Genomic DNA, 127500 nt, shown 5'->3' with positions numbered 1-127500 from the left:
TCGTACAGACATTTACCTATGTCTGTACGAGTTGGTTCCCATCTGGTCTCATAATTTTATTATCTTGCAAGTACTCGAGTCTTCTTTATTGTTAATTGGTTAACTTAATTGTTGTAAACTTCAAATTCAGGACAAGAAGTCAGTTGCTCTAGTCATGTTATTTCTCTGTTGTAGACGTTGATAAAATCAAGCACCCAAACATCCTCTATGTCAGTTTTTGTGAGTTCTTGATCTTGAGGTTCCATATATTTTTTCAATTCAAGTTTTTGCCCTCTGTCTCTCAGTCTTCAAGAAACGTATGTAATTAGTTTTAACTTTTTGCGCTACCGATTTCTCCTTCGCTCCCTGCAGTCTCCTGGTCTAAGCTTTCACCTTTCTCATATTTTCCCTGGGATTTCTTGCTTCCGCGTGTCTTTGCTATACTCGGAGGGTCCTGTCTACCTTCCTGCAACCCTTGTCGATATGTATTGAAGGTTTCTGCTTCTTCTGGTGTTATGTATTTCTGTGCCGATGTTGTATGCAAGACCAATGGCCCCTATGTCATCAATTCTGTTGTACTAAACTTTACTCACCCACCTACCACACTCAGCGAGTTTCGAATCCTAGTCAATATTCATAAGGTCTTCAGATAATTTACATTTTCTTTTATCCCACATACTAGTGAATTGCCTTAGCAGTGTGAACCTGTAGAATGTATGATTTTCCCCTATGGTGCTTCGTATCACATTTTCCTCATCAGTAAAAATTATTTTATTCCATGTAACATTTAGACGTCTCTCATTACTTCAATAAACAATTCCTTTGAATTTTCACCTCCTTCTGTGTAGGGTAACTAATAAAAAAAAATAAAAAAAACTACCAGATGGCGTTTGGACTCTTGTACAAGCAATCGATCAACACAAAATATTTGTTTACGTTTTGAAAAAAATGTCGAAATAGAACAAAAAATCCACCTTATTCCATGTCAAAATCAACGAGACTAGATGAGATTGACGAATGTGTATAAATCACTATACGCACACCTGCTAGGTCTTGTCCTACCCCAATAGTTTGATGTATGACTGGTGGGGATTTCTGTTGAATAATCATCACAGGTGAATCACCAGACTTAATTAATATCTTATATTTCATTTGTATACCAGTTTGTTAAATAGCATTATGTTCTTTTTTGACATTTGGCTACATTTCGGGTATCATCATCTAAAGGTGTTTCGATGCGTACCTGATTTTTATTTGTCATATCAGGTATTGCTGCTCCAACGATCAATTGTTCGTGTTTACTTCGGTATAGTTTGTAAAGATGTATAATAATGACCTATTCATATCAGGAACTTTCCAGTGGCTATGCCTAGAACCCAGTTTAGACGCCTCCAAACTAAATTTTATGTGAAGAAGCTAGTATTTTCAGCTTTTGGATACCAAGTAAATACTAAAAAAAAGATTATTTTACAAATAAATACCAGTAAATTTATATATAAATACATTATCAAAATAATAACTAAATGCTATAGTTACCCACTATAAACATAGAAAACTATTTTGTCTATTGTCGAGGTAAAATATATTTGTAAGTTATTTATTTCTGAATACGAATTCTTATATATTTATATAAATGTAGATTTAAACTCCATACATATTCTTATATATTAGAAGTTACAATGAAGTCGACTGTTAGTAAATGACGTGCCCACACGCGCTGCGTAAAAAGCCAAAAATAATCAAATGAATACTACAGAGGTGTTTGGTTTCGTTTATTTCTAAATTCATAGGATATCTTATTTCATTACACATAATTCTTAGGTGTTTAATTATAGTTAAATTACGCGTTATTAAAGTGCGTTTATAATGTTTGTCCGTGTTCGGACAATTTCAACTACGTACAGCTGATTTATGTAAATAAGAATATAGTATGAACAAGTGAATTCATATAATGCAAAAGAAGATAGAACAAATATAAACCTGTGGAAAGATTTCTGATTATTTTTACAATTTTATTTTGTACTATGATAACACATCAATAAAATTACTAAAGTTCAGACTACTTTGCCAAATCTACAACATACCCTGTCAATAAACATTGAAATTAAGTCATAATTGTATTGGGAAATGGGAATTAAATAAATAATTACTCCAATTTAACATATATAATATGGGAATATCACCAATTAAACACTAATTGAGTATTTATGTAATCGGTCATGAGAAAAAATGCTCATAACTTACCCTTTAATAATAATCTTAAGAAATATTTACTTTATTACACCATAATTTGTATTAATACTGTTTCTAGTACTTGTAGTTATTGATATTTCTGAGTTAAAGATATGTCCGTAAGAAATTTGGCAACATTGCTCTTTCGCTTTGTCGTCTGCGCTCCAACTCTGGCATTTCGCTCTGTGCGTGGACGGTGAGGAGACGTGACGGTGCTGTGATGTGTCATATTATCAAATTATTTACCCGACTCCTTACTTACAGAGCAATCTCATCTTTACAGAGTACCACCATCAAAGTGGAGCGACTACCCGTGAGCAGTTTTCTTTAGGACGGATCCCCTGGATACAGTAAAGTGAGTACATGTTTGCAGAACAGGTCTTGAGAGCCCTGCCACGTCGCCTGGTGTAAATGGGTTGCGAAGCGTCCAAGGATGACCCTATACCTGCCTGACACTTTTTAGCCACATGTGCTGGTTCACCGAAATATTACGAACATGATTGTTTTCTTTTCCGTGGGGTGTTAATTGTTTTAGACGAGTTGAGATGTTGTGTTTTTAAGTGAGGAATAGTTTGTAAAAAGACGTGGGTCATTGGCTTCATCGTTTGGACTACACCAGCTGGTGGAAGTAGGGAAGAACCGGTGATGCCTGAGTGCATTGCTCATGCCCTTTCTCTAACCCGTGGTGACTCGCTACCGGCATTTTCAGCGAAATTTCCGGTGCATCAGTAATTGTAGCTCGGTTTAGTCCAACTCCTCAGTGTAGTATGTTGTTTACTCGTACGAGATGCATTGTCGTATGAACCTTTTCTACCTCCAATTATACCAATAAACATCGCTTTAACATCAAAGTGTATCCTAAGTATGCTCGCAGATTTGCTGTAGAGGTGTTTTATTTATTCTTCGTAGCTGCTGATATTTGACAGGCGTTATGTCATCCTCATTGTTATACATTTGTCAAGTTGTGTGTCAAATGAATGCATAGACTTTCATGTTGGCTCCAAGTGATTTTTCTTACTGTGTATTTTTATTACTTAACATGGCTTTTGGATAGTTCATTGTGAATATCTTGAAGTGATTTTGGTCCAAGTTGATTTTATTTATTTGGCTTCAATAGCAGATTGTTTCCTGTTGAAGATTGTTGTTCTCATGTACAGTAATTTCCTGGTTCTGAAGATATATTGCTTGGATTGGAGTAATTTTGCTTAGATTAATAAAATAGAACAAGCATATAATAAGTATTTATTATAGGCAAAGTGGGAAGTACGAGTAGTTTTGTTCAGAACTATAAACTGATGATTGGTTTGTTTCAATGTATGAAGCAGATTTAGATTGTCAAGGAACCATCACATTTCCCAGTTTAAGAATTGTAAAAAGATTTTTAAAAGTTCAAGCCCAGTGTGTGATTTTTTTTTTTTTTTTTTTCCTCCTTGTATGGTGGACAGGTTTTGGATTGGATGTAGTACTTGAGTACCTTGTTGTCCTTGATAGCAACTACTGCTCTTCCTCACACTGCACATGAAGTGATGTCTTCCTACTTTGTGTTGAATATAAAACCATTACCTAGGCAATAGGTATAAAAAATCTTGTCCAGTAACATTTCTTTAAAGTATTTGAAATATGGGTTACATTGGAAGCTATTGGACAACGTCTGTTTCATGTGAAATATCCATGCCTTTGTGATTCAGGAATTTACGTGTTGTGGAAAGCTTCCATAAGGTTTTGTAATTCCTTATCAGTGGCTGGCATTAGTCCATGGGAAGATTTGAAAGCGTGATAGGTTTAAATGTTGCAGTGGAATATGGTTATCTAGTTTTGTACTGTGGCTCTATGCATACCAGGCAATTTGAAGGTAATCCAAGTTTCTACTCTTCATGAAATGTATGCAGGAAACTGGTTGACCTTATTGTTATTTATGGATTTTAGATAGTGTGGAAAGAAAGGTGATCAGGATCAAATTTTGTGTTACATAAGATGAAGGTGGTTAGTTTTTGGTAGATTTCATTCTAGAGTTCAGATTGGAAACTAAAATTATATAATTTGAATTTTTATGTTTATGAAAAGTAAATTAAGTAATGTATCAGGAATGGATCCTTTATATATGCAATGAATAGTTTGAATGGACTACAATAGGGAATGAATAATTAGGTTCATATTTTAGGAAGAGGAGAGGGGGGTAGCTTAAAAGGAGTTGTTTACTAAGAATATGCTGGAATGTGTTTAGAAAATTTCAATCTATTTAGTTATCTCAAGGCTATGGCTAAAGGAACAGTGTAGATTTAATATATATGGACTTTGAAAAAGCTTATGCTACTGTTCTGTGCGAGAGATTATTGTTACGGATGCATGGACATTAACTCACCTTTTCTATAGCATGTAGGTGTGATCATTTGCCATGAGTGATGAACAGAAGCTCACGCATACAATTGTCCGGGTCAGGGAAAGGCAGGAGTGTCACTTTATTCTAACTAACGAATATGAGGACTTTACACGTGTGTAACTAAACCGACTTCACATGGGAAGAGGATAGCCCTACCCATTCTTAAGGGCTGTGACTCATCTCACCCGTATTAGTCATGAGTAATTTCTTGGTATACTTGCCTAAATGAAGTATACAGGAAAGGAGCAATGCTTGTAGCATCCTGTCTCCTACTCCCTAATTTATTATAACAATGTCTTAATTTCATGTATAGTTCCAACTTGGGCCATATCCTTGTTTTCCAATTATACTTAGATTTGAATTCATTTTTGTTCCGGCTAAGGCTATTTTGCTTTCTAAGCTATTTCAAATATACATCTGTGTGGAAAATGGTTTCTACACAGCCTGTAGACACTTTTGATTTGGTCTTGTGACCTTAAAGCCCTCCTATCCCGCATCAAGAGATCTCCTTTGTCAGTGTAGTCTATACCTAGTGCTATACAAAGTGATAATTTTCAACTTTTGTCAATTTTGGTAAGTGATATATTCTTCCTCTGGTCTTTTTGAACTTTGTGAGTCTTGCTCTCTTGCAGTGTTTTTTTTTTTTTTTCTCCCCTCTCTCCTCTGCCTTCCATATCTCGCTCTTCCCTTTCCCTCTTGTGGTATGACAAAATAAAAAAACAAGACATCCTTTGCCTTGACGATGTTTAAAAAGCACGAGTCTGTGAGATCCATGATGTGTGAATCTGGAATTGTCTGTAGAAATGCTTCCATCCACCATTCTGACACCAGTCTCCCTACTTACCTTTCTGCCCCCTCATCCTCACCAAGATGAGCAAAAGACTCGACCCATGAACAAGTGTATAACCTCCCACTTCTTATAGCTCACCACACCTTCCCACTACAATCCCACCAAAGTCTTCCTCATCCTGTCCTAAGAAAAGACATATCTTCCTAACAGAAACAATATAACAACTGGCTCAATTAATGGAAAACAGATCAAAATCCTCTCCATCTCAAAATACCACCAAAACATCCCCTCTCCAAATACCCGAAGCATATCACCCGTACTCTCCTTGCTAGTTGGTACTTGGACTTCCACAAAACAAGTGGACAAAGCATACACCCTGTTCTGATACAAACTCCATACCCAGGATCCTCAAAAACTTGATCCCTTAGATCCTTCATCGTCCCCAGGCTCCACTAGTGAATGATTACTGATCAAACTCAAATTAATCTCCACAATCCAAATACCTCCTGCCCCACTCTACTCACATCTGTCCTTTGCCTTCTCCCTTACCTTACAGATATTCCCCTTTTACTCTAAGGGTCCCTTCATCCCATCCATGCATCTCGTACTTGGTCTTCCCCTAAATTCACTCCATCCACCTCTGCCCTCCATATTTTCTCTAGTTTTCACTCCATCTACCTCTGTTCTCCACAATCTTTTTCTAGTTTTTCCTTATGCATTCTTTCCATGTGCCCAAACCATCCTGGCATTTTAATCAGCCCTACTTGCCATCTCACTTTCTACCTCTGCTCTCCTCGTCTCATTTTTCACTCTCCATCCACATAATACCCATCATGCTTCTGAAACACTGTCCCATGGTGATTATCATAAAAAATGTTATCTATGATAAGGCTTACTGACAGATCCATTGATGCCGAACCTGCCTCTCTCCCACAGCCATCAGAACATTAGATCCCATAATTGATATCTCTCGCAAGACACCCATCAATCTTCGGCATTACTAAGATATCTACTGCATCAAGAGTTCTCCCTCCCACCTCCCCAAATTTTCATGTGCACACACAGAAAAAACTATACAAAAACAATTTAATCAGCAGAGGACTAGAACCACACAGCATTCTTCTTTTTACTTTTACTCACTCACTCACTCTCTCTCTCTCTCACTCTCTCTCTCTCTCTCTCTCTCTCTCTCTCTCTCTCTCTCTCTCTCTCTCTCTCTCTCACTCTCTCACACTCTCACTTTCACTCTCACTCTCAATCGACTCATTCGCTTGTGGCTGTAACAAATGATAATCCAATGGCCTCATGGCATCCCATTATAGTAGCTGTACCCTACAAACTGTGCTCTAGAGTGCAGCAGTTTTAATGGTTGCTGCTCCTGGGTTGAGACCCTGGTCATAGTGAGGTGCTCACTTAGAAATGCACCTGCTCTGTACCCATTGGCATTGGCCCCAAGCCAGAATCAACAAAATGTAGAACACAGTAGAGAATGAGTTCCCTGCCCTGGGCAACACCTCTCATTACTGTAGTTCTATAGCCAGTTTTGTTCTGGCTGTGTCCCCTGTACTAATCCTAATTCTGTACCAGAGTTTGCATAGTGTTGGTTACAGTTAGAAATGAAGGGGGAGATGGTGACACATTCCTAAATACTTTTATATATTTTGACCATGGGCATATTCCATGTAGTCAGCCCAACCTTTTAGGTTGGGCTCCACATGAATTACATTCCCTATACCCATGTTTAGGGGAACCAACCACATTTGTGTTTAGGAACCAGTCTACATCTCCCAAGGATCCTTTGCAACCATTTCATACACTTTCTTCCTTTGCTGTATGGGTTTTCAAAACCCACCCACCCCTTCACCTCCATAAGGTGCAGTCCTCATGGGTTAACATTGTCACTGGCTTGGCCCTAAGATCCATCTTTATGACCTTTAGTTGTATTTCTTAGACATTTTTACACAAAAGCTGACATTGACAACAGCTTCCCTTTACTTGCCAATTTCAAATGATGACATGGAAACAGTCCCATAACAATGCTACAGACACTGTGTGAAGACCTGATGACTGTTTTCAGTTAATGTGGGGCTGAGACTTCAACATTCATTGAAAATTGAAACACCTTAGTCATTATAGTTACCATCATCCTTGGTAGTCCATCAATTTTTATGATGACTGCATTGTGAAGGGAGTTTTTATATATATATTTATTTAATTTATTTATTTATTTATTTATTTATTTTTTTTTTTCCTCATTGGCAAGCTCTTCTCTGGGCCATTAGTCCTGCCTTTGAGTAGCAAAAAGTCCACATTGGCTAAACTGAAACTGTGTTGTTTTTTGGTAGTGTGTGATGAGTTTCATGTTTCATAAGGTAGGGCTCTGACATTTCTGTTCCACAGTCTTCTTGGTTCCATTGACATTTTGTTGCCCCTTCTTCCCGTCCTCTGTTTTTTTCTCCTGCATGTTGTGGTCAGTCTGTCTGGTCTTCATGTGACATTTCAGTCTGTCTGGTCTTCGTGTGGCATTTCAGAAAATCTTTGTAGCGATGCTTCTGTCTTCTTCAGTTTCTTCTTCCCTCTATGAGCTCTCCATAGAACACCATCTTGGGAAGACACGAGTCTGGATTCCTCTGCCATCCATTATAGTTACCAGTGGAAGGATTTTTCCATTGAATTTTACTATTGGATGGTTCATTGATTCATGATTATCTGGGGCGAGCAATGTTACTGAATATTTCTGAGAGAAGGTATTCATTCTATTTTGTGCGAGTTTGGGTGTTCTTAGTAGCTATTTTGTAGTTGTGCTGGGGATGCTGTCAAGTCAACGGCATAGGCGAATCCTTTGGTGTTGTGCTCAGGATTTGATGTGTTGAGATCACTTGTGGTTGAAAAGTGCTCGTGAGAGAATTGCTTCTTAGGTAATAGCATGGTGCAGTTTCTTTGTCTCGGGTTTCTTGATGTGCATGTCAGTCGTCATGTTTGATGGTAAATCTTTGGACTATGTGATATCATTCTTTCGGATGGTGCTTTATTATATCCCTCCAACACTTTATTAATGATGATTGAGATGTTTACTGCCCCCTCCCCATGTTGGTTTGGGGAAGTGGGTGGATTTGTTACATTTCTTTGTCTGATCAGTCTTTGTTAACTTGTGATGTGATGGACAGTGATGAGATTGGTCTGTAGGATGCCAGGATTTGTGGTAGTGTTTCATGATGGGCATTGTGTCTGCTCTTTTCCAGATTGTTGAAATTGTTATATTACCAGGAGTCCAATGAATGTATCAGTAAAGAGCTTTTTTTACATTTGGGCTAAAGTGTTTTAGGTGGATGTTAAATAGCTTGTCTAGGTCTTCTGATTAGGATTTTTTGTAATTTGTCATTATTTTAATGTTCTACTTTGTTGGAGAAGGGGGCAGGTGGCAACTGTAGTTTTGTTTTACAAATCTAGTAATCTTATGTGGAGTTGTAGATTGAAAACTTGTTTTGAAGATGTTGCATTGTTGTTTTTATATTTTTCCTCATGTTGCTCCTGTTGGGTGGAGGTTGGGTAATTTTTTCATTATGGTGCTTTTTATAGCTTTATTTTTATTTATTTATTGTTATTATTATTATTATTATTTTTTTTTTCCTTTCTTTCTGGGGCCTTACAGGAAGGGAGCAGTGCTTGTAGAGTCTGTCTCCGGCTCTCCAATTCATTATACATAGATTCAAATTCATGAGTGTATTCGGTCTTGCTGCATTGCTTTTGACCAGGGCAGTAGGCAGGAGCTGGATGACTGTACATCCACAAGGAGCATGATGAAAGGGAAACAGATGGTAGTGGATTGGGTTGGGGTGGGTGCATGCCTTGCTTGGCTACCTTACAGGAGGAAGAGGCCCTTGGTATATAGATAGATGGCTTCAAATTCACATACGGTTCCATTTTGGTCTTTCTTGTTTTCCAATTATCATATTTAGATTTTAAATTGTTTGTTCCATCTTGGACAGTCTCTCCTAAGCTATTCCAAGTACTTTTCATCTGTATGGAAAACTGTGTATGTGTTTAGCTGGGGTTGCATTTTTTGCGTAGTCTCTCGGAATGCATCTCTCGCTTGCCATCTGTATGGTTACTGTGTTCTCTTCCACTGTTCAGTTTGTGGATAGAAACAGCTATAGCAAAGGTCTCAGTGTTTTTCCATACCCTCCATGTATTCTTGTCATTTTGCTTTCTTTTATGTAGGCTTTACTTATCAAGTTCATTAGTGATTTTAATTAGAAAGTCTGGAACTGATGAATTAGTCATTGAGAAGAACATATGGATTGGCTAATCAGTCATCTTCATTTGCATTCCCCAGGGTTTCAAGCACTTGTGATGCTGTTCAACAAATTGCAGCTTGTTACGTTGTATTGATATACCAAACCACTTGAATATCATAGAAATGAAATACAATTATCAAAGTGGGAAAAAAAAGCAAATTAATTAAATTTGATTTGGGTCCATCTTGCAAATTAATGTTTTTATTTAATTGCAGTGTTACTGTAACGACTCGGCACGAATCATGGACCCGACCCCAATGCAGCAGACAGTGATGGAGCCCACTACCACTCCAGTGGTGACTCTAGATCCCTCCAGCCCCCAGGAGGTTGATCCACCCGCCCCCCCTTCCCCCACAACTACCTCTGCAGCTGCAGCTGCCGCCACACCGACAACCAATGCTGACCAGGCTTATGAGCCCCTTAGTTATGATGAAGTAAGGGAACTTGACAAGTTTTGATAGATATAGATGTATGTGTATTATATATAATGTGTGTGTGTGTATGTAAGTATGGATATCATATATGCAATATTTCACTACATTAGCCCATTGGACATGAATTCTCATAGCATACATATTCGTTGTGTACTTGACAGTTATTTCCGGCACTGCCCAACTCCATCCCAGCCTCTGCCCCGGCCCCAGAAGTTGCGGCCAGCAGCTGGAGCAAGAACAGCGACATGCGTATTGCATCTTCAGTTATAACCCAGGTAAGTGAGAAAGCACTGCGGTTTTCTCTTTCATAGGTAAAAGGTAGAAAAAATAACATAAGGTTAAATGATGAGTGAAATGAGAAATATTTAGGGATTATTGCATAGACCAATGACAGCTACTTGTATGTTGTAGTCCTTTGAGATGAGGACAAGAGAGAATGGTTTCCTTGCTGCTCATCTCCAAAATGTCCCCACCCTTGCCTCCATCAGGAGATTAAATACAGAGGGATGACGCTAATCTACGGATGGAGCCAAGGATCTCAATAAACTGAGGTCATGTTTCTTTATTTTCACATAAGGAGATTGCCTACTTCTACCACAAGCCAGTGACAATCTCGGACTAGAAAAACGAAGTCTAATATTTGTTCCCAAACATGGTGTGGAGGGCCAGAGGACTATGTGGGGCTGTGAGTTTTTAGTTCGTGAAATGTGAGGTAGCAGTTATTTCCTTAAAGAGATTTTATCAGTGTCATTCACAAGTAACAGCAAGCTGCCTTCCCCTGTCCTATTCTTGCCCATAAATTCGAAACCTCTTCTTTACCACTCACTCTAAATGGACATTGAATAACACATCCCTTATACAGACTATTTGCACTCCACATTATAAAACTCGCATGCCTTAGTACTTCTATGAATACTTTTGATGGCCATCAACAGACTTCCTGATGTTTGTCACATCCTCCAAAGGTGTCAGCCCAACCCTATGCCTTGTGCATGTCCATGAAGGCCCCAAACTTCATACCCATACATCTTAACCACATTTGACAGATTGATCCTGCCAAAAGTACTACAAATACTTTGTTTGGATAATTGAACTATTTGCTCTTGTTCAGTTTACCATGACGCATCCTTAATTGAATATGGCCTCAAATTTCTCCAAGTGGAAAACTCGTCCTCACAGTGGATGTTGTATGTTGTTAGTGTGTGACTATTTCTGTCACTGGCTGAAAGTAGTATGGGAAGGGGAGCAGTTGCCAGGTGTCAACTGAAAAAGTATAAGAAATACAGTTGAAGTTGATAGAGCTCTTGGGGCCCAGCCCAGAGACCAAGTATCAGCCCCTCAAGGCTGCATCTCCTGATGGTTGTGAAGGGTTCGAGTTTTTAAACTGGGCAGGTTTGCTCTCCAATTAGGAGGACCTCCACCTGCAAATACCTGTCATTGGTCCCATGTTTCCTTCTCAGACATGTTGAACATTCACATCAATCATTCCTGTTATTATTCATAATGTTTTGTCTTGCTGCATTGCTTCTGACCTAAGGCAGTGGGCAAAATGCAGGGATGACCTGCCATCCAGGAGCAGCCAAGAAAAGAGGGAGGGAGGGAGAAGTGGTGAATGGGAGTGGAGTATGTGGGGATGAAATGGGTGGTAGTGGATTTATGTATTTGACTTTGGCTACCTCCCTTGTAAGGGGGTGGGAAACCCTTGGTATATGTAAGTGTGTATATATGTTTTGCATTGAATGTTAGAATTAGGTTCATGGAAATACTTTGATAGAGATTTACCATAAACCAAAACCGGATTCTCTAAATAGTAGTGGCATTAACAAAAGGTGTTTTATTACAGGGTGGGTATATGCTGTTGCTGACCCCCCCCCTCCCCATATAATGGAGAAAGGGCCTTTTAGTGTATGTATACATGTATTTATTACAGGTGTTCAGAGTTCCACATGAAGAAAGAGCTAAGATTGATGGGAACAGCCAATTTGGAGAATCTGCATCCTCTCGTATCTGTGCAGATATTACGGCCAAAACAGGAGCTCATATTGAGATTTCATCTGCCAAAGACCAGTCGCTCACCTTCCTGGTTACTGGCAAGAATGATGCCGTACTCAAAGCCAGGAGACTAGTCCTAGAGAAGTTCCAGACACAAGCTAGACAGACTGTTAAAGTGCCAAAGGTATTTGAAGGAGTTGGATCATTTAATTACCCATTTCATTGTCCTTTTACGATGCTTGCTGGCTGAGCAGGTTAGGGTGTCGTTACTTGTGACGGAGGTCGAGATGATGGCGATTCGAATCCTGCTCGGGGCGAGTTGAACTAAGGGCATGGTTCATTAAATCCCACGCCACAAAGTCCTCTGAAAGGGGCACCATCCTAGCCTCCTGATAGGGGGAGTTTGTGACGTTAAACAAAATCATCATCATCATCATCATCATTGTCCTTTGTATTGTGACCATTTGGCACCTTTTATTGCACCAGGAATTGGTTCTAACCTATTGTGCTAACTTGGAGCTTTTGCCTAAACAGGAACATCACCGCTTCATTCTTGGGAAGAAGGGAAAGAAGCTTCAGGACTTGGAAGTTGCAACGGCTACAAAGATACAGGTGCCAAGTGCTGCTGATGATTCAGATGAAATTATTGTTTTTGGTACAAAGGACAACATTGAGAAAGCAATGCACGAGATAAGACTTATTTCTGATGAGAAGGTAAGTAGATGCAAACTAATCTTTGGCAAAATTTGTATTGGGTAGAAAGTTCCTGTATATGATGAAACGATGACGAGACTGAACCGTTGCACTGGAGTTGTCCGTAGGGCCTTAAGTCATGTTTTATGATCTAAGATTTCCTTGGGCATCTTTGTGCATATGGTTTGGATGGATGAGGCATTTGTCTGAATTTTAGGTGAAGTTTAATGTTGTGTAACTTGCATATTCGTCTCTAATAAATGGCTTGCATGTTGCAGAGCAAACAAGCTTACGAGAAACTGGAGATCCCCAAGCAATACCACCCATTCATTTGTGGTGCAAATAATGAGAAGATAAATGCTTTGATGCAGGAGAACAATGTGAGGATCAATGTCCCTCCCCCAAGTGTCGCAAAGAATGAAATTACTATTGCAGGAGAAAAGGATGGAGTGTTGAATTGCAAAACAATCATGACAAAGGTCTACAAGGAAATGGTACGTAGACTGGAATTGTACCAATACTTTTTGTAATTGTTGAAGGCAGGATTGAATTAGTTTACTTTCCCTTAGCCACCCAAACCCCCCTACAAGAGGGAAAGAGGGCCTTTTGGTATATTAATGTAATATTTCTATTGTCCTCTTAGTTGTAGGTTGATAACATGAATTTATTAAGGGGACCTGCTCACCTACTTTCTGTATCTCGCTCTTTTAAGTGGTGTGTCCCCTGAAGTAATTAATGTTTTTTGTTGATTAACAAAAATAATCATCATGCTTTCAGGAGAAGAAATGTCAAACTGTATCTGTAGAGGTACGCAAGTCCCAACACAAGTATGTAGTTGGGTCTCGTGGTTCCCATATTGCTGAGATTCTTCAGGAAACGGGTGTGTCCATTGAGATGCCCTCTGCTGATTCCCTCTCAGAGACCATCTCCTTAAGAGGCCCTGCTGACAAGCTTGGACCAGGTTAGTCGTAGATTTGATGCATAAGGTGTTCCACGGTTTTCAAGGTTATTGATTGTTATGCTTTGGTACACTGAAGAAGGGCCTTGAGCAGGGAAGGGAGAAGACGGGATAGGGGTGACTGGAGAGTCACTGTGTAAATGAAGTGGCTCAGCTGTGGATGTATTGTCTTGCTGCATTGCTTATGACCTGGGCAGTGGGCAGGAGACAGGGATGACCTCCTCTACAAGAGTTAAGACGAGAGGGAAACATGGGTGGAGGATGGGAGTGGAATGGGTGGATGACTTGACTAGGTACCTCCCTTATAAAGGGGAAGAAGTCCATAATATATAGATGGATGTTATTTCTTTCTTTTGGTCTGTATTTGGGTTGTCCTTTCCTAGACTGTCTAGGGATAATTTCCATAGTGTGTGCATGGTAACAATCATGGAACATGGGGTCCTGTCTTTTATTCTCCAATGTGACATACCTTGTTTCAGATGTGTGTGTGTTGGGGAGCAACAGTCATGGGGTCCTGTCACTTATTAATTTATCATACCTTGCATCAGATTTGTGTATGCTTTCAACTTGATCAGTTTTCTTATTTTCCAATTATAATGATTGTGCATTGGATGTGTGTTGTAGATTTTATTCTTTATATATTGAAAATTGAGAACTGTCCTGTGTATTGAAATATACTTTTATATTTGCAGCTTTAACAATGGTGTATGCAAAAGCCAATAGTGTTGTTAGTGCTGATGTTGAAGCTCCATTATGGCAACACAAGTTTATTATTGGCCGTAAAGGAGTCAACATTAGACAGATTACCCAAGATTTGACTAAGGTAAGTCTCCTAGATGGAATATAGAATACCAGTAGCAAGTATTGGTTTTGGTCAGTAGGAGACTGATCAGTCTACAAAGAGGTCTTGAGAACCACTTATTAATTCTTCCACAGTATGGTTCTCAACCATTGAAAAAAAAAATATAGATTGCACAAAAGAAGACTAAATATATTATTATGCTCCAACACCATTCCAATAAAATATCTGCACACACAAGCTATAATCTTCCATATAAAACACCATATGAAAATGATGGGGGCACAGTTCTGTGCAAGAACCCACTATAGTACCCACCCATTTCTTTACACAAGTTCAACCAACTGAATGAAAAAGACGTATTGCTCAAACTTCCAAACGACCTACCACCTACATCAAACAATGTACATACATACATACATATACCAAGGCTTTTTTCCCCCTTACCAGGGGGGTAGCCAAAAAGGACAAGGCACAAAAACATTCCCACCCATTTCATCCCCGAAAACACTCCACACCCCTCCACCCTCCCTCCCATCTTAGCACCTCCTAGATGATGGGTCATCCCTGCACCCTGTCCACTGCCCTGGGTCAGAAGCAGTGTCGCAGGACACAGCACATCCACAGCAAGGCCGCTTCATTAAATCGGCGACCCCCCCTCTCCGTCCCCCCATATAAAGGAGAGGACGGGGAGAAATCCCTTTGGTCTGCGTCAAAATTTTTGCTCACACACACTACCTCACCCCCATTCCCCTGTCCAATCCACCTCATGCATCACAACATCATCCATATACAACCATTCTCCATTCACCCCTGTCTTCTGTCCTCTCCCGTCCTTCCTCAACCGACATTCCCCTCTTCCCCAAAGCCCCCTTCACCCCATCCATCCATCTCATCCTAGGACATCCCCTCATGTTCACTCCCTCCACATCTGCCTTCCATACCTCCTTTACTAGTCTTTCTTCACTCATTCTTTCCATGTGTCCAAACCATCCTAATACTCTTTCATCCACCCTATCTCCCAGCTCCCTTTCCACCCCTGTTCTCCTCCTCACTTCCTCATTTCTCACTCTATCTAGCCTAGTAACCCCCATCATACTTCTCAGACACTTCATCTCACACATTCAAGTTCCTTCTCTCTTCCTCTCTCATGTTCCATGTTTCTGCTCCATACAGTGCTGTTGGAACAATCACTCCTTCATACAGTCTCCTCTTAGCATCCATTCCCAGATTCCTATTCCTCATTACACTTTTTAAACCACCAAGGCATTTACTCGCTTCTCTCAATCAATGTATCCATACAAAAAATATGTACATGTTTGGATCATTAACAAAGTCCTTCAAGACCAACCACAAAAATCCCTACTTCTTAAAGCTTTTCTGGAAGTTATCACAACAGGAAAACCTCAAGAATAGAAAGAACCACAGTAGCATAACTTGTAGCACCAAAACAGTATCAACACAGAGTAGACCTGGTCATAAAAACAAACGGTGCCAGGTTGTCACTACATAAAGACATTGAATGTCTCACCAAGACAACACTATTTTTTCTTTGTCTTATGGACCAACCCACTAGCTGTTACTGGTTCCCTGGGGCAACATATTAATTGATATTGTGTATACATACTCTTCCCCAACGGCATGGCTTCTTAACCTTTTTGATGTATCTTTTTTCTTTGACTTGTAGGTGCAAGTAGAGTTTCCAGATAAACAGGAAGTCATAAAACTGGAAGGCCCTCCAGAGGAAGTTGAGGTAGCAAAAGAAAGGCTGGAGAACATGATTTCAGATTTACAGAAGAAGATTACCTTTGATGAAATACCTGTAAATCCGAGGTAAGATATTTATTTGGGAATGCCAACTTGTATTCAAATGAGGTAGACGGCTTCTTAACTTGCATGTATTGAAATTTGTAATTTTGTCTACAGATTCTACAAACATATCATTGGTAAGAGTGGCTCAAATATCAACCGCATCAGAGGGGAGACTCAAGTTCTCATCAACATCTCTGAAGCAGATGGTAACAATATTATCCGTTTGGAAGGAAGTCCGGAGGGTGTGGCCAAGGCCAAGCAAGAACTTCTTGATCTTGTTGCAAAAATGGAGAATGAGAAAGAAAGGGATATTATCATCGAGAACAGGTGAATGTTTAGTGAATTTATAGGGAAAAAAGAAAAAGATATCCACAGTTTTCATGAAAATTTGTAAATTTGCAACACTTGAAAATTCCAGTTGACTTAGCAAATATTTTCATTTGCACAGTGAAAATTCATGAAATAAGAGAATGTGCTGTAGTAAGCTCTGTGAAAGGAAAAAATAATGTGTATGTATGAGGTGAAACAGATGTTAGACTTCTCTGACAGTTGTCATGTTTTCTGGGTCAGCCAGCTTCTTATAGGTCAGGAAGTGTGATGTTGAGTCGTCCATTTCTTTGAATGTATTTCTTTTCTATAGATTCCATCGTTACATAATTGGGACCAAGGGAGACAAAATCCGGGAGATCCGGGAGAAGTTTAATCAAGTGCTGATTTCTTTCCCAGACCCAGGTATGTTTTACCAAATCAGACACTAAGATAGTGCAAGGATATTGATTTTATTTTATTTGGTTATAATCCAGTTCAATGCAAAAGATGTGTGTGTGTGTGTGTGGTTTTTTTTTTTTTATACTTGAATTTGTGATTTGGTTTGGAAGGCTTGTGGTCTTGCTTGGATTTAACAATACAACTATAACGTAAAATTTTGAACTTTATTATGCTTGGCAGGTGAAAAGTGCGACATTGTGAAGATCAGAGGTCCAAAGGATGATGTAGATCAGTGCTACAAGTACCTGCAGAAGATGGTGCGAGAGCTACAGGAGTCTGCTTACCAGATTAGAGTGCCAATATTTAAGAAGTTCCACAAATTTATTATTGGCAAGGGTGGAGCAAATATCAAAAAGGTGGGAAACATCGTACTTGTTTTTTTGTTGATTTTAGATCTAATTGTGATTTTGGGATTGATGGGTACTTGTCAAACCAGGTCATTGTTATCTGTCCAAGATAAGAGGGAGATGGGAGGGGAGTGGAGTATGATTGGAATGGAATGGGTGGGAGTGGTTTTTATGCCTTTGTTTTTTGGCTACCTCCCTTATAAGGGGGAAAAAGCCTTTGGTATGTATGTATGATATAGAGAGTTGTGATATTCTGTCTGATCATGCAGTGAAGAGGTTGTTATAGTTGAGGTTCATTACAGATTCGTGAGGAGACAAACACTCGTATTGACCTGCCCTCTGAAGGTCAAAACAGTGATGACATTGTGATAACAGGCAAGAAAGAGAATGTGGAGAAGGCAAAGGAACACATCCAGAAAATACAAAATGAATTGGTGAGTAGTCACTTCACTTATGAATGTTCGAATACTTATTCTATATTTGGTACAAGTTGATCTGTTTTTGCCATAAATTGAGAGAAGAGGGTGTTTGATTGAAGTACTTGGTTGGCAAATTTAAAGTCTTTGCAGGTGTATAAGTGGTTGTTATAGTATTGGAGTGTTGTTGAAGAGTTGAGTTTGAGGATTGAGACCTGACTTGACTACAAGCAAGGGGAATTTGCTTTTGTAGGCAGGCATATCTCATACACACACTGTACGAATTGTCCAGAAAAAAAAAATGCTTCAGTGTTGTCAAATTAAGCAAAAGAATGTAATCATGAATGCAAGGGAATGGATGCATCTTGTGGTTGCACCAGACTATCATGGGTTGTTCATTTTCAGGATAACATTGTTGAAGTGGACATAATCATTCCATCAAAATTCCATAACTCAATGATTGGATCTGGAGGTAAACTGATTCAGAGTATCAGTGAGGATTGTGGAGGCGTTGCTATCACATTCCCACCATCAGAATCCAAGTCTGACAAGGTTACCATTCGTGGACCTAAGGAAGATGTGCAGAAAGTGAAGCAGATCCTAGTTGATATGAGCAATGAAAAACAGCAGGCTAGCTTCACAGAAGAGGTATGTTTGTATATTTTGTGCATGAGTGGTGATATACACTTGTTTTGGAGAAAAATCATTACTTAGTATGTACTGTATTAATGTACACCTTTAATTTCCTGACAGGTAAGAGCCAAGCCACAGCATCACCGATTTTTGATTGGCCGCAGTGGTGCCAGCATCAAAAAGATTCGTGATGCCACAGGTGCAAGAATTATCTTCCCTTCAGACCAAGATGAGGACAAAGAGCTCATAGTAGTTATTGGCAAGAAGGTAAGACTTGTTGCAACTTGTCCCTAATCACTAAACATGTGAATATAAGTAGAAGCATGCACACTTACATATGTACACATATATAGATGTGTATATATACAAATAAAACAGACATAAGTTAGCATATATACCCATTAGGTGTACATATGGGAGGGGTGTTAAGTTTTGAATGTGTTGAAGTGGATATGTGGTACATCCCTCAACTCTGACAAACTACATACTGGCAGGTGACCTGAGCATACACCAGACATTCTGGCTAAACACACAACACCAGGCCAAGAGGAAACAAAGTACTAGAACAACTCCCTATGTTTACATAGTAAATTCTAACCAATCTCTTCAACATAACCATCTTCCTGTGGTATAACATGCTAACCCTCCCACCAAACTCAAATAACATGGGAAACAGTACATGATATTTCCCAAGACTACTGTTAACATTGAATAGAGAAGTATGTTCTGTGGGGAAGCCATGAAAATTGAAATTGCAAACCTCCACAGAAAATGGGCATAAACCTTAACTGTTTTAAGGGATTCCTTAGAAACTTATCAAATGAAATAAAATCGGTGCCCCCCCCCCCCATATGTTTGGACTTTTCTAGTGTTTCTTCATGTGTATATGTATATATATATATATGTACTAAATACTTCTGCATGAAGAAATATATATACCAAGATAAAAAGGAGGGAGGTGGTGGTGAATGGGAGTGGAGTGGGTGAGGATGAGATGGGTGGGAGTGAATTTGTGCCTTTTGACTTTGGCTACCTTCCTTGTAAGTGGGGAAAAAGCCCTTGGTATAGGTTTCTTCATGCAGAAGTATCTAGTACATTTTCATTATATGAAGCACTAAGATTGCTATAAATATGGGCAAGGCTTTGAGAATTTTTAGTGCAGTGTATATACAAATATTTACTTATTTATTTTTTTTATTTAAGGAATCTGTGGCAAAAGCAAAAGAGTTGTTGGAAGCAACCATTAAGGAGTTGGACAAGATTGTGGAAGACACCATGACTGTTGACCCAAAACATCATAGACATTTTGTTGCGAGAAGAGGTGAAGTTCTTCGTCAAATTGCAGACCAGTATGGTGGTGTGACTGTTTCCTTCCCTAGGTCAGGGGTTCAAAATGACAAGGTAAGTGTTAATCTTTTGCAAATATTAATGATACCAGATTATTAATTGCAAGAACAGTTTGTATTTATTTTCATATAGGTTACTTGTTGAACAATTTTCAATTATTTTAATTTTTATATAGGTTACTCTGAAGGGAGCTAAGGAATGTGTGGATGCTGCCAAGGCTCGTATCCTTGAGATTGTGGACGATTTGGAACAGATGGTGGTCTTGGAAGTGGAGATACCGCAGAAATACCACCGTACTGTAATGGGTGCTCGCGGGTCCAAGGTACAAGCCATCACAACAGAATTTGATGTACAAATTAAGTTCCCTGAAAAGGACAGTGGCCAGCAGCAGCCACCACCAGTGCCAGTACAAGAACCCACAGGGGAGGAGCAGGAGCAGGTTAATGGGGAAGTACCAGTACCAGTAATTGAGAAGGAAGCACCTAGGCCACAGGACATTGTCAAGGTCATGGGCAAGAAGGACAAATGTGAAGGTGCCAGAGATGCTCTTTTGGCCCTGGTGCCTATCACTGCAGAGTTGGAAGTCTCGTTCCAACATCATCGCTACATCATTGGACAAAAGGGAGACAATGTTAGAGCTATGATGACAGAGCATGATGTCAACATTCAAGTGCCACCTGCTCAGGACCGTAGTGATATCATTCGCATTACTGGACCACCTGCCAATGTTGAGAATGCCAAGGAAGCACTCTTAGAAAAGGTAGCCCAGTTGGAAGAGGAGGAGTTGGATCGTCAGGCAAAATCCTTCAAGCTTACAATGGAGGTTGACCCTGAATATCATCCCAAGATTATTGGGAAGCGAGGTGCAGTTATCACAAAGATTAGAGAGAAACACGATGTCAATATTCAGTTCCCTCAGCGTGATGCTGTGGAAAAGAACAAGATCACCATCATTGGTTATGAGCAAAATGCTAATGCAGCTAGGGATGCCATATTGGAAATAACAGGTGAACTGGACAATATGACAAAGGAAGAAGTACAAATTGATTATCGTATTCATTCCCGTCTGATTGGCTCAAGAGGAAGAACAATACGCAAAGTTATGGATGATTACAAGGTATTTCCTTTTACTTTGAAATTTCTTTTTACTTTTGATTTTTTTATGCATTGTCTATTAAATATCCTGTTACCAGTTTTCAGATGTTAATCTTTTTTTTTTTAACAGGTTGAGATTAAATTCCCAAGAGGTGATGATGACAAGAATACTGTGATAATCATGGGAGCAGCAGAAAATGTTGAAGATGCAAAGGAGTATTTACAGAATCAAGCTGAAGAGTTCATGCAAGATTTGATTGAGCAAGAGGAGCTCGACACTTACATGAACCCCAAGCCAGTGCACTCTGAAACCTTTCCTGAATCTGCTGGTGTTGCCAAGGTTAGTGCCAAGCAGGGTTGTTTGTATGTATGCCTTGGCTGTGTGTGTGCATGATTATTAACTTGCTGGTTGAGTGGGTTAGGGCAAAGGTTGAGTGTATGGTGGTTCGAATCCTGCCACCGGCGAAGTTGAACTAAGGGCATGGTTCATTAAATTCCATGCTACAAAGTCCACTGTGAGGGGTACCATCCTAGCCTTCTGATAGGGGGGAGTTTGTTGAACCATATCAATCATCATATCGCCATTGAGGGTGGGGGAGTTCTGCCACAGCAATACCAAGTATGGGCTGGAGTAGGGGTTCCCCACTGTATTTTTCTCTTAAGTCAATGTATAAGAGGGACTGGGAGAACTCCAGCCAGAACCATAATAATAGGATGATTAGATGTGCATGGATTTGGTACAGATCAGAGTAAAAGGGAGGTTAGTAGTGTAATTATAAGAAGAAAGATGGATGTGTTAGCATAGAATGAAACTTAGTGGAAAGAGTGAGTGGGAATTTGGAAGTTGGTGGGTAGGGTGTCAAGTGATGAGGAGTCAAGGAAAAGAAGTGGTACTGCTTTTAAATAAAAAGATGGGTGTATACATGATGGAATGGAGGGAAATGTTTTCGAAGATGTGGATGAACTTCAAATTAGGATGGGAGATGTAGGTTTTTAACCTCTTCCCTCCGGGGCACATCGCACGTCTGGCAGCGTTAGCTGCCCAACGTGCGATGTCTCGTCATAATAATCACATTATAAAAAATAAAGTCGGTGCTAAATTGTCTGTTCTCTTTCACCCATGTATTTTGATAACCATAGAAAACTGGTGAAGCCAGTTTAGAGAGAACCTACTTGCTCCTCATGCTGCCTACGTAGGCGGCACCGTATGGAAGTGGTTAAGAGTACGTATGGAGGAAGCATTTTAGATTTATTGCAATGCATGTGGTGAGTTTTTGGGAGGAATGTGAGCATGGTGTTGAAGGATCTCGTTTGAATAGGAGAGGAGCTGATAGTAATGGGGAGATATGGAGTTTCAGGTAAGTGGAGAGGTATTAGAATTGTTTAAATATGGAATTGCTAATAGTTAACATGGTATTAATAGAGAAGCTATTTGTGGAATAGGAGGGTCATTAAGAGGATATTAATGGACAATATAGCGGTACTCAAAGAGAGCAAAAGCTTTAATTAAAGGAATGACTTTACTGTGAAAATTTAGATTCAGAACTTAATGTTTATTTCTCATTGATACAGGGATTTGTGGTGACTGGTGCTCCATGGGCCCAACAGGCACCAAATATGGACTCTTCAGAAGACTTCCCCTCCATTGGAGCCCCAGCAGCTATGCAAAACACAGCAGCTCCTGCATGGGGACCCCGCCGTCAAGTCTAAGCCAGCCTATTATACAAGTGTGTTGCCTCACACCCCTTTTCCCTGCTCCCCCATCACTGCTACCCTTTCCCCCCTCCCTCCCCCCACTCCCCCATCACCTGCCATCATCTCTGTTGGTGTTGCTGGATGTGCAGCACTTCAACTGCAACTTTGCCTCCCAGATATGTTGAAGCTTAAGTTCATTTCACTGTTTACATGTGCAATTTGTCTTTTTTTCACATTTGCCACTTCCCCATTACCTTTTAATAATTTTTAAGACCTTGTTGAGTGATTATGTAGCATTTTATGGTTTCATTTTTCATCGTGAAATTTGGAAAGGTATAATGATGCCGAAGATTTTTATTTTAGGTTATATAAATCTATATATGAATATTAAATATATATAAATTTGTGTATATGTATGCATAAATATATATGTATGTATCTGTATCTATATATGTATATATTACGTACACATACACACATACACATAATATAAAACTAGGCAAAGAGGCCAATAATGCAGGTAGAGGCCAAATGATACAATGGTGTCGGGCTTGGATGTTGGGACAGAGAAGTGACGGTGTCCAGTGGTGTTAACTTGGGGGTTTTTGTTGCATCACTGTCCACCCCACTGCCCCTCTGCCTCCAACTGCTGCTGTTCTGCTAATACAGTGTTCTGGTTTACTTAGAGCTCTTGTAATCATTGCTTTCTACTTGATAACTACATTCACATATAGAATGTTTGGGGGAAAGCAAGTGCTGATGAAGGTTTCACTTGATGATAAAATTTTACACCTAACCAATGATGCTTATTGGTTGAGATGTTAGGTGTTCTTGTGCCCTCAGCACCACCTCCTGTCATTCATGACTGGTTCACTCAGTGAGTTCATCCAGGCAGCTTCTCTTTCCTACAAGTGGTTCTTTCACCAGCACTGCACCACCGCGGACTCTCCTCACTGTCTTGCTGCACGTTGACGACCCTTTGACCTGAACCCGGCCAACTCTAATTGGAAATCATCTCAAGTCAAGTCAGTCCGTCAGTCTTCCCATGGGTACACCACCAGTGCACGCGGGGTAAGGTGGGATAGACCTTCTAGCCTCACCTTGCTCCGTGTGCTCCAGGGGTCTTATTACTGTTTCAAAGTCTTAATATTTGTTATTATTTTGTTAATTTAAAGCAATTACAACTATTGTGATCTATTTTGTGTATTTCAAGACAGATGTGAGGTTGCGTTTATTATGGAGTGTCAACAAGGTGAGGTTGCGTTACAGATGTTGACAGGTGAAGTGGTAGGCCAGAAGTGCCATGATACAAAATGCCACTGTCACGCATTCACTTGATAATAAACACACATTGGTAATCCTGCATCTCATTGTCCCTTAATTTTATTCCCTTCCGTATGGAAGTGGTGTCGCAGAAGGGTTGGGTAATGTTGGGGCGAGTTGTACTGTTTGTGGAAAAGTACACGCATATACCAAGGCTTTTTCCCCCCTTACAAGGGAGGTAGCCAAAAAGAAAATGGCCTAAAATCATTCCCACTCATTCCATCCCTAAATACACTCCACTCCCCTCCACCCTCCCTCTTATCTTAGCACCTCCTGAGAGAAAGCTATTTATCCAAGTATGTCAGCCATCTCGAGGTTTCCCAGTTAGGACATGAATATTTTTCGAGGATTTGAAAAGATTTTTTGCTTTCTATGGGTTGAGCCCTATATGGGGGCAACCCATACTAGGCGTAGTGTGACATGTACAATTTAATTGATAACTTGTATTGCATATAAAATGTAACTTCGTTGAACTTGAAAACGTATAGAAGAAACTAAAAAGGGGTTTACTGATTTCTTCGGCACCATTTTCAATGTGGTTTGCTATTTGATCATTGTAAAAAAAAATTAATGTTTTATCACTTATTTTACAAAAATATAAGTGGCATGCCCAAAATTCGCCAGTACGGGTCAACCATGTATGTATGGCCCCCAACAACAAGCATATCCTTCACACCTCAAGGAGCCATTTTTGTTTGGCCACTGTTTTCACTCAGAACCATGCTAATATAGCTATTCTCACTTTTCAAATGTATACAAAATTAATTGCAACTTGTTTGCAATCACGGGGCAAAAAATCTGTAACCACAAAGGGTAGGCACCAAATCAAAATGGTGTTGTGGGACATCTTGATCTTCCCCGGAGAGCATGATGTCATCATACAGGTGATCACTTTTTCTCAATTGTGAATGTGTGTTACCCCCATATACAACTTTGCCCTCACATTACCCTACTGTTAGATGTGTATTAGGCCTTCCTACAGACTAACTGCTGCCTCACCATCTTATGGGGTTGACTCTTACTGGGGTGTGAGGTAGTAACTGAGACCGACTATATTTAATCACTGTCGATACATTCTGCCACATATCCAACAAAACTTCATTCTTTTCACAACCCCCACACTAGGTGATACATGAGTGGTAGATTAGTTTTGTGTTGGGGAGAGAAGTGGGAGTTAAGCCAGTTGCTATTTGTGGATGACACTGCACTTTGGGACAGATCTGAGTATAGACTGAAGCAGATTGTGTCAAAAGTTTGGAAGGATGTGTGAAAGGAGAAGGTTTGAAGTAAATATGGGGATAAGGTGATGAGTGTACAAGGTGGCTGGAGGAAGTGGGGAACTTAAAATATTTGGAGTTGTGGCAACAGATTGAAGAGGCAAGTAATGTCTTGGGGGAATAAAAAATGTTTGGAAAGTATCTGGATGAACAGAGAAAATTGTATGGTAGAGTAATTGTGCCCACACAACTGTATGTAGCAGAAACTTGGAACAAAGGGGGGTGAAAGAAAGAGCATAAACAAGTTTTGAAATAAAGTGTGGGCTACCTCCCTTATAATGAGGAAGATTCTATCTATATAACAAGGGCTTTCCCCTTACAAGGGAGATAGCAAAGTCAAAAGGCAAGTACCCACACCCACCCACCACACTTTCTTCCCTCTCATCTTGGTTCCACATTGAATGACAAATCATCCCTGTATCCCTACCACTGCCCTGGGTCAGAAGCAATACAGCAAGACAGCTCATCAAACAGCAACGTCGCAACACTTAATCAGCGACCCTCCTCTCCATCCCCTCATGCAGAAAAGGAGAAGATTGGGAGCAATCCTTTTGGATTGCATCAAAATATCATTCATACATAACCACTCCCTATCCCCCACTTCCTTGCATCACAGTATCATCTATACACAACCATACTCCACTCACCCCTATCTCCTGCCTTCTCCCTTCCTAGCTCAAGAAATATTCCCTTCTTGCTCAACGCTCCTTTCACCCCACCTATCCATCTTGTTCTAGGTCGTCTCCCCACACCTCTTTTACTAATCTTTCTTCACTCATTCTTTCCGTGTATCCAAACCATTCCAGTACTCATTATCAGCCCTATTTACCAGCTCCTTTTCCACCCCATCTCTCCTCCTCGCCTCACTTCTCACTATATCTAACCTTGACCCCTGCCAAGCAGTATCTTTTTCAGTGTGCTAAACGCCTTTTCTTTTTGCTAAGGAATGCGGTTGGGGTGGAGTCGAAGCTTATCCTATCCAACACGAGCGATTACGTTTTCCTTACCTGCTCTGAATCAAGTTTCAATCGGGTACCATTCTTTTCGTTATGTTGCCGGGCGCTATAGGTAAAAATATGAAAAACAAATAAATCATTGTTGTTGTTCGTTTAGATACCGAGCGGCTGTTGGATGGGGATCATTTTGGTTATGCAACTTTCGTCCAGCATTCAAGCAATTTTCGCTTAAGCGTCATATCGATATACTCTACGCAGGGCGACGGGCCAAAGTTCACCAATTTCCAACGAACAAGGATCGTCGTGGTTTCGTTGGTCTTCGAGCCAAAAATTTCATAAATCATCGTGGTTTCGTCTCAAGATCGCCTGTGTGTGCAGCTAACTTATGAAATACCATCAAACCTTACCCAACTCCCCTCTATAACTTCTGGGAGACTTAAACGTAAGAAGCCATCACAGCCCCACAAGACAAACTAATATCTCCCCTGCCTATATACTACACCTTATCACTATAATAGGGTGTAGATTCTACAGCCTTTCGCCTCGGTATCCATTTACATCCTATACATCCATTGGCCTATTTCAGTGGACACCAGATCTAGAATATGAATGGTTTGTAGTTCCAGAACCTACACCATAGTGACTATTTCCCACTTCTTACAATCCTTAGGGACCCCATCCACGGTACGGTCTGGTCTTAAGGCCGGTGGACAGACCGGATCCGACCGGATTGGATCGTCAATGTCGGTCAGACAAGCCAAAATTAGTACGCACACAATCCAGTCTGGTGAAATCCGACCAGATCGCATCGTGGATGTGGATGAGGTCCCTTGCACTGCACAACCTAGCTGGTCATTTTTCCAAACAAGCTGGAAAAAAAATACCAAACAGTAATATGCACAACCAGAACAATAGAAGGCTACATGGCAATCGACAAAATGGTGGTGTATCTCGGAAAACATAACATTTACAGCACCCATATTAATAAAAAAATAAATCGCCATGAACATCACGACAGATTGCGCCACAGCCCATAGAGCTAGAATAGGCAACCTTTGGCACGCCAACGATTTTCACGCGAAACCCAAGAATTGTCTACAAAATGTAATTAAATACATGGATCTTCGAGTTCTTTGCTGACTTTTGTATTTGCATACATAGTGTAACTTTTTCGCTATCACTTCATATTTGTTTCTTAAAATGAATCCTCAAAGTTCAACTACATTTGGGTTAAATTAATTATTAAATTTCAACTACTTTTGGGTTAAAATGATAAGATATTAATGAAACCTGTTATACAGCATATTCCCTGTAAGCAAGTTATTTTGAAAGCTGTCATATACAGATTTACTATTTCATCCTTGCTAATGTTCAGAATAGCATATTTAAGTCGTGTGGCCGTATAGGGCAACTACAATTACAGATAAACGCTAAAAATAGACATCGACAAAAGAAAAATCACCACTCACTTTCATTCAAACTTATATAAATTATAATATGGCAAGGATATACAATTTCACAGTTCTAGAGTGACATCATTTCAAATGGGGGGTTGGGGTTGGCGGGTGCTTGTGTGTGAATATTTTGACGCAGCCCGAAGGGATTTCTCCCCGTCTTCTTTTTCTGCCTGAGGGGACGAAGAGGGGGATCTCCGATTACGGAAAAATCTTGGTATACAGAAAAAGGGCCTCCCAACACTCATGAAAAAAAAAAAAACATACGAGACATTTTTGCATCAAAGATTTAGACGATTCTTGCACGTACTCGTACACCAAGAAAGTTTGCCTACCCCTGCTATAGAGCAAAGAAAATGAAAGAAGATAACCTTACGCCATTAGGTGAAAAAAAAAAAAAAATGCACGACGAAATTCGTGTCAAATAATTTCCCAAACTCCTATCTTCAAAATATGAAAAAAAAGTAAAATACCCTTATATAACACACCACCTCCATCACCTGGTCTCCGAGTCAATCTCAATGGTCAAACCATATTCCCACTTCCCCATATAGCCGAAACAACAGTAAAACCACCATTCCCAACATTTGGTCTCGCAAACCCAAATTCCTATCCCAAAAGACTGCACTTAAATCACATCCAATTCCAAACTTTACATCACCCTCTCGAAGACTACAACTCTCCATTCATAGAAGTGAATTATCGCACGTATTTCTTCAATTGTAAGACAGTTGTATGGTGTTGTATGCGGATAAGGATAATGCAGTGAATGACGTGGTTTGTGGTATGTATTTAGGTACTTACGAATGCGATCAGTTTACACTCGTACTATAACCATCAGCACTAAACACCCGTTGCTTACTGACATCTGGTGTAGGATCGGGTATCTTCCGGGCATATATGGGTGCCAAATCTAACCTGACGTCATAGAACATACATACATACATACATATAATATATATATTTATATATATACTGTTTATAGAGTTATAGACATGAATACATATATGGAGCATCTGCACGCTACGATGCGTACAGGAAAAGATAGGAACTCCGTACAAAAGGAATATATATAAGCATGCGTGATATTACATTGTATCAAATGGCAGTGACGCATTTGCGTAAATGCGTGCTTAGTTTAGTGACGCACAAAAATGCGCACAACTGCGCAGATTCTAACAACCCACTTAAATTATATTACAATCACAACAGCTATTCCCAGCCCAGATAACATACACTCTGACTTGATACGACACTTGTATAATCGAGACATCGTTTGTATTAAATCTTAATAGAATATGGACGGAGGATAAGTCCCAACCGCCTGGAGAGATGCCATCATCTTCCCATAACCAGGAAAAGACAATCTATCTCTAAGCAGCTACTGGTCAATCGCACGTGTAGTGTGTCTGCAAACGAAGAGGAAAAAATATCTCATTCCCACTTTCGAAGCACGCCATTCTGTCATATTACCCCTTCAAACAGGATTCCGAACTGAGGGTAGCACTACAGACATCCTAGACAGAGACAGTCCGAATTGTATTGTTAGTAAACATGTCTGTGCTATATTCTTTGGTTTGGAAAAATACATTACATAGAAACTGTATATCCCACATAAACTTTACCTCCTAGGATTTCGACGAGTTATGCACATCGTCTTAAATATCTCTGATTGAACATTCCTAGTGCGCAGAGGACCTAGACATCTACCGGTACCTTGATAAAATGTTTACAAAAGAGCATGCCGACAGAAGAATTTTTGGTATATGACTTAAATAGCGTTACCACATCAACATCACCCCTACCAACCCAATCTTCTACACCCTTAAAACCTCTACAACCCACCAAGAATGTGACAAATACCCACAGAATGACAATCCATAAAAAAAATGTGACTGATGAAAGAAAGTCAATACACTAGTAACTGGTGCGTGGAATGGCGAGGGAGGTAAATAAAGCAATTAATCTAGAGTACGGTGATGGCATTACCAGTGGCTTATATTATCTTGTAAGAAAGTATTGAAGAAAGAGTGGCAATACCTCCAAATATTGCTACTCTCTCCTTTGCACTCCACGGCAACCCACTCGTCTAAGAATGACAGATCTGCCATCCGCACTGAAAATAACTGACAACGTCCTTCTAATTATGGTAACCACCCGAACCCCATGGGTACGCCATTCAATACATCACTACTTAGCCCTCCACCCCTTCAAAAAGAAATAAATAGATAAAAATAAGATAAATTGAAAAAAAGACAAACAAATAAACGAATGAATGAATAAATAATGAATGAATGAATAAACAAATAAATTAATGAATTAATTAATCATATCAAATCATCCGACAGGAATAATTCTTGCTAACCTTCTCTTAATGTTCAGGCTGGTACGAGACCTCTGAATCAATCACACACACATAATGTTGGAACAAGTTAGATGAGAAAGTGGTGTGTGCAAAAACAATACATGAATTAAAAAATAGTTTAGATAAAATGAGATATGAAGACGGGACACCACGAGCATAGCTCCCCTTCCCGTAAAATACAACTAGGTAAATACACACACACACACACTTTCGTCGAATTCACGGCGTGGATTGGAACTCCGGAAAAAACGCATTTTTCGTGGATCTCGACTACGAGGAAGTACCTTATTGTATTTGCAGGGAAGGGGAAATCTCGTGGTGTAGTAAAAAGGTAATGAAAGGGGAGAAGGGGAGGAATTACTGAGGGAAATGGAAGAAAATGTGGAGGGAGACGAACGGGCTCCCCCTGAGAGCAGAAAACATGTAAACAAAAGATCAGCTGACGATACTGGGGAAATCGAAAATATCAGTAAAAGCATTAAGATTAGAAATATAGATAAGAGCAGTACAATGGAAGGTGAAGAAAATAATTTCCAGGGGTTTAATGAGGGGGGAGGATACTATTAGAAATTACGTAAAAGGTGACGTCATATTGAACTCGTTTATTGAACTAGAAGTTTAATTTCATCAAAGTAATAAATTATGTATATTTAAATTATTGGATAAAATCTGAATAATTAATAATGTTAATGATCAATTGCTACTAATAATTTGTAGTCTATTGAAAAATTTAAACATTTGAAATAAATACCGAAAATTCTGGTCGGTGAAAAGTAAACAATGGTCGCGAAAATTATAGATATTGCGTGTGGCCTGCGGCCGGTTCATTCAAATACTTGTTTTCGTGAAGTCAAGACGCTTAGAATTTGTGTCAACTGAAACTACAGAAAATCAATTTCGGAGGAACATTTACTCCCAACTGTAAAGAGAAACCCCTCTTCAAAGCATAAGATTACTTACAATTGAAAATAACGGATAAACTTAATAAGGCGAAAGGGACATAAGTATAACTCGGCCGAGTTAAAACCCAAGGTCTAAATATACAGGTCAGACCGTTTACATTCTTCTGCGCAGCTTCTGACGTCATTTGGCTGAGTCCATTTTCTCTTTGTGATACACTGAAGAAAACAGTGAAACGCCAAGGAAGACAGGAACTATAATATTTTATATATTATATATATATATATATATATATCATATATATTATATATTCATATATATAGACAGGAACTATAATATTTTATATATATATTTTATATAATATTTGTCAGAATATAACTAATTGCGTGGAGCTGTGCGAGCGAAGGCGACGTCATTTTTGAACGACGGACCAGCTTCAACTGACAGCTATAGGACCAGTGTTGCCACTCACAATATGTAAAAATGCCAAGATGACCCTACGAAAAAATCCAAGAAAATCCAAGGATTATTTTTTATACTGATACTTGCGAAAAACAAGGTGACATGGCTCTTGAAATGGATTGTGGCTTATTTAAAATAGGAAATTTAGCTAGAAGAGGAAGTTCTACTCACCAAATACTTTACAGACAATGGTATTATTGCAGGAAGAAGGATACTGGCATAGGGTCCTCCTCTAATTCCTCATCATCAACATCATTGGCTTCACTATGATATACAGTTGCTGTGTTACTCTTCTTCCTGGACTCTTCCCTCTCTTTATATCTCATGTGACAGTGACCCAACTTTGCATCTTTGATTAATGAAATAGATGGTTCCCACTTTTGGCAAGTCACTTCTTGTCTTGTGATGGCTTGCTTGGCCTATAGACGGTTTGCAACTGTATTTGTGTGTAGTCTGTTGCTTTGCTTAGTTTTAACTTGGTTTATTTGGGAAAAAATTCTTTCAATACATGCAGATGAGTGTGGCAGAGCTAATAAGTTGCACATAAATGTTGCAAGAAGATTAAACTTTTCTTTATTATTCCCATCTTTCACTGAAAGTAAATCATTCCAGAAAACAGTTGCAGACTGACTTATGCCTTTAAGTGTGTCTCTTGCATATAGAAGATCTCGCCATTGCTCTTGCAGCAAATCTAGCTCATCCTCCTTTATCAATGTTGGAAAATGTACTGCAAGTTTTCCAAGAGATTTCAAGTCCCTCTGTAGAAAGAGCTTCAGCTGGTTCCACTACCTTTAACATAGCAATGAGGCTATTTTCTTCAAAAGGAAATCTCCTTTTCATCTGCATGCACAATTCTATTAGAAACTGCTTGCAGTCATATCGAAAAAGCTCTTCCTTTTCCTGAAGAGGTTCACTTTCCATGCTTCATGGAAACTTTGTGTGCCATCAGAGACGACTTATTGCAATTCTTGAGTTTGCTGCTACATACAATACACAAGACAGGATATTTGTCAGCAGGATCTGGTTGTACCCGATCTTTCAGTTCATCATCCTCCATCCATTCCTTTCTAAATGCCTGCTGATACCACGTCAATTTCGCTTTTCTCTTTGGTGGAGTAACATCACCACTATACCCTGGTTCTTCAGTCACTCATAATGATTCCTAATTAAATCAAGTAGGGTTGAATAACTATCCACAGGTCTCACATACCACACACGCACGACTTATGAGCTAGAGAGGACTTGCGGACTAGGAGAGAAACGTATTGAACGTGTAATGGACGCGTCAACTTATAGAAGACAACTTAGTTGGCAAGTCGTGATTTCCAGCCTTAACTTTTCAATAATATCATGAATTAAAATTTAAAACTTAATTTGTCCTCTGTTGTTAACATAGTGTACCTCATACTTTATTAAGTGGCAAAGAGAATATTCTATTATAAACTAATATTTTAAGCAATTGTCTACAATTTGGCGAAAAAATCCAAGATTTGTTCATTTTTTACAGTTTACTTCCAAGATTCCAAGTTGATGGCAAAAATGCCAAGATATTGGGAAAAAAGCCAAGCAGTGGCCACACTGTATAGGACCCGCTAACCATACTTTGAACAGCCAGGTGACGTTCACGGGCCCGCTGCGCCAACTCCCTCGAAATTCGGTCGGAAGTGGTTAGACCTTATATTCTTAGATCTGGTTAAAACCCAAGGTCTAAATATACAGGTCAGACCGTTTGAATTCTTGTGCGCAGCTTACGACGTCATTTGGCTGAGTCCATTTTCTCTTTGTGATACACTGAAGAAAACTGTGAAACGCCAAGGAAGACAGGAACTATAATTGTGCCGTTACGAGAGGTAACGGGGCTTTTTTATACGTCCGTGTATCCCCATGTTTACATATCTTTTTGTCGTAAGGCTCGTTTCCCCTCGGAAGAGGTTTCAATTTTGTTTTTTTCTAATGCTTTAATTTAAGTATGTTGCGAGCAGAAGCTTCGTCTGCTTAAGAATACTATCGTTGTAAGTTGTCTGCAAGCTGTGCTGCAAGATAGCATCTCATTATTTGTACAATGTTCACTTTAAGAATTAGACTTAAGAAGGTGTGTAAGAACCGGTTGCGGTGGTGTGATGTCACGTCACAACCTCCAGCCAGTGTGGTTTGAAACGCCTTCAGTTGTATACCCGCTCCCTTCGCGGCCTACTCGTTTTTTCATCTACTACTTCTACTCTTCCTCCCAATTACTGTCTGCTGCCATGGTTTCAATGGCAGCATCTGTTGTGTGAAGATGAGAAAGTCGTGTTTTCTATTGCCAATAAACGTTAGCGACGAGCACTCCGTGGATCCTTAACCCCGCGTTGTTTACGTTACGTAATCCAGAAAAGAGGGCACTCGTTACGCTAACCCCCTATGCGTAGCAGAGTAATCTGTGAAGCCACAATGAAAAAACGATGGCCATTGGCGCTCTCTGCCAAGAAAATCGCTTTCGTGAAGAGGTGAATGAAAAGAGCCGCTGCGAAGGAGTTAAAAGTTAGCCATGCAGTATGCCAAGTCCATCTTGAGGATATGGCCAGACCACGCCCTGCACGCCGTTGCCACGTCTAGATTCCCCTCGTCGTCACCACATGAACTTGATGTGCCGCCTTCCTGGCATAAGTTGCGTGTGTATGCTTAAGCGTAGTGGCGCAGGTTAAGTGTAGTGGCGCAAGTTAAGTGTAGAAAGTGTAGTGATCTTGTGTCGTCTTAGTAATCGTATCGGCGCGCGAGTGTGATGTGGCAACAATGTATGGTTGCGGTTTCTAATGTTTACATAACAAACCCATCGTATTTATGTAAGCATGTGTTTTCCTTTGAAGGCAAGCTACCTTGCCTAAAATCCTGTCATATGTTAATATAAGCATGCGACTAATGTGCATTTTTAGATTGAACCAAATGTAGGGTTTAATCTGTTGTTGTCTACCTCAATAGTCGTATAGTTAGGAGTGTGGTAACGTACTCCGTGGTTTTCGATTAAGTTCGAGTTTTCCTTGTCTTCTTTATCATATTACTGTCTTGTCTCTCACTGTTTCTCTCGCTTGGCAATATGTCTTCCAACCACAGTATAGATGAAGGACCCGTCTCCGGTAGGGTCAGAGTCCTCACGGCTGAAGGGCAAGAGGCTTTTCAGAGAGCGTCTGATCAGCATGAAGAGAGGGTAAAGGCGAGTAGAGAAGGAGTACAAGCCTTATTGGAAGAACCGAATCATAGTCCTTGGTTGTATAAGGCCCATGCTGTGTACCAGGATACTGTAAAAAGGTATCTGGAATTCTTAATGCGTGAACGTACTTCAGAAAGTCTGGCTCGTGCTGAATCAGTGAAGCACGAAGACAGGGATTTTCAGGCGTCTTTTCGTCAGGTAATCAGTAATTATGCTTCCTCTTCCTCAGTTGAAGTCACGGAAGAGGAACACCACACTGAACCGTTTTCACAAGATGACCCGAAGTCCAGTCAAGTTCCTTTATCCCTCGTCGACCACTCTGAGTTTTGTATGCCCCCTTCCATGAAGGGCAGTTCAAGAAGGTCGGTTAGGTCAGGTCGTTCCAGTAGCACCAGTGTTAGTGTTGCAAGGAAGCAACGAGCCAAGGTGGAGACCGCTCGTATCAGAGTCAAGTTTGCCGAACAGGAGGGTCAGCTTATGCAAGAGAAGGCTGAATTGCAGGCCAAGTTCAAAGTTATGACACAGCAAAAGGAGTTAGAAGAAGCCGAAGCCGAACTTAGGCACTTAGGAGCCGACGATGATTGGGAAACATGCAGTGACTGGGACCAATTAAAAGGTACAGTCGCTACCCGCACCCAACTATATGTGGAGCAACAGGGTGGTATAGTCGAAGTTTCCGCTAGTCAGAAGGATCCGGTAGGCTTGAATCCTGAAAGCCCTGTTTTCAAACCCTGTTCTGATTTCAGAGTTAACTCACAGCCTGCTAACAATGTTCCATTCAGTTTTGAACCTCGTATCGAAAAAGTAAAGGTGAGGTCTGTGCAACCTGCGCAGCAACCTGTTGCTAACCATGTTTCTTATGCGTCACCACCTGTAGTAAAACCTCCTCGGAGTGCATCTCCTAGATTGGGGACAACCTCCAATTCTGCCGATTTGAGCAAGTTCTTCTTGCGGAAGGATTTACTTCTTAGCAGGCTGTCTACGTTTGATGATACTGCGGAAGATTATGCTGTTTGGAAAGAGAGTTTCAAGGAAGTCGTGCAAGAGTTAGGCACCTCATGTAAGGAGGAAATAGACCTGTTAGTTAAGTACCTAGGTCCTGAGTCTAAAGAATGGGCCCGTACAACTAGAAACTCAAATGCCAAGAATCCAACCCTGGCGTGCAGTAGAATTTGGGAGCGCTTGGATGACAGGTTTGCTGCCCCTTCGATCATTGAGACTTCAATTAAAAAGAAGCTCACCAACTTCTCTAGGATTTCACCTAGAGACACCTTAAGGTTATACGACCTGTGTGACATTCTGTACCAGATAGAAGCCTTGAAGGCTAACCCTGTATACAGTACACTGTTTGCATATTATGACGCCTCGTCAGGCATCAATCCCATTGTCGCAAAACTTCCACCCTGTATACAGAAAGCGTGGACTGGCAGAGCCATGAACTACAAGACTGCTCACGGTGTGCCGTACCCACCTTTCTCCTTCTTCATTGAGTTTGTGAAGGAGATGGCAAGGGTCGAGAATGATCCATGTTTCTCTTATCAAAGCCTTGGAGCCGATGGTTTTGTGAAACCAGAGAAGCCACCTCCCTCTAAGTTTCCTCAAGTGCGTGTGAAGAAGACTGACACCATGTTGTCCAGTGGCAGTAAGTCGACCACGGGCGCTGACAGGTATGTTGGCGCCGCTAGTCCTACCGAGCAAAGAAAGGCAGAAAAGGGAGATTTTTGCGTCTACCATGATGCCTACGTACACCATTTGGATTTCTGCAGGGCTTTTCGCACCATGTCTGTGAGCGAGAGGAAGGTTTTCTTAAACGATAAAGGAGTGTGCAACAAATGTTGCAAAGGTAACCATCCTCCTTCCAGCTGTAAGGAGAAGACCTTCTGCAAACTCTGTAAGGCCCATACTCATGTGACTGCCTTACATCACGATGAACCCAGGTCGAAGAGGAGTTCGACTCAAGCGGTTACACAGCATGGAAGGGAGGTTGCTCAAGATAAAACACCTCGCTCCCCTGTAGTCAATCAAGTGCCGCTTCCAAATGTTCTTACCCCCATAGTAAAGACTCAGGGAGGGGAGGATGCTGCGGTCAATTCCAAATGTACCTTGATATGCAGTAACCCCACCTCCATGAGTAAGTCCTGCGCCAAGACCTTCTTGGTAAAGGTCTATCCTGAAAGTAAGCCAGAGCTCGGAGTGTGGTGTTATGCCATCCTAGACGATCAGTGCAATTGCTCTTTAGCAAGGTCTGAGTTTTTCGATTTGTTTGACAAGCTGAGCAAACGGGTTTCATATCGTCTAGCTACCTGTGCAGGTGTAACGGGCGCTTCTGGGCGCACCACCAAAAATTACACCATCGTGTCTTGGCATAACTCACAAGAGGTACATATCCCTCAGTTAGTGGAATGCGACAGCATTCCCAATGTAAGAGAAGAGATACCCACCCCCGCCATAGCTCGTGGTTATCCCCATCTGTCCGATCTGGCCGAATGTATTCCACCTCTGGTTCCTGAAGCTGAGATTCTACTCATCATTGGTCGAGATGTGCCTTCAGCTCATTACATTTTTGACCAGAGAATTGGACCTGTCAATGCCCCTCTAGCTCAACAGACCAGTCTGGGTTGGGCAATCATTGGGGAAGTGTGTCTCCATGGCACTTGTAGGCCTCCTGTCATTAGCAGTTTCAAAACATCCTTTGTACATGATAGACGTCCCTCTATAGTCGCACCATGTGGTAACCAGATTCATGTTCCTGAAGTAAAGGATGATTTGTTCAAGGTAACCAAAGATGATGACAAGGCTGCCCTGTCGATTGAAGACAGGAAGTTCTTGGATGTTATGAACTCAGAGTTCCGCAAGGATCAAAGTGGTCATTGGGTCGCGCCACTGCCTTTCCGTCCCAATGTTGTAGCCACCAGTAATAATAGAGACTTTGTGTGGCACCGCACACTGTCTCTCCATCGTAGCCTCAGCACAAAGCCTGAAAAACGTCAGCATATGATGGCCTTCATGCAAAAGATGTTAGATCGTGGGCATGCTGAGGTTGCACCACCATTGAAGTCTGATCAGAAGTGCTGGTATCTTCCATTGTTTGGGGTGTACCACCCTAAGAAACCTGACAAGATCAGGGTTGTGTTCGACTCTTCTGCCAAATCCAGAGAGTTCTCCCTAAATGATATGCTGATGTCAGGTCCTGATATGACAAACAGTATTCTCGGGATTCTTCTACGTTTCCGTCAGGAAGCTGTAGCAGTGGCAGCTGATGTAGAACAGATGTTCTACAATTTCAAAGTGAAGACTGAGCAAAGAGATTACCTCAGATTCTTCTGGTACAAGAATAATGACCCTGATGAAAGGTTGATTGAGTATAGGATGACTGTTCACGTTTTTGGGAACACGCCATCTCCCGCCATTGCCACCTATGGCTTGCGTAAGTCTGTAGAAAATGCCTCTCCTGAAGTTCGCTATTTCATAGAAAACAATTTCTACGTGGATGATGGGTTAGCATCTCTGCCAGATGCGGAGACTGCTTACAAGTTAATCCAAGACTCTAAGTCAGCACTTCAAGAAGGAGGACGCCTGCGCTTGCACAAGATCACTTCCAACAGTAAGGAAGTGCTGGAAAAGTTTGCCACCAGTGAGCTGGCTGATAACCTTCAGGAGCTGAACCTAACTTCTGACTCTATGCCTATGCAGTCTAGCCTGGGCCTCTTATGGGACATCCAAAGAGACGTTTTCGTCTATAAGTTCATGGATTCAGACAAGCCTTCGACAAAAAGAGGGATACTGTCTGTTGTAAATAGTCTGTTTGACCCCATGGGATTCTTAGCTCCAGTAATAATAGTGGGAAAACTACTCCTAAGAGAGATAACCAATCTAAAGTGTGGTTGGGATGAACCCATACCAGCTAAGATCCATACCAAATGGTCCAGATGGCTAACGTCCTTAAGGAACCTCAAGGACATAAGCATCAACCGTCAGTTTGCTAGTATTTCTTTGTCTCAAGCTCACAGGATAGAGCTTCATACCTTTTCAGACGCTTCCAGAGTAGCAGTAGGAGCTGTATCATATCTTAAAGTTTTCAGTGATACCAAAAGCTACCAGGTGTGTTTTGTGAGGGGACAAGCTAAAGTAGCTCCCAACCATGGTCATACTATTCCCAGGTTAGAGTTGTGTGCTGCAGTGATGGCAGTTAATCTCAGTAATTCCATCTCGGATTGCTTGGACAAACCCTTAGACGCAAGGCATTTCTATTCTGACAGCATGATTGTCTTGGGCTATATTCATAATGAAAGGCGTAGATTTCATGTCTACGTGAGTAACAGAGTAGACCACATTAGGTCGTCCACCGAACCTAACCAATGGCATTATGTACCTACAGATTGTAATCCAGCAGACCTGGCTACCCGTGGTCTTGAAATAACCGACCTAAATCAGAGTGATTGGTTGTCAGGCCCCTCAAGCTTATTTGAGGATGTTGTATCCACCAGTGGAAGTTTTCCTCTTGTAAGCCCTGAGACAGATAAAGAAGTAAAGGTATCAGACTACACAATTGAGTCTGAACCCCTTGTTAGTGCAAACAAAAGCAATGTAGAGCCTGCAATTGCGTCATTAGCTCAGAGGTTCTCTAATTTCTCCTGTTGGAGGAGACTTGTAAGAGCGGTAGCTCTCCTTAAGCATATAGCCCGTTCTTTCAAACAAGGTAACAAGTGTTGTTCAGGTTGGCATATGTGCAACAAACATAAGTCACCCGATCAACTAGAAGATGCAGCTGATTTCATTGTTCAGACATACCAAAAGGATTATTTCTCGTCTGCCATGACTAAATTGCAAGGTGAAGTTTGTTTATCTCCTTCTAGTCCCATTGCATCTCTGTCTCCTTATTTAGACCAGAAGGGCCTACTTCGTGTAGGAGGCAGGTTGAGTCAAGGCAGTGATGTACTTGGTATGCTTGCAAGGCCTATTATTATTCCAAAGGAATCCCACTTAGGCTTGTTGTTGATCCGTCACTACCATGAGACAGTGCACAACCAAGGGAGAGTGATTACAGAAGGAGCCGTCCGTACAGGTGGTTTCTGGATTTTGGGAGGAAAACGTACCATTTCTAAGGTCATTTCCAAATGCGTCACCTGTAAAAGGGTAAGAGGTAAGGTGTGTGTTCAGAAGATGGGAGACTTACCCGTCGATAGACTTACTCCCAATCCGCCATTTTCCTATGTAGGAGTTGACCTTTTTGGCCCCTGGCATATAAAAACTCGGCGCACTAGAAGTTCCTTCCTTGAAAGTAAAAGATGGGGCGTTCTGTTCACCTGTCTTGTTTCCAGAGCTATCCACATAGAGACTGTAGAAGAATTGAGTACTTCTTCCTTCATTAATGCCTTAAAGAGATTCATCTGTATTCGTGGCCCAGTTAAGATGATGCGTTCTGACAGAGGCACGAACTTTGTAGGCGCTGTCAAAGCACTGATCTTGCTTGCCATTACCGATGAAGGTGGTGATGTCAATAGTTTCTTGTCAGGTCAAGGTTGCACTTGGTTGTTTAACCCTCCTCATGCTTCTCACATGGGTGGAGCATGGGAGCGTATGGTGGGGATAGTCCGCAACATCATGAATGTGATACTGACTAACCATCACCCCAAGGCATTAACACATGAGGTGTTAGTAACCTTCTTTGCAGAAGTATGTAAGATCGTGAATTCCAGACCTTTAGTTCCTGTTTCCTCGGACCCTAGTAGTCCTTTCATTTTGTCTCCGTCCATCCTTCTCACTCAGAAAACTGATATTCCTGTAACTCTTCCTGAAGAGATAGATATTAAGGCAGTATACAAATCTCAATGGAAGCATGTCCATCACCTTGCTGAGGAATTCTGGAAGAGATGGAAGAAAGAGTATCTTTCCTCTTTGCAACCCAGAAGAAAGTGGGTCAATTCCTCTCCAAATGTAAAGGTGGATGATGTAGTGTTGGTAAAAAATCAAGAGTGTCCCCAAGGACAGTGGCCCTTGGGTATTGTAAACAAAGTATTCCCTGGCAAGGATGATTTAGTCAGGAAGGTCCAAGTAAGAGTTGTGGTAAACAACAAAGCCCATGAATATGTAAGACCCATTTCTGAGCTTGTGTTGCTAGGTCAATAGATTTGGTAATTTTTCCCCCTAGAAAATTAGGAAGGGAGTGTGCCGTTACGAGAGGTAACGGGGCTTTTTTATACGTCCGTGTATCCCCATGTTTACATATCTTTTTGTCGTAAGGCTCGTTTCCCCTCGGAAGAGGTTTCAATTTTGTTTTTTTCTAATGCTTTAATTTAAGTATGTTGCGAGCAGAAGCTTCGTCTGCTTAAGAATACTATCGTTGTAAGTTGTCTGCAAGCTGTGCTGCAAGATAGCATCTCATTATTTGTACAATGTTCACTTTAAGAATTAGACTTAAGAAGGTGTGTAAGAACCGGTTGCGGTGGTGTGATGTCACGTCACAACCTCCAGCCAGTGTGGTTTGAAACGCCTTCAGTTGTATACCCGCTCCCTTCGCGGCCTACTCGTTTTTTCATCTACTACTTCTACTCTTCCTCCCAATTACTGAGTAATCTGTGAAGCCACAATAATATTTTATATATATATATACATATATTATATATTCATATATATAGACAGGAACTATAATATTTTATATAATATTTGTCAGAATATAACTAATTGCGCGGAGCGGTGCGAGCGAAGGCAACGTCGTTATCGAACGACGGACCAGCCTCAACTGACAGCTATAGGACCCGCTAACCCCACTTTGAACAGCCAGGTGACGTTCACGGGCCCGCTGCGCCAACTCCCTCGAAATTCGGTCGGAAGTGGTTAGACCTTATATTCTTAGATTTATTCTTAAATCTTGTTACAACCGGTCTCTCGAAAATCCGCCTTTTCTATAGATTACATCTAAAATTCAAGAAGAAGGTAAGATTGAACTTTCTCATTTTGAATTAGTTTAACTAAAGTAAGAATTATTTGTTTGGATAAGGAAAACAGACCCTTTTCCAATATATTTAAAGAGAGGATTTATTAACATCAAGACTCGGCATAATCTATCTGATTCGCCATAGCCTCCGTGAATTGATTCAGTATTCGAGCCTTTAAGTGGGCCTATTTGTTTATAATAAAAAGGTAATTGTGGATTCACTGTGCCGATTATTATTATTCGTAAGTAAATTGAGTTGTTTTATATAATAGTTTCAAGAGTTCAATTAAATGAGTTTGTCAAGTTCGCCTAGTATATACTAGGGCCTATTTGTTCTTAGTGGAAACCTTGTGTCCAGGTTTGTTTGTTTAGTTGAATTATGGCCTATGTTGAGTGAAATTGAATTGTTTTAATTTATTGATAGGCTAGTACAACCTGAATATTTTTTTTTGTACTTTGGATCAAAAGTCTAATCATGACAAGTGATAACGATAATGAGGATAAGATAACCTTGATGAAGCTGGATTTGAGACTGCATTGGTTAAATTGAAGCGAGAAAGGGGTATACTTAAAAGAAAAGTTACTCTGATTCTTAATAAATTAAAGGATTCACTTAGTAAAAAGACATTAAACATTAATTTCTGTAGTAAACAATTAGATGTTATTGATCAAGTTTTAAGTGAAATTAAAGTTAAAGATGAACAAATTCTAGATCTTTTAAAGGAAAATGAAGTAGATGTTAAGAATTTTGACACATTTATTAGTGAACTAGATAAGCAAGTAGGCTATAATATGGAAATAGATGAAAGTCTATTAGAATTTCAGGAATTTAAAATGACAGGGAATAAATCCAATAATCACTCTGCAAGCTCTATAGATGCTGATAGATTTGTTGAAACACTCAATAGGCTAGACCATTTTGATACTAAACCGCCTCCCTTATCATGCGGCGTTTTTGATGGAACAGAAAAGGATAAATTTACCTTTTCTTCTTTCCTCAATCAGTTTAATAATGTCATAGGTAATAAGGAGAGTATGTCCCAGGCAGTGAAGTTTAGTTATTTACATTGTTATCTTAGGGGTTATGCTTTGAAAATCATTAGCCATTTGTCTATCATAAATGAAAATTATGATATTGCACTAAGATTATTGAAAGATGAATTTCTGGATGTACCCTTTATAGTGGATGAAACTTTCAGAAGGATTCTAAGCGCAACAGTTCCTCAAGGATATGACGAGGAGTTTTTTACATTAAAGTCATTCATCATTGAAATAAGAGCATACATTTTTGAATTAAAGTCAAATTATGGTTATGATTTTACAATGAAAAATTCTCCTGGAAATTTACTATTGAGTCATATTCTCTTTAATAAGTTGCCTACAGCATTCAAAAGGGAACTGGTTCATAAATATAATAACTATCCTACCTTGACTGAAATCTTTGAGTCATATAATGACATTATTAAGACTCTAATTAAGACCTGTAAAACTACTTTGCCTAAATCTGATAAAATCAATAAGGCCAAAGAAAATTAAAAAAATGCACCCAAAGAAAATAAAAGTTCTCTTCAAAATTTTAAGACCAGTCAAAATAAGGTTGTTCCCTCTAAAAACCTTATTTGTAAATTGTGCAGCACATCAGGTCACTCCTTGGGACAGTGTGAAAAATATTCAACTCTTAAGGATAAGACAGAGAGAGTACAGGAGTTAGGTCTCTGTGCACGTTGTGCTGGATCTGGTCATAAAGAAGATGAATGCTTTGGCAAGCAAAATAAATTAAAATATGGTTGTAAACACTGTAATTCTTATGGCCATATAGCACCCCTTTGTTCTGAATTTAAAGGACCTAATACTAGTAATAATCATCTTTGTTTAACATCTCAACAAAAATCTGAAAATTATTACATTTCCCCTACTGTAATTTTGGAATTTATTCGTGGTAAACAGAGTAAGAAGATCAGATGTTTAATTGATACAGGGAGTCAGCGATCCTACATGTCAGCAAGAGTTGCTAAGGAGCTTTGTACGGATTTAGACTCATTGAATATGATAGACTTCAATATAAAAACATTAATTGGAGCTGAAGTTAAGAGCTTTAAGCAAACCTTAATAGGTGTTAAATTGAATAAGATAATTCAAATGCCATTTCTTATTGACCCTTCACTCAGCATAAGTTTTGTTGTACCGGGTATGAATGAAGCCCTAGAAAATATAAAAGATCAAGGATTTGAATTGGCTGATGAAGCCTTTGGATTAAATCTGGATAATGAATTGATAGAGGTGGATGCATTGATAGGTATAGACTTGCTTCAATTCCTTCCAGAATGTTCATTTGCCCCATGCCTGCAAGGGAGCTGCATGGTAATTGGAAATAAAGTAATTCCTATTGGTAATGTCAATCATTTCTTGACTAGGAAACAGGCTTCTCAAATTAGTAAAAAAAATGGCAAATAATAAAGTTCAAATTTATCAATGTCAGAAGTCTTCTAAAGTTCATGACACCTCAGTTAATCTGATACTTAATCCAATTAAATCTTATTTTAATCCTCTAGAGAACATTCTAAGTGATTCAGATATTGAAAATGGGATAGAATATCTCTTTAGCTTGGAATCTATTGGAATTAGTAAGAATGAAATTTATAGTTCAGAGGATCAAGAACAAATTGCTAGATTTAATGAAGCTATTCAGTTTAAAGATGGCCATTACCAAGTTAAGCTTCCTTGGCATTCGGAAAAAATAGAACTGGTCCCTTCTAATTTTCAGGTTGCCAGAAAAGTTTTAGGGAGAGTCTCAAAAAATCTTAAAAAGTCAAATCTATATGAAAAATATGAAGAGGTCTTTGATAAGCAGCTTCAGGATAGAATCATAGAGCAGATTGAAATAAACTTTTCTGATGAAAAGGTGAATAATCACACTTGGATTCCACATAGGCCAGTCATTAAGATGGAAGAGCAGGTCTCAACTAAGATTAGACCAGTTTTCAATTGCTCACTAAAAACTGATAAGAATCTACCTTCTTTGAATGAGGCTGCATATACTGGATTTGATCTAATGGAGTCCTTGCTTAAACTGTTATTTTGCTTTAGAACTAATGATATAATCTTGCTGAGTGACATCAAGCAGGCATTCCTGTCAATTAGGCTCAGCCAAGAGTTTGATAAGAACCGTTTTTGTTTCCTTTGGGAAAGGGATAAATTGATTGCTTATAGATATAGAACTCTAGTATTTGGATTTACATCATCACCCTTCATTCTACATTATGTAATGAAGAAACATGCCAGTAAATTTCCACTTGACAAATGCACTGACATTCTTTCCAGTCAATTCTATGTTGATAATTTAATATTCACAGGCAATAATTTTAAGGAAATGACTGACCTTTATTGGCTTTGCTATGAAAGAATGGCTCTTGGTGGTTTTATTTTAAGATCTTGGAATTCAAATTCACTTGAACTGAGACAACTGATAGAAAAGGATGGCAAATTATTTGAATATTCAAATGAGACAGAGAAAATTCTTGGATACAGATTTAATCCTTATATGGATGAGATGCAGCTTGCACCTGTTGAATTTCACTCTGTCAGTACTAAAAGACAATTGTTATCCGAGACTTCAAGTTTGTTCGATCCATTAGTATCATTAGTATCAAAGGAAAGTTATTGATGAGGAAGGTGTGGCAACACAAATTAGGATGGGATGAAAAATTGCCTGAGGACATAATAAACGAATGGGATAATATCAAACCAGGTTTTGAGAAAGCTAATCAAGTCTCCTTTAATAGGCAGGCATGAGAATGAAGAATATGGACTTAATATTTTTAGTGACAGCTCACAAAATTGCTTTGGGTTTGTTGCTTATGGTACCAGTAAGGAAAGTAGTTCCCTCTTATTTGCTAAAGCAAAAGTGGCTCCTGCTAACAAGGAAAAAGAACATAGCATCCCAGTCTTGGAGCTACTTGGAGTGATTCTTGCTTTAAAGTGCATATCCACTATTTTGAATGCCTATTCCAATATAAGATTCAACTATATTAATATTGCTGTTGATGCACAAGTTATGCTCAACTGGTTAATAACCAGACAGACTAAACTAAAATCTAATTTTGTCAAAAATAGAATAGGTGAAATGGATAGTAAACTACAACAGCTTGAAAGGGATTATAACATTCCCATTAGTTTTAATTATGTCAAAACTGAAAATAATCCTGCTGATCTCTTAACTAGAGGCATAACCTACAGCAAATTCATCGATAATTTTGAATTTTGGCTCAAGGGACCAGATTGGATGAAATATGATTTAAATACCTGGCCTAAATACCCATTGTTGAGTGTGGGTTTTAATCTGATAAATCAAAATATCAATACTCTCAATACCATGCAAGGAAAGGAAGTTGAAATCAAACCTATTTTTGACATTAATAAGTTTTCAAACTATAATAAAGTTATGAAAATCACTGAGTATCTCTTCAAGTGGATGTGTATGAAAAATGGTGAAAACTCTCATGAGAAGGCATTGGGTTATTGGATCATGATAAATCAGTCAATCAGTTTTGCTAAAGAAATTAGCTTCCTTAAACAAGTGGATACACTCGAGTCAAGTAACTTTAAAAATTCAGAAGTGCCTTCCTTAGTATTGAATTTAAACTTGTTTCTTGATGAAAAGAGCATCCTGAGATCACGAGGAAGGATTTCTAAATCACTTTATTTTGATTATAATGTACACAATCCTGTACTTTTGGGAAAAGATCACTTTTTCACTGTACTTTTTACCAGATTTTGTCATGGTCAGGTACAACACATGGGAGTCAGCACTACCTTAAATTTCCTAAGGTCCCAAGGATTCTGGATCCCAAAAGGTAGATCCTCTGTTAAAGCTTCAATTAAGGACTGCAAAATTTGCCAAAAGTATAATACACTTGCCTATAATTACCCTAAAGTAACCAGTATGCCTAAGCAGCACAAGAATCTGATCAGACCTTTCAATCATGTGGGAGTTGATTATACAGGTCATGTGTTTTTGAGAAAAGATAATACTAATGCTTTGAGTAAATATTTTATATTGATTTTCACTTGCCTTAATATCAGGGCTGTCCATTTTGAGTTGTTGCCTGACATGTCAACTAAGAATTTCATTCTGGCCTTTCAAAGATTTTGTAATCAGTATACTATTCCAACTTACTTGTACAGTGATAATGCCCGATCATTTGTGAAAGGTGGAGACATATTAGAGAAAACTCTCGAGTCGAATGAATTTTTGGATGAACTCTCAAAAAACAAAATCAAACATGTAAGAATCCCAGTATATTCAGCATGGGTTGGAGCAGCTTGGGAACGTCTTATCAGAACAGTAAAAAACTGCCTGTATAAGGCAATTGGAAGATCTAATTCAACATATTTTGAGTTTCTCACTGCCCTTTCAAACATAAAAAATGCCATTAATTCTAGGCCTCTCACTTATAGAGCCAGTTCAGAAGAATTTGAATTTATAACTCCAAATTCATTCCTCAAACTTAACAACATTGGTTCATTGATGTTCAAAGATGAAACTGATATTTGGGTTAATGATGAAAATCAGGAAAATCTTGAAAATGCACTTTGCAAGCAGAATGAGATGTTTGAGGAATTTAGAAGATTGTGGTATGAAGACTATCTTCTGAGTTTAAGGGATCATGCAAAAAATCTTTACCAGAAAGAATGGTCTGACAAGATAAAGAAAGGAGATGTAGTTTTGATTAAACATCCAAATAAACCCAGACCTTTTTGGTTAATGGGAATAATATTAGAGATAATTATTGGGCATGACAATAAGGTTCGGATTGTTAAAGTGAAACAAAATAATGGAGAAATTGCCTTCCATACAATAAAGAATTTGTATCCCATGGAATTAAATATCACTCTTGGAAGTCAAAACTAGTGGTGGGCAGCTACCGGTAAAGTTACCGGTTTTATCGGTAACCTTAACGGTAGCTTACCGGCAAAAATTCTGCTACCGTTAAGGCTCCGTCAACCGATAAGCTATACCATAACACTCAGAGAGCGGTAAGCACGTCTCGGCTTGGTGGTACTGTGTGACGGTACTGACGGTAGTGGTGGGCAGCTACCGATAGTTACGGGTTATATCGGTAACAACCTAGACGGTACCAGCAAAAATTCTGCTACCGTTAAGGCTCCGTTAACCGATAAGCTATACCATAACACTCGGAGAGCGGTAAGCACGTCTCGGCTTGATGGTACTCAGTGTTGCCACTTTTGTAGAGGCGAATTCCCACAGATTATAGATTTTTTTCCCCACAGATTTCCACAAACTGAAATTAAAATCCCACAAAAATTCCCACAAAATTAATACAGCATTATTTCATATAAATTTATTACTGATGACGAAAGTTAAAAAATTTTCCTTACAAAAAAAGCAGTTACTTAATATTTAACAACTATATAAACTTAAAAACTAGGTCTTTCCATTATTACTGTTCTGTAGACAGCCTACAGCTACAGTAGGCCAACCAAAACTTTGCAATACAAACATCATAATGACAATAATTAGATTTATAGTTACCTACAGTCTCAGTTTCTTACTGCATTAAATCAAGATTAATGGCATTCTCCTCCTCCTCCTCCTCTCTAGAACTTTTAGCACCGAAATTTCTTATCATGTCATCAGTGGGCTGAAAGTTTATACACGACTGATAATAATGAACCAACCCATACCTTATCTGCAACAATGCCTCTACCGACCTAACCTTTAGACGATTTCTCAGTTTCGAGTGAAGAACATTCATTTGAGAGAAAATTCTTTCTTCTGAGGCATTTGAAAATGGAAGGGACAATAATGCCAGTACGAGGTCTGAAATGTTTGGGAACATTTTTTGTCCTGCATAATTTTCCCTTTCATTTACCTCAGTCCTAAAACTTACTACATTACCCAAGCAACTTTTAGGCCACTGCTGAAGACACATTGAACTCCATTCATTTTCAAGACCATCTAGATCCTCAAAGGTAGACCGATACCTAGCACCAATCAGAGCAACAGGGTCTTCTGCGATGTGGCAATGGAAGGATGGAAAATTTTCAACATCATAAATATCTCAACATTATCAGGTAAGTGCATCTGAACTTGTTTTATGAGTTCAACCACAAACTCTTTACACCGCTCTTTGATATAGTGACTTGAGCTACAGTTAAAGAACAAGCAGATGCATATGTGGTGAACTTATATCCAAAGTTCATTGCCTCACATGGCACAACATGATCCAGAAATTTAAGTTTGTGTAGCTTTTCATCAGGACATTTTGACAAGTGCTTTCCATTTACTACAATGTTCATTAGATTACGATACATTGCAATGAGATCCTGTGTTACTTTTGTGACATTAATTTAAGTTTGTGTAGCTTTTCATCAGGACATTTTGACAAGTGCTTTCCATTTACTACAATGTTCATTAGATTACGATACATTGCAATGAGATCCTGTGTTACTTTTGTGACATCTGCAGTTTGTGACTGGAAAATCTTATTAACACTATTTCTTTCAGAGTTTTTCTGACAAACAACAAATACAATTTATTCTGGTCATCTGTATGCATCAGACAGGGTTTTCGCTGTGTAACAACGTTCTTTGGAAGCACTCAGGTCAAAATGACGCTTAAGAGCCTCCCACTGATCGATAATTATACTAACTGCTTCCAACCTTGCCAACCAGCGTGTTCCTGCCAATCCTGGCACCTTCTTAGGTACACTGTTTTCTAATACTGTATATAGCCTGATACTCATTAGTCCTCTTAGGACTAGTAGAAAACCAATTATGAGTTTCTCTAACTACAAAATCAATAATTATAGGAAGGCATTCAGAAGCCTTACTGGCAGCAAGGTGAAGGGTGTGGCACACACACCTAAACAGGGTTAATTCAGGATTATCAACTCTTAAAAGTGTTGAGTGAATGAGTTCGACCGATCATCGAACTGGCTCCATCGGTCCCTAGGCCTATCATTTTTTTCACATCTAGGCCGTCCTCAGCCAAGCATCTTTTAACAGTTTGATAGAGAGTATCAGCTGTAGCATTTTCTATTGGTAGTAGACGATAGAAAGTGTCCACTACAGATTTTTTACTTGTACTGTAAAAACGAATGCAAAGGGCAAGGCAAGATATATTTGCTTCGTTGGTACTCTCATCAACCACCAAGCTAAAAAATTGGTCTCCAATTTCATTTTTTAATTTATCAGCAAAAGATGGAGCAATGACATATTTCTGAAGACGTGCACATTTAGTATGATGCATTCTGAAATCTTGTAATGTGCGTGATTTCATATCCAACTTAGGCAAAAGTTCACCCAAATGATCTACTGATAAAGCCGAGGCATGTTCAGCTATATAAACTGCTATTCTAAGCTCAGCAATTTTGACTGGATCTCTCTCTATGGGACGCATAGCATCTTTGATGGACCTCTGGCTCTTGCTTGTAGAGGATTTAGTGTTATCCACGTGTTTCTTGCTAAAAGAGTGATCAATCACGGATTTCATGTGCGCTTGAAAGGAATTTCCGCAAACTTTGCATCGTGCTTTGCTTGCATCACCTGGGACTGACTGCAGCCAACCTAAAACCAAGAAGTCAAAGTTCTCTGATAAACATACAATAGTTATACCATTTCATCCTGCGGTAATTTATATTACGACTACATAAGCACTGAGAAAACGTAGATCTAGCCTAGCGTACACCACACCTTGGTAAAGTAAAATGATCCAGCGGCAATCAATTAATGGCTATAAGGAAAGCACACATGTATCTATTTGTACATGCTCTTCATCTATTTTTTAACAAGGTAACTTAACAGATTCGAAAATTTTGTCTTTACCTTTAAAACGCTGATAATTTTCCCATGATGTATTTTCTTGTACTTTTGTCAGTTATCTTGACTATCACTAGCAAATAAAGTAGGTCCTACAAGCACCGGCCGTCTTGCAGACCTGTATGACTAACAGCAACTGAGCAACAGAGCTTACTGTATAACTGAAACTGTAGAGTGAAGTAAGCCTCTGGCGAGACTTCCAAAACGTTCCAAGATTCCAACGTGAGCCTGTTGACAAAGGAGTCGAGAGTTTCTACTGGCCAGACCGTGCTTGAACGTATGACGCTTTCGACCTATCGCGGTGAGGGAAGAGAAAACGTTTTCGCTTGGGCTGTGTCTTCATTGAAGAAGTAGTCCTCCTCCTCCCCCCTTCCCAATCCCTTCCGAGTGCCGACTAAACAAGTGCTGGAGTAGCGCTGGGCAAATACCGCTATTTTCAATACCGGAATTACCGGTAAACAACAATGCCGTTACCGGAATTACCGGTAAAAGACTCGTGAGGTAGTAGTGACGTCCCAAGTTCGAGTCGCCTTTATGACTTAAATCTAAACAAATTTCATCCTACTATGGTGTGTAGTCACAACTCAAGTTTTGTAACGTCGTCATTATAAAAATCCTGCGCTCCGAGTCGTTACTCCAACTCTCGTGGGCGGGGAGTAGGGAGGGAGTGCGTGTAAGGTCACAGCATTACCCACAGATCAGTCATACGAGCTCTGAGCTCTCTTCCGAGAGGGAAATAGATGTCGATCACGAGCCCAGCACGTGATCCAAAGACCAAGGTGAATAGTCAAGGATATATTAGATTTCATTGTCAGCATATATATATATATTTTTTTTCAAACAAATTAGTTCATATTCTTATCTAGAAACAAGCATATTTACATTTTCATCACAGCAATTTTGTCTGAAATCAACTCACCTGCTCTGCGGGCCGAGATGCGAGCAAGACGATCTAGCACGTTGAATACGTTCCTGTTAATTTTCATATTCGAATACATACATTTCGTACTGTGCATCTGTGGGCCGAGAAGGGAGCAAGACGATCTAGCACGTTGAATACGTTCCTGTTAATTTTCATCCTACGTAGGGCCGTCAGTACTCAGTACCAAGATCTAAGAATATAAGGTCTAACCACTTCCGACCGAATTTCGAGGGAGTTGGCGCAGCGGGCCCGTGAACGTCACCTGGATGTTCAAAGTGGGGTTAGCGGGTCCTATAGCTGTCAGTTGAAGCTGGTCCGTCGTTGGAAAATGACGTTGCCTTCTCTCGCACCGCTCCACTCAATTAGTTATATTCTGACAAATATTATATAAAATATATATATAAATATATATAAAATATTATAGTTCCTGTCTATATATATGAATATATATGATATATAATATATATATATATATAATATATAAAATATTATAGTTCCTGTCTTCCTTGGCGTTTCACAGTTTTCTTCAGTGTATCACAAAGAGAAAATGGACTCAGCCAAATGACGTCAGAAGCTGCGCAGAAGATTTCAAACGGTCTGACCTGTATAATTCTCAGTACCACCAAGCCGAAACGTGCTTACCTCTCCGAGTGTATAGCTTACCTCTCTCCGAGTGTATAGCTTACCTCTCTCCGAATGTATAGCTTATCGGTTAACGGAGCCTTTACGGTAGCAGAATTTTTGCCGGTAAGCTACCGTCAAGGTTGTTACCGATAAAATCCGTAACTACCGGTAGCTGCCCACCACTACCGTCAGTACCGTCACTCAATACCACCAAGCCGAGACGTGCTTACCGCTCCTCGAATGTTATGGTATAGCTTATCGGTTAACGGAACCTTAGCGGTAGCAGAATTTTTGCCGGTAAGCTACCGTCAAGGTTGTTACCGATAAAGCCTGTAACTTTACCGGTAGCTGCCCACCACTATGATGGAGTCAGATGGACGCGTCCAAGACGCGTGAGTTATGAAACGGACCAAGCTATGATCCACCCCATTCCCAGCTTACCCATATTATGTACCACAGAATTAGTTCCAGTATTTAAAACTGACTGATTCAACACAACCTAGTTATGTATTCCAACAATACTTTTTCAAATTCTCTTATTTATGGAGAATCTTAGTTATTTGTCTGACTAATTGTTGATTCCATAGAATTTCCCACAAACTGTATGGATTCCCACGAAAAATTCCACAAATTAAGAACAAAATTGGTCTCCCCACAAACAGTCCCACGTCAGATCATTTGTCCCACAGATCTGTGGGAAAATCCCACAAAGTGGCAACAGTGATGGTACTGAGTGACAGTACTGACGGGCCCACTGTACCGCTAATTTTACCCGTTAAACTTTTACCATTAAGCAATTATGTACCGCTAAGGTCTCGGTAATCTTTTTTACCATTAAAACCGTTTTTTCGGCATTTTTGTTAATTTCTCAATAGAATTAATGTTATTTCTGTGATCAGCATACGAAATTATATTAATTGTGAAAGTTTCATCGAAAAATTCCGCGTGTCGCCAAATGAAGACTATATGTATATATATATTATATATATATATATATATATATATATATATATATATATATATATATATATATATATATATATGCTAGTGATGAAAATGCCAATATGCTTCTGTTTCTAAATAAGAATATGAACTAATTTGTATGAAAAGATAATTGAGGAAATAAATAAAAAACATGCTGACAATGAAATCTAATATATCCTTGAGTATTCACCTTGGTCTTTGGATCACGTGCTGGGCTAATTTGTACGAAATAAGTATTAAAACAAGGGAACATTAAAAACAGTTTTTAGGAAAACATCTATTACAAATTAGTCAGTTTAGGTTAGTTTTTAAGAAAACATTTATTATAATTTAGTCAAAGCACATTATATGTGTACGTGTGTGTATTAACAAAACTTCCACTCCCACATGCACCCTCCAAACATAGACCCATGCATGCAGAGGCGGACAAAAGTTTATACACCACACCCACCCTCCTTTCACTCACTTGCGCGGTAGATAGCATACTATAGTAGCACCAATTAAAGTATGACTTTTTCCCTTTACCATGACATAACAACCAAAATAATATGTAAAATAGAACCAGACATATAGCTTATTAAAGGACAAAAACATTGATTTTTCAGGAGAGAGTTAAACTGGGAGGCTGGATACTGTGGATAGGCGGCATGCTTCTACCTCTAACTTTGAAAATGCACTGACATCTATAAAATTCAAAATCATGTGTTTACTGTTGAGAATCATAGCTTGCTTCCGATTGGTGGGAAGAGTTGCCAGATATCTCCATAAACACAATATCGTAAACAAAATAGAACTGGCTATCGAAATTTTTACTTTATTTCAATATACAGAATATGCAATGGGGTTGTGACTACACACCATAGTAGGATGAAATTTGTTTAAAGATTTAAGTCATAAAGGCGACTACTACCTCACGAGTATTTTACCGGTAAAATACCGGTAATTCCGGTAACGGCATTGTTGTTTACCGGTAATTCCGGTACTGACATTAGCGGTATTTGCCCAGCACTAGTCAAAACCCATCACAACCTTCAGAGGTAGATACTGGAAACGACTCAAATCAAACAAATCCTCAAGCTCCATCTGCAAATAATAGAGATCTCAAACCAAAAAGAAATGCTGCATTAAAGCAGCGTGAACTTATGAAAAATAAACTTGATTATTTATAAATTATAAATTGGGTATTAGGTGTTGGGTAAAATGCTACACCCTGGTTCTGGGGTGAGGATACACGAGTTTAGGTGGTGGTTTAAGTACTGCACCCTTAATCTAAGGGTGAGAATAAAATGTTCTATTAAAGATTGATTAGAGGCTTTAAATCTTATTGAATCATTTATATTTATATTGATTTGGACACAAGGTTGCATTGCATTGCATTTGTTACAAATGCAATCTCTTGTCTGGAGTATATTAGAAATTACGTAAAAGGTGACGTCATATTGAACTCGTTTATTGAACTCTAGAAGTTTAATTTCATTAAAGTAATAAATTATGTATATCTAAATTATTGGATAAAATCTGAATAATTAATAATGTTAATGATCAATTGCTACTGATAATTTGTAGTCTATTGAAAAATTTAAACATTTGAAATAAATACCGAAAATTCTGGTCGGTGAAAAGTAAACAATGGTCGCGAAAATTATAGATATTGCGTGTGGCCTGCGGCCGGTTCATTCAAATACTTGTTTTCGTGAAGTCAAGACGCTTAGAATTTGTGTCAACTGAAACTACAGAAAATCAATTTCGGAGGAACATTTACTCCCAACTGTAAAGAGAAACCTCTCTTTAAAGCATAAGATTACTTACAATTGAAAATAACGGATAAACTTAATAAGGCGAAAGGGACGTAAGTATAACTCGGCCGAGTTAAAACCGGTCTCTCGAAAATCCGCCTTTTCTATAAATTACATCTAAAATTCAAGAAGGTAAGATTGAACTTTCTCATTTTGAATTAGTTTAACTAAAGTAAGAATTATTTGTTTGGATAAGGAAAACAGATCCTTTTCCAATAATACCAACCTCCCCCGATTGGCAAGACTAGAGGAAAAACTTGAACAAATGACCGAACATTGGGAGAAGAGGTTCGGTAACGTGGCAAAGATTGCGCAAAGAGTTGAAAAACTGGAAGAACTTGAGAAGGTGAACAAAAACTTAACTAAAAGAAATAGAAGCTTTAAAAAGGCAGTTAAAAGAAGTAAAAGAAGAGAATGAGGAATTAAAGAGGAATAATAAAGACAATAAAGAGGGCATAGCAAAAGAAGCACAGGGTTGGAAAAAGATCCAAGAAAACAGTAGAGTTTCATTTACTGACTTAATTAAACAGCAAATGAAAGAACAAACTGAAGACTCAGTTATTAAAGTGATGAGACAGAAGGAGAATATAGTAAGGGACTTAGCAGATAAAAAGAAATGTATAATTATATTAGGAATGGAAGAGAAATATAACCCAAATAGAACCACAAGAATGAATGAGGAAAAAGAAAAAGTAAGCAGTTTACTAGAATTAGTTCAGGAAGATAAACCTAAAATCATGAAACAAGTTGAAGAGATGTATAGACTTGGGAAGTATAGTACGGATAAGTCCAGACCAATTAAGATTAAATTCAGGTCACAAACGACGGCAGAGAATATCTTAGCAAAAACAGGGAAACTAGCAACAAGTGAACAATATAAAAAGGTATGGATAAAAAGAGAAATGAATAAAGAGGAAAGAGAGGAGGAAAAAAAGAAAAGACATAAAGCTAAGGAAAAAACGAGAACAGAACAGAGTCAGAAAAAGATAAATTCTATTGGAGAGTAGTGAATATGAAAATAAGGAAATACGACATACTAGAGAAAAACAAAAGGGAAACAGAGAATACAATGGAAGTGGCAGAAAACTAAAAGTGTCTTACACAAATATAGATGGATTAATAACAGGACTGAATGAGCTGAATGATTATCTGAAGGAAAAAGAACCGGACATAATGGGAATTGTAGAAACGAAATTAAAAGGTCCACTACCACCCAACAGTGTAGGCAATGATGCATATAATTATTGGATTAGAAACAGAGAGACAAAACAAGGGGGTGGAGTTATGTTCCTGACTAAGAAGGATATAAACGTGAAGTGTGTCACATATGGAAAAAATACAGTAGAGATGATTATGATCGAAGTGGAAGACAGATAAGAAGAGCAGAAAGTTCGTGATAAATTATGTGCCTCCAAAAACAGCCTCGTGGGAAGAGAGTGAACATAAGAGTATGTTAGAAGACACAAAGACAACTTTAAATAAGATAATGGAAGATGGAGGAAGAATAGTTATGATGGGCGATTTTAATTGTAAAGAAGTCTGCTGGGAAGAGTTGACAGTAAAGGGTGGAGACGACTCATGGCGAAATGTTCTACTCGAGATGATTATTGACCATACAATGACACAGTGGATACAGGAGAACACTAGGTATAGAAATGAAGAAGAACCATCGAGACTATACCTAATAATCACATCTGAACCTAGAATAGTGGAAAAGATTGAATATAAAACACCAATAAGTAAAAATTACCACACATTGATTGAACTGGAACTAAATGAGGAAAAATATATGAAAAGAAATTAACAATATAGAAAAGGAAGAATGATGTATGAAAAAACAAACTTTGATAAAATAAGAGAATTCTTTCAAAAAGAAAACTGGGAAGAAATATACAAAGAAGAAACAACAGTGGAAGAGAAATGGAATATTTTGACAAAAATTTACAAAAGAGTGGAAAAGTATGTACCAAGACAAAAACAAGAAAAAGAATATATAAAGTGCTGGTACAGCAAAAGTTGTAGAGAGTTAAAAGACAAAAGAGATTAAGCTTGGACCAAATTGAAGAAATACAAAAAGCCTGAAAAATGGAAAATATATACTTGTTATAGAAATGAATATGTACAAGTGTGCAGAGAGGAAAAGAGAAAATATGAAAAAGATGTCATAGAAAAATGTGAAGATCAACCAAAACTATTTTACAGATTTGTAAACAACAAACTGAAAAACTAACAAGATTTGGAGAAATTAAGACAAGGAGTTGAATACACAGAGGAAATAGAAATGGCGGAAATTATGAACAAGCATTTTAAATCGGTGTTTACAAGGGAGAACATACAACCTGAAGAGATCGAATGGAAAGATAAAGTCCCCCCCTATGAAAGAAATAGAAGTAACAAAGAATGAAATAATGAAACACTTGAGTAATCTTGATGTCAGAAAATCGCATGGACCAGATGAAATGGCAAACTGGATTTTGAAAGAATGCAGAAATGAACTGGCAGACAAAATACATAGCATAATAAACAGTTCCTTGAAAGAAAGAAAAGTTCCAGAAGATTGGAAAAAAGCAAATATAGTACCTATATATAAAAGGGGAAATAAAGAAGACCCTACCAGCTATAGACCAGTCTCTCTAACAAGTACAATAGCAAACATTTGTGAAAGAATTGTCAAAAGTAGATGGGTAAAATATTTAGAAAAAAAACAACGTGCTAAATCCAAGGCAATTTGGATTCAGACAAGGACGATCATGTGTCACCAATTTAATATGTTTCTATTCAAGGCTAATAGATATAATACAAGAAAGAGATGGATGGGCTGATTGTGCATTTCTAGACCTAAAAAAAGCTTTTGACAAGGTGCCACGTAAGAAGTTGCTTTAGAAATTAGAAACTACAGGTGGAATACAGGGCAAACTGCTGAAATGGATGGAAGACTTTTTGCAAGAAAGAAAAATGAGAGTGGTGATAAGAGACAAACACTCTAATTGGGATGAAGTGATAAGTGGTGTTCCACAAGGAACAGTTCTGGCCCCAATAATGTTTGCTATATATGATAATGATATGGATGAAGGAATTGAAAGTTATATGAGCTTCTTTGCGGATGATGCAAAACTATTGAAAAAAGTGAACACGGAAGAAGATTGTGAGTCCCTACAGAGTGATCTCAATAAAGTATGGGAATGGAGTAGGAAATGGGAGATAGAGTTCAATAATAAGAAGTGTAGTATAATGGAATTTGGAAGAAGCAAAAAAAAAAAAAAAAAAGAATAGCAGGATCATATAAATTTGGAGAAAAAGGAATAAAAAAAGTAGAAAATGAGAAGGACCTGGGAGTCATTATCATGAATAATATGTCCCATGAAAAACTTATAAACAAGATTTTTGGATAAACTTATAATTCAAAAAGAACAATCAAAATGGCATTTACATACCTGGATGAGGAAATGGTAAAGAAAATACTAATCACTTTGATAAGACCAAGATTGGAATATGCAGCAACGATGTGGTCACCAAGTACAAAAAAAATGTATAACAAAACATGAAAGAATACAAAGAGCAATTACAAAATTGGCACGAACACTCTCAAAACTATCATATGAAGAGACTAGCAAAACTTGAACTACAGACACTAGAGCAAAGAAGAGAGAGAGGAGATTTGATAACTATTTATAGAATCATGAAAGGCATAGCAACTATTTATAGAGATGATCTAATAAAATGGGATGATAGAAATACAAGAGGACACGGAAAGCAAATCAAGAAAGACAGTTATAGAAGAGATCTTAAAAAGAACAGCTTTCCCCACAGAGTAATAGACATTTGGAACAAGTTATATGAGAAAGTGATGTGTGCAAAACAATACATGAATTTAAAAACAGTTTAGATAAAATGAGATATGAAGACGGGACACTACGAGCAAAGCTCCCCTTCCCGTAAAATACAAGTAGGTAAATACAACTAAGCAAATACACACACGACTTAGTGGCGCAGTGGTAGCGATCGCGGCCGCCACTACGGTAGTCCAAATTCGATTCCTGCCCAGGGTGGAAATAATTTCAGTATCGTTGCGCTGCGAGTCGTTACTCCAACTCTCGTGGGTGGGGAGTTGTGTGTGTGTGTGTGTGAGGTCACAGCATTACCCTTAGATTGGTCATATATGAGATCTGAGCTCTCATCCGGGAGGGTAGTAGTTGTTGATCACGAGTCCAACAAGCGATCCAAGACAATGGCGAATTACACACACACGCACACACACAATATTTACTTAGGGGGCGGAGCGTGGATGATGTCAACGATTTCCTCGCTGTAATTGGCCGTTCGTGGATGACGTCACAACGCTTTGCCCACTTGTAAGTGGCAGAGCGTAGATGACGTCATAACGTTTTTTTTAATGTATTGATAGACTTAGAATTGTGGTGAATATTGACTAATCTAAATGTGATTAGGAGAATTACTATTGTCTTAAAGTATCGCGAAAGGGTTGAAGTATATAGTGTATCTTCCTGACCAGCATCAAATTAAGTTGCATATGAATAAATTTATATTATGTTCAGTCTTCAATCTAAATACAAAACCCACCAACATGCATATAGATGTCTGCGCTGTTGAAAATAAAAAAACGTAGAAAGACGAGAATAGATAAATGAAAACGATAAGAAATGGAAGAAGACTGAATTATATTCAGTACATCAAACTTCTTTCGCAATGCCACAAACGGAGACTAAAACCAGCCTAAGCAAATAAAAAGCTTATCTCGTATGAAAAAACATCTTATCGCAGTCCCGATTGTGTTATCATATCAACGTAAATTACAATAATTTACGTAAATGCACACACACTCGGAGAAAGAAAGAGGTAACTTGGATCCTTGCTCTACCAGTCTTCCAAATATGACTACAAATGAGAATTGATTGTTTGTGTATGTATAGAGATTCACATTTATATACGCGCACACACGCACACACACACACACACACACACACACACACACACACACACACACACACACACACACACACACACACACACACATACACACACATACGCACATAGAGGAGAGAATATTTTCTTTAAAGTAACTATACAAGTGAATATCGAAGAAGCAAAGATAATATGTCGAAATTTATTAAAATAAAGGATACATCATGATGACTGTTCTACATGATAAATCCAAGACTAGAGATAACGAAAGCTATGGGTCTGGACAAAGTTCTTGATGTCATTGTGAATAAATACTCCACACACAAAGAGAATTGATGTCACCCAAAAAAGATATTTACGTGAAGAAATAATTACGAAAAGATCGATTGAATAAAAAAAAAATAGATTTATTGATATTAGATTATAAGCAAAGCTAAGAAATTTTATATCTAAAATTTTCTAGCCTTCTACCCTAGAGTTACATATAAGACACTATGGTGGACGGTTTTTGGTTATATGGATTTACAAAAAGCATTTGACAAAGCACCACGTCCAAACTGTCATGGACAACTCCTTGAGTATGGTAATGACCTTCATTTTTTTTTTTTTTTTTTTTTTTTTGAGTACCAGAAGATTCAGTAACCTTATTGTGATGCACCTTTTTATATTCTTTTCCTGCCAACAACAGACAATGTTATCCAACCACACCTCACATTGTTGATGCTAAATTACATCAATCTCTTGCCCATGTCATCAAACCTCTTGATTTGATTCTGGAGACCAACAGACAACAGAAGTGTCTGCAGGTCGTAAATGAGTCAAGGCCAGGCGTCTGTGACGCGGAAGTAGCGTCCAGGCTCGACACTTTCCTTGCTTAACGTTGCTGAAGTGAACACACCCGCGGACGCAAGCCAGTGGACACATCGCAGTCCTCCGCGACGGGGGTTTCAGACCTTGCCCTCTCCATCCTCCCCCACTCCACCGCTTCCTCCCGAGGGCCGGCCTGGCCGGGAAGCACTTGTCTCAGCCGATGCAGATGTGGAGAGCTCCTCGTGGCCTCGGCCATGAGGGAGGTCAAGGGTGGGAGGCGTTACCTCGCCCTCTTTCCTTAAACGGAGAGGTAAAATTGGTTTCCCTCAACTGAAGGAGAATCTACGAATAAGCTACACTGAGTCTCTCTGGAATAGACACAAGTCTTCAAAGCATCTTTTTAGTTAGATCTAGACTTCTAGAGTATACTTAAAGGATAGATGGTCTCCGAACTAAACGACTTAAGTTCTTCACCTGAATGAAATCGTGTGGCCGTCATCAGAACACTATGTGACATAAATCTTTTTTCTTGAAGAATCTACGATTATTATTTACTATTTACCTGCTATTTTATTATTCAACTATACCTATGCATTTAATTATGTATTTTATTTGTTATTTACATTATTATAGTTTTGATTTATTCATTTATTATTATTATGTTTTTTCGCATCCGACCTAGATATGGACCAAAAGGTCTCCTGTCGGCATGCTCCGCCTTTATAATCCTTTATAATCCTTTATAATAACAATATGAGATAAATCTAGGAATCATTCTTTCTATAAAAAACAAATAAACAGATGAATATATAAAAATAAATAAATAAATAGATAAATGTATAATGAAATAAATGACATATATATATAGATATAAAATAATATTAATAATTACATACACACGGGTGGCACCCACCCCAACTATGGAGTGATAAAAGGCAGGCGCGGATCCAGGGGGGGGGGGGGCTGAGGGGGCTGAAGCCCTCCCCCAAATTTGTTCTTCCATGAATCATTGTAAGGATTTCATTTAATCGATTTTAGTACTTTCTGGTCAGCCTCTGCACTATTAGATGGGTTGAGCGATACGACTTAGTCATTGTGTTTATGGAATTCCTGCCAGTTATTGCCGTCTTTCTGGAAAACGAGAGCAACTCGGACGCGACGGCGGGACTACTACTAATAGCAATCCGAGAGCCGCGCTTTCTGATTGGTCTCGCCGTCGCTGAGTCTGTGCTAGCTCACACTGTGGAGCCGAGCCGAGCCCTGCAGTCCCCTATGGTCGATCTAGTCTCAGCGTACGCTAGGATTGGTGATGTGGTGACGCATCTAAACAAGACCCGGGAAGGTGCACTGACCAGCTTCCAGAACATCTTCAAGAATGCAGAGGGGCTCCTCCAGGAGATCGGTTCATCACATGACACCATTCCTGTACCTCGAGTTTGCAAGCGCCAAACGCAGCGAGCGAATTTACTCTTCCAGAAGCTGAGGGAGTATTACCGAAGATCTGTATATGCAGCGGCGGCGCCACGAATTTTTAGTTGGGGAGGCTAAGGGGGGGGGGCTGAGCAAATTTTTGGTGGGGCTAATAGTAATATGATAATACACATATATTATCCTCATTTCAGAAGGGGAGGAGGTTAATGGTTGGGCTAGCACTGATGGCTGACAAATTTTTAGCCCTGGCAATTAAAAATTCCACTTAATAAAATTATTTCAATGAGTGTTTTAAATTTTCAATTTGCTCATTTCAGTTTGGGGGGGGGCTGGCCACTTTTCCAAGCCCCCCCCCCCCTGGCGCCGCCACTGTGTATATGTCCCATTCCTCGACCATGTATTGACTGAGCTGCAGACCCGGTTCGGGAATGATACTATTCCTGTTGGCTTCAAGATCAAGAATCTGCTCAGCAGCGCTGACGGAGATGTTGCTGCTGTACTGGAAGCGGCAAAGGTTTATGAGGCTGACATCGAGACCTTGAGCCTCGTGAAGGTGGAAGCAGAGCGCTGGTATTCAACAACAATGAAGTTCGAATCCATTGGAGATGCCCTTGCCCACGCCCAGACCCGAATGTATCCGAACCTGGCCAAGCTCCTCCGAGTTTTGATCACGCTCCCAGTCTCGAACGTAGAGGCCGAGCGTTCATTTTCAACCCTGAAGCGACTGAAGACCTACCTAAGGAATACTATGGGTCAAGATAGCCTCAACGGCCTGGCGCTACTCGGCGTTTACAATGAAATGAATATTGAAATTGTCACAGATCACTTGTGACTCGTAAAAATTTGGCTGAATTATACATATACATAAACAGCTCATTAACTAATACATCAATTACAGTTTGAAGAAACTAAGTGGTTTGCGAGAGTATCACCAATTTGCGTAATCGAAGTTCGAAACTCTGAAGCATCAAATACCAAGACTTGGAAACTCTGAAGCTTCAAACCTCCGAAACTTCGAAACTCAAACTCCGAAGCGCGAAGAGTGGAGGAAGGGAGAATGACCAGAATGGACAGTCAAGAATCGACACAGCTGGTGAAAGATTCTGACACAAATGGCGCCCATCGTGGGGCCTTCTTGTGCGTTATTCACACTCTGGCAGTAAAACTTTTATTGTAACATTGAAGTTGATTACAAAAGTGTGAGAGCCATGTCCGTGCAGGAATTGACGAGTGAGGCGGAAACCCTGGGGTATAAGGATACTGAGGAAATCCGGGAGTACGTCCGAAAACGGCAACAGCAACTTCGGAACGACAGAGCGCAGGAACGAGAGTTCGAGAAACTAAAGTTGGAACATGAAAAGGAGAAACGGCTGCATGAGAAGGAGATGCTACAGCTCAAACTTTCCCAACCTCAGACCGATGGTACCAGCTTGCCAGGTGTCAACCCTGTTGCTCACACCCAGTTCTCTACACACCGGCTCAACATTCCAAAGTATGAGGTAGGTCAAGCGATTGAGCCTTTTATTGACAGGTTCCAGATGGTGGCGACTACGTACAAATTGAGCGAAGATGTTAAGAAGGTCGAGTTTATGAACCTCTTCGACGGGAAACCTCTCGACATCATCCACCGTCTTGACTCCTCAATGCGAGATTATGAAGGTATGAAGAAAGCATTACTTCTAGCTTATGGTAAGACATTGGAGGATGCGCGTGACCAATATCAGCGAGCTATGTTGCAGGATAAGGAGACGGTAGCCCAGTTCTGCGCTAGATTGAAGAGTTACTTGGACCATTGGATGGAAAAGGACGAGACTCCGCAGACTGTCGAGGGTCTGCGCGACTTGATACTGCGCACCCAGCTGGAAAAGTCGTGTCCCACGGAGCTGGTGGCTAAATTCAAGACACAGAAAGTAAAGGACCTCCAGCAAATGACTGACCTGGCCGACGCACACTTCGCAGCTTACGGGTACCACACGAGGAAACAACTTCACAAGAAGTTGCCTCCCCCTGTACATTCTCAGACACCACAAGGGTCTAACACGCAAGCCCAACACCACAATAAGTTACCAGTCATCTCCACAGCAGTCGAAACCACAAAGATTTACTCAATCTTTTTTTTTCCTCACAGCCAACCACAGCAAGTGAGGAACCAGCCCTACTCTCAAGGTGGTTGGAAGGGTCACAAGGGTCAGAAGAATCAGCACGCTGCAGCAGCAGCAGTACACCACGGAGGAGCACCTGAGGAATTTTCCCCAAAGGTTATTCCGCAAGAAGAGTGTGTCACCGCCGGTTCCGTGTCAACTCCCCAACACGTGTACTTATCAGCTGCATTGAGTTCTAGTCTCAGAGGTACAGGGCTCCTGGTTCAGCCTGGCAAGGTAAATGGTGTCACTGCGGAAGTCTTAAGGGACAACGGATCGACGGGGTGTTGTGTCAAGGAGAGGCTTGTAACGCCTGACAGTTACACTGGAAATTATGTAACCGTGAGTCTTATCAACGGGACTCGGGTGATCTGCCCCTTAGCTACGGCTCACACGAAGACACCACCCAAACCTGTGCAGCGGCGGTTACCAGAGGAGCCGCCAGAGCAACCAACCAGGTAAAACCTTTGATACTTTCATCTGTTTCAGATCTTGCAAATAGTGAGGACGTAGTTGCCGAGCAAACGACCGATCCCACACTTGCCATGGTTTGTAAAAAGGTTCTAGAGGGACATTGCAGAACTTCTCGGGGAACGGAAACCAGATTCCTTAAGAAAAGGGGAAGACTTTATCGCAGTACGGTGTATCCAAGCGGGGACTCGAGACTACAGTTCGTTGTTCCAGAGAAGTACCGCCTGGCAGTGTTTAAGCTGGGTCATCATGCTGCACTAGGTGGACACATGGGAGTACAGAAAACTCAAGATAGAATTCAGTCTCAATTTTTCTGGCCTGGGATAGGCAGAGAGATAGTGAGGATGACTACAGATCGCGGCCGAGTGAAGCCTGCACCACTCTGATCTCTGAGCCATTCCAGCGAGTGGCTGTGGACATCGTTGGACCTATCATTCCAAGGGCAGCTGACGGAGCCAAATACACCCTTACCTGCGTGGGCTTCGCGACGAGATGGTCTGAAGCAGTACCCCTTCGCAATATTGAAACCATAACTGTCGCCGAAGCAATGTTCGAAATCTTTTGTCGCGTGGGCATTCCTAAGCAAGTGTTGTCCGACCGGGGGAGCCAGTTCACTTCAGTCATGATGGAAGAGTTGCTGAGGCTACTGGCTGTAAAAGGGCTCAGGACTACCCCTTACCACTCTGTGAGCGTTTCAATGGCACCCTCAAGAAGATGCTGAAGCGGATGGCAGCAGAGCAACCTAAGAATGGCCACGATTTATCGTCCCTCTACTATTCGCCAACCGCGAAGTACCCCAAGCTTCACCACAGTTCTCACCATTTGAGTTAGTCTACGGCAGGTCAGTTCGTGGTCCTCTGCAAGTACTGCGAGAACTCTGGGACGAAGAAGAGCCTGACCCCGCAGTGAAGACAACTTACGCATATGTGCTGGACTTGGCTGAACGACTACGAGAGACCTGTGAAGTAGCAAAGCAAGAGCTACTGAAAGCTAAGGAAGTTCAGAAGGCGTACTACGACAAGAAAACTAAGCTGAGGATCCTCGAGGAAGGAGACCAGTGCCTCCTCCTTCTACCCACCGCGCACAACAAGTTGCTGTCGCAATGGCAAGGACCTTTTGAAGTAGTCAAACGTCTCAATGATTTGAACTACTTGGTGCAAGTGGGACCAGACCAAAAGAAGTTCCACATTAATATGCTGAAGAAATATTACACACCTCAAGTTACATGTTCGGCAGTTGGTCAAGAATGTTTGCTGAATAGGGGAGATCGTGTGCTATCACCTGAACAGTACGAGTGTCTGCAGATTGTCGAAGGCCAGTTTAAGCAGTCGCAGATGGTCTCTGCTGCCGTGGTTATACCAGAGGTTGAGGAATTGACAGATTGCGCACCCCTTACCCGTGAAGCTATTCAAGGCGAAACGGTGGAGGATGTGCAAGTACCTCCGAGGCTTGGTCCAGAGCAGAAGAGACGTATAAATTCTATTCTCCAGCGAAATTCAGCAGTGTTCTCCGATAAGCCTGGAGTCGCCAAGGTGGATTGCCACGAAATACAGCTGACGAGCAGCGTACCCGTCAGATTGAAGCCATACCCGATACCCATTCGTCTGGTGGATGCGGTCAAGAAGGAGATAGACAACATGGAAGCTGCAGGCATCATAGAGAAGTCATCGTCTCCCTACTGCAGTCCTATAGTCGTTGTACGCAAGAAGTATGGAGGTGTACGAATCTGTGGAGATTACCGCGGAGTAAATGCAGTAACCCAGGTGGATGCAGAGCCAATGAGCAATCAGCAGGAAATATTTGCAAAGGCCGCCAACTCCAAAATCTTTTCCAAGATGGATTTGGCGAAAGGATTCTTCCAGATTCCGCTGGAGGAGAGAAGCAAACAGGTCACGGCAGTCGCAATACCCAACGGACTTTACCAGTTCAAAGTACTACCTTTTGGACTTACCAACTCCCCAGCAGTTTTTAACCGTGCCATGCGTCAAGTTCTGCGCGGCATCCATGGAGTGGAAGCTTTTGTGGACGATATACTCATCCACTCTTCTACCTTCGAGGAACATCTGGAGATCCTGGAGAAGGTACTTAAGAGACTTAGTTCAGTGAATATGACAGTCAAGCCGTCTAAATGCGAACTTTTCCAACAGGAAGTACAGTTCCTGGGACATACCTTAGGCGAAGGACGATGTGGATGCCAGGATAGCAAGATAATGAAGATCAAGAATGCATCTCGGCCGACCACGAAGAAACAGGTCCGATCGTTCTTGGGACTTGTGGGCTACTACCGCAGGTTCATTCCGAATTTTGCTGTCCTCGCCTTGCCACTCACAGAGCTTCTCAACAAGAATGCTCCTAATAAGTTGACATGGAGGCCTGAACAGGAGGAAGCGTTTACGACGCTTAAGAACCTCCTCTGCAAGGAGCCGATACTTCAACTACCGGGCTTCAACCAGCCTTTCATCCTCCGGACCGATGCGTCCCAAGAAGGCATTGGAGCTATCCTGATGCAAGAAAGGGATGGGGATATTTTTCCTGTTAGTTATCATAGTAGGAAGCTGAAGCCAGCGGAGTTGAACTATAGTGCGGTGGAAAAGGAGTTGCTTGCAGTTGTAGAGGGCATCAAAAAGTATTATTATTTCCTCTACGGAGATAAATTTATTTTAGAGACTGATCACTTGCCTCTTTCGAGCCTTAGGACCTCCAAGAACGCCAACGCCCGAATCATGAGGTGGGCATTGTACCTCCAGCAGTTCAACGTGGTCATCCGGTACATCGAAGGAAGTTCAAATGTTGGAGCTGACCTGATGTCCCGACTGCTCGAGAAAGACGTAAAAGTGTAGTAATTGTACTTTTATAGAATATTATAGTTGTGCAGTTAGATTTCAATTCAATTACATATCAGTGTCTCTATGTAATTATTACTGGAGTAATTGGTTAGACATTACGTGGAACAATATCTTTTTGTGTGGGCGAGTGTCACAGATCACTTGTGACTCATAAAATTTGGCTGAATTATACATATACATAAACAGCTCATTAACTAATACATCAATTACAGTTTGAAGAAACTAAGTGGTTTGCGAGAGTATCACCAATTTGTGTAATCGAAGTTCGAAACTCTGAAGCATCAAATACCAAGATTTGGAAACTCTGAAGCTTCAAACCTCCGAAACTTCGAAACTCAAACTCCGAAGCGCGAAGAGTGGAGGAAGGGAGAATGACCAGAATGGACAGTCAAGAATCGACACAACTGGTGAAAGATTCTGACAGAAATAGACAGTGTAATCAGTGTATTTGCCCCAACCCCCAAAAAAAAAACAAAAAAAAAAAACAGGAGGCTGATGTTCGTGTGAGATCCCATGAACAATGCTATGTGTTATTAATGTAATTTAAATACTTTTATTAACAGGTTCAGAAGTTTATACACGTTTTTGTTTGTATTTCTGTTTTTGAAGCTACTTCTATTTTTTATTACTTCCATGAGTCCATGTGCACTAACACTACACACGGATCCTACAATAATTTCTGTCTATGCGAGAGTATACGCGTGCCAGTGCCTTATCACTGACTAGCACAAGCGTGTAACAATATAAAACGAATATTTATTCTATTATATATGTCTAAAATACAGAAAAATCTGAAAAACCTTATTAAGTATATTCCAGACTTCTGATACATCAGACTACTCAGAGGAAGGAATTCAGGTTAGCCCCCCCCCCCCCCCAAATTCTTATCCTGGATCCGCCACTGATAAAGGTTTGGCAGCATTGGAGGGGCATAGAGACCTTCGGGCAAAGTTCTCGGTAACACCGCCCCGGGGCAAAGTTCTTAGTGACGTCCGCCCCATCAGCCCCTGCCACATCCACCATCCCTTACTGCCTAATTTAGATATTGGCTTGCGAAATAATTAGATATATTTTAAAATGTGTATTGTTCCTTTTACAGAGAGGATAAGGGGAAAAATAGTATTTTGTTGGTTCTAACGCCAAAGACTATATAGGAAAGACGGGAAAGCTCACGGAGAGCCGCATCGTCCACATACATTTTACTGTGCGGCTCTCTCATTAGATGGCGTGTACGCCAATCACCAGTTTTAACTGCATCGTCTGTTTGTTTACAATTAAGCGGGACATTCAATCATGGAGTGTGGGCGGAACTATCACCCATGTGTGGTGTGCAAAAAGAAAAAAATGCCTTTCCCCATCTAATACTTCAAGTTTTTCCTAAAGATAGAGAAAGGTAAGAGATTCAACATACACAATACATGGAAACTTTAACAGAAAATGGAGGAATAAAATAGAACATAGTTAAAATCTTCTTTATCTTTATGTCAGACTCAGTGCAGTGTCACTTAGCTTGGAAATGAAAATTATAGATGAATACCTTACAAATATCTAGAAATATGAATTGATCATGTCAAATTCATACCATATCTTTATGGCAGTCCCAGGCAGGCACAGCAACTTTGATATAGTTATGTCATGTTCTTAGCTTATGTGGTAAAGTTATAAACTTTTACCTTAATTTTGAATAAATGGCCAAATACACAGCAAAAAAAAGTTGAATCGCATGTATGTTTTTTTTTTTTTTTTGGTAGGTTGTGACTGCTTCTTAAAGTTCTTTGGTAGTTTTAAAATTTAACGGTTTTTGTTGAATGATTTCTCTGTGTTATGCTTGTTCTTTTACGGTCTCACTAAACGTCGACCAACGCCGACCAAACCCAAATAATGACGGCTTTTGCTCAAATGCATAATTTTATATAGAAATTAGCATGTGGTTGCATTATTTGACCAATTTTCTTTTTAAATGTGTGATTATCATGTAATTTGATCAAAGAGAAGTTACGTTTTTATCGTCTGCAAAATTACCTAAGTCGACCAACGCCGACCAAACCCAAACAATGACGGCTTTTGCTCAAATGCATAATTTTATATAAAAATTAGCATATGTTTACATTATTTGACCTATTTTCTATAAAATGTGTGATTTTCATGCAATTTGATCAAAGAAAAGTTATGCTTATATCCTCTTTAAAATTACCAACCACAGCTACGAATGCCGTCCGACTCACTAATAGCCGACCAACGCCGAACAAGGACGGTTTATACTCAAATGCACGATTTTGTATAAAAAAAACTAGCATATGGTTGCATTATTTGACTTATTTTCTTTAAAATGTGTGATTTCCATGTCATTTGATCAATGAAATTACGTTTTTATGCTCTGCAAAATTACCAACCGCAGCTACGAATGCCGTCCGACTCACTCATAGGCGACCAAATCTCAAACAAGGACGGTTTTTGCTCAAATGCATAATTTCATATAAAAAACTAGCATATGGTTGCATTATTTTACCTATTTTCTCTAAAATGTGTGATTTCCATGTAATTTGATCAAAGAAGTTATGTTTTTATCCTCTGCAAAATTATTTTATGTATGATTGCAAATCTTGTTTGTTTGATTTTGTGACTTATTTCTTGCATGTTCATCCTTTTATTTTTGTCTATGTTTTTTACAATACAGTACCTGTCTTGCTACATATGTATATATTTTTGTTTGTTTGCTTTTGGGGTTTTCCTTTGTTCTGTTCACATTTTTTGCTTTATTTTTGCTTAATATGCATGTTATGTCTGCTTCTTTGTTTAATTTTGTTTCATATTATTGTTTTTGATTACTGATTTTCCAATGTTTTGTTTGGTATTTAATATCTGATTGCATGTTTTGGTTGCCTGATGTATGGTTCATTTTTGAAGTTGAATAATGTTATTTCTTTTAGTTTGTTTGGTATATGTTCTTTACAAGACAGTATTGCTTTGTTGCAAATAAAAGAATCTCATGTATACCAAACTTTTACTATCCTTGTTTGTATAATTTGTGTACAGATACTTGAATAAGTATACAAAGTTCAAACATAAGCACAAGCACAAACAAGAAAAATATGATATTACAGAAATAAGATAAATATAACTAAAATAACCTTTTAAGTTTTAACTGTTTACTCAATTTCAAATATTTAGTAATGGATGATGCATTGTGCAGAAGTATTTTACCAACTTTTGATTTTATATATATGATCATGTGTGTAAAGCATATATTAGTCTTGTTTGCATGCAAAAGTCATAAAATTACTACTCATTATTTTATAAAGATAAAGTAAAACTTTTTCGAGATGTTGATTATTTTAGCGAAAGGATCAGTTTTAAAATTTCCATAAACACTATATATAATACAAGTTAAGTATGATTTGAAAGCGCACTACGCCACTTCCGATTTATAGTTTGCGGCTCTGTCGATAGATGGCGCGCATTCACGCTGGATGGATGACGTTTTCTTATTAGTAAAAGATAGAAGCTTTCCCATCTTTCCTATATAGTCTTTGGTTCTAACGCCAAATTCATCGATTACGTTCAAATATTCAGGACTTCTTTGACCTTTTTTATCATAATCATTTTGTCAGCCTTATGTGCCGCCCCGGGCATATTCTCCCACCCCCCTCCGCCAATGTGAGGGACCTGTGGAGTGGGGTGTTAAAAAATTGGTTCTGGCCTAGTTGAGGACTTTATCCAGGAACCACGAAGGGTAACCTAATTTAGTCAGTTGGGACCTGGTGGAATTCAGTTTCTGATCTAAAAATTGGGGGCTACAAATTCTAAATGCTCGGATAAAAAGACTCGAGTTTACACTTCTTTTACGTTATCTGGACGTTGACTAAAAATGATAACTGCCTGAATGGGTGTTTTTTCCAAAAACCGTGAAGGCAAGCCTATTCCCATTCTTCATTATTAATGTCTGAAAAAGGAATCTTTCCCTCTCCCTTCCATTTAACCTTGAATTTAATTGAGACTGGGAACTAATTGGTTCAATTTATTTAAAAAAAAATCACCAAAGAGACCCCAATTTTTTTACCAAAATATGAAAATGTCATCAACATACCTGAACCAAATCATACCCAGGGTTGATAGTCGGAAAAAGAACATTTGTTGTGGCATGGGTTCTGACCTTTTTCCTGTTTTGGGCCAATCATTACTTGGAGTACTGTGAAAGTGTTTCATCTGGTTCAGGTATGTTGACGACATTTTCACGGCCTCTGCAATGGACAACGCAGAATTAGAATTTCTAGCTATAACAGCCATAGGAGTAGTAATTGAATACAGAAAGAAGGCAGAGAATAATGCGGGCCAAGGAGTGGCTGCAAAAAATAAGACTATCTCGTTAAACATACTGAAGTAACCAGAGCCCTCGCATGGGGTAGGGATTCGAGCCTGGACTTGCCGCCCACAAGGCTGACAAAATAATTATAATAGAAAAGAGGTCAAAGAAGCTCTGAATATTTTACCGTAATCGACGATTTTTGCGTTAGAATAATCAAAATGTGTTTTTTTCCTTTATCCTTTCTACAATGGGGACATTGAATAGAAAATTTGAAATCTGTTGTATTTCACAGGCCAATAGCTAAAATGTCTACGTGAAAAAATATTAAGTTTGACTCAAAATATCCACATTTTCTTTTTCATCTGTTTGCCCATGCTCTTTATTTGCAGTTTTGGCGGTGGAAACAGGTACCCCGGCGACTAGATTAATTGCCTACGAATGGATGAGGAACCATTCTTACAGTTATTGTCTTTAGTAGGTCCATTGTAATGCAATGCACGTGCATGCGGAAGGCAAGTACAGCGACTGAAAAACTAAGCCTGTGCGCTCCAAGTAGTCCGTTCAGATTGTGGCATGCGTCGTGATATACTACGAACCATTCTTCCAGATCAACCTTAGCACATGCCTCTCCCTTATTCCTCATCTGTTTGTTATGTGAAATGAATATTTAACTTATGCATATAGTAAAGGAAGCTGTATTGTATAGTACAACAAGTGCCAAATTTTAGGATTATAAAAACTATTTGAATAAATCATATGACACGCGACACTTGTCCATGTTGCCGCGCCGATACGAGGCGTTACAGGTGAGACAAGTGGGGTGGTGTGGGTAATCGTTGTTATAATCCTATTAAGTGATACCCATTGTACTATACAGCTTCCTTTACTATATACAGAACGTAGAAAAAACAACACATAGATAGGGAATATAATATTAGAGAGTTGTAAACTTGGGACACTAAGGTTGATTGACAACGACATATACTACAACCTGAATGGACTCTTTGGAACGCTGTCATGGCCGCCTGCCTACATTATTATAACAAACATAACTGCAAATTACATTGTCATACTTAACAAGGGCAGCGATTGAATTGAGAAGAAATACAATTTGAAAGTTTGTTTAGGCCTATGGATAGTGTCAATAGTAGTAGTGTGATAACGGTACCTCGAGAAGCTAAAATTAAGGTAGGAAGCACCAAACCCCACCAGATTTCATTGGTTCTGAAACCTTTTTGTTTCAGAAAGAGCTCCTCAAATTATTGTTTTTTCGTTACTGTTTCCCTTGTTGCTGAGGGGTCTTTTCTTATTGATTTTTCAGTTAGTACCTACATCATATGCATTATGTTTCCTCAGTTCATAGTCTTTGCCTGTGAGTGTATGGGCCGCTTATGGGGGTGGGAGGGGCTTGAGGCATGAGTTCTAATGTCCGTGGGGCAGGGCCCCGGCAAGGGGAGGGGCAGGGGTGAAAAGAAGTTAAAGCAAACTCCCTCTAATGTACTTTTAGATGCATGATTTATTTATCATGAGTTGTGTTTATGAATGATGTGTGTTTAAACGTTGTCTTGTGGATGAATATTACATGTGAATCGAGCTAGTGACCATCAGATGTGGAAGGTGGTGGTGGTAGTGGTGGTGTGTGTGTGTGTGGGGGGGGGGGCAGCACTTTTCGACTCGCCCCAGGTCTGCACTTACCCATGTCGGGACCCTGCCGTGGGGTGCCTGCATAGGCCGTTCTATACCTCCGTGAGGAAACTTGGACAGTTTCGGTACGGGCTTGCTCGGAAGATGAGCGAAATCATTATCCTGTACAATAATGGAAGGTTGTCATTTTTTAAATTACCTTTAGAATGGCTTGACCATCGCCCCTACATGTACATTTTCTCCTTTTGGCTCCATGTGTATATATGTAACAATCACATCATTTATATTGTCTTTCTCATTGGAGGTTCGAGTCCTGCACTTCTCTGTGATTTCCAGCAGTGACTGTTACAGTCCAAGTGTACAGGGCAAAAATAACGAGTTCGGTCGCCGCTATATGCCTCCTGATTGTTCCTCACCTGTATATTGTCTGCGAACATTTATGTCAGAGTGCATGTCCTTCTTTGCTCAGACTGTCCTGTTTTGTGGACATATTGTCCTATTCCTAAATTATCGCCTATCAACCTTGCAGCCAACGCGGCGGCATCGCCCGTCGCCCGTCGGCCGTCGGCGCTGCAGTCGGCAGTCAACAACAAGATGGCAGGTGTAGCACGGTCGGCCGTTCGTCTCGCCCAAAAAGTTACCAGATTTAGCACTTCATTGCCTGTCACTTGTTTTCAAAGTCAAAATGGTTCTTTAGCGGCTTTATCGTCTCGACTCATGAGCTCAGGTAGGTGGCAATCATATTTATTTTTCCGCAGGGATGATGTAATAAACTGGATTTGGCTCATGGGCTCCAGTAGTAGTTGTTGCGTTCAATACAGTGTAATTATTTGGCACTTTTATTCAATTGGAAATTTGTACAGTAGCCTTGCATAGATTAATCCGCTTTTACCGGTAGACAGTATTGTCACTGAGAAACTGTAAAATGCAATGTTGATTCATGAATATTTTCATTGGCATATTTGGGGTAGAGAATTTCTAGCATAGCCGACCTTGATGAATAGGACTAATGTTGCTGCCAACTCCAATACCGGTACTTGATTTTGAATTGAAGTAATCTTAGCTCTCTAATTTTGAAATTTTCTTTGCCCTATTGTGGTTCTGAAATATGGAGAGTAGTAATTTTCTTAGACTGGGCAGGGGAAGGCTATTTTCAGTTAGGATATGTTAGGTAAAGTTAAGTATTGCCTATTGGCAGAAATTTATAGGGGATGGGGCTTCTTAGACTGATACAGACTTTTCCTTTGAAGAAAGGTCCAGTGCTGTCTTATGACATCCTTTCGGTGGCCCATGAGGTATTTGTGAATTTTTGTCTCGCCCACAGTTGGGTTAGTATAACTGACAATAGTTGGTGAGATGAAACTTCACAAATTACCCCCATGGGTTCAACTTGCAAGATCAGTTATGCAAGATAGTAACTGAGACTGTCAGTATATTGAGACATTGTAGAATCTCTATTCCTAGTATCTAACAATAACTTCTTTCTTCAGTCTACCAGCATGATAGACAAGCTGTCACTTTCCTTGAAATTATACAAATGGTATTGCTTTAGAACTGCACACCTATGCATTATTATAGCAACATAGAATTAAATATTGATATTGTAAATTTTATTACCTGAACATATGATTTTTTTTAGCCGAAATCTATATAAAAAACCTTGCTAAAAGCAAATACACTACCAGAGTTGTGATAAGTTTTAAATTCCATGTCATTTGTCCAGTCCCGTCAATGCCAATATGACTATAGCATTGATATTGTGTATTGGGTGTTCTCCCAGACCAAGTGACATAACCACAATACATATTTCTTAAAATAGTGCTACCGAACTGAGCCTCATGCTTTTCTTCAAGCTATGAAACTCCTGTACACTCCGCAATTCAATCAGATGCCAAAGCCAACTGTCAACATCAATGATGATGACGACAACAACCCTAATGACATCTAGAATTACAAGTACTGCATTACTAAATGCAGAATTGGTTAGGCTAGGTTGAATGAATGGTTGTAAATGGATGATGTGATGCATGAGGTGGAATGGGTGGGAGATGGGGGGTGAGGTAGTATGTGTGAGAAAAATTTTGATGCAGCCTGAAGGGGTTTCTGTCTTTCTTCTCCCTTTCTACATGAGGAGATGGAGAGGGGGTCACTGATTTAATGAAGCGGCTTTGCCGTGGATGTGCTGTGTCTTGCGACACTGCTTCTGACCCAGGGCAGTGGACAAGATACAGGGATGCCCCGTCATCCAGGAGGTGCCAAGATAAGAGAGAGGGTGGAGGGGAGTGGAGTGGATGTATTAGGGATGGAATGGGTGGGAATGGTTTTTATGCCTTTGTTTTTTGGCTACCTCCCTTGTAAGGGGGAAAAAACCTTTGGTATATGTATGTATGTAATTCTTTTTTTACCTCCACATCTGTCAAAACAAAGATGGCGTCTCAAGCAGTAGTCATGACTTCGTTTGTTAGTGTATAGCTTTATATATCTTTATCTGTTATTGGTTTCTGCCAAGAAAAATGTGTATTACGTTGAATATTTAATTTTCTATCGCTATATCGTGTAGGTGAGCACCTCAAAAAACTTACTGTCGATATAAACTGATTGGAATAAATATGGCTATTCCTATTTTCCCAGTCTTCTCTTTTTCTACATGAGGGGATGGAAAGGGGGGGGAGGTCACCAATTAAGTGAAGCCACCTTGCAGAGGGCGAGATGCAGGGATGACCCGTCATTGAGGAGGAGGAGGAACCAAGATAAGAGGGAGGGAATGGGTGAATGGGAGTAGAGGATGTGGGGATGCAATGGGTGGGAGTGTTTTTTTTTTTTTTTTTTTTCCTCCCTTGTAAGGGGGAAAAGGCCATTGGGGATGCAATTGGTGGGAGTGTTTTTTTTTTTTTTTCCTCCTCCCTTGTAAAGGGGAAAAGGCCATTGGTATATGTTTGTATATTCCTTTCCTGTTTTATTCATTGAACTGCACATGGAAAGGGTGATGATGCTACTCTCCCATTCCTAGCCACTTTATTGTAAGTAAATGCAAATTATTAGGAGGATGAGGGCATTTACCTATGTGGTTGGGTTATTGCACTTTTCTGGGCTTTGTTTATGAGAAGGATTTTTTTTTATTTAGATTTCCAGTTAGAGTGAATCTTGGTGCACCAATACAGAACAGTTGTCAGTTATCCATTGCATTTTCCTTCTTCTGACTCTGTCTCTTCGAACAGTTGCATACCACAGGTTTAACAGACCCTATTGTGCAGTTAACCCACATAGGCACTTAAATTGCTTGGATGGTTGATCCTATTGGGATGATCATTTTATCATGGCTAGTGTCTGGCTACTTTATTAAACATGGAGGCATAATGATGAAGGAATGAAGATAAGTAATTTCATGTGAAAGACTGCAATTTTGAGTTAATTTTGTCATTTGAAGAGACAATAATTGGTAGAAGCTGGGAGGAACCTGTTAGTCATTGCATAGTTTTGTTGACTGTAAACCTACAACCCAACAATAGCTGAATGTGGTTCTCTGGCCCTTCCATAGATCTCTGGGAGGAAATTTTGGGAGCAATGTGTGGGACTTTGTGTCACTGGCTGAAAGTAGTAGAAGGGGAACATTTGTTAGTTGTTAGCTCTCCTTGTATTTAAAGGTGAGATCTTGAGCCCAGTCCAAAGACAGTGTCCTATTCCAAATAGAATTAAAGAAATTTATGGAATTTGAAGTTAGGTAGCCTAATGAGGACTGATGTCCCTCTTGCAAGACCACCTCATGCATGCAGGTGTTTGACATAATTTATTTGATCATCTTTTTATATTATTAAAGATGTGAGGGAGTGAAGAGGGTGGAGGGTAGTGGAGTATGTAGGGGATGGAATGGGTGGGAGTGGTTTCTATGCCTTTTTCTTTTTGGCTACCTCCCATATAAGGGGAAAAAAAAAAGCCTTTGGTATATGTATGTAAAATTTTGATTGCATAATTTCTATTTATTTACTTTTTTTTTTTTTAACAGCACCTGAGTATGAATACATTCTGGTCGATAAAAGGGGCGAGAACTCGAATGTGGGCATTATCACCTTGAACCGACCCAAAGCCCTCAATGCACTGTTTGAACCACTTCTAAAGGAATTGATTGAGGCTCTTGAGGTCTTTGAGGCTGATCAGGATATTGGAGCTATTGTGCTGACAGGAAGTGAGAAAGCATTTGCTGCTGGTAAGTTGCATGCATCATTCAGGGTTGATGCAGGACTCCATTCCTATATGGTTGAATTACATGATATAAAAGCCAATTATATAGCAAGCTTGTAATTTAATGGGAGAAATATGTGTAATGATAACCTATAAAGATGGAAATGACTGCTTGGCTTGCCTGATTGTAAAAGTGAAACTGGCCAAGTTTATAGTGACGTATAATGGTATTAATATAGACCAATCATATATGTGAGCTCTCCTATACCCATGTGTGGAAGGTCTGTGCAGCATACAAAGTTGAATTTAATAGTAATTGACAAATATGGAATAGATTTATGGTGTAACTGAGAACTTACCTATAAGTAAAGTAAAGTGGTTAATGGTAAATGTAAAATACATGCAGCACATTGTAGCTGGACTAGTTTAGTTATGATTTTTGAAGTACAAATTTTTTTTATCTTCTGATTTGCAGGTGCTGACATAAAGGCTATGGCTAACAAAGATTACTCTACAACAATCTCTACAAATTTCTTGGCAAACTGGAACAAAGTAGCAAATATAAGGAAGCCCATTATTGCTGCTGTCAACGGCTATGCACTTGGAGGAGGATGTGAACTTGCAATGATGACGGACATCATTATTGCTGGGGAAAAGGCAAAGTATGTGCTGGCACCATGCTTATAGTGTCTAGATATTGTTTTTGCAGTTTTCCTTATCTTTTATTCTTCTCATCTTTGTATTACTTACAAACCCGTTAGTGTAGCTTGTACCTTCCATTGTATCATGGACTCGCTAAGAAATCAAAGAAGATCAATCAATTGATCCTTTGTCTTGGGTCTTTCTTGTAGGAGACTCCAGCTCCCAATTAACCGGTATTAATCAGTCCTCCACCAGCCAGACCCACAAGTCACTCAAGGAAGAAATACATTGTAGGATAAGATGTATAGTGTCTTTTGTGTATTGGTTGCATTTAAGGCAGTTTGATTCTGTGGCCAGGCCTTTTCTCTGTCAATATTGTTTTAATATTGGGTGGTATCCTGAATGGTAATAGGGATAAGCAGGCATTTGATATTGTCCCTAGACATATTGTAACAAAAAAATAATGAATCTACAATAACAAGAAATGGCTAGGAAACTTCTTTGCTGGTATATACAAGGCTTTTTTCTCTTTACATGGGAGGTAGCCAAAAAATAAAGGCATAAAAACCACTCCCACCCATTCCATCCCCACATACTCCACTCTCATCCACCCCCTTCCCTCCCTCTTATCTTGGCTCCACATGGATGATGGGTTATCCCTGAATCTTGCCCACTGCCTTGGGTATTGGCTGCATGTTATTGTGGGGTAAAAAGCTGCTAAGTAACATGCAGCTGATACTTTAGGGTCTATATGGGGTGCCCCTACGGACAAGAGCCAAACATTTTGTCTGTGGTAGAGGGAATTTATTCATAGAGAAATGATGATACTCTATTATACTGTGACTGTCCCTCCATTATGCTGTCCACACTTGTTACTATCCTGTACCATTTCTCTGAATATTCATTTTCTCATTTTGCCGAACCCTGTGGTGGGGTAAAAGAATACTGCCACCAAGTCTTTCTTCTTGAGTCGTATGAGGTGACAAAAATGGGACAGGGATAGGACTAAGCATCTGTCTTCCTCTAACCCCAAAGGGGACATTCCTAAAAAAAAGTAAAGGCATAAGAGGGTCTAGGAGTTTTCCAACCAGTACCCTAAGATTTGGGTCTTAATGTGCGTGGATATGGTACAGATGAGAGTAAAAGGGAAGATAGGCAGTATGTTTGTGAGAAGATGGATATATTGACACTGAGTGAAACTAAGTTGAAAGGGAGGGGCAAGCTTGAGTTTGGGAGGATCTCGGTAGTGAAGAGAGGACAAGGGAGAGAAGGAGTGGCTATATTAGTAATGTGGATGGTGAAACTTGGGAGGGAGATGTGGGTTTTTGTAAGTGCATATGGGCCTGGTAGTGAGAAGAGTGTAGAGCAAAGGGAGGCTTTTTAGATAGATTTCAGCAAGTGCATAGAGGGATTAGGGAGAAATGTCAATGTAGTGGTATTGGGAGACCTTAATGCTAGGATAGGAAATGAACCAATAGATGGAGTGGTTGGTAAGTGTGGAGTTCATGAAAAAATCGTAGTGGAGAGTTGACGTTGGAGATGTCTAGAGAGTTGATCATAGCAAATACAGTGTTTAGGAAGAAAGTCAAGCATAGGTACACATGGGAAAAGGTGGTGGATGGAAGGGTGGTAGAGCATTAATGGACTATGTAGTGGTAACCAGGAGTATAGTAGGATGTACATGCTCTAAGGGGAGAGAGTGGGGGAATATCAGATAATTTTTTGGTGAAAGGCAAGTTGAGAGTGAAGGATAGATGGAGAAAAAAGGACAAGGAAGGGAGGTGCTTGAAGTGAACTGCTTAAATGAGAAAGAAAAGGAGTACAAGAAGCTGTGAGAGGAGGAAGTGAAGGATAGAATAGAACTAGGAGTGGCGGACGAATGTAGATTGAGAGAAGCAAGTAAATGCCTTTGGGGATTAAAAGTCTAATGAGAAATAGATATTTGGGAATGGATGCTAAGAGATTGTATGAAGGAGTGATTGTGCTGACAGAGCTGTATGGGACAGAAACGTGGAATATAAGAGAGGAGTAGTTTGAATGTGTTTGAGATGAAGTGCCTGAGAAGTATGATAGGGGTTACTAGGCTGGATAGAGTGAGAAATGAGGCGAGGAGGAGAACAGGGGTGGAAAGGGAGTTGGGATATAAGGTTGATGAAAGAGAATTGGGATGGTTTGGACACATGGAAAGAGAGTGAAGAAAAATTAATAAAATTGTGGAAGGCAGAGGTAGGAATGAACATGAGGAGGCGACCAAGGATGAGATGGATGGATGGGGTAAAAGGGGCATTGGGAAAGAGAGGAATGTCTGTAGAGGAAGGATGGGAGAGGACAGAAGATAGAGGTGAATGGAGAATGATTGTGTATGGATGATGCTGTGATGCATGAGGGGGAGAGGGTGGGGGTGAGGGAGTACATGAGAAAAATAAATTGACGCAGCCTGAAGGGATTTCTCCCAGTCTTCTCCATTTCTGCATGAGGGGATGGAAAGGTGGGGGTCGCCGATTTAATGAAGCGGCCTTGCTGTGGATGTGCTGTGTCTTGTGACACTGCTTCTGACCCAGGGCAGTTAGGGAGATGCAGGGATGACCTCTCATCCCGGAGGAACTAAGATAAGAAGGAGGGAGAGGGGTGGATGGGAGTGGAGTATGTGAGGATGGAATGGGTGGGAGTGGTTTTTATGCTTTTGTTTTTTTTTGGGTACCTTTGGTACATGTATGTATATGTATATCTATTATTTTCATTATGATTAAAATATTACTGGGATGGCATATATATGGATAGTGAAGAAAAGTATATAAAAAGAGGAAGGCAGAAGTGAATGGAGTGAACTTGAAGGGAAGACTAATAATGTGTTGAATGGATGTGGTGAAAGGGACCTTAAGTACATGGGGAATGTCAGTTGAATAGGGATGGGGAGGGTAAAAGGTTGGTGTGAATGAAGAGTATTAATGGATAGTAAATTGATTCAGCCCAAAGGGGTTTCTTATTGTCAGTGCTGTAAACTCAGAGTTTACAAGTTTTTGTTATTGTCATTCCTTAGACTGTCTGACTCAGCAGTCATATCTCCCTAAGCAATGCCATGGGTGTAATGGGGTTTTCCCACCAGTCCCGTGTAGTGTATATTGTGTTATTGGTTTGAGCTATTGTGTACAATGCAGTCTTCCATAATGTGTTGTATGGGGTGAAGTCATCCAGCCTCTTCTGGTAGCTCAGAAAGGCTGGATGGTGGCTGCATTGCAGTCTGGCCAAGTGGATTCTCCTCTTGGGGGAGGCAGGATTCGGAAGGATGGAGATTAGGGGATCTGGCATGCAGCAATGTATTGTCATTACATTTGTTGTTGGTGGATCAGTGATTGATATGATTATGGTGTCTGGTGGTTGTGGAGGAAGAGAAGAGAGTATTTGTGTGTGATATAGGTATCTGGGTATTGTTTTGATGTTTCTTGGCATGTGTGGGTTTTTGCTATTCAGTGTAGTGGGTGTGCTGTGTTTCTGTGCCTATCATGTTAAGGTGATCCTTGACTTCGAGGACTTTCATTTCATGGCTTAAATGGCCTGTATATGTTGTATTTGTGCAGCCTAGTCTTTAGGGCTTTGTTTTTGTATGATCTATAGGGTGTTGTGTGTGAGATTAGGGGCCCATATGGTGCTTGCATAATTCATCACTGAGCATACACATTGTATACTGTAATGGTAGTTTCTTTGTTTTGTCTAAATGTTGTTCCTGCAATTGATTTAAATGCATTAATCCTTGTTTGTGATATTTTGTTTGAATGACATGGATGTATTGTATGTTATGCCAAGAATCTTGGGTGTATATGTGTGTGGTATGAGAGCATTGTTGATAAGTGGTGTGGTATATATTTGTGTTCCATTGTCCAATTGGTGAAAAGTGTGGCTGTTGATTTAGTTCGGGGCTATTTTGAGTTTATTTGTAGTGAACCAGGTGAGCATACAAGTAGGGAAGGTTGGACTGTTTGGCCCTGCTGTGGAGTTAATGTTTAGTGGCATTGGTTCTGATCAGAGCATTGAACAGGAGACAGGGATAACCCTTCATCCACAAGCTAGAATAAAAGGATAAACAAATGTGTGTTGGATGGGTTTATACCTTGACTAAGTCACTACCCACTCATGAAAGGGAAAGGGCATTTTGGTATGTATTATTACTATTGTTAGTAGTTGTGGTTGTATGAAGCAAGGAATGGAGGTGAAGGTGAATTATAGAGTAAAGGCACTACACTTGGCTATTTTTCCTCTGACTGTTGGAGCAGATTTGCAGCCCAAAGGTTTTGGGAAGGAATTTGATATGCTGGAGGAAAATAATTTTCCTCCAGCATATCGAAGACAAAATAGTTTGTAATAATGATTTAATGGCAGAAAAAGTGCTGCTGATTAATTGGGGGTTGAAGGAAAAATAGTCCAGGGAGACAAGTTAATGTCTGTAGGGTAGAATGAAGTGCCATGATGTAGATATCCAGGGATGAACACAAAGTTTGTACGAGGAGTGATTATGCTCATTGCACTATGAAGCAGATTTGTGATTTGGAGGATGAAAAGACCTAAATGTGTTTGAAATGGTTAAGAAGTGTAGTAGGGGTGAGGATAAGTAGTGAGATGTGAGGTGGACAGTAGGGTTGGAAAGCTGACAGATTGGGTGGATCAAAGTATCGGAATAGCTGAGACATGTGGAAAGGAGGAAGAAGACTAGCAAAAAGTGTGAAGAGTAGAAGAGGATAGAGAGACCTTGATTGATTGATAATTCTTCCAAAAGTACAGAATGGATTGAAATTGTATAATAATGATTTATTAATGGGTCTGTTATAGGTTTGGGCAGCCTGAAATCACCATAGGAACCATCCCAGGAGCTGGAGGCACTCAAAGGTTGACTCACGCCATTGGCAAGTCGAGGTCCATGCAGATGTGTTTGACGGGTGAAATGATCAATGCTCGGCAAGCAGAGGCATGGGGTAAGTTGATATATAACAAATTAATTATAATATTTTACCTTCCTTGTAAGGGGGAAAAAGCCATTGGTATGGGTATGTATTTAAAAAGATTGCAGGTGAGAGGGAGTGTAATTGTGGATTGATCTGGAAATTTTGTTTCTGTAAAGTGGTCACATTTGGGAAAAAAAAGAAATGAAAGAAAAAGAACAATGGTTAAGCCACTTCTGCACTGTGATCAATTTGTAAATTCTGTGGATAGCTTAAAACAGTTTTACTCATGTTAGGATTGGTCTTGCTGTGGATGTGCTGTGTCTTGCGACACTGCTTCTGACCCAGGGCAGTGGACAGGATGCAGGGATGACCCGTCATCCAGGAGGTGCCAAGATAGGAGGGTGGAGGGGAGTGGAACATATGGGAAATGAAATGGGTGGGAGTGATTTCTATGCAGTTTTCTTTTTGGCTACCCCCCATGTAAGGGGGAAAAAGCCTTTGGTATATGTATGTATGATTGGTCCAGAGACTAAATGGTATCATGGGAAACATATCAATCGGTTATCTGGGTTCAGGTGTGGGGTACTCAGGTTAGGATTGGTCCAGAGACTAAATGGTATCATGGGAAACCTATCAGTCTGTCATCTGGGTTCAGGTGGGGATACTAGGCCTCCTTTATATATCATCTTACTCTGTCCCTTGTAGCAGCCGAAGTCTTCATATCCTAAACATTCTGCAATTTCATGAAATGTTCCACTCATCTTCTACTCAACACTTTCCATTACCTTTCAAAACTATGATGGGGACCTACTTGTGGTCCTGCAAGATAGGGAGCAGAGCTCCCCAGTTTCAAAACACATACATACATATACCAAGGCTTTTTCCCCCTTACAAGGGAGGTGGCCAAAAAGAAAAAGGCATAAAAATCATTCCCACCCATTCCATCCCTAAAAATACTCCACTCCCCTCCACCCTCCCAGCTTAGCACCCCCTGGATGACAGGTCATCCCTGCACCTTGTTCACTGCCCTGGGTCAGAGGCAGTGTCGCAAGTCACAGCACATCTACAGCAAGGCCGCTTTATTAAATCGGCAACCCCCCTCTCTGTCCCCCCATGCATTTTTTTTCAAAACACACTTTTGATAATAGAAATCTTTTAGGATTACCACTAGTAGTCACCCATTGTTGATTCAACAAAAGATTTACAAAGGCGGAGCATGCCGACAGGAGACCTTTTGGTCCATATCTAGGTCGGATGGGAAAAAAAAATCACAAAAATAATAAAATAATAAATAAAAACTATAATAATGTAAATAACAAATAAAATACATAAATAAATGCTTAGGTATAGTTGAATAATAAACAAACAGGTAAATAGTAAATAATAATAAATTGACATATAACTAATACATACATACATATACCAAGGCTTTTTTCCCCCTTTCAAGGGAGGTAGCCAAAAAGGGAAAGGCATAAAAACACTCCCACCCATTTCATCCCTAAATACACTCCACACCCCTCCCACCCTCTCATCTGAGCACCTCCTGGATGACGGGTCATCCCTGCACCCTGCCCACCGCCCTGGGTCAGAAGCAGTGTCGCAAGACACAGCACATCCACAGCAAGGCCGCTTCATTTAATCGGCGACCCCCCCTCTCCGTCCCCCCTTGCATATAAGGAGAGGACGGGGAGAAATCCCTTCGGGCTGCGTCAAAATTTACTCACACATACTACCCCACCCCCTCGCCCATTCCTCCTCATGCAATCACAACATCATCCATATACAACCATTCTCCACTCACCTCTGTCTTCCGTCCTCTCCCTTCCTTCCTCAACAGACATTCCCCTCTTCCCCAAAGCCCCCTTCACCCCATCCATCCACCATCCACTTCATCACATATAACTAATAATAAATGAAAATCAGACAGACAAATGATAACAAAACAAAAACAAATAATATAGAATAAATTATAATCATTACAGCATCTTGCTTAGGTGTTTATCTAAATGATTCTTAAAGCTTCGAACTGAACTACATTGCACTACCTGTGCAGGAAGTTTATTCCATTCATTAACTACATGGTTGGCAAAGTTGTTTCTACCTACTTCCAAATTGAATCTATTTCTGGACAGTTTGAGACCATTGTTTCTTGTCTGATTCCCATTCAATGTGAAAATGTTGTCACTTTTGATGTTGTCAATTCCCTTTAACCACTTCACTACGGGACTTAAATCTCGCGGGCAGCAGCCAATGCCAGCCGTACGACGTGTCGTAATAATACTCGCATCATAAAATATGGTCACCGCTTATATCGATCGTTCTCTCTTTCACCCGTGAATTTTGAAAACCACAGAGAATGGGATTAAGAGCAGATTAGGGAGAATGTAAAAGCACAGGGGCGACTACAATAAATATAATCAAGACGCCGATATGGTAGCGTCGCGAATCCACTTGCTCCTCATGACGCCTACGTGTGCGGCACCGTATGGAAGTGGTTAAAATCTTAAAGACCTGTATCAAGTCACCTCTGAGTCTACGCTTTTTTAGGGAAAACAGATTCATATGTTTTAGTCGATTTTCGTATGATTTGTTTTTGATATTTGGAATCAGTTTTGTGGCTCGCTGTTGTACTTTTTCTAGTCTGTCAATGTCTTTAATGAGATTCGGTGACCATATGGAAACAGCATATTCCAAATGTGGACGAACTAACGATTTATATAGCTTGTTAATGAGTGATGGACTTTTGAAATCAAAAGATCCCACAATCAGTCCTAGAATCTTATTTGCTTTCTCAGAGGCTGAAATACACTGCTTGGATGATTTGAGGTCGTTACTGATGATTACGCCGAGATCTTTTTCACTATCCACTTTTGTTAACGAATTTCCAAATAACTTGTAATGGTACTTACTGTTATTTTTACCTATGTGCATTACCTTGCATTTACTTGTGTTAAATTTCATTAGCCACTTTTCAGACCATTGCTGTAATTTATCTAAATCTTCTTGAATATCTAATTGGTTTGAGTGATCATTTGCCACTCCGCACAGTTTTGTATCATCAGCAAATTTGGAAACAGTAGATTTTAGTTCATGGTCTATATCATTTATATATACTATGAATAGAAGTGGCCCAAGAACGGAACCCTGAGGAACTCCACTTGTAACATTTTTCCATCTAGAAGTTTTTCCATTTATAACAACTCTCTGTTTTCGACCATTCAACCAATTACTAGTCCAACCTAATAGGCTATCACTTATCCCGTGTAAAGCTAATTTAGTAAGTAGTCTTTCGTGTGGGACGGTATCAAAAGCTTTTGCAAAGTCTAGATATATTAAATCTATATTGTTTCTTTTGTCATAATTCGAGATAACTGTGTTGTAGAATTCGAGTAAGTTAGTCACGCAAGAACGTTTCCGTCTGAAACCATGCTGGCTATCATTTATTAAACGGTTACTTTCTAAATGATGTTCGATAGCATTTCTGATGATAGTTTCCATTACTTTTCCTACGATTGAAGTCAAACTTATAGGCCTATAGTTATTTGGTTTCTTTTTGTCACCTTTTTTGAATATGGGAGTAATGTTAGCTAGCTTCCATTCTCTTGGGACATCTTTGGATATGATGGATTTCTTGAAAATAATTTCTAATGGAACAACAATCTCATTTTTCATTTTTTATTTGTGCATAAATTTCCAGTGAGGATTCCTTGACAAGCAGGTATGCATTGATGTTATATATTTTTTTTCTTCCAAGGTCTGGTTAGCTCTGTGCACCCACCAGAACAACTTGTGGATGAAGCCATCAAAATTGCTGAGAAAATAGGTTCTCATTCGAAACTTATTGTGCAGATGTGCAAAGAAGCTGTTAATAATGGTAAGGCAACCCAGAGGTTACTTTTATTGTCCATATGTGCACATGAAAATGTTAATATTTTTACATTTCTGTACAATAGCTTTTTTGTACATGTAACTTGTTACTCTTTACAGCATACGAGATGTCACTTTCACAAGGATTGCTCTTTGAGAAACGCTTGTTCCATGGAACCTTTGCTACGGTAAGTTGGGGTGCAATCTTCCGGTCAAAAGGTGACACTCCCTCCCCCTTCCCTCTTCCTGCCAGACAAAATGTATGAATAGTGCATACTTCTGACAAAAGAGTATATAATTTAAGTACTGCTTTGGAATGAGACCCCATGTATATAATTCAACAATAACCAGAAATTCATGTCTTATAGATCGGATGTTAAGTAGTTTACCTTTTTTCCAGCATGATCAAAAGGAAGGAATGGCTGCATTTGTGGAGAAGAGGAAGCCAAGTTTCAGTGACAAATAAACTCTGAAGCACTTAAAAGTATTTTTATATATGTGGGTTTTAATGTGTATGAAGTGGTTGTGCTTTTATTTGTCCACTTCTTGCAAGGGAAAAGGCCTTAGTATGTATATATTTACATTGAAGTGTGGAGTATGGTAGATAGTACTGAAAAATATTGGGAGCAAATGATACAATGATTGTAATTGTTAATAAATATTAATTTTCCAGTAAATAGTTTCATTTCATTCATTTGTACAAATGACCTTAATATACAAATAATTTTATTTATTTTACAATATAAATTATATATAATACTTCTGGCAGTAATGCTGGTTAAGAAACCAGATAAAAAAAATTAAGTGGTTTAACCAGTAAGGAGACAGTGTCCCTCACTTTGTGAATTACAGTTGAGGAGAGTGGAGGGAAAATGTTTGCTTCCATTTATTTCATCCACGAGGTGCCAAGATAGGAGAGAGGGTGGAGGGGAGTGGAATATATGGGAAATGGGTGGGAGTGATTTCTATGCCTTTTTCTTTTTGGCTACCCCCCCGTGTAAGGGGTAAAAAGCCTTTGGTATATGTATGTATTTATTTCTTGAATACAGGAGAGGCCTCCATAGTTTCCATTTGGTGCAACAAATGTGCAACAGTAAAACGTAACTGATGAAACTGTTGAATGGGAATGTGAAATCTTTCTTTTCTGCCACTGCTGGCTTCAGCTTCCATAAGGACTGCAGGTTCAAGAACTCTTGATAGCCAACTGGAAAGAAGATAAAATAAATAAGTAAATAATAATAAACAAGAAGTAATAAATAAATAAAATACATACAGAAATGTAACCTGGTCAAACTTAAACTGATAAATGCCTTACTTTGTAGATATACTGACATCAACTCTCCACTTCAAATCACTTAGAGTTGGAAGGCTGGGACTATTTGACAACAATCTGGCATCAATATCAGGGCGAGCTGGTCCAGTAATCACTTTGCAAATGTCAGCAGCTTGGTCTTCTGGAAAACTTTAAATATACATATATATACTTAAAGGCATTTCTCCATTTGTAAGGGAGCCTTTTCATACTAATCTTCATAAATTTTTTCTGTATGCCCAAACCACCTCAATATTCTTTAACCTACCCTATCCAACAACTTTCTACCTCTGTTCTTTGCCTAACCTCCACATTTCTCACTATCTATTCCTGTAACTACTAATGTATTATTCATATACTTAATCTCAAAAGTATTTACTATTCCTGCCTCTCAAATATTCCAAGTCTGTTTCATAAAGTACTGAGTACAATCACTCCTTCAAACAATCTTCTCTTTGCATCCATCCCCAAATACCTTTCTCAAACCACTTTTCACTCCACTCAGACAAGTACGTGCTCACTTTATGTAATTCATCTCCACATTCCCTTCATTCATTGCTATGTTATCCTAGATACTTCAAACTCCACCTTTTTTTCAACCTCTCCCCGCTTCATATTCAACCTGCTGTCATCACTCCTTGTACAACTCATTTTACTTTTGCCAAAATTTATTCTGAACATTTTCCTTACATGCCCTTCCAAATGAATCAACTGATTCAGTCTCCTCAGAATTGGCTATAAATGCAGAATCAACTACAAACAAGTGGCTCACTTCCCATGTTCCTTCACCCTCACCCACCTACACTAAACATCTGCTTGGCACTCTCGCCTTTACCTCCCTTACCATCCATCCATACAATTAACCAATCAGTGACATAACACAACTCTGGTGCAGCCCTACATTCACTTCAAACCTTAAGATAATTTCATATTACATTCCAAAAATCCACATACATATTTAAATAACAAATCCAGGCAGAAAAAGATATACATACCCTATGTGTTTTAAATCTCCCAACAAATTTTCTTGCTTTAGTTTTTTTTGGTTAAGCCTAAAAGCCTGACGTAAGAGAGTCAACATCCCTGCATACTGCAAACTTAGGTCCTACATGGAAAAAAATGTATATAAATAAGCTACAAAAAGTATGAGATTATTGGAATAAGTTAACATAGTCAAATCAGGCAGTCAAAGACCCTCAATCCTAGTAACTCATGATTTGGAGTACAATCTGCTACCATCTTGCCTTGTGACTGCTGTATTTGATTATTTGAAAGACATCACTGCAACTGATGATCAATTCCATAGTGATAAATAGTTTCAGCACAGGATTTATACAGTAATTTGTAACTTACTTCCACCTCTTCTTCAGTTGAAAGTCCTTTGGCATTGCAAATGTTCTTAAACATTGTTTCACATTCGTTGGGTGTCATAGTTCCTTGTAAATGACCAAGAGCCACTGTAAATTGAATAAGGAAATCAAAATTCAAATATTAATGACTGCTAACTGTTAAGAGAAACTAGTTTGCATAAAATAATACATGTTTAATACATATACCAAAGGTTTTCCCCCTTACAAGCAATGTGGTGAGAAAGGGAATGGAGGTGGAGGTAGAATGTAGATTGAGAGAAGCAAGTAAATGCCTTGGAGGATTAAAAAGTGTAATGAGAAATAGACCTTTGGGAATGAATACTAAGAGGAGATTGTATGAAGAAGTGATTGTGCCGACAGCACTGTACGGGGGCAGAAGTATGGGACATAAAGAGGAGTTAGAATGTGAGGTGAGGTGCCTGAGAAGTATGATGGGGTTACTAGGTTGGGATGACCCGTCATTCAGGAGGTGCTAAGATAAGAGGGAGGGTGGAGTGTATTCAGGGATAGAATGGGTGGGAATGATTTTATGCCTTTTTCTTTTTGGCTAGCCCCCTTGTAAGGGGGAAAAAGCCTTGGTATATGTATGTATATGTACTAGGTTGGATAGAGTGAGAAACGAAGTAAGGAGGAGAATGGGAGTGGAAAGGGAGTTGGGAGATAGGGTTGGTGAAAGAGTATTGGGATGGTTTGGACACATGGAGAGAATGAGTGAAGAAAGATTAGTACAAGAGGAGTGTAAGGCAGAGGTAGGAGTGAACATGAGGGGGTGATCAAGGATGAGATGGATGGATGGGGTAAAAGGGGCACTGGGAAAGAGGGGAATGTCTGTTGAGGAAGGACAGGAGAAGACAAGATAGGGATAAATGGAGAATGGTTGTGTATGGATGATGCTGTATGGGAGTGGGTGGGGGATGGGGGGGTGAGGGAGTATGTGTGAAAAATAATCTGATGCAGCCCAAAGGGGTTTCACCCCTGTCTTCTCCATTTCTGTATGAAGGGAGAGATGGCGGGTCGCCAATTTAATGAAGTGGCCTTGTGGATGTGCTGTGTCTTGCGACACTGCTTCTGACCCAGGGCAGTGGGTGAGATACAGGGATGATCCATCATCCAGGAGGGGCAGATAAAAGGGTGGGAGGGGGTGGATGGGAGTGGAGTATGTAGGGATGGAATGAGTGGGAATGGATTTTATGCCTTGTTAGGGAAAAAAAAAAACCTTTTGATATATGTATGTATACAAGGGATGTAGCCAAAGTCAAAAGGCATAAATCCACATGATTAATAATAATTGTTACCTAAATTTAACTATATGAAAAACCTGTAGTCCCATAGTAGGTAACTCCCATAGATCTCCCTAAGAAGAAACTTTGGACTATCACCGGTGTTGTGTTGGTGTAAAACTTTTTCTGTGTCATTGGCTGATAGCAGCAGGAGGGAATCAGGTGCCCATTGTCAGCTTTCCACGTGTGAAAAGGTGTATGAAAAACAGTCAATCAAGAGGGATCTTGGACCCAGTGTAGACACTGAATGCCAGCCCATCAGGCTGCACCTTCTGGTGGAAATGATGGGATTAACAGGTTTTGAAAATGGGCAGCTTTGCTGTCAATTTTGTAATATCCCAACAAGCAGGTACCCATAAGTCCCACCCTACACCTCTCTAGTTACAGTTATCATATATATTATTGTAGTGTAGAACCTTGGTTCTCATTCACAATCCATTCTAGAAAACTGTTCCAGAACTGATTTGGTGGAGGACTGAAACAAGTTTACTGATCTGCTGGATAAAGGTTTATTAGGGAGATATTTTCCCATAAAACTTTGCATTTCACCCCATTTTCCATTCTTCTCTGGGTTGGTCAAGAACAGATATTTTGGTCAACTACTGGAGAGAAAGAAAGAAGAAAAAAAAAAAAAAAGAGAGAGAGAAAAAAAAATCATGATCAAGCATTGAATTGTTAGACTGAACCATTCAAGAACCAAGGTTCCACTGTACAAATAACCCTTTGGTGTCAATGAATACTTAAAAGAACTTACACTTTATAAGTTTCCTGGACAAGGGTTTTTCCAGTGTTTTACTTCCATTTATCAGACTTTTGACTTCTGTTGGTATTTTTGAAGGAAAAAGTATATGTTCCCTATCTGGAGCTAGTCTCGGAAGTGCGGCTGTACTCATTCTGCAAAAATTAAAGAGGAACTTACACAATGGGGACCTAAAGATCCAGCATCACATAGACCAATCACACCACCTTGTACAACATCCAAAGAAATAGAAAAGACAGTCCATGATAACAACCAACTCACATACCCCACTATCCAGTAAGACACAATTTCCAAGGCCACCATTCCATGTGGTATGTAAGGAATAGAAAAGACAGTCCATGATAACAAGCAACTCACATACCCCACTATCCAGTAAGACACAATTTCCAAGGCCACCATTCCATGTGGTATGTAAGGAAGGCATGATGAAAATATTAAGAAATTCTTCCTCGGTGAAATAAGAACCACGCTAGTATGCTTGCATACAGGCCTATATATTTCCTCTTTTCCTATAACTTTATCATTCTCCCCTACTATCATATGTTCCTGGTATCCCCCATTGCCATAGTCAAAGCCTCCCTATCCTTCTCTGTATTGAACAACTCCTGAAATACTCTTATCTTCCTCTTATTGTCTTAACTTCCACTTACATCTGTTCATCAGTACCCTTTACTTTCTCTTCTTTACCCGACTCACCCACCCAAACTCTTTCACTGTACCACTACCTTCCAAATTATTTGTTATTTTTTTGGATTCTTTATCAAATGCCTACCCCATCTTACATCTGCCTCCTTCACCTTGTGTTTTGTCTTCACTCTCTTCAGTACCTTTCATATGTTTTCCTAGTTCTACTTTGCAGCAAATCTTCATATTCTCTAGACATATCCTATCAAAAGCTTCATATGCCCCAGATGTATCTCATCAAAAGATCATTGTGGAAGATTAATACAAATGCCAAAAAATATAAATCATTAGAAACATATAAAAGCTTAAAGAGACTATCTTTGGATTACTCACTAGAAAACAGTTCAGTTACAAAAGCAAATTAAGAGAATTATCTGGGAGTACTGGTCACAAATACCTTATCACCAGACAAACATATCAGCAAAATTGTGGGTGAAACAACCTTTTGATGAACAAAGTGTTATTCTATTACATGGATGAGATGATGAAAAATCCAGAAAGCCTGACATGTTGCTTTGAGTTTCACCAAGTGGAAAATCTGCACCACCACAGTGGCTGTCAATGGTCCACAGAACATCCCACAGATGTTTGGGAAGAATCTTTACTGTTGTCATGAGGGAAAGGACACTAACAATTTCTTTACAAAGGTTAAATTAAGTTAGGGTGTCAGATCAGGTAAGGTAAGGTTAGCTTAGGTTGAACAGGTTATCATCTTTAAACCTAAAAATGACAACAAAATGGCATGCACTCTCAGTTGTGATGGATCAATTTAATTCATTTAAAGATTAAACAATGTTGTTATTATTATTTACTTTTGATTTGTTATTAAAATATTTTATAGAAAAATGGTTAGCTAAAGGCAAAATGGAGAATTGAAACCCTATATCTACCCACAATTCTATACAAGAACTCTCAGTCCCACCCATCCGTCCCATCACATATCATTGGTGTAAAAAAAAAAAAAAAAAAAAAAAAATCAAGACCAACCTGGCTCCCCACCACCATCAACCCAGCTGAAAAATCATTCCCATGACATGAGAGAACCATACTGGTACAAATGCACTCAGACTACCCAACATTGAAAGTAGTAGCAAGAGATAAGTGGAGTGACCAAAGAATCAAACTGCTCCAGATACAATCACATCATAACAGACATAGAACAACTCATCTTATGCTGTTCTATTGTAGCCTTACACAAACATAACCAGTATCTCTTTTTGATTAATTTGTGGGCCAATCTGGTGGCTCCTGGCAGTTCCCTGGAACCTCTGGACCTCCTGCAAGAGACTTGGTCCAACAGATTGATTAACTTGATATGAAGATCACACCACCATTGTATATTCTTAGAGTTGATAAAGCATTTTTTTTTCATTATCTGCATGTCCATGTAGCAAAAACAGGTTTAATTATTTGTTCAGACAGGTACAGGACTCCTAGAAACCCCATCTGCAAACTATTCAATTTCCTCCCTCATCTTTCTGGTGATATAAACAAAATAATTTCTTTTGCAACAAAAATATTAAGAACACCCTTTCCTTCATCCAAATGCAGGAAAATATATCTAACTAGACAAATAATATTCCTGAACATTTAGCAGCTGTTTCCCTGTTCATTAACATGATTAAGTCTATTTCACCCACAATTTTACTGATATGATTGTCAAGTTCACCATGGCCTTGGATCATGTTGGACTCATGACTGACAACTATCACTCTTCCAGATGAGAGCTCAAAGCTTGTATACATGGTCTGATTTATAAGTGATACTGTGACAGTGAGACAGTCAAAGACCTGGGTGTATGGCTGAATAGCAACTGCAAATTTTATATGCATTTCAAATACATCACAAGAACAGCAAGACAGATAAGTGACAAGGAGGCCAGAGCACTTGCTACCCCTATGGATTGTACTCATTGTCTCTACAAAGGTGTGAGAGTATATGCTCATTTATATCTGGAATGAGAATGATCCTAGCGGAAAGTTTCAATCGTGCTGGTCTGAGGTTATTTAATAGTCTGCTTTGTGAGAACTAAGGCATAACTGGAGTCAGCACATAAACACTCAAAAGGAGGCTAGATAAGTTCCTGGAAAAGAAGAAGATAAAAAAAAAAAAAAAAAAAAAAATTACTGGATGAGCTTCTAGTCCAACTTCAAGAAAAGCTGCATCAAACTGCATTATCAACCAACTCCAATATATGAGGATAGAAAAGAGGTGGGGGAACAGCAGGTCCCCAGACTGGTCATGGTGATGACATAAATCACCACCAAGTAAGATACACAAACACATACCTAACTCCTTGTCCACCAGAGCTAGAATCCTTGCTTACAGTGCTATCATGCTTTTTGGCTTTGGGCAGGGATTGAAATCAGATTGCTGAATTAGCTGTAAGTGTGATACACTACGCCAGCAAACCTGTGGCACGGTATCTCAAAGATACTCATAGATGCAGTTCTGGAGGTCTATGCTTGTGACTCAAGTTTTGGATCCTGGTTGTCATTATCATTTATGACACTGATTGGGAATAGAGTTATGTACTCTAGGTTCTATACCAGTATCACACAAACCCATTTATTTTTCCTATGGAATGGTTACATTACATTAGGTTAGGGGCTAGTGAACATGTTTCATGTTATAATCTGTTTATTTGGTTCTGAAACTTTACCTATTTTTTAATGGGTGTAACTTATTTCCACTGCTTGCATTTTTACAAATCAAAATTCATAATCCACTAAACCTATTAAAAAATGAGGTTATGGAATTATTCCAGTATTATGCAAATACAGATATCTAACGTGAAATTTGTTGTCAAATATCTCCTAACCTATCCTAACATAACCATTCAAAAGAAAAAAAAAATAGATCTTTCAAATGCAAAAAAGAAGTTAGTGAAAAATGTGTTTGAGTGACACTGGGATAGATCATAGAACTGAGGTTACTTAATTTTATACTTTTCAAACACATACTGGCATTCATAATTTACAAATTACTTTATGAAATGAACTCTCAATGATATATATTATATCCCACGAAATACACAAAATGGATGTTAAACTTTCATAATTATACAGCTAATTCACCAATTCTCACCCAACTACTTAATCAAACTCATCAACGGTCAATTGATGCTGTTTTCCTTTAAAGTTTGTATAATTTTCTTAAGTTCTTCGACTAACACCTACCTGATTGTCGCTCTGTTCGTACTTCAGTGGGAGGATTTCATCCCACCAGTGTTTACTCATTAAAAGGTTTGGCGTAAAAAATATTAAAAGAAAATATGTCCATATATTAATGCATTAATATTTTTCAAATTATCATAAGTAATACACTGTAGTATATATCTAATTTTGAAATATTCCCTCGAAATCCCATGCTGATAGATGAATTAAGTACATACGTAAATACTTGGTCATAAGTGCATAACATTGATAAATTAATCATGATATAGGATATATTATCTATTGATAATAATATATGTTCAAACTATCCATGTTTACTTCTCAGAGCTTTATATTTCCGAATTTCCCTTAATAACTAAAAGTTCCAATATGACACAAAAAGTTTTAATAAAATATAAATTTTCATCGTTCAAATTAAGCGTCTTGTTATGAAATTATATTGTGAAAATAAATGTAAAAGGCACATAAACGATAGACATGTTTGTTACGAGTATTATAACAATAAAAATATTTAAAAGATTTAGTTGTACTCCTTTGATTCATGAGTTAACACTGGGTGGCGCGACTGTTTTCCTGTTTATTTACCTTGGGGATAGGTCAGACGAGGTCATATATTGGCTCACAGGTAAGAAATATTAAATTTCGTCATTATTTTCTCCTATGCATTCGCCAGAGACCTTTAACACACTGTGAAACATACATAAGATTGGAAAGATTTTGCAAAGTACTCATGAAAGAGCGATGTGGAAGGTATGGAGATGTAAACAAAGCTGAGGCAAAGGGAGGAAGTGAGTGTAACGAGTGGTTAGAAGCAGTAATGGTGTCCTTGAAAAAGTTAGTAACCTCTCTGTCAGGTCTCCTGCTCATAGGCAGGTAGAAAGCATTATGTATTTTGGTGTCTCGTAGGTTATAGTAAAGGCTGTCGATGTGTTTTGGGTGGAAGTCGCGTAAATGAACCAACGTCGTATTATAAATGTTTAACCTTGATCTGTCTTCCATCTTATTTACATTGTGAAGCTTATATCTTGATGTATGTCGACACCAAAATGAGTTATAAACTTGATATTTATCTTGGCATTGATGTCATTCCTACTACAGTGCCAAGAGTATGGGGTATTATAATGTCATACTATTATGTGACAGATTTTTGCTCTTGTTTGAAATGCTAAAATAATTCATGTAGTACTGGTAGTCCATGAGCAAAGTTTGATAACAAAATCTGTTGTAGAATTGTGATAGCTGGACATCATAGTATGCTTTATTTTTGGTGAAATGTTCTATTATGACATGTGAAGTCTGCTGAACATAAACTTAAATATTCACATTAACATTGAAGTTTGATTTTAGTGGTCATTATATAGCCACCCGTGGTTAAATCATATAATGACTAGGAGTTGAGGTTTAGAACAATATAAACTCCTTTCCAAATTTTTATTATTATTAAGTTTTAAATGTGTGAACAAAATGAAAAGGGGTTGTTGTCCTCTGAAATGTTTTTGTCATAAAAATTATTTATTTTTGCCATGTTTAATATAGGAGAGGTGGGGTGAGGAAATTGTTTGAAGATAGAACCAAGATTCATGTGATTGAACAAATGCCGTAAACATTTTACTGAGGGAAAAAAATATATTCCATAGAAAACTTACACACATGAAAGGGTGTTTGCTCCCATGTGAAGGGGGATGGATGAGTTGAGCACAGATCTATCCTAAATCAATCTAATCCACTCAGCACCCTCTAGTCTTGGTACTTTGAATGAAGGGTAATTCTTATCCCATTCCACATTGATCAGGTTAAAGGCAATACAATGTAACAGTATCTCCATAATGTGGCTCTACAGTTAGAGCTGGTTTATCTGTACATAAGAACATAAGAATGAAGGAGACTGCAAGAGACCATAAGGCCTACACTAGGCAGCTCCATATCCTGCTAGAAAAAGAATACATAATGTTGTATTTTTGGAGTGTTAAATATAATACTGTGATTGGTTTTAGACAGACAAGAAATGTGTATGATGGTATTTTTATCATAGAGAAAAGCATTTAGTTTCTACTTTTTCAAATCCATGTGAGTTGCAGAACTGTTGGTTACTTGTTATTGTTGTTCGGCCTGACAGTTTAGGGAACGATAGCAATTTGTTTTTGTGACTTGCCACACATCCATCCAAAAGCAACTGTTTTCCCTGTCGTCATAGTATATGAGAGGAGAAAGTGGGAAGGAAATGTGGAAAAAGTAAGGGGAGAAGGTGGGAAGTGAGGTGGAGGTAAGGCTAGAGGAAATGAAGAGTTTTAAGTGCTTAGGGTCACATGTAACAGGGCATGGAAGAATGGGGAATGGGAGTAATTGGTAGAGTGAGGGAATTGAGTAAATGTCTTGGGGGAAATGAAAAATGTCATGAGAAATAGGTATTTGGGGATGAATGTAAAGAGAAGGCAGTATGAAGGAATTATTGCACCCATGACACTGTATGGAGCAGAAACTTTGAATATAAGGGAGACAGAAAGCAGGAGTTTAAATATGAGATGAAGTGGAGTAAGATAGGGGTTATGGAAATGCATATAATGTGAGAAATAGGGAGATGATGAGAAGAATAGTGGTGGAAAGAGAGCTGGTTGGTAGAGTTGACCAAAGAATACTGGGATGGTTTGGGCTTATGGAAAGAATGATCGAGAAAGACTAATAGAAAGAGTATGGATGGATTGAACTTGAAAGAAGAACAAGAATAGAATAGATGAATGGGATGAAGGCCATGAGTACAGAGGGAATGTCAGTTGAGCAGCAAAGGGAGAAGGTAAGAGATAGGTATGAGTGGATGATAGATTACTGTGGCCTGAAGGGTTTTCTTCTTGTCTGCTCAGTAATATTGTGTGTAGATGAGGTAGGAGGGTGTCCATGTAATTAGGCAGTGGGAGTAAAATGGCTCTGGTCTTGCTGTGGAGATGTGTCCTGTTGGATTACTTTTGACCTAAACACTGGGCAGGGAATATGTATGACCCTTCATCCATGAGGAGTTAAAATGATTGGGACCAAATTTGTGTATTGGATGAGTGGGATTGGTGAAGGGTAGGGTCATGCCTTGGCCAGCCACCCCTCATATATAGGGGAAAGTGCGTTTTGATATATACATGTACTTGTATGTATATACTTCCCCAGATGTGTTTCAAGTTATTTCAGACACAACTTACCCTCAGAGAATTCTGGAAAGATAATTTTCACATTTTCGTTGCCACCCACTTTGGGCCTGTGGCTTTCCAGTCAATAAAACTCGAGGCAACACTTATTGTTATTGCATATAATGGTTTTGCAGTGGCAAAACATGCCAACATGTGTGTATGCATGTGTGTATTCAAATTCATTGTTATTTACAAGTTTTTTAATTTCAGGATGGGGGAGCAGCGTCAGTGTTGGCTGCGCTGGCATGACTACAGAGATTCTGTTCTTTCTCAGTTTCAATCTCTTCGATATGATGAAGATTTCCTAGATGTTACATTGGCTTGTGATGGAAAAAGTGTTCAAGCTCACAAGTTGGTGCTTTCAGCATGCAGTGTATATTTTAGAAAAGTTTTAAAGGTGTGTTTAACTATGTTGTTTATACAGTAAACCCTCGATATAACGGACGATATGATATGGGGACAAGGGTCTGTCATTATATCCAAAGATCCATTATAACCAAGGATACCTGGCTATAATAGATGAAAATCCGTTATAGCGAGGGTTTGTCCGTTATATCTGATATCTGGTATATTGAGATCCGTTATATTGAGGGTTTACTGTACTAGTCTATTGTTTGAAAATAAGTTTGTGTTATTGTCTATCTATATACCAAGAGCTTTTTCCCCCCATATAAGGGAGGTAGCCAAAGTCAAAAGGAATATACCCACTCCCACCCATTCCACTCCCATCCACCACCCTTTCCCCCCTCTCATCTTAGCTCCTCATGGATGACAGGTCATCCCTGCATCCTGCCCATTGCCCTGGGTCAGAAGCAATGTAGCAAGACACAGCAAGGCCACTTCACTTAATCAGCAATCCCCCTTCTCTGTCCTCTTTTGCAGAAAAAGAGAAGACAGGGAGAAATCCCCTTAGGCTGTGTCAAAATATCATTCACACATAAGCCCCCCCCCCATGCTCAACCCCTCCCTTCCTTGTATCACAGTATCATCTTTACATAGTCACTCTCCATTCATCCCTATCTCCTGCCTTTTCCCTTCCTTGCTCAACAGACATTCCCCTCTTTCTCAATGCCCCCTGCACCCCATCCATCCATCTCATCCTAGGTCGTCTCTTTGAGTTCACTCCCTCCACCTCTGCCTTCCACCCTCTTTTACTAATCTTTCATCACTCATTCTTTCCATGTGTCCAAACCATCCCAATGCTCTTTCTTCAACCCTATTGGCCATCTCTTTCCACTCTTGCTCAGGGGTATTGGCTGCATGTTATTGTGCAGTATAAACTATGCAGTTGCATGCAGTCAATACTTGAGGGACCAGAGCCTCACATAATTTGTCTATGTCAGAGGAAATCTCTTATCATAGAGAAATGATGCTACTTTATTGTACTGCGGGTGTCCCTCCATAATTCTGTCACACCTCTTCTTAATACTGACTTGTACCACTTCTTTGAGTATATATTTCTTCTTCGCCTTTCACCTGTGGTAGGGAGAAGAAAGAATACTGCCACCAAGTCTTCCCATTAGGGTCATAAAGGTGGCTAGAATGGGGTGGAGTGTGGGATTAGGCATTCTGCTCTGAGTAGACCCAAAGGGGACATCCTTGTGAGAAATCAAGGCATAATAAAGTGGGAGGAGTTTTCCAACCAGAACCCTAATGTTTGGGTCTTTTAATATGCTATCATGACATAGAATTATATTTTAAAGAAATAATGATTGAATTATAATTTTTCTCTTTTGTTTTTCAGGAAAATCCATGTGATCATCCAATCATCATTTTAGATGATATCAGATACCCAGAACTCGTTTCACTAATTCATTTTATGTATAGTGGAGAGGTACTTGTAGAAGAAGAGCGGGTGTCACATTTATTACGTGCTGGAACATCGTTGCAAGTGCGTGGTCTTGCCGAGGTTTCTGCAGCAGTCACGCAGTGTAGGGTGAGTGTAGCTATGTTTTAGAAGGGTGCAGGCTTCTCAGGACAAGACACTTGTTGCTCTATTCAAGATTATTATTAACCACTTCAATACGGGACTTAAATCTCGCGGGCAGCAGCCAATGCCAGCCGTACGACGTAACGAAATAATATTCGCATCATAAAATATAGTCGCCGCTTATATCGATCGTTCTCTCTTTCACCCGCGAATTTTGAAAACCACAGAGAATGGGATTAAGGGCGCATTTGGGAGAATGTAAAAACACAGGGGCGACTACAATAAATATAATCAAGACGCCGATATGGCAGCGTCGCGAATCCACTTGCTCCTCATGACGCCTACGTGTGCGGCACTGTATGGAAGGGGTTAAGTTGTTTAAGATCATTAGACTGATTTAAGAGTTGTGGAGTCTGTCTATAGAGACACAGGCTTAACTGCATTCTTTTACTCTCCAACTTCTCAGCCTATTCTCTAGACCAGGGGTTCTCAAACTTTTTCTCGTTAAGTACCCCCTGAGTTATAAGATCATCTTCCCAAACCCCCAATTATCTGACAATGAAGAGAATGGTAATTTATTGACTAACTCACACACACACACACACCAGATTCAACTATTGGTAATCAACACTGTTAATTTAGAAACCAGCGTAGAACAGTGAGATTGAAGGAACACACACTGCTAGCACGGAATTTCATAATCCACAACTACCACTATTTAAAATACGTTTTTCATCAGCCATCTAAGTACCCCTAGAAATCAGGGGTTCGCGAACCCCAGTTTGAGTACCCCTGCTCTAGACTCTCTCATTAGGAGGACAGTACATTGGTACCTGCCCTCCCATACCTTCCAGCTGGTGATAACCCAGCTTCTACACATGCCCAGTATAAACAAGATGTGAATTACACATATATCCATCCAATGCCATCCACCTATATACCAAGAGTTTTTTCCACCTTGCAAGGGAGGTAGCCAAGTCAAAAGGCACACACCCACTTCTATCCACCACCCTTTCCTCCCTCTCATCTTTGCTCCTCTTGGATGATGGGTCATCCATGTATCCTGCCCACTGCCCTGGATCAGAAGCAATGCAGCAAGACACAGCACATCTACAGCAAGGCTGCTTCACTTAATCAGCAATCCCCCCCCCCCCTTCCATCCCCTCATGCAGAAAAAAGAGAAGATAGGGAGAAATCCCTCCAGGCTGCGTCAAAATATCATTCATTCATAACCACTCCCCACACTCCCCATCCCCCACCCTCTCTTCCTCACATCACAGTATCATCTATGCACAGCCATTCTCCACTCACCCAATATCTCCTCCCTACTTTCCTTGTTCAACAGACACTCCCCTCTTGCTCAACACCCCTTTCATCCCATCCATCTCATCCTTGGTCATCCCCTCAAGTTCACTCCCTCCACCTCTGCTTTCCACACTTCTTTTACTAGTCTTTCTTCACTTGGCCTTTCCATGTGTCCAATCCATTCCAATACTCTTTCATCAGACCTATCTGCTGTCTTTTCCACCCCCACTCTCCTCCGCACCTCTTCGTTTCTCACGTTATCCAACCATATAACCCCTGCCATACTTCTCAGACATTTCACCTCAAAGACATTTAAACTTTTCCTCTCAGCTTCTCATAAATTCCATGTCTCTGCCCCATACAGTGTCATCGGCACAATCATTCCTTCATGTAGTCTCCTCTTTGCATCCATTCCCAAATGCTTATTTCTCATTACACTTTTTAATCCCCCAAGGCATTTACTTGCTTCTCTGTCAACAATTTCCTTCCACCTCCACTCCTCCCTTTACTGCCACATGCAACCCCAAATACCTAAAGGTATCTGCTTCCTCCACCTTCTATCCTTTAAGACTTTCTTTCAACTTGCTGCCATTCTCTCCCCTTGTACATCTCATCACCTTGCTTTTACCCACATTTACCAACAACTTTCTTGTATCACATATCTTCCCAAACTCTGTCACTAACTCCCGTAATACTCTCTGACCCTGCCACAAGCACAGTGTCGTCTGCAAACAACATCTGGCTCAGCTCCCGCTTTTCTCCATTTTCTTTAACCATCTCCAATCCCCTGCCCATTACACTCACATTTACCTCCTGCACCACCTCATCCATATACACAATGAACACCTATGAGAACATGACACATTTCTGTCACAGCCCCACCTTTACCTCAAACCACCTGCTCTTTCCATTTCCAATTGTAACACAGGCTGTACTTCTTGTAAAAACTCTTGACCGGCCTCAACAACTTTCCCCCAATCCCATATACTTTTATCTGCAAAACCTCCCACAGTGGCTTTGTGGCTACCCTGTCATAAACCTTTTCCAAAACCATAACGGTCCAAAAAAATATCCTAAGGCTTTTTCACATATCTGCCTTACCACAAAAATCTGATTCTTGCAATCCCTACCTTTCCTAAACCCACACTGTTCCTCACCAACCCTGTTCCTCTCTTAATCCTATCAATTAAAACCCTCCCATATACCTTCCCAATTAAACTCAACAAAGTGATCCCTCTGAAACAATTACACTCATATTTTTCCCCTTTACCCTTGTAAGGCAGAACTATACAGGCAATCCTCCAGTCCTCTGGCACTCTACCTAATAGAAAATGAACATACCTTACATATTGCAAAATCAGAAACAAATTCAGAGCTGTAGTAGTTCTTACATAAACACAACATACACATTATACTTGTGCAGGAAATTTTTCTGTTACCATAGAACACATTACCCACTACAGTTATAGAAGACAAAATACAACACAAAAGTTGACTCAACACTAATGCACAAAAGCAAAACCTTTTTCTAACACAGAATATTCATGTTTGGTTTGCTGATTGTTGGGAACCATGCTGTAGAAACACAGTCCAGGGTGGTTCCTATGAACTGTATGAAGACTTCATTAGAGTTTCATTCTGTTGTACAAAGCCAGTGCTAAGTTGACTCAACACATTGCACAAAAGCAAAACCTATTTCTAACACAGAATATTTAAGTTTGGTTTGCTGATTGTTTGGAACCATGCTGTAGAAACACAGTCCAGGGTGGTTCCTATGAATTGTATGAAGCCTTAGTAGTTTCATTCTGTTGTACAAAGCCAGTGCTTGTGATGGATCTTAGTAGATTAATTTTCTTGTTCATTCTCACTGTCAGATCTATAGTGTACTGGCCAAAGGTCATATGAGCACCAGAAGTGAGGCCCAGATTTTCAGGGTTCAATTCCTCTGAAAAGTGTTTTTTAATCTATAGATTCATACTAGCAGGTAACCTGAATGGTCACCACCCTTTATGGCTACACACACAAACAACAGACCAAAGAGGAAATCAATCACTCTGTTGCCCCAGGACTCTCTTGCAGAGGAAATGAAATCATAGATCAACTGGCCAACCTAAGCATACTAAATTCCTGCAAACACCCCAGTAGACAATTTCCTGGGATAGGCATTAAGTTGGTTTGTGCAACCCCCCCCCCTCCCCATGGATGAGTTCTACTCTTTAACTTAATGTTATAGTTTATCATTTTAATGCAAATTGAAACCAGAATTACCTTTTGAGATATGCTCCTTTCTTTATGTAACAGGTGAGCCAAGAAGATGACAGTGAAGATGATGAGATTGATGTAGAATATCCTGATGAACAGGAAGAGAATGACCATGCTAACGAAAACTCTCAAGATGCTCCCACCTCCATCACATCTTCCTCATCAGAGCAAGTCACAGATGATGACAACTCTCAGCACAATAGTCAACCTCCTTCAAAGAAACTAAGAAGAGACTCCATAGAAAAGAGGAACAACCTGAAGAAGAACAATGTTAATCATAAATTAAACCATGGTCACGAGCTCCCTATGCTGCAGAGTATACTGAATGCAGTACAGAAAGCCCAGAGTGGTGGCAGCTCCCCCAGTCCGGCCCCCAGTGTAGCCAACAGCCCAAAAGAGAAAGACACCAGTGGACCTATCCCCAACAGCAAGGCAGAACCAAATAAGACAAAAAGGTAAGGATTTCAGTTCACTGGAATGTATTCATCTCTGATATAATGATGTACTGTAGAATTCTTTTCTGGCTCATTCAGTCAACAAGTATGCAGAGATTTACTCTGGCCCTGAGGAGGTCTGTTTTGCAGTCTCCCTGAGTGTAATTAGTTTGAGGAATCTTCAATTAGTCTTCATTCAGGGTCTGTTTTTCAGTTGAGCAAATTTTGTAATGCCCACAATTTTTTTTTTTTTTTTTTTTATATACCAAGGCTTTTTCCCCCTTCCAAGGGAGGTAGCCACAAAAGGAAAGGCATAAAAACACTCCCACCCATTTCATCCCTATATACACTCCACACCCCTCCCACCCTTCCTCTCATCTGAGCACCTCCTGGATGACGGGTCATCCCTGAACCCTGCCCACCGCCCTGGGTCAGAAGCAGTGTCGCAAGACACAGTACATCCACAGCAAGGCCGCTTCATTTAATCGGCGACCCCCCCTCTCCGTCCCCCTTTGCATATAAGGAGAGGACGGGGAGAAATCCCTTTGGGCTGCGTCAAAATTTACTCACACATACTACCCCACGCCCCACCCCCCGCCCATTCCTCCTCATGTCGTCACAACATCATCCATATACAGTACAACCATTCTCCACTCACCTCTGTCTTCCGTCCTCTCCCTTCCTTCCTCAACAGACATTCCCCTCTTCCCCAAAGCCCCCTTCACCCCATCCATCCACCTCATCCTAGGACGTCCCCTCATGTTCACTCCCTCCACATCTGCCTTCCATACCTCTTTTACTAGTCTTTCGTCACTCATTCTTTCCATGTGTCCAAACCATCCCACAAAATAGATTGTAAATTGTGCTACCATGTGCAAGTGTTTAAAGTGTAAGATGGGAAAAGAAGAGAGAAAATCTTGTCATGGTAATGGTAACAAAATGATAACAGGTCTGTTCAGTTGTGTATGCTTGCATTGTTTCAAATGATTAATTATTTGAAAGTGAGGTTAATAGTAATAATAACTGTTGCCTCATGTTTCTTGAGTTTTTGTAGGAGAAACACACACAGAGCAGAATCCCTAGTACCATCACTGTCCCACTCAATTGCCTTTTATGACACACTCGGGAAACACGGTGGTAGAATTCTTTTACCCCCACCACTGGAGGTCCAGAAGTAGTAGTTAGAAGTAGTAAAGGATAGATTCAAGGAAAAAGCATAAAGGAAGGTCAGCTATTGTACAAAACTATTGTCAGTCCTCCATGAGTAGAGATTTTAACTCATAAAATAGATGAAAGATGTGTGATTGGTCCATAGGGGCACTCCAAAATAGGCTCTAAAGTATTAGTTGCATGTTACCTAGCAGTCACTACACCAGTACAAAGTTGAAGAGGGAGGGTTGCCATGGTAATGAAGTGGTGAAATTAAACAAGCTTTGGCTGTTGGGCCCTGCTGTGAAGGTGCTGTGTCTTACTGTATTGCTTTCAACCCTGGCAGTGGGCAGAGATGATCCTTCATCCACAAAGAGTTACCATATAAGGGAAAGAAATGGTTGTGGAATGGGTGGAAGGTGGATGTGTGCCTTGATGGGCAACCTCCCTTATAAGGGGGGGAAATGCCTTTTTGTATATGGATAGACAGCCTCAAGTTCCGTGGATTGGAGACCATGTACAAGCCCCAGAGGCTGCACCTCCAGATGGATGTGAAGGATTAATGTGTTTTGAAAATGGACTGCAGGGTGACATAGATTAGTTGCCAGTCAAGTGAAATGGTACTAGCTAACAATCATTGATAACTTCAGTGACTGATAAGATTTCTTTATTTCCTTTCAGAACTCGAAGTCCTACTCCAAAGAAAAAAGAAAGTGAAAAAGTAAAAGGTGACAAGGAAACAGGTAGCAGCTGTGAAGAGGAATACCTTGAGGTGGAAGTCAACGGCACTAATTGTGTAAAAGAAGAGGAAGAATATTTCGAGTTAGGAGAGGTAATTTTCTCCATTTCTATCTTCTAGCTGTTAAGAGGAGTCAAGAGTTTTTACAAGAGTAGTAGAGCCTGTGTTAGAATTAGAAAGAGTGAGTGGTTTGGGGTAAAGCTGGGACTTTGTCAGGGATGTGTCATGTTGCCTTGGCTATTCAATTTATACATGGATGGGGTGGTGCGAGAGGTAAGTGGAAGGGTAATGGGCCAGAGATTGGAGATGATTAAAGAAAATTGAGAAAAATGGGAGATAAGCCAGTTGTTGTTTGCTGATGACATCACACTTGTAGGAGGATCAGAGGAGGGATTGAGAATGTTAGTGGTGGAGTTTGGGAAGATGTGTGAAAGAAGGAAGTTGAAGATAAATGTGTGTGAAAGTAAGGTGATGAGATATATAAGGGGAAAGGATGGCAGTAAATTGGAAGTGAGTATTAAGGGAGAGAAACTGGAGGAAGTGGCTAGCTTTAGATGCTTGGGGATAAATGTGGCAGGAGAGGGAGGAGTGGAGGTAGAGTATAGATTGAGGGAAGTAAGTAAATGCTTTGGGGGGTTAAAAAGTGTAATGAGAAATAGACATTTGGGAATGGATGTTAAGAGGAGATTGTATAAAAGGGTGATTGTACTGATAACACTGTATGAGACAGAAACATGGAACATAAGAGAGGAAGAGTTTGAATGGGGGTTACTAGGCTTGGTAGAGTGAGAAATGAGGAGGAGAGTTGGGGTGAAAAGGTAGTTGGGAGATAGGGTTGATGAAGGAGTATTGGGATGGTTTGGACACATAGAGAGAATGAGTGAAGAAAGATTAGTAAAAGAGATGTGGAAGGCAGAAGTGGAGAGAGTGAACATGAGGGGTGACCAATGATGAGATGGATGGATGGGGTAAAAGGGGCACTGGGAAAGAGGGGAGTGTCTGTTGAAGGAAAGGAGAAGACAGGAGATAGGGATGAGTAGAGAATAGTTGTGTATGGATGGTGCTATCATGCATGGAAGGGTGTGTATGGGATGGGGAGGTGAGGAAGTATGTGTGAATGATATTTTGACGCAGTCCAAGGGGATTTCTCCCCGTCTTCTCTTTTTCTGCATGAGGGGATGGAGAAGGAGCTCACCGATTAAATGAAACGGCCTTGCTATGGATGTGCTGTGTCTTGCTGCATTGCTTCTGACTCGGGACAGTGGGCAAGATGCAAGGATGACCCGTCATCCAGGAGGAACCAAGAAAAGAGGGAGGGAGGGGTAGTGAATGGGAATGGAGTATGTGGAGATGAAATGATGGGAGTGGATTTATGTCATTGATTGTGGCTACCACTTGTGGAGACAACCCTACAAGTGGATTCATCATTAGGAAAGTGTGCTGTGTGCCCCTATTAGCCAGAGTTGACAACATTCATAAATTGTGCTGGTAACTGGCATAGACTGAGTTTTAAGGAATGGTCTCTGGTTGGATACACAGTCATTTCAGCAATACTCCATGATGCTCTTAAGGTACATGGCACCAGAGAGATGAAGACACCTCTTCAAGTCATATTTATTGTCCATGTCTCATAGCTATACAACAAGATAGGGAGCACAAATGACTGGAAGATTTGGATCTAAGTCCTCCTGCATAAATATTGACACTGCTTTATAACGCCTTGGTAATGCCAGTCCTTCAGAAAAATTCCTGACAAGACCCACCAATGTTTGTCAAGTGAAAGTGAGAGTGAAAAGATAGTTGTAAATGGAAATTGGTTGTAAATGGTAAGGAGGTGTTATGGCTCAATTGTATGTTTTTGTTTGTTGTGTATATTTCTCAAGTGGATGAGGAGGGTTGTCACTTTATAATGAGACAGTGGGGGAGGAACCAACTCTGTTTCTTGGTCCTTGCTATGTTAATGCCATTTATTGCTGCATTGTCTGTGACCTGAGCAGTGTGACAGGAGACAGGGATGACCTTTCATCCACAAGGTGCTAAGATGGGAGGGAAGGCAAATGGGTTTTTGGATAGGTGGAGGGTAGTGTATGCTTTGACTTGACAACTCCTCCTGTAAGGGGGAGAAGGCTTTTCAGTATAAATATATGGCTGTTAAGAAAAGGTACAACTAATTATATTTTTACATATGTATTGCATTATGGTTTTTTTGTTAGAGTATTGAAACTTGCTTATGATGATGCTTTTACTAATAGTAAACATTTTTTCCAATAGAACTACATTGACGTGTCCAGTGAACTCAGAGAATCCAAAATAGCACGAACAGGTTCCCCCATAGCCACATCTGTCAAGAGCTCAACAGCAAACCTTACATCTGCACTAGATATCAGCAACTGTATAGGCACTTCTGCAGTCAACAGCACCAACTCTGTGATCAGCTACACCTCCTTCTTGGCACAGAGTGGTCTTGGCCTCCTACAAGGTTCAGCAGGAAGGGAATCGACTCTCATTCTTCCACCAGCAGGTAATTTTTTTAATTGTGCACTTCTTTACCTGTGTTTTATTCCGTTCTTTGATACTTCTTTAGTCGGGTGTTTGTATATTAAGATCCTCTGTCACTTATCATTCTTAGCCTTCTCATTGGTGTTGCTTAGCTAAGTTTCTAGTTATCAATCAATCAATCCATTATCCTTGATCTTACTTGCATCAAAACTACTGCTGTGAGAAATTTGGTCTTTTTTTTTTTGTGTGTGATATTTGCATCTTGGAAATGTGATCTGTCACAAGGCAAATTCTGTGCTGGTATTTACCTAATTGTACAGATAGTACCTAGTTATGAAAGAGATACATTCATGAGAATATCTCTAAATAGATTTGTATGTAACATAGGTCCCTATCAAATTTTGTACATACAATAATACATGCATACCAAAGGACCAGTGAACTCAGAATGACCAAATTGAAGCATATGCCCACTCCACACCCATCCCATACCCAGCAAAACCCATTCATCACCCCTCCCATTGAAGCAGCTGATGATGAAAGGTCAAGCAGTAGCTTGGCTTAGGTCATAGGCAGTGTAGTGAGACACAACATCTCCATAGCAGGGAACAGCAGCCAGAGCTGGTTTACAACACCACTTCATCATATGATGCCCTCCAAACCTCCACCACCACTACCAACACATCATCATCATCATCTTCATCTCCATCCACTTAAACCTATGGAACAGACAAGAACATCTCTTCAGGAGTTCCATAAGGCTCTGTGCTTGCATCAATAATGTTTCTTGTCTATGTCATTCATGTTATGGAAAGAACAAGCTATGCCAACATGTTTTCAGATGACACAGAAATCATGAGAAGATTGAAAAAGGAGGAGGACGGTAGACTATTACAAATAAGGTCTAGTCACTATTTTTGCAAGTATGGGAAATGAAGTTCAATACCAAAAAATGGAAAGCACTAGAAATGGGCAATGTTGGTAAAAGACCATCCTTAAACTTCCTTGGGAAGCAAACCTATTACAAAAGCAAAAGAGGAGAAGGATTAGGGGAATATTGATAAAAGACAACCTGTCATCTGACAGACATATCAGCAGGATTGTGGAAGAGATGTAGGGACTAATGGAAAAGATCAAAGTGGCATTTCACTGTATGGATGAAGAGAGGATGAAAAAAACTCATTGAAACCCTGATCTGTCCAAGACTGGAATATGTAATTAGTATGATCCTCAAGAACAAGTTTTGTTTTTAAGGCATGAAAGAGTGCAATAAAACGGGAGTGAATGGATGAAGGAATGACATGGCCCAAAGAGATGTTCTTGTTTACTAGTATGATCAATAGTATAGCTTTTGGTACTTGGGTGAGAATGTGGCAGGAAAGGGAAGAATGGAGGTGGGGTAAGAATATAGATTGAGAGAAGCAAGTAAATGCCTTGGGGGGATTAAAAAGTGTAATGAGAAATAGACATTTGGGAATGGATGCTAAGAGGAGAGTGTATGATATTGTATGGGACAGAAACATGGAACATAAGAGATGAAGAGTTTAAATGTGTTTGAGATGAAATGCCTGAGAAATATGGTACGGGTTAATAGGCTTGGGATGGTTTGGGTGAGTGAAAAAAGATAAGTAAAAGAAGTGTTTAAGGCAGAAATGGAGGGAGTGACCAAGGATGAGATAGATGGGGTAAAAGGGGCATTGGGGAAGAGGGGCATGTCTGTTGAAGAAGAAAGGGAGAAGACAGAATATATGAGTGGAGAATGATTGTATATGGATGATGCTGTGATGCATGGAAGGGAGTGGATGGGGGATGGAGGGTGAGGGAATATGTGTGAATGATGTTTTGACGCAGCCCAAAGGAATTTCTCCTTGTCTTCAATGTTTCTGCATGAGGGGATGGAGGCGGGGTCACCAATTTAATGAAGTGGCCTTGCTGTGGATGTGCTGTGTCATGCTACATTGCTTCCTACCCAGGGCAGTGGGCAAGATGCAGGGATGACCCATTATCCAGGAGGAGCCAAGAAAAGAGGGAGGGAGGGGTGGTGTATGGGAGTGGAGTATGTGGGGATGAAATGGGTGGGAGTGGATTTATGTCTTACTTTGGCTACCTCCCTTGTAAGGGGGAAAAAGCTGTTGGTGTATGTATATATGTATATGGTATGGTCCCCACTCAGAGTGAAGGATATAAACAAGATTGAGAATCTACAAAGGGCAGCAACCAAACTGGTCCCCAGCCTGGCAGATAAACCATATGAAAAAAGACTAAAAGCACTGTGCCTGTCAACTTTGAAAGACTGAAGAGAAAGAGGTGATATGATTACATTGTTCAGGTCACTAATGCAGATGGATTGCATTGACAGAGGAGATCTGATTAAAGATGGGGGTGTGTTTAAGAGGTCATGAGAGTAAATTAAGAAAAGCCATATGTCTAAAAGATGTGAAGAAATACCGTTTTCCATATAGATGCATAAATACTTGGAATAGCTCAGAAAGTGATAGCCCAAGCTCATACAGTACATGAGTTCAAATCTAAATATAATTATGGGGAATCAAGGGTTTAGATTAAGTTAGAATTGTGCATGAATTTGAAGCTAGGTGTGATAAAGAATTAGTGAATAGAATATGGGACTTAGCAAGCATTGCTCCTTTCCTGTATACTACAATTAGGTAAACACACACACAAGCATATAAATCTTTAACCCATTTTCAGAGAAAAATAAATTGAGGTAAAGAGGTATCTGTATATTTCGACCACTATTTGTGGTTCTCTTTAGCAGATAGGTCCAGTAAGTAGATACATACATACATATACCAAAGGCTTTTTCCCCCTACATAGGGGGTAGCCACAAAGAAAAAGGCATAGAAACCACTCCCACCCATTCCATTTCCTATATATTCCACTCCCCTCCACCCTCCTCCCTCCCTCTTATCTTGGCACCTCCTGGATGACGTGTCATCCCTGCATCCTGTCCACTGCCCTGGGTCAGAAGCAGTGTCGCAAGACACAGCACATCCACAGCAAGGCCGCTTCATAAATTCGGCAACCCCCCCCCTCTCCGTCCCCTCATGCAGAAAAGGAGAAGACGGGGAGAAATCTCTTTGGGCTGCGTCAATTTTTTTCCATACATACTTCCTCATCCCCCATCCCCCACCCACTCCCCTCATGCTTCATAGCATCATCTATACACAACCCCTCTCCATTCATCCCTATCTTCTGTCCTCTCCCGTCCTTCCTCCACAGACATTCCTCTCTTCTGTAATGCCCCTTTCACCCCATCCATCCATCTCATCCTAGGATGCCCCCTCATATTCACTCCTTCCACCTCTGCCTTCCATATTTCTTTTACTAATCTTTCTTCACTCATTCTTTCCATGTGTCCAAGCCATCCTAATATCCTTTCATCAACCCTATCTCCCAGTTCCCTTTCCACCCCTGTTCTCCTCCTCACCTCCTCATTTCTTACTCTATCCAGCCTAGTAACCCCTATCATACTTCTCAGACATTTCATCTCAAACACATTCAAATTCCTTCTCTCTTCCTCTCTCATGTTCCATGTTTCTGCCCCATACAATGCTGTTGGTACAATCACTCCTTCATATAACCTCCTCATATAACCTCCACCAAGGCATTTACTTGCTTCTCTCAATCTACATTCTACCTCCACCCCAACTCCTCCCTTTCCTGCCACATTCGCACCCAAGTATCTAAAACTATCCACTTTCTCCAGAAGTATTAAAGTTTAGAAAGTGTTTAATAAATGATGATTCTACGATTTTTCATCTAAAATTACAATGAGATTTGAAAACAATGGCAGCATTTTTCTAACCAATGCAGTGATCCATATTGATGGAGTAAAAAAACACAGGAGTTCTCTTGAATGTATCTGCTGGGGTAACTGAAGGCTGATGGGAGGGTTTTAATTGAGAGGATTAGGAGGGGAACAGAGTATTTGGTGAGGAACAGTGTGGGTTTGGGAAAGGTTGGGGTCACTCAGTTATCTGACACACTGAAAAAAGTATGGTGACTCCAGGTCAGGCTATGCAGATAGCACAGAGGCTGAGGATCACTTCCTAACTTGTTGCAGAGTTTTTTATCAATACTTTGCATGGTTGCACCAGCTTGTGTGTAATTATTCACTTCATTCCCCTTTTAATTGTTTTAATGCAGGGAAAGGGGTTGGCCCCACCACCATTCTCCTCACAACCCAACAAGGTAAGTGTGTATAGAAAAGCAGCTATGGCATACAAACTAATGTAGAGTTGTTACATCCAGAATTGACCTTGTGGTCTCAATTCTTCTGTAGCTGCATAGAAATAGGAAGCATATTATACTTTTTCCTTTTATAAATATTGATGCAAAAGTATTGAGTGCACATGTAATAATGGCTGTACATGAACTGCTAAGATAGCTTTTTATGTCAAAGTAATTTGTTCTGCAACTAAGAGTTTTAGGTAAGGAATTATCTTAATCCCTGCTTGAACCTGAACACAATATTATAAAAAGAGATGTATGAATTTGAAATTAACAATTCTTTTCTGAGCATGTGTAAGATGATGAAACAAGATTAACAGTTTTGCTTTAATACAAATACATGCCTGTAGCTGAATGGTAGAATCATCATTGTACCTTCCTCATTGACTTCTGTGTAATTGTTAAACAGTTACAGAGATCAAACATAACTGACAACCTTGGTTCCAATAACTAAAAGATGGTAGGAAAACACAGGTTGGATCAGGAAAACTATTTTACTGATCTTTTGACTACAAGTCTTCTTTAGAGTCTGAAGAAAACCTGTAGTTGAAATGTCACTAAGATAGTGTTCCATATTCAACCCATGTTTTTCTCACACCTTTTCCACTTTACCGTCTCACCTTCAGCCAACACCATACTTTCCTCAAGAAACATTTGATGCTCTCTAACAACTCTCATCTTACCCATACACTTGTAAAATCTGCTGAAACAGATTTATACCACTCACTAAATTATTGTTAAAAGTGAGTTGTGAAAAAATATACACTTAAGACACAGTGCCAAATATGATGGCTAGTTAACCGAAGGTTGAGGACATTTCCAAATGTAACAATTTGGTCACCAACAATGAAGTAGGGTAATAATTGATATTTGGCACCAAACATGAAATTGTCAAAGTGAAACACACTAAATGTGCACTTCAACTCTTATTTTTCTTTGTTTTTTCCTGCCTTTGAACTACTTTATTTCCCAAAGTATGCTTGGTTATTTCTCTCCTACACTCCCTCTCCCTCCTTCCTTCCTTCCTTCCTTCCTTCCTTCCTTCCTTCCTTCCTTCAGTTACGACATCAGATAACCTTTAATCAATCAATCCTTCCTTCCTTCCTTCCTTCCTTCCTTCCTTCCTTCCTTCCTAGTAGAGGGCCCAACAATGGAAACCTGATTGTGGTGATCCAGTAAGATAGGTCTAGGAAAGTATGATCTCTACATCGCTAATAATTATCAATACCCTCATCTTGTATCAGAAGGTGCATGGCCCTTAGTCTCCAGACTGGACAAGATCTCTGTCAACTTCAATGATCTCACCCGCCCCCCCCTTTTCACGGAGAGCTGACAGCAGGTTATTGCTTCCTTCCTCTAGTGATGTAGTAACATGCACACATTGATACAACACAGACATTGGTTCAACATTTCATTTTGACAAGATCTCTGGGAGGGGTTGAGGACCATGGGTAACTGGGGAGGTTTTCAATCTGGAATAGGCAATGGTTATCCTTAACATGGACTTAGTTGAACTTACTGGAGTGAAGTAGTACAAAAAAAATTCTTTTGTTTCAGGATTAGCCAGTGGTGAACCAGCTGGGGGAAGAGGAGTCGGAGGTGGTGGGAGTTTGGACTCGAGCATGCAGTTATTAGTACCTGGATCAGTCGGGACCACTGGCAGCACGACTACCAATGGCTCTGTTGGTACAACTACTGCTTCTGGCCAATACATCCATCCCTCCCCTGTGTCTCAACAAGAGGTACAGGCCACATTAGGTAGGAATTCTCATATAAGTACCTGTTGATTTGTTCATTCTAACTTTTCCTGTGATTTTGTTTTATAATTTTTCATGATAGTACATATCCTACACAGTGCTTCTAAAGTCTGGCTGTTTGGCCCTTCTGTGAAAGCAGTGGTTTGCTTCATTAATCTTGATTTTGATAAGAGTGGTGTTGTGGAGTACAAGGGTGAATTTTAATAATGGTAACAACATAGGCATAGTTACTTTTTTTCATTAGTTTATTATATAAGTACATGCTTCTTTGAATTACCCACAAATGTTTCTTTTATTTGTCAGAGCAATATCAGCGAAAACTTGCCTTCCATGAACCGCGGCCATGCCCAACGTGTCGTCGGATGTACCGTGATGCTGCCACTCTTCGCACACACATGGCAATCATGCATGCAGAAGGTAATTAGTTAATATTATTTTGTAGGGATGTTGAGGGAGGGGAGGGGAGTCAAGTAGAGGATGTGGGGATGCAGGTGGAAGGATGATAATGGGGGAAACTGGAGTAAGAGGAAGATGGGCAGAGTATTTTAGGGAGTTGCTAAATGTGAAGGAGGGTAGGGAGGGAAAGGTAGTTGCAATGGGAGGTGCTGGGAAAATGATGGTGATGGGTGAGGGGGGGTGGAGGAGAGGTGAAAGGGGATGAGGTGAAAGCAGTTATTGGAATGGTGAGAGTAGGTGGGGCACATGGGTTGGAAGGGTGTCATGCGGAGTGTCTGAAAAAGGGAGATGCAGTGATGGTAGACTTGCTGGTGAGGTTGTTTGATGCTTGTCTGGAAGGGGGCAGAGTGTCAGGGGACTGGAGGAGTCCCTGTGTAGTTCCACTTTGTGGATGGGGGGTGGTTTGCAGGTATGAGTGTGGTGGTTTAGGGGAGGATCAGTTTTTTGGGTGTGGTTAGGGGGGCTTATGGGAGGGTTTTGGTTGGGAGGATTGGTAGGGGAATGGAGGGAGTCATTGGTGGGGAGTGGTGTGGGTTTGGGACAGGAGGGGGTTGTGTGGATTGGATTTTTGTGGTGGTGCAGATACTTGGGAAGGGGTGTGGATTTTTTTTTTTTTTTTTTTGGGGGGGGGGGGCCTTTATGAATTTGGAGGGGGCTTGTGATGGGGGTGGAAGGGTGTTATGGGGGATGTTGCAGATGTATAGGATGAGGGGAGGGCTGTTGGGAATGGGCAGGGGCTTTTACAAGAGTGCTGGGGGCTGTGTTGGAGTTTGAAATGGTGAGGGTGAGTGGTTTAAGGTGGGGGTGGGACTTCGTTGGGATGTGTTGTGTTGCCGTGGTTGTTCACTTTGTACGTGGGTGGGGTGATGTGGGAGGTGGGTGCGGGGGTGGTGGGCTGGGGATTGGAGATGATTGGGGGAAACAGAGAGAGGTGGGAGGTGGGCCAGTTGTTGTTTGCTGTTGACACTGCACTGGTAGCAGGGTCAGGGGAGGGATTGGGGAGGTTGGTGAAGTAGTTTGGGAGGGTGTGTGAAGGAACGAAGTTGAAGGTGGGGGTGGGGTGTGTAGGGTTGGGTGGTGGTGGGTTGGAGGTGGGTGTTGGGGGAGAGAGACTGGAGAGGGTGGCTGGCTTTAGATACAGGTGGGTAAATGGAGCAGGTGAGGGGGAGGAATGGAAGTGGGTTATTGATTGAGGGAGGCAGGTGGGTGCCTTTGGGGGATGGATGAGTATGGTGGGAGGTAGACATTTGGGAATGGGTGCTGGGGGGTGGTTGTACCGATAGCACTGTGTGGGGTGGAAGCATGGAGCATGAGAGAGGAGGAGTTTGGGTGTGTTTGAGATGAGGTGCCTGAGGGGTGTGGTGGGGGTTGCTGGCCTAGATAGAGTGAGGTGAGGAGGAGAGCAGGGGTGGAGGGGGAGTTAGGGGCTAAGATTGGTAAGGTGTTGGGGTGGTTTGGGCACATGGTAGGAAAGAGTGAAGGAAAATTGGTAAGAGAGGTGTGGAGGGAGTGAAAATGAGGGGTTGACAAAGGATGAGATGGATGGATAGGGTAAAAGGGGCAGTATCTGTTGAGAAAGGAGGGGAGAGGACAGAAGATAGGGGTGGTTGGAGAATGGTTGTGTATGGATGATGCTGTGATGCATGGAATGGGTGGGGGGTGAGGGAGTGTGCATGAATGTATGATGTAGCCTGAAGGGATTTCTCTGTTTTCTCTTTTTCTTCATAAGGGTATGGAGGGTGGGTAACTGATTAAATGAAGCAGCCTTGCTGTGGCTGTGCTGTGTCTTGCTCACCAGGGTAGTAGGTGAGATGCAGGGATGACCTGTCATCCAGGAGGAGCCAAGAAAAGAGGGAGGGAGGGAGGGGTGGTGAATGGGAGGGGAGTGTGTGGGGATGAAATGGGTGGGAATGGATTTATGTCTTTGGCTTTGGCTACCTCCCTTTAAAGGGGGAAAAAGCCCATGGTGTATATATATATATTTATCTATTATTTTGTAGTACAAAGTGCCTTGGTGATATGTAGTGGATGGAATGTGAAAGCAAGAATGAGTAAAAGTGTATATGAGATAGGATCCTTGGTAAATTTGAAATTCTTAAAAATGTGATCAGTAGATATAGAGAGTCATTTGATAGAAATGGTTTGTGTGATTCATCATGGTTCACCATGGTCTTGGATCACGTGTTGGACTCGTGATCCAAGACCATGTGTGTGTGTGTGTATGTGTGTTGTAATTGGTAAGCAGGCCTGCCTGGCAAGTGGGAGCTCCTGGGTCTCTGGGTGGTGCATCTTTTTAAATGACTCCCAACTCCAACATGGTGTAATGGATAGAATCCCATGGCAGTGCACACACCCAGATTGGCCCTTGGCAGGTGGGGCTCAAAGGGAGGACATGTGTAGAGGGTCACTTGGGATGACAGTGTTGTAATCGGTAAGCATACCTACCCAGCAAGTGAGAGGTCTTAGGTTCAATCCCTGGGTGGTGCCAGCTTTTCAGGGGCCCTTCTTAAACCTGCAAATAGTACAGCTGCACCTTTTTCCTCTTGTCCCTAGGTTTTTAACATCTTCTTCCTTAGCATCCACTCACCAATATCTTTTACTTTTGTTTTACACACAGCTGGGTTCAGCCACATTTGTTATTGAGAAATTTCTCTAGAAAGGTTTACTCTAAAACTTTAATTGCCCTCACCATTTCTGACGTAGTGTATTTAGAAATGCAAAAATGCACCTTGGCATAAGTTTTACTTGGGAAAAAAGTACTTTATAGACATATTTCAAAGTTACTGATAGAAACCACAGTCCATGTTTCATTAAATTCATCCATTAAGCACATTTTATTTGTACATTGTTTTCTTTAGGTTTATATTCATATTATTTATTCATGTTTGACATAATTCCAGGAAGAGAACCATTTGCATGTACCTGTGGTGCATTGTTTCGGACCAAGTACGACATGTACCAGCACAAGAAGAACGGACATCGGTAATGTGACTCGTATGTTGGTGCAGATCATCGTTGGAAGGATGGGATATTGGTGCCCAGTGTAACAATGACCAATTTAACCTTCCATTTGACACAACAGAGTTGTTACTTGAAATTCCATGATTTTTTTTACATAAATGAAAGTGCTCAATTTTATATGTGACTATGGTAAGAGTAATGAAAGTAGAAGGTAAGGTTTTTCCGTCGTAAGAGTTGAATTTTTGAGCTGTGATCCAGCCACAACTCTTTGAACTTGACTTTCATCTCTTCCAGCTCTCAGGCTTCTTGGCATGTTGATGAAAGACACTCAACCAAGTCTTCTGAGTGGATATGGGTTGTATTTAGGTGACTTTTGTCACCCCTTATGTAATGCACAAACCTTTTAGGTAATTCTGTGAGGTGACATCTTTGAACTAGGTTTCCGAGATGTTTGTTACCAATCAATTTAAATGGATCCCTCCCAGTGGTATGCCCTTGTATGTAATAAATGAGGCATTAGGAGGAGGAACGTATTAAGCACGAGATATGGGAAAATTCCTATAAATTTGTAAGCTTCCAAAATGCCATAACTTTTGAACCAGTGAATATATATTTTTGCTAAATGAAGCTAGGAACCTCTAGATAAACATGTAATAAACAAAATTTTCACTATGCACAAACATTTTCTCATGCACACACATACACATACACACACACTGTGTGTAAGGTCACAGCATTACTCATAGATTGGTCATATATGTACTCTGGGCTCCCATCCAGGGGGAGTAATAGCTGTCAATCACAAGTTCAACATGTGATCCAAGACCATGGTGAATCACACACGCATGCACACAGGGTGCAACGAGTGTTGCTTCTTTCCTGTATACTACAATTAGGTAAAAACATACACACACACACACACATACATTTGCTCTCTCTTTTGCTCTCTTACCACTCTCACTCACTTTCACTTTCAATCTCTTCCACTCACTTTCATCCTCACTCTTTTTTACTCTCTTGTACTCTCTCATTCACTTTCTCTAACTCTCTTTTTTCATTCTATTTTTCTTTGTTCAGTGCTTCATAGGTTCCTTCTTGTGGCCTCAGACAAGCAAGTTACCTGTCTCCGTGTTGGTGGAGCTTTTTATCCGGTGAGTTACCGTCATGGCCTAACGTGATGAGATGTGCTCTCTTTTGTCATGATGCCCAGTGTTACCAAGATTGTGATGACATGTTTGTTACCGATGCCTACTATAGGTGTTAATAATAAATTTATTGTGTATTTTCGAGGTGGAAACTTGCTAAATGCAAGAACTAATAATGGTAAGGCATATTCTCATTTCCATAAAGACTTTATGGGATTTCTTAGAGTTAAGTACTATTGTGCTAATAATTTGCTCATACAAGAAAGACGCAAATATTATTCAAGGAAACCAGTGAATCCTTTTGCACAACTTTTGTGGTGCTAATTGCTTAATTTTTTTTTTTTTTTTTTTTTTTCATTAAGTTAATAATTGGATGAACTGTTTCAGGCATCAGTCAGTTATATTAGTTTTCTTTATAATTTTGTGGTAATTCATTTATAGTTATTTTCATAAAAAAAAGAAAGAAAAAAGTTATTTATTTTTGGCATGAGTAATTTAGGTCACAGTTTGCACTGAAGAAATTTTCATTTCGATGTATAGGAAGACTTGAATTTTATATTGACCATAAAATCATGTCAATCTGCAAAGAAAATTTTAACGAAAATGCATTTGTATAATATATTTAGATGGGATGGTGAACATCTAGATAGTTATGTTTTTGATGTTTGATAAAAGACATAGTGGGAGGGTGAATGGTCAGAGTGGTTGATCTGTAGTCATTTGCATGAATTATTTTGTTTAAATTGTATTTGACTCCAGTGATTAGAACCACCACCGTTCGCTAGTTTGTTTTTTGAATACTGTTATTCATTTATAAAAGTGATTGTTGATTGAGAAGGTATTAGTTCTGTTGCAGAAGTTAGGATCCTGGTTAGGTTCTTGGCGTGGCATTATGGCATGTTTCAACGACCCCATTATGGGCTTATGTTTTTCAAATTGTAATTATTACAATTATTGTAGATTTTAAGCATTTTTGTGTTAATGCCAGGCTAAAGACCATGCAAGGTGAGCATGGATTAACCCAAGATGTTACCATTGTGGGCATTTGATTCAACAGAATACTGGGTTACGTAATTGGTATGTGATAGCATGTGCTTTTAAATGTGTAGCCCAGATGATTGTTTCACCATAAGGATAAGTTTATGCCCAAAGTATTCCTTTTTCATTCAGATATACCAGTGATAGCTGTTACCAACTTACCTACCAAATATTCTATGCGATTTTATAGCAAGTCCACAGCTTCAAATGTATGTTTTTGCACCGCCTACCCCCTAGTAGAGTGGATGTGATTTGAATGTTACCAAGTAGGCTTAGAGTGTTACCAGACCAAAAAAAAGAAAAAAGAAGAAAAAAAAGAAGGAAAAAAATGTATGTGTGCAATGCGATTATGAAGGAAACCTAAAATTCTGTTTGGTATGTAAATGTTACCTTGGTTACCTATAATTTTTGTTATAATATTTTTATGTTTAATTATGTTGTTTAGACAGCATATTATTTGCCATTTTGAGCTCAAAACTTGTGAATGATCTTTTGTGTGTTGAAGGTGTTTTGGTAAATGAGGTGTAGCAGGGATGGAGCACATTTGAATGTTAGTGTTTTTAGATATACACTGATCTACTGTTGGTTACTTGTGCACATTCATGTGATCAAGTCTATGTTCATGAGTTTTCTGTAATATGGATGGGGCTGAGGGGTGTACCACTTGAATTTTGAATGCAAGAAATTTATATGTTGTGTAGTTTGGTAATAATGTCGAGTTCTTGAACTAAGAAGTGTGATCAAAGTTCACGCATAGATATATTCAACTTTGTCTTTCTTGGTCACAATGGCTGCAATAGCTGCCAGGCCATATCCAGGAGCTACTGCTTAATACAGTGGTCCTCAACTCCCAAAATCTTATGTATTGGGCATTAGTTTTATGTCGCGTGCGAGATGCAGGGATGACCCGTCATCCAGGAGGAGCCATGATAAGAGGGAGGGAGTTGGGTGGATGGGAGTGAAATATGTGGAGATGGAATGGGTGGGAGTGAATTTTATGGCTTTTGTTTTTTGGCTACCTCCCTTGTAAAGGGGAAAAAGCCGTTCGTATATGTATGTATGTATAAGTTTATCTGTTATGCTTTGATTTGGCAATCCCAATAATTTTGTACTCAATAACTTGGTATTCACAATGATTATGTATCATACTAAAATATTGAGGTGCTAAAATTATTTCAGGATAGTTTAATAATTGGGGAAAAATGACTTGCATATATTATTGAAGTTTTTAAGGAACCATAACGGCTTCAGTTTATTATTTGTTCTGAAACTATAGGATGTTTGATATCCAGATTTTAATTTTTTAGTTATGGAGAGAACAAGGGTGCTTGCAAATGGTGGTCATGCAAGATGGACATTTGGGAAAATTATTATCATCGTCTGATGATAATCGTCCAGGGCAATGAGCAAGATGAAGGGATGACATGTCATCCAGGAGGAGCCAAGATGAGAGGGAGGGGTGTGAATGGGAGTGGAGTGGGTGGGAATGAAATGGGCGAGAGTGAAGTTGTGCCTTTTGACTTTGGCTACCTCCCTTGTAAGGGGGGAAAAGCCCTTGTTATATAGTATGTATGTAATATAAAGTTAAATGTGGAAGAGAATAGAATTAGTGGTAGCAATGGGAGGTACTAAGAAAATTATAGTGATGGGAGAGGAAAATAGAGGAGGAATAAGAAAATAAGAAGTGCAAGTAGTTTTGAAAACAATGGGAGTGGGTAAGGCACCTTGGGTAGATGGGTGTCATGCAGAGTGTCTAAAGAAGGGAGGTAGTGAAGTTGTTTAATGTGTGTCTAAGGGAGGGTAGAGTGCCAGAGGACTGGAGGTATGCCAGTATAGTTCTGCTTTATAAGGGAAAAGGGAACAAATGTAAGTGTAGTAGTTTCAGAGGGATCAGTTTGTTGAGTGTAGTTGGGAAGAAATATAGAAGGGTTTTAATTGAGAGCATCAGGAGAAGAACAGAGGGAATAATTGGTGAGGAACTGTGGGTTTAGGAAAGGTAGAGGTTGGGTGGATCAAATTTTGTAGTAAAGCAGATGTGTGAAAAGGCTTTAACAAAAAGTGAGGATGTTCTTTGGGCCTTTATGCATTACATAGATACATATACCAATGGCTTTTTTTCCCCTTACAAGGGAAGTAGCCAAAAACAAAGGAATTAAATCCTTTATACATACATATACCAAGGCTATTTCCCTCTTACAAGGGAGGTAGCCAAAAAGGAAAAGGCATAAAAACATTCCCACCCATTCCATCCCTGAATACAATCCACACCCCTCCACCCTCCCTCTTATCTTAGCACCTCCTGGATGACAGGTCATCCTTTATAGATTTGGAAAAAGGGTCATGACAAGGTAGACAGAATGCATTGTGGGAGGTTTTGCAGATATATGGGATTGGGGGAAAGATGTTAAAGGCAGTCAGAGTTTTTACAAGAGTAGTAGAGTCTGTGTTGGAATTGGAAATGGAGAGGGTGAGCATTTTGAGGTAAAGGTGGGTCTGTGATAGGGATGTTTGATGTTGCTGTGGCTGTTTAACTTGCACACGAATGGGGTGGTGCAGGAGGTTAATGTGAGGTGGCTGGAAATGGTTAAAGAAAATGGTGAAAAGTGGGAGATGAGCCAGTTGTTGTTTGCTGACAACACTGCACTTGAGGCAGGGTCAGATAAGGGATTAAGGGAGTTAGTGTTGGAGTTTGGCAAGGTATGCAATGGGAGAATGTTGAAGGCAAATGTGGGTAAAAGTAAAGTGACGAAATGTACAAAGGGAGAAGATGGCAATGAGTTGAAAGTAAGTATTAAGGAAGAGAGGCTGGAGGAAGTGGATAGCTTTAGTGGCAGGAAAGGGAGATAGAATGTAGATTGAGAGAAGCAAGTAAATGCCTTTGGGGATTAAAAAGTGTAATGAGAAACAGACATTTTGGAATGAGTGCTAAAAGGAGATTGTAAGAAGGGGTGATTGTACCGACAGCACTGTATGGGGCAGAAACATGGAACGTAAGAGAGAGTTTAAATGTGTTTGAGATGAAATATCTGAGAAGTATGGTAGGGGTTACTAGAGTGGATAGAGGATGTGAGAAGGAGAGGGATAGAAAAGGAGTTGGGAGATAGGGTTGATGAAACAATATTGGGATGGTTTGGACACATGGAAAAAATGAGTGAAGAAAGATTAGTAAAAGTGTGGAAGGCAAAGGTGGATGGGGTGAACCTGAGGGGGCAACCAAGGATGAGATGGATGGATGGGGTAAATGGGGCATTGAGAAAGAGGGGGATGTTTGTTGAAGAAGGGAGAAGACGGAAGATAGGGATGAGTGGAGAATGGTTGTGTATGGAGGAAAAGTGTTAATGGATTAGAGCTTGGATCAATAACAGAAAACAGTGGGTCACCATAAATGGAGTAAAATCCAGGTGGGGCAATGTTACTAGTGGGGTTCCCCAGGGCTCGGTTTTGGGTCCCTTGTTGTTCATTATGTACATAAGCGATTTAGACGATGGGATAAATAGTGATGTTAGTAAGTTTGCGGACAACACCAAAATGGGATGCCTAATTAGGTCAGGAGACGATGCAGACATTCTGCAGGATGATCTTAACAAATTGTTCACATGGTCAGTGAAATGGCAAATGAACTTCAATATCTCTAAGTGTAGCGTGTTAAACGTAGGGCTACACAACCCCGAAAATAGATACAGCTTAGATAACATGCTTTTAGAGAAAACTGAGTGTGAGAGAGACTTGGAAGTTCTGGTGAGTCCGGAACTTAAAACCAGGAAACAGTCCATTAGTGTCAGGAATAAAGCTAACAGAGCATTAGGTTTCATTGCTAGGACAGTAACGAATAGAAGTGAAGAGGTAATTATCAAACTAGCGATAGTTAGACCCATCCTTGACTATACGGTACAGTTTTTGTCTTTGTCCTATTGAATGGACATCAATTCACAAGAATCAGTAGAGACGAATGACCAAAATGACGCATGGACTCCGAAATTTGCTTTACGAAGAGAGGTTTAGGCACCTTAACTTACATTCTCTGGAAAGATGCAGAGTGCGGGGGGATCTAATAGAGGTGTTCAAGTGGATCAAAGGCTTTAACAAGTGTGACGTTAACAAGGTCATCATATTAAGACAACAGGGCATGATTCCCAGTAATGGATTTAAATAGGACAAATTTAGATTTAAGAAGGAAATAGGAAATAACTGGTTTACTAATAGGGTGGTCAATGAATGGAATAGACTTAGTAACCATGTAGTGAGAGCTGAAACTATCGATTGTTTTAAGAAACGGTTAGACAACTTTATGGATGGGGATGACAGGTGGTAATAGACATGGAACTGCCTAGTGTAGGCCTTATGGTCTCTTGCAGTCTCCTTCATTCTTATGTTCTTATGATGCATGAAAGAGGGTGGGTGGGGGATGGGGGGGGTTAGGGAGTTGTTATGTGTCAATGGTAATTTGACAGACCAAAAATGATTTGTCCCCATTTTCTCTTTCTGCATAAGGGGATGGAGGAAGGGGAGGGGTGCTGATTAAATGAAGCGACCTTCCTGTGTCTTGCTCCATTGCTTCTGACCCAGGGTAATAGGCGAGATGCAGGGATGACACATTATGCAGGAGGAGCCAAGAAAAGAGGGAGGGGTGATGAATGGGATTGGAGTATGTGGGGATGAAATAGATGGGAGTGGATTTATGCTTTTTTACTTTGGCTACCTCCTTTGTAAGGGGGGAAAAAGTTTTTTGGTATATGGTATGTAGCCACAAACTGCATGTTCAGGCAGGTCCTTGCTGCCACTATCTTTGTAGTTCTTCATCTATTGCTCAACACTGTTCACAAACACCAACAATATCAGCAATTTCCTATGTACCAATGTTTATTTTTTGTAGTGCTTGATTTGAATTGTTATAGGGTAATGGCTAATGAGGTTGCTTAATGTGTGCTTGAGGGAGAGGAGTGATGTAGGACTGGAGCTCCACTTGATTGAGGGGGAGGGGAATAGAGGTCATGTCTGCCAACACGTACTCTCCACCTGCTCAAATTTAATACCATCCTTATCATTGGGTGATATTTCCACTGTGTGAGTAGTGGGTGACAACTCACTTGGCTGAGAGTACATAATTCAGTGAAGGTGTCTCCTCTAATTTATGGGTTATTTCTACTGCCTGCAATGTGGTGAGCAATTTTTGTCACTTTGAGTTGGTGACAGGGGAGGGGGGGTTCTGGGAAATTGATAACTCATAACTTGGTAAGACATAAGCCCTCTTATATGCTGAGTTGGTGGGGGCTACTGTATTCTGAAATAAGAACAAAATTGGCACTCGATGATTTGACAGACTTGTTACTTCAAGAACTTTTGAGTGTTAGAGGTACTAAATTACTGACAGAACAGCTGGGATTTACTTCATGTACATGGCACACAAAGCTAAACTGATCTCATCTATTATAGTTAGTGGCATTTGGCTATACTTTTTATAGTCTTGAGTGCAGAGGGAAATTGGGATTCCAGTTTGCATGCTCTGGGACTAATCATGATTTTAATGTTTTAGTGCAATATGCCAGTTGCATTGATTTATTTTGTCATTATTATTATTGTTATTATTATTATTGTTTTTTTGTTTTTGTTTTTGGGGGGGAGGAGCCAAGAAAAGAGGGAAGGAGTGAGTGGTAGTGAATGGGAGTGGAGTGGGCTCGGATGAAATGGGTGGGAATAGAATTATACCTATTGACTTTGGGTACTTCCCTTGTAAGGGGGAAAAAGCCCTTGGTATATGTATTTATTATTATTATTATATTTTTTTCACACATTTTCATAAGAGGGATATTTGCATAATACAGTTAAATATGATTTTCATAAATTTTATTTTTATTTGCTAGATTTTTCAATCATGAGAGCATCTTAGGACTTCAGTATTCTACTCTTTCTTTCTTGTTCTCTACTCTAAGCATTTTCTGTGGTGCAAAGTGATGTGTCCTCATTCTTATGTAAACTCAAGGCAACAATTGTTATTATTCAGCCTTTTGAGCATATCCAGATAAAGTAGGTGTGACACTTAATACAGAATAATGAGAGAAATGTAGGGGGATGGAATATAAAAGGAAGCAGAAGGAAAGGGGTGGATAGATCAGATATTCATTAAAAGATAAGCTTCAGTGAAAAAAATGAAGCTGTTTGTATCTGTGTTTTGGGGTGTGTGGGAGAAAGCATATGAAAAGTAGGGTAAGACAAGGAGTCATGGTTAGACATGAGGCCGAATGTGGAAGTGGTAATGGTAAGAATTGAGCAGGTAAAGTGGAAACGACCATGTCACTCTCCAAACAATGGACCCAATACATACCTGGGTCCTCTTAGGACTTTAAGTGAATTGTGAGGGTAATGGTGTACACTGCAAAACTGTTTGCACAGCCTTTCACCTCCAAAGCAATGACCCGCGACATGCCATTAACATGGTCTCAGATGCATCTTCTGGACCTAAACAATGGTTTCCATAGTGGACCACTTCACCACACATTCACGCCCCACCACCACCCACTACCACCAACCACCCAGCCACCACAACCTTTGATACACATCCAAAAACCCAACAATCAACAATATTAGCTTATCTACATCATGACACACAGTTCATAAGTGGAATTTCAGATTGTACTACAGCCGAAAGAGTAAAAGATAGTCTTACTGCTCACTGCTAACTTTCAAAGACACCCAAACCCTGGAGAACCTCCTCCATTCTCTTTCAAAAAACGAGCACAATCTCCCACCAGTTAATTCCACCAGCAATCATTCTGAAAAAAAAAAAACCTCCCTTCAATGGCAAACTTTTATTTTAGCAGTCACTGTCCCAAACACCATCTTGGAAAAATAGTGGGAGTGGGTGTCCATCAAAACACCCTCCATCATCCACACACAGTATACACACATCCTTCATCTTCTCTTACTCA

The 127500-nt window shown here is 40.0% G+C and overlaps 4 protein-coding genes across 10 annotated transcripts; 3 read left to right on the top strand and 1 right to left on the bottom strand.

Moving 5' to 3' along the window:
* The first annotated feature begins 2409 nt into the window (after positions 1-2409).
* Dp1 (satellite-binding protein 1 Dp1) lies at positions 2410-24026 on the top strand. Of its 2 annotated transcripts, XM_076198661.1 has the most exons (20): positions 2410-2566; positions 9895-10113; positions 10275-10388; positions 12044-12289; positions 12640-12819; positions 13077-13292; positions 13576-13759; positions 14449-14579; positions 16243-16388; positions 16482-16694; positions 17008-17099; positions 17316-17491; positions 17785-17916; positions 18304-18546; positions 18652-18798; positions 19735-19932; positions 20054-20995; positions 21104-21313; positions 22546-22700; positions 23596-24026. In XM_076198661.1, exons 2-19 carry the CDS (start codon positions 9922-9924, stop codon positions 22681-22683), a joined length of 3900 nt encoding a protein of 1299 aa, XP_076054776.1. In that variant the 5' UTR covers positions 2410-2566; positions 9895-9921; the 3' UTR covers positions 22684-22700; positions 23596-24026. The 2 variants fall into 2 exon arrangements, with proteins under 2 accessions (XP_076054776.1, XP_076054775.1); XM_076198660.1 differs by having other exon boundaries at positions 22546-24026.
* Positions 24027-48560: 24534 nt separating this feature from the next.
* Echs1 (Enoyl-CoA hydratase, short chain 1) lies at positions 48561-87570 on the top strand. The gene is made up of 8 exons (XM_076198665.1): positions 48561-48624; positions 73798-73995; positions 77272-77472; positions 77923-78109; positions 82914-83056; positions 86781-86900; positions 87014-87081; positions 87294-87570. Exons 1-8 carry the CDS (start codon positions 48576-48578, stop codon positions 87357-87359), a joined length of 1032 nt encoding a protein of 343 aa, XP_076054780.1. The 5' UTR covers positions 48561-48575; the 3' UTR covers positions 87360-87570.
* Positions 87571-87907: 337 nt separating this feature from the next.
* Positions 87908-96101, bottom strand: LSm-4 (COMM domain containing 5 Like Sm protein 4). Of its 4 annotated transcripts, none has more exons than XM_076198666.1 (6): positions 96061-96101; positions 91610-91749; positions 89559-89662; positions 89201-89310; positions 88209-88355; positions 87908-88097 (listed from the first exon to the last, which is right to left on the bottom strand). In XM_076198666.1, exons 1-6 carry the CDS (start codon positions 96084-96086, stop codon positions 87926-87928), a joined length of 699 nt encoding a protein of 232 aa, XP_076054781.1. In that variant the 5' UTR covers positions 96087-96101; the 3' UTR covers positions 87908-87925. The 4 variants fall into 4 exon arrangements, with proteins under 4 accessions (XP_076054781.1, XP_076054783.1, XP_076054784.1 ...); XM_076198668.1 differs by lacking the exon at positions 96061-96101 and adding an exon at positions 95479-95635; XM_076198669.1 differs by lacking the exon at positions 96061-96101 and adding an exon at positions 95387-95408.
* On the top strand, positions 96018-121617 carry LOC143033341 (uncharacterized; the record flags this gene model as incomplete). 3 transcript variants are annotated; one of them, XM_076198664.1, is given in 10 exon segments in its annotated part: positions 96018-96100; positions 98859-99045; positions 100393-100584; positions 104185-104600; positions 106410-106560; positions 108739-108988; positions 113134-113178; positions 114775-114975; positions 115278-115391; positions 118331-121617. In XM_076198664.1, coding segments are annotated over 9 exon segments (1641 nt in total). In that variant the 5' UTR covers positions 96018-96100; position 98859.
* Between the last annotated feature and the right edge of the window lie 5883 nt (positions 121618-127500).

This window comes from Oratosquilla oratoria, chromosome 15, assembly GCF_046742065.1.
Source record: "Oratosquilla oratoria isolate Oo_2021 chromosome 15, ASM4674206v1, whole genome shotgun sequence".
Lineage (NCBI taxonomy): Eukaryota > Metazoa > Arthropoda > Malacostraca > Stomatopoda > Squillidae > Oratosquilla > Oratosquilla oratoria.
This window is presented reverse-complemented; position numbering and strand designations above follow the sequence as displayed.

Excerpts from the sequence above, each read along its gene's own strand:
- Dp1 (XM_076198661.1), top strand. The coding sequence starts at position 9,922 with ATGGACCCGACCCCAATGCAGCAGACAGTGATGGAGCCCACTACCACT. Across the intron at positions 13,293-13,575 it reads CAAAGGTCTACAAGGAAATG|GAGAAGAAATGTCAAACTGT; the intron begins GTACGTAGACTG and ends TCATGCTTTCAG. Across the intron at positions 18,547-18,651 it reads AGGCTAGCTTCACAGAAGAG|GTAAGAGCCAAGCCACAGCA; the intron begins GTATGTTTGTAT and ends ATTTCCTGACAG.
- Echs1 (XM_076198665.1), top strand. The coding sequence starts at position 48,576 with ATGGAAGGATGGAAAATTTTCAACATCATAAATATCTCAACATTATCA. Across the intron at positions 77,473-77,922 it reads TGAGAAAGCATTTGCTGCTG|GTGCTGACATAAAGGCTATG; the intron begins GTAAGTTGCATG and ends TCTGATTTGCAG. Across the intron at positions 83,057-86,780 it reads TCGGCAAGCAGAGGCATGGG|GTCTGGTTAGCTCTGTGCAC; the intron begins GTAAGTTGATAT and ends TTTTCTTCCAAG.
- LSm-4 (XM_076198666.1), bottom strand. The coding sequence starts at position 96,086 with ATGACCTCGTCTGACCTATCCCCAAG. Across the intron at positions 91,750-96,060 it reads TCGTCTGACCTATCCCCAAG|AATGAGTACAGCCGCACTTC; the intron begins GTAAATAAACAG and ends TAATTTTTGCAG. Across the intron at positions 88,356-89,200 it reads GGAGATTTAAAACACATAGG|TTTTCCAGAAGACCAAGCTG; the intron begins GTATGTATATCT and ends GTATATTTAAAG.